Source organism: Callorhinchus milii, unplaced genomic scaffold (genome assembly GCF_018977255.1).
Source record: "Callorhinchus milii isolate IMCB2004 unplaced genomic scaffold, IMCB_Cmil_1.0 Scaffold10, whole genome shotgun sequence".
Lineage (NCBI taxonomy): Eukaryota > Metazoa > Chordata > Chondrichthyes > Chimaeriformes > Callorhinchidae > Callorhinchus > Callorhinchus milii.
This window is the reverse complement of record NW_024704751.1, coordinates 21924166-22068344: the sequence shown is the minus strand read 5'-3', so window position 1 is coordinate 22068344 and position 144179 is coordinate 21924166.

Genomic DNA, 144179 nt, shown 5'->3' with positions numbered 1-144179 from the left:
GGGTCATGACCCGAGCAGGGGGGAAATGGTCAGGGTGAGGGGAGGGAAGGGAGGGAGCAAGGAGGGGGGAAATGGTCAGGGTGAGGGGAGGGAAGGGAGGGAGCGAGGAGGGGGTAGAGATTCGAGAGGGGAGCTGAAGGCACGGTCAAAGAGAAAGGTCTTGAGACCGGCCTTGAAGGAGGAAACGGAGGAGGCGGCGAAGGCACTGGGGGATAGAGTTCCAGAGCCAACCTCTCCTCTACACAGCATCTCCCCCACCACAGCCTCCCCACCCCACAGCCTCTCCCCCATACAGCCTCTCTCACACACAGCCTCCCCACCCACAGCCTCTCCCACCCACAGCCTCCCCACCCCACAGCCTCTCCCCCACACAGCCTCTCCCCCACACAGCCTCCCCACCCCACAGCCTCCTCACACACAACCTTCCCACCCCACAGCCTCTCCCACACACAGCCTCCCCACCCCACAGCCTCTCCCACACACAGCCTCCCCACACACAGCCTCCCCACACACAGCCTCCCCACCCCACAGCCTCCCCACCCCACAGCCTCTCCCCCACACAGCCTCCCTTCCCCATGGCCTCCCCGAGATGTTGACTCGTCGCCTCATTGTCTGCCATAATGACCTTGAATAATAATAATAACGATCTTCAATCTGCTATTATAGAGCACAAAAACTCTATACCGATGAAGGAGCTGCCGATTTATAGCCATACGAAGAGAATTAAAGCCTGGTTGGGTCTCAGGCTTGTTGGACATCGGGGAAGAATTGTGACAAAACGCTTTCAAAGTAAATGAAAAATGACCAATTTTATTATTGTTTTTGGTAAATATAAGATTTACCAAAAACAATAATAAAATAAAATATAATAATCATTATTTTATTATTATATTTTAAAAATGGTCTTGAATGTACTGACATTAAAACAATTGGCATTGTGCCATCTGATGATAGCCTCTGGATAATGTGACTTGCTGATTAATGAATCCGTATTTCACATCAATAACCAAACATACTGTAGGTACTTTGTACAACTTGTTCCTAGGACATACCCAACACTAACTGAAGTTATTCCTTCATGACTTACTAAGGTATGAGAATTAGCACCTAAAATATTTATTGGAAGTTAAAGGTTTAACCTCATAATTACTTTCTGCACAAACATTCTCTCCCCATCACCTTTTTCGTAAAATTAGGTTATTGATGGATGGATCCCATTAGTCTTGTTTACCTGTCAGTCCGAAGGACACTAATGAGTTGTTGTGGAAGAATTAATGAGAACTGGAATGGCTAATGGATGTTTACAGCATCGCTGTGTTCTGCTATTTGATAATGTGTGCACGGAGGTCCCTGAGAGGCCGTAATTGTCGCCATCAGAGGAATCTTTAATTACATGTGCGCACACCGCAATAAGAATCTCATCTAAAACAATGAAAGTATGGCCACTGTCCTTTCTTGTATTGCGATCTTAGCCTTGTTCTTGCTCATTCTTTCAGGACAATAGAAAAGGCCAACTTTAGTTTACAAAGGACCATCAATATAAAATTCAATACTCCCCTGTGCCAGGGAAAGGGCATATCTGTATGTTTTCCATTTTGTGTCTGTGATTTGTTCATAACTACAAGTGTAAGGTTCCAGCACTCTGTGTATAGATATGCAAATATACAGCTTACATACACAGACCGCATAAGACCATAAGACATAGGAGCAGGAGTAGGACATTCAGCCCCTCGAGCCTGCCCTGCCATTTAATAAGATCATAGCTGATCTTCTAACCTAATTCCATTTACTCGTCCTATCCCTATATCTCTTAATCCAACTATCCTTTAGAAATCTATCAATCTCAGTCTTGAATATGTTCAAGGATTGACTGAGCATCCACAGCCTCTGGGGTAGAGAATTCCACAAATTTACTACCCTCTGAGTGAAGAAATGTTTCCTCAACTCTGTTTGAAAAGACTGACCCTTAATCTTGAAACTATGACCCCCTAAGCTTTAGATTCCCCAACCAGGGTAAACAGTCTCACAGCATCTATCCTGTCAAGACTTTTAAGAATCTTATACGTTTCTATAAGATCACCTCTAATTCTTCTATATTCTAAAGAATATAGGCCGAGTTTACTCAACCTCTCCTCATAGGTCAACCCCCTCATCCCAGGAACCAACCTGGTGAATCTACACTGCACCCCCTCTAAGGGGAGTATGTCCTTTCTTAGTATTCCAGGTGATATCTCACCAGGGCCCTGTTCTTGTACTCTAACCCTTTTGCAATAAACATTAGCCTTCCTAGTCGCTTGCTGTACCTGCATACTAGCTTTTAGTGACTGTGTACAAGGACACCCAAATCCCTCTGAACACTAACCCTATCTAGCCTCTCCCCCTCTAGAAAATAATCCGGTTTTCTATTTTTACTACCTGGGTGAATAACTTCATACTTCCCCACGTTATACTCCATCTGCCACCTTCTTGCCCACTTACCTAGCCTGTCTATTTCCCTTTATATTCTTTATGTGTCATCCTCACAGCTTACTCTCCCACCTATCTTCATATCAACCGCAAATTTAGATATGTTAAGTTCTATTTCCTCATCTAAATCATTGATATATATAGACTGTAAATAATTAAGGCCCAAGCACTGATCCTTGTGGCAGTCCAGTAGTCACATCCTGCCAATCTGAGAAGGACCCGTTTATCCCTACTTTCTGTTTTCTTCCTGTTAGCCACTCTCCAATCCATGATAATATATTACCTTTAATTACATGGGCTCTAACCTTATGCAACATCTTTTTATGTGGCACCTTGTCAAATACCTTCTGGAAATCCAAATTCCCCCAATCTAACCTGCTAGTCACATTCTCAAAAATCTCTAAAAGATTTGTTCAACACGATTTCCCTTTCGTAAAACCATGTTGACGCTGCCTAATCATGTTATGATTTTCTAAGTACCCCACAACGACATCCCTAATTAAGAACGCTAGAATTTTCCCTACCACCAATGTCAGACTAACTGGTCTATAGTTCTCCATTTTTTGTCTCCCACCCTTCTTAAATAGTGGTGTTACGTTTGATCTTCCAATCAATGGGAACCGCTCCAGAATCCAGAGAATTTTGAAAGATCAAAAACAAAGCATCCACTATCTCTGCAGCCACCTCTTTTAAAACGCTAGAATGCCGGCCATCAGGTCCAGGGGATTTACCGTTTTTTAATCCTATCAATTTCTCTAGTACTAGTACTTTACTGATGTTCATTTCCCTAAGTTGCTCATTAACATTAGCCTCCAGGTTCAGTGTTTTCAGTGTTCTCTAACGTGAAAACAGAAGCAAAATATTTCCCATTATAATTTCTCCTGTCTCTGCCTGCAATGGACCCACATTCAACTTTGATAGTCTCTTCCTCTTTATGTACTTGTAAAAACTCTTACAATCTGTCTTTATTTATTTATCTTTATGATTTATCTGGCTCTGCTGCTTTAATATAATAATCCCTCCAAAAAACAATAACGAATGGGTCATTTTCAATCCACGACTGTTTGTGGGACGCTGCTGTGTGCAATTGGCTGCCACGTTTCGCCCACAAATATACAGTCAATTCACTTTACAGTATATTCTGTGAAGCGCTTTGAGACATCTAGAAGACGTGAAAAGTGCTATATCAAATGCAAGGATTATTATTGTTATTATTATTTATGTTCCTAGATAGTTTGCCCTCATATTCCATTTTCTCCCGCTTAATCAGTTTCTTAGTTTCCCTTTGCTGTTCTCTAAAGCTCTCCCAATCCTCAGATTTACTGCTCTTTTTGGCAGTATTATAGGCCTCTTCTTTTAATTTTATTCTTTCCCTAACTTATCCAGTTAGCCAAGGTTGAACCACTTTTCCCGTGGTATTTTTATTCCTCAAGGGAATATGTGATCGCTGGGAATTATGTATTATATCTTTAAATGTTTGCCATTGCTGGTCTATCGTCATTTTTTAAAATCCAATTTCCCAGTCTAAGTTAGCCAAATCTTCTCTCATACCTGCAAAGTTGGCTTTATTTACATTTAAGACCCTTGCTTCGGATTCAACAATATCACGCTCTAACTTAATATTAAATTCCATCATGTTATGGTCTCTCTGCCCGAGAGGAGCCTTAACTTCCAGATTACTGATTAGCCCTGTTTTGTTACACAATCTAACACATCTAACACTCTCAGCAATGAAGTAAGCAGGGAGAGAGCAAGCATTCCATCCCAGACACAACGACAACTACATGTGGTAGTCCTACAGCTCAGTGGTTAGAGCACTCGCTTTGCAAGTGAGAGACCTGAGTTCAATCCCAGGCAGAGGGTGAAACCTTGGGCAAGTTTCCTTACTCCACACAGAGCCTAATAATAATCCCTCCAAAACAAAAGAATAATAAATTGGTTATTTTCAATCTACGACTGTTTGTGGGACATTGCTGTGCGCAATTGGCTGCCGCGTTCGCCCACAAATATACAGTCAATTCACTTTACAGTGTGTTCTGTGAAGCGCTTTGGGACGTCCTCCCGACGTGAAAAGCGCTATATCAAATTCAAGGATTATTATTATTATGTTCTTATTATTTACATACGTGGAACTCTCACTCTGGTTTAGATACTCTTAAGCACACTGATGTGATATGGGATTCCTTTCAGGGGTACATAGCTTTATGGAGTTTTTTAATTCTTGTGCGGCATCTGGGAAAGGAGGGCCCCATTACGTGTTCAGTATTTCACAATGTAATCATTGGTTATTTAGTTCTGGTTAGGATCAGGCTCTTTATAAAGCTGTACACATCTGCAATTTCTGACCCTATAGTTGCACCTGTGTACAAACACTCATACACATGCTCAGCTCCATGGAGAAGGAAGCTGGAGAGAAATAATCCAGATCAAATGCCCTGTGATTTCTACAAAGAACTTCTATAATTTGAGGCACTCTCAAGATTTGGATCCTCATTCACCTTTATATGATCTTAGAATTATACAGCACAGAAAGAGTCCATTCGGCCCATCGTGTCTGTGCCAGCTCTGAAATGAGCTATCCAAATCAATCCCACTCCCCCGCTCTCTCCCCATAGCCCTCTGCAAACTTGTCCTCCCCAAATACTTTGGCTTCGGTTCCCACCAGCTTTTCAGGCAATGCATTCCAGATCCCAACAACCCACTGTGTGAAAATATTTCTCCTCACCTCACCTCTGTTTCTTTTAACAACTATTTTAAATTGGGGTCCTCAGGTTACCGACCCACCCGCCAGTGGGAATAGGTTCCCTGTTGAATCCCCTCATAATTTTGAAAACTTCTATTAAGTCTCCTCTTAACCTACTCTGCTCCAAGGACAATAATCCTCGCTTCTCTGCCTCTCTTGATCACTGAAGCCCCTCATTCCTGGTACCATCCTGGGAAATCTTCTTTGCACCCTCTCCAATGCCTTGACATCCTTCCTAAAGTGTGGGGCCCAGAACTGAACACAGTCTCTCGCTGAGGCCTAACCAGTGTTTTATATAAAGGTTCATCATAACTTCCTGACTTTTGTATTCTATACAAAGTGTGTTCTATCACTTCACATTTCTCAACATTAAACTTCATCTGCCCCGTGTCTGCCCGGGTTACCAGGCTGTCTATGTCCTATGATGCACGTATTTTAAACAAACTGTAAATGACTGTTTAATATAGGGCTTCCAGTGGGACTGAAGTGTCCACTATAATTTAGGATTTAGTCAACACACTGCCCCCCCAAACACACTGCCCCCAAACACACTGTCCCCAAACACACTGCCCCCAAGCACACTGCCCCCAAACACACTGTCCCCAAACACACTGCCCCCAAACACACTGCCCCCAAACACACTGCCCCCAAACACACTGCCCCCAAACACACTGCCCCCAAACACACTGCCCCCAACCAATATCAATAACAACAACAACAAGATTCCATTTATAAAGCGCCTTTCACGTTGGGAGGACGTCCCAAGGCGCTGCACAGTTGGGTCATGACCCGAGCAGAGGGGAAATGGTCAGCGTGAGGGAAGGGAAGGGAGGGAGCGAGGAGGGGGGAAATGGTCAGGTTGAGGGGAGGGAAGGGAGGGAGCGAGGAGGGGGAAGAGAGTCGAGAGGGGAGCTGAAGGCACGGTCAAAGAGAAAGGTTTTGAGACCGGCCTTAAAGGAGGAAAGGGAGGAGGCGGCGAACGCACTGGGGGATAGAGTTCCAGAGCCTCGGGGCTGAGAGGCTGAAGGCCCGACCACCGATGGTAGGGCGATTGGGGCGGGGGACGTGGAGCAGACCGGAGCCGGAGGAACGGAGGGTACGGGCAGGTAGGTAGGGGGATAGTAGGTCAGAGAGGTAGGAGGGAGCGAGGCCGTGAATGGCCTTATAGGTGAGGATGAGGATCTTGAAATCGATCCTCTGGGGGATGGGGAGCCAGTGGAGGCGAGCGAGGGTGGGAGTGATGTGGGCGCGGTGTCTGGTGCGGGACAGTACACGAGCTGCAGAGTTCTGAATGACCTGCAGTGGAGGGAGGTGCCGGGAAGGCCGGCGAGGAGAGAGTTCCCATAGTCCAGCCTTGAGGTGACAAAGGCGTGGACCAGAGTTTCAGCCGCATGAGGGGTGAGGTAATGCCGTAGTCTGGCGATGTTCCGGAGGTGATGGAAGGCGGTGCCAGTTGTGGTGCGGATATGAGGGAGAAAGGACAGCTCAGGGTCGAACAGAACCCTGAAGTTCCTGATGGCTTTGAGAGGTGGAGAGTGCAGCCTTGGATGCTGATGGTGTCAGCGCCTGAGGTGCGGAGGCGCTGACGTGAGCCAATCAGGAGGGCCTCAGTTTTGCGTACGTTGAGCTAAAGAAAGTTGTCTCTCGTCCAGGACTCGATGTCGGACAGACAGCTGTCAGGACATCGGGGGTCGTGGAGTTCACGGTAGAGGACGAAAGGTAGAGTTGTGTGTCATCCACATACACGTGGAAGTTAACCCCATGTCTGCGGATGATGTCACCACAGGGGGAGCATATAGAAGGTGAAGAGGAGGGGTCCGAGGACAGAGTCCTGAGGGACACCACATGAGACGGGCGGGGGTTGGAGGAGAAGCCGTTTGTGGAAACAAAATGAAGACGGTGGGAGAGGTACGACCTAAACCACTCAAGGACAGGGCCTTGAAGGTTGAGGTGGGAGGACAAGCGGTGGAGGAGGATAGCGTGGTCGACCGTATCGAATGCTGCCGATAGGTCGAGGAGGACGAGGAGGCAGAGGGAGCGCAGCTGGGAGGTGACAACTCATTCCAGGACCTTGGACAGGAAGGGGAGGTTGGAGATGTGCCGGTAGCTTGATAGCTGCAATGCATCAAGGGAGCGTTTTTTCAAAGTGGGAACGATGGTGGCAGTTTTTAGGGGAATGGGAACAGAGCCAGAGGAGAGGTACAGGTTTATGATGTCTGTGAGAAGTGGGGCAAGGAGGTGGAGCTGAGAGATAAGGAGTGGAGTGGGGATGGGGTCAAGGGAGCAGGTGGTGGGTTTCAGGGATAGGATGAGTTTGGTGACAGAGGGTGGGGAAACGGGTACGAAGGTGTGTAGGGGAGGATGGGTAGGAGTCGGAGTGTGGGAGGGAGGGGGGGGGGGGGTGGGTAGGAGTTGGAGGAGGAGCGACCGCGGAGCGGATTCCCTTGATGTTGGATTGGAGGAAGTCCAGCATCTCCTCACAATGAAGGTTGGAGGAGATGACCTGCGCGGGGTGGCCGGGGGGACGGAGGAGTCGGCATGTGGTAGAGAACAGTAGCCTGGGGTTGTTCTTCGCCTCCAGGATTATCCTGGAGTAGAAGGATGACTTGGCCGAGGCTGGAGTGGAGCAGTAGATTTTGAGGAGGTCCAGCCATATTTGCCGGTGGACCGTGAGGGCAGATTTGAGGCAGCTACGTTCAGCGGCCCGCACCTGGCTCTTTAGTGAGTGGAGGTGGGTGGTGAACCAGGGGGAGGAGCAAGAGTAGGAGACAGTACGGGAGGTGATGGGGGCAAGAGTGTCGAGTTTGGAGGAGAGGGTGTTGTGGAGGAGGGTGAGAGCAGAAGCGGGATGACGGCCAGAGGAAGAGGAGTTCAGAGGACTCCAAGGCAGTGGTTAGGGATTGTGGTGGTAACTTCTTCCAGGGGCGATAGAAGATGGTGGTGGGTCTGGTGGAGGTGGGGAGGGGGGTGAAGTTGGTGAAAGAGATGAAGTGGTGATCGGAGACGGCCTTGTCGGTAATGGTGACATCCGAGACACTGAGGCCCCGGGTGATCACCAAATCGAGTGGGTGGCCATGACTGTGAGTGGTGGTGTTGATGTGGAGGGAGAGGTTGAGCAAGGAGAGCAGGGAGGAGAATTCCGAGGAGGTGGAGCAGGAGGAGGTGAAGTGCAGATTGAAGTCACGCGGGATGATGAGGCGATCAGAGCAGAGGCAGAGAGATGTTAGTAGGGTAGAAATACCCTACCCAACCACACACACTACGACCCAAAATACTGCCCCCAAAAACAGTGTCCCAAAAAACACTGTCCCCCCAAAACACGGGACCCCAAACACACTGTCCACCCTAAAGCTCTATCCCCCACAAACACACTGCCCCCCAAACACACTGTTCACCAAGCACAGGAGGGATTATTATTAGGCATGTGGAGTAAGGAAACCTGCCCAAGGTTTCGCCCTGCCTGGAATTGAACCCAGGTGTTTCGCTTGCAATCAAGATGAGATCCAGTGGCCAACTCCTCTCTTTTGGTTCCTGAGCCAGGAGGGGCCGCAGTATTGCAGGTCACTCACTGCTGATGACAGCACAGCCCGGCCTGGCTCATCAGCAGAACCTGGAAAGGCTGACCAGTCACTAGGGGCAGTGAGTCATCTCACTCAACTCCTATTAACCCTGCAAGTGAAAATCCTAATGGTAGGGTGGTGCAGGCTGGACAATCAGCGGGAAAGTTTGCCAAACAGCGATATCAATGGCAAACTTTGCAGTTTTAGTTGATTAGACTCCAGTAGTTACCCCAACGCATAACAACAACAAGATTGCATTTGTAGAACGCCTTTCACATCGGGAGGACATCCCAAGGCACTGGACAGTGACAGCATTTCAGACCCAAGCTGGGGTCAGGGAGGGAGAAGGGAGGGGAAGGGGGTGGCCGATGGCATGGTTGAAGAGGAGGGTCTTGAGGCGGGACTTGAAGGAGGCTAAGGAGGGGGCGAGGCGGAGTGACTGGGGAATGGAATTCCAGAGGTTGGGGGCAGAGTGGCTCAAGGCTCTCTCGCCAATGGCACAGTCTGGGGTCCCCAAGCCTTGGCTCTTGACAACCTGATCCTAATATTTTCTGGAATTAGGTAAACAGGATGTGTCCCTCCAGGAAGACAGTGTGAATCCCATTCCAGCAATCTATCTCTGGGATTTCCTATGTAGGTGGGATGCAGAGCAATCTTAGCTTGGTTTGGATAATCTTAAGCACGATGTTGGGTTTCTGCATGTGTCAGGCACTCCGCTGGCCAAAAAAAAATAATTCTGAAGACTCTGGTTAACTGTAGCTGAGTTTTTTTTTCAAGAGGAGAGATTGAGGTTCAGATTCAGGATTACTTCACCCTGAAACACGCTGGGTTTATCTTGTCAATGGGATCCTCAATCTACAAATGTTAACCATGTTGAGAGCAATTCAGCACTCCCAGCATTTTAGCAGCAGCAGGAGGGTTCGGAATGTAAAATGTACAATTCCCTTACCCCCGCACCCCACTAGAGCGCAGGCATTTCCCCCCCACCCCCACTCTCCAGCCCACGGACTGAGCTGATACGCCCTGCCTTTCACATGTGATGTTCACTTGCATTTTACTGCCTCAAGCATGAAAAGAAAGAAATAATTGATAAGAATTTGTAACTTAACATCTATTATTGCTAAACAGACAGAGCACGAAGAGCAATTACAGTGTCCTAAGCTCATAGTAAGATGGGAATATATTGAGATCCCAATCAAATTATTTGGGGAGGATAAGTTTGCAGCGCTATGGGGAGAGAGTGGGGGAGTGAGGCTGAACAGGGCTATGGGGAGAGAGTGGGGGAGTGGGGTTGATCAGGGCTATGGGGAGAGAGTGGGGGAGTGAGGCTGATCAGGGCTATGGGGGAGTGGGGTTGATCAGGGCTATGGGGAGAGCGCGGGGGAGTGGGGTTGATCAGGGCTATGGGGGGAGAGTGGGGGAGTGAGGCTGATCAGGGCTATGGGGAGAGCGCGGGGGAGTGGGGTTGATCAGGGCTATGGGGAGAGAGTGGGGGAGTGAGGCTGATCAGGGCTATGGGGAGAGAGTGGGGGAGTCAGGCTGATCAGGGCTATGGGGAGAGCGCGGGGGAGTGGGGTTGATCAGGGCTATGGGGAGAGAGCGGGGGAGTGGGGTTGATCAGGGCTATGGGGAGAGCGCGGGGGAGTGGGGTTGATCAGGGCTATGGGGAGAGAGTGGGGGAGTGGGGTTGATCAGGGCTATGGGGGAGTGGGGTTGATCAGGGCTATGGGGAGAGCGCGGGGGAGTGGGGTTGATCAGGGCTATGGGGGGAGAGTGGGGGAGTGAGGCTGATCAGGGCTATGGGGAGAGCGCGGGGGAGTGGGGTTGATCAGGGCTATGGGGAGAGAGTGGGGGAGTGAGGCTGATCAGGGCTATGGGGAGAGAGTGGGGGAGTCAGGCTGATCAGGGCTATGGGGAGAGCGCGGGGGAGTGGGGTTGATCAGGGCTATGGGGAGAGAGTGGGGGAGTGGGGTTGATCAGGGCTATGGGGAGAGCGCGGGGGATTGATTTGGAAGCTCTTTTCAAAGAGCAGCACAGACACGATGGATCAAATGGCCTCCTTCTGTGCTGTATAATTCTATGATTCTATGAAATGCTCAGTTTGGTCATCTCATCCTCCTCCCTCTCCCCTGTGCTGATGCCATTTGTGGCCAAAAATATGGCTTATTTCAATGAGAACTGTCCAGAAGGACCGAGACAATCAATGATTACATTTTGAACAAGGTGCAGAAACTAGAACTGATTTATTCCACATGTTACAGACTCAGCAGGTCCCAGCTCAGTGCAGATGTTTGCTGGCTCATTTCTTTCTTTTGCTGCAATCGTTAATTAGGAGCCTGCTGCCTGCAATCTCAAGTCACAATTAGTTCCATCCTCTTGTGCGTCATTGTATCTTTATTAGAAGGAATTCATTGCAATGATCTGGGAATTTAATTAGTATCATTGATAATGTTGTAAAACATGCAGATAAGTGGAGTAACAGGTCTTTGGATGATTGTTTAGTAGTACTGAGCTGATGAGTTTAGTGTGAGTAAATAGGAACAGCTGAGCTGCGTTTGCCCAGCTCATTTCACAACCATTCCAAATATCTGCTGTAACTATGTAACTAAATGACACCTCACTCCAGGTTCAGTCCTCTATAAAATGCCACATATATCAGATAATGATACGCTAAGCTAGGAAAAGTCGTAAACAGTGAGGTGTATAGTAGCAGACCGCAACAGGACATACACAGACTGGTGAAATGGGCAGACACGTGCCAGGTGAAATTTAATGCATTTTGGGAAGAAGAATGAGGAGAGGCAATATAAGCTGATGGAACAATTTTAGAGAGGATGAAGGAACACAGAGACCTGGGGGTCATATAAGGAAATCTTTGAAGGTGGCAGGACAGGGAGATACAGCTGTTAAAAAAGCATCCGGGATACTCGGCTTTATAAATAGGGGCATAGAGTACACAAGTCAGGAAGTTATGATGAACTTTTATATAAAACACTGGTGAGGCCACAGCTGGAGACTGGGTTCAGTTCTGGGCCCCACACTTTAGGAAGGATGTCAAGGCATTGGAGAGGGTGCAAAGGAGATTGACCAGAATGGTACCAGGAATGAGGGGCGTCAGTTATCAGGAGAGATAGAGAAGTGAGGATTATTCTCCTTGGAGCAGAGAAGGTTAAGAAGAGACTTGATAGAAGTTTTCAAAATGATGAGGGGATTCGATAGGGTGAACAGGAGAAACTATTCCCACTGGCGGGTGGGTCGGTGACCCGAGGACACCGATTTAAAAGAGTTGTTAAAAGAAACAGAGTGGGGGTGAGGAGAAATGTTTTCACACAGCGAGTTGTTGGGATCTGGAATGCATTGCCTGAAAGGCTGTTGGGAACAAATTCAATAACAATTTTTAAGAGAGAAGTAGATAATTATTTGGGGACGACAAGTATGCAGAGCTATAGGGAGAGAGTGGCGGAATGGGATTGATTTGGATAGCTTTTTTCCAAAAAGCCAGAACAGAAACGATGGGCCGAATGGCCTCTTTCTGTGCTGTATAATTCTATGATTCTATGAATGCACAGACCATTAATGCTAGTTTCCAGTTTAAAGATATCTGTTGAAGCTTTACACAATTAATCCATTTGGAGTAAAAAAAGTGACACTTGATTAAATGTATAATAAATATCAAACATCTTATCCAACCTGCTATGGAATGATCACATTTTTCATCTTAAATATTTTCCTGGTGAACTGGTGGAAGAGCAATAGTGACAGTGAGCCTGTGACACATGTTCCCCAAACTGGCTCTCATGACAATCCTAATGTCAGGAGGCAGGTACTGAAGGTCAGCCCACATTACCACTGTGGAGTCCATCACATGGACTAACATCCTGCTGTCTGTCTGCACTAGTTTCAACAGTGTTGACAAACACTTGTGATAATCGAACAAAAGAAGTCATCAGATCGCATGATCAGTGCAGATAAACAAGGCCCTTCAGCCCACCTGATTTGATCCCTTCAGAACACCCACCCTGTTGTTCCCCATCAAAGCATCAAGCTGTTCTTCAAATGAAAAGTCCTAGGAAGATATCCGGTGATTAAGGCACATTTGTGTGATCATTCTTGCAATGGTTCTGGTAAACGAACACTACTTGTCTCTTCAATCTGAGGCAGAAGGGAATAGAAAGGAATAAGGAGTAAGGCGTGTTTAGTATAAACATCAGCAAGGACTGGTTGGGCCAAATGGCCCGTTTCTGTGCTGTACAATCTATGTCAATCTTGGAGTTTGCAGAGACAGCAATTGAACCACGAGCCAACAATTCTCTTATGTTTACATACCACATCCTGTACCTATCAATGGTAGAGAGATCTGAATCTAAAGACATAAGGTTCCTTGTGTAACCGTGTAGATAGATCATAAAACCTTTGGAGACACGTGTCATCACTTTACTGGGTGGCTGACAAATGCATCGGATCACGACTGAAAATTGATATCATCAAATAAACAGCAAGCGCCATGTAAACCGTGAAAACCATAAAGCATGATTTTTCACCTTAAATATACAGATTGAAGAAAGAGATGGTTTATGCAGACAAAATGACAGCAGTCCATTACATTACATGTGAAGAGTTAGCTATCCATTGCTGTCAAAGATTCCAAAAGATAATTTACTTCTGGTGCAATATCTTTGTCTCAGACCTCCACTGAAGAAATATGCACTGGGTCTGAGAGGACTGGAAGGAGAATCCATATTGAATACTCAAGAGAGTCTTGAGGTGGGTCTTGAATGTGGTGAAGGAGGGGGCGAGATAGAGGGACTGCGGGATGGAGTTCCAGAGGGTGGGGGCAGAGTGGCTATCGGCTATCGGCCCGCCCGCCGATAGTGGGGCGAGCAAGACAGGGGACGTGAAGCAGGTACTGAGCAGAGGGAGTGAACAGGGTGGTAGGGGATTAGGAGGTCAGAGAAGTCGGTGGGAGCAAGACCATGGAGGGCTTTGAAGATGAGGACCAGGATCTTGAACTGTATCCTCTGTGGGATGGGAAGCCAGTGGAGTTGGGCGAGGCTGGGGGTGATAGGATCACGGAGCCTTGTGCGGGAGAGGACACGGGCTGCAGAGTTCTGGATGATCTGCAGCCTGTGGATGGAGGAGTTGGGGTGGACAACAAGCAGTGAGTATGCATAGTCAAGCCTCGATGTTATGAATATTTATATGAGGGTTTCGGCGGCCTGCGGTATGAGACAGTATCGGAGTCGGGCAATGTTGCAGAGGTGGGGAAGGCAGAGCGGGTCATGGCATGGATGTGGTGTGGAAAGGATAGTTGAGAGTCAAACAAGACCCCAAGGTTCGGGACTGGCTCAGTGAGGGGGAGTGAGCCCCAAGGATGGTGATGCTGTCAGCGCCTGAAGTGAGGAGGTGCTGACGGGAGCCAATCAGGAGCCTCGGTCTTGTTGACGTTCAACTGAAGAAAGTTCGCTCTCATCCAGGACTTGATGTCTGACAGACATTGTATCAGGACAGCAGTGGGTCCTGGAGTCGAGGGTGGAGGCAGAGAGATAGAGTTGGGTGTCATCCATGGAAATTGACTCCATGCCTGCGGATGATGAAACCAAAAGGGAGCACATTAGTTGGGTCATGACCCGAGCAGGGGGGAAGTGGTCAGGGTGAGGGGAGGGAAGGGAGGGAGCGAGGAGGGGGGAAATGGTCAGGGTGAGGGGAGGGAAGGGAGGGAGCGAGGAGGGGGAAGAGGGTCGAGAGGGGAGCTGAAGGCACGGTCAAAGAGAAAGGTTTTGAGACCGGCCTTGAAGGAGGAAAGGGAGGAAGCAAGGCGAAGGCACGGGGATGGAGTTCCAGGGTGATGCAGTTCCAGAGCCTGGGGGCTGAGAGGCTGAAGGCCCGACCACCAATGGTAGGGTGATTGGGGCGGGGGACGTGGAGCAGACAGGAGCCGGAGGAACGGAGGGTACGGGCAGGTAGGTAGGGGGATAGTAGGTTGGAGAGGTAGGAGGGAGCAAGGCCGTGAATGGCCTTGTAGGTGAGGATGAGGATCTTGAAATCAATCCTCTGGGGGATGGGGAGCCAGTGGAGGGGAGCGAGGGTGGGAGTGATGTGGTCGCGGTGTCTGGTGCGGGACAGTACACGAGCTGCAGAGTTCTGAATGACCTGCAGTGTGGAGGGAGGTGGCGGGAAGGCCGGCGAGGAGAGAGTTCCCATAGTCCGGCCTTGAGGTGACAAAGGAGTGAACCAGGGTTTCAGCAGCGTGAGGGGTGAGGTAGTGCCGTAGTCTGGCGATGTTCCGGAGGTGATGGAAGGCGGTGCCAGTTGTGGTGCGGATGTGAGGGAGAAAGGACAGCTCAGGGTCGAACAAAACGCCGAGGTTCCTGATGGCTTTGAGAGGTGGAGAGTGCAGCCTTGGATGCTGATGGTGTCAGCGCCTGAGGTGCGGAGGCGCTGACGTGAGCCAATCAGGAGGGCCTCGGTTTTTCGCACGTTGAGCTGAAGAAAGTTGTCTCTCGTCCAGGACTCGATGTCGGACAGGCAGCTGTCAGGACATCGGTGGTCGTGGAGTTGAGAGTAGAGGAAGAAAGGTAGAGTTGGGTGTCATCCGCATACATGTGGGAGTTAACTCCATGTCTGCGGATGATGTCACCACAGGGGGAGCATATAGAGGGTGAAGAGGAGGGGACCAAGGACAGAGCCCTGAGGGACACCACATGAGACAGTACAGGGGGTGGAGGAAAAGCCGTTCGTCGAGACAAAGTGAAGACGGTGAGAAAGGTACGACCTAAACCACTCAAGGACAGTTCTGTGCTGATATTTTTTTAAAAGGTACAGGAAAGGTACACTTTGTGGAGTCCCGTAGTACAGCGGATAGTGCTTAGTGTAGTGTATAGCCTCGCAAGCGAGAGGACCTGGATTCAATTCACGGCTTGGTAAAATCTAAGGCAAGTTTCTTTACTCCACACCCCTAACCCTAACCCTCCCTTTGAATTGTCTTAATCCTTGCATTTGATATAGCGCTTTTCACGTCAGGAGGATTGAATTGTCTTAGGAATAAGTAGGAATCCAGTTGTTAGTCGATTGACAGATCGCTTTTCCGGGAATAATAAACCCTTCTAAAAAAATAATAATAATAGTTTGGTTACTCAATCCACAACTGTTTGTGAGACGCTGCAGTGCACAATTGGCTGCTGCATTTCACCCACAAAATGTAGTCAATTCACTTTACAGTATATTCTGTGAAGCGCTTTGAGACATCTCAAAGACATGATACGGCGCGGTATCAAATGCAAGGAATATTATTATTATTATCTTTCCTGATGTATCCACTCCTCCTCTTATCCTATTTTCTTCATTCAAGATACCATTAAAATCCCTTCTCAAAATCACATGCCTGATTGTCAAAGCCTCTTGCAACCCATTTAACCATTTAATAATTTAACCCTTTCCCACACCTCCAAACTGCTGTGCACATTCACCAGTCGTAACCTCACCTCTGCCAAAAACTCATCCATATACATTAATCTTCCCGGTATTCATATTTCTGCCTTCACATCCATGTCTCTATTCCCAAACAGAATCCCTATTTCAGGCATCTGATCCCTTTCATCCATTCCATCTTCAGCCTCTCATTAACTGAGATAAAAGGAATGGAGCACTTCTGCACAAAAGTGATATCTACCTTTAAATCCTCCAAATACTCAAAAAAATGTTGCCTTCTATTCTTTTTCCCGAACTCCCTCACATTTATTGACCTCCAACCCCATAGGAAGATTTTTAAAAAAAATTGTAACCTCCCTTAACTCCCCTAAACCTTTTGCTTTTTCTGCTTTCCTCCCTTTTACCTGCATTCCACTCTCACTAGACACCTCAGGTCTTTCCATTCTCAAGAACTGATTCCCCTCCCCATTTTCCAAATACTCAGCACTTTTCATCCCAAATGTAGAGGAATTCTCCTCCTCCCTACTTTTCCACAAAATCTCTTCAATTTCCCCCTCAGTCTTACTCCGTATCTTTCTCCCCTCAACTTCAAAAATACCCTCTTCTTTCTCCTCTCCTGGCTTCACTCTCCCACAATCATCTTTTTCACCTCGCTCACATCCTGCTGAAAATGTCCCTCTCCATTTGAATTTTCTTTGCCTCACATTTCCTTCCCCCTTCCTCCCTCATTTACCATCCACTTCCCTTTTCCCTTTATTTCCTATCACCTCACACCCCATTGCCATCTTTTGGGAAGACACAACACTAGCATCTCTGGAGGCCTTTTACCAATCTCTTTCACTTCTTTACCATCCTATTTCCTCCCACTTCCCTTTTCCCCTCCTTCCTAAATGTCTTCCTCAGTTCCCTTACTATCGTTCGGCTTCTAGCCAGACCTCCCTATTTTGCTCATTTATTTGTGACCACCTTCAAACCACAGTCTGATAATGCATTGCAATGGAGTTACGCAGAGGTTTATCCTGCTTATTTGCCACAAACTTCTCCCAAAACTCTTTAACCAGCTGTGCATTTTTGAAGCTTATGCCAAAACGTTCCTCTCCCACCTTGTTGCTCAAACTGTTCAGATCCTCTGAATGAAAACCCAGCTCCTGGTTTCTGCTGAATTCAAATTTTAGCAAAGCCACTCATTCAACACTCTCTTTACTGTCCATTGCCCTGTCACCATTGGGCAAGAGAGCCACACCCTCAAGGCAGTGGCCTCCTCTGTCCTTTTCTCAAAGAAACAGACCTTCCTTTTTTTAAAATAAAAAATGATTTTTGTCCTTGTAAATTGATGTCCTACAGACGTGAACGAAATTGATGCACATGTTAATTTAGATTACATTTACACTATATGATCACATTCAGTTTGGATCAGGATGAAATCTCGTAACATTTATCTGTGTTCAATTAATTTAATTACTAGAAAGTACGCAATTGAATAGCCTGACAGATGCACTAAAGGTTTATCACTAAAGATAAGAGCTTGCATCAAGTGTTTTTACATTAGTGCCATCTTTTGCTTTCCTGCTAAATTGAAATCCAATATTCAGGTAACAAAGTTTTTGCACTGAACTAATTACAATAAACATTTTCGTCATGTTTACTCTGGACACTTTAGTGTGAATCAATGGCACATTTTCAATGTACAGCTTCAGACCACATCCGTGCTCCCACATAAATTGGCCCACAATAAATAAATAAATCAGGCACACAGCCCTCCTGTCACTGGAGGGGAAGCTGTCTCTAGACAATTATTAACCTCTAGATTTCTGGTTCAAGTGGGAAATTAGCTCCTTATTTATGTGATAATACTCTTCTTATTCAAACCTGGGTGGCACAAACAATGACTCGACTCTTGACTAGGTACTATAGGATTAGCTGCTTCCCCTCAGGCTAAGAACAACAACAGTTTGCCTGAACTGTTTGTTACTGAGCCAATTTATACACCTTTGTATTGGCCTCTCCACACAGGGCCGCTATTATGTTGCTATGCACCCAACATAAGGAACAGATATAGTGGACAACTGTTTCTTATACCTAATCAATAAAATTATTTAGTGCCACATGAGCATGTGCCTAATCATTAAACCCAATACTTTCACAAAGAACACATGGACCAGAAAACCATACACAGATCTAATGAGAAATGAATTGGTAGCAATAAAGTATCATTAGTTAGATGATTATCCATTTAATTGTTGTTGCATTGTTTTTTGCTGCTTGTAAAGCTAGGAGATGACCTGCTCGTGAAAGGGTGGATTTCTTCACTTTAACATACAGGAAAATAGAGATCGTTTCAGCACGGGACTGTGCGATTCACTGCATGGCTTTTACACTTATTGTTTGACAATGCCTGAACTTTAAAGAGGAATGCCCCCCTCATGGCTTTCTTTGCTGAAAGAAGCAACTCACGATAAAGCATAAAGTTTGGGACACTTCTTTTAAACCAAGAACCCCAATAGGTCCTCCATCAATGAGGTCATCCCAGCTTTCCAAAACACGAAAATATTCTAAATACTAATCAATATGATATTATTATACATTTTAAATGGGCTGAAAAGAAACTTCAGGAAATGTAGGTCCATACTGTTGCTCAGACAGTCCCAGAGTTTTCAAATAGCGAAAGCTTTCCCTGATTTTTCCTGATCCGCAACACAAGGTTGTGCTTCCCCACAGCAGCTCCCACCTCATTACTCTGTGGCTATGTTAGCATTGGGATTGGAGATGTGCAAATGCTCTGTATGAAGTCCTCATAGAGTTGTTCTAATGTTTTGAATTGAATTTTTTTTTAGATTTGTAACACAGGCAGGAAATTTTAGACCTGATGGAGGTGAGAGAAGAGGGGGAGATAGGTTAAAGATGTAGAGGGACCGATGGTTAGGCGCTGGAGTGTGAGGGGAAGGTGGGGAAGGGGCAGCAGTAGAAAGCCAGAAGCAGCCAAGTGGATCCCCTCATTTTGGTCTTGAGGAGTTCAGCATCTTGTCACAGTGGAGTTCGAGGAGAGGATGGGCGAGCCATGGGAGGATGGGCAGAGAAGCTGGTTGGGGATGGAGAAGAGGAGCCTGAAGTTGTCCTTGGCCTCCAAGATTGTCTTGGAGTAGAAGGACGATTTAGCGAAGGTGAGAGCAAAGTGGTAGGGTTTTATGTGGTTCAGCCAGATCTGCTGATAGACCATTACGATACAAACATCATGATAAATTAAGCTGCAATCAATAATATAATATAAATAATAATCCTTGCATTTGATATAGTGTCTAATCAAGTCTTCGAGACATCTCACAGCGCTTCACAGAATATACTGTAAAAAGAATTCATTGTATATGTGTGGGCTAAACTTGGCAGCCAATTGAGCACAGCAGCGCCCCACAAACAGTCGTGAATTGAAGTGATCAATTTTTGTTTTTTCTGGAGGGATTATTATCAGGCGTATGCGAGCTACAGGACACATGTGAGGCCTGGAACAGATACACCAAGTGCATTATTTGTCAATCCACAGCACAGTTTAGATTCAATAGCTCCTTTATTTCAACCGTACATGTCAGCTCTCTTGAACACTACTCAATCCCTTTACCAGAATGCTTTTATGCTTCCTGCTTGCTTCTTATGGGTCAACATCCAATTGCCCATTTAGCCTTAAAGCAATATGCAACACCAAGTCGATGCCATCCAACAAACCATTGGTGAACACATTGAATAGGGTGGGTAACAATGGGCAGCCTTTACTTACCAGAGAAATGAGGTCAGTGTCAACCCTTATCCAGATCTTGGAGCTGGAATTCAGATAAAATCCAAGATTTTGGCCATGTCCTTGGGCTTCCAGGTTGATCATGAGGCACAAGGGCTTGTGGAAATCGATGAACATGTGCAGGTGGGTTTATCCTAGCCTTATTAAGTTGTGGCTTGTTTCGCCCACAAATATACAGTCAATTCACTTTACAGTGTGTTCTGTGAAGCGCTTTGGGACGTCCTCCCGACGCAAGGATTATTATTATTATTATCCTGTGAAGTATTTGAGACATCTGAATGACATGATAAAGTGGTATAACAAATATTATTATTCTATGATCTCCAACAAAGCCACAACCTGTCCTACACATTTCTCATGAGCCAGCCGGCTTCTTCCTTTGAATGGGACTGACAAAGTAAACCTAGATCAATACTTTAGGATGTTTCATGACAGTAGAAGAGAACATAAATTTTGAGTTGTAAAGGACAATTTCATAGAATTATACAACACAGAAGGAGGCCATTCAGCCCAACGTATCTGTGCTGGCTCTTTGAAAAAAGCTTCCAAATCAATCCCACTCCCCTGCTCTCTCCCCATAGCCCTGCAAATTTGTAATAATTATCTACTTCCCAAATAATTATCTACTTCCCTCTTAAACGTTGTTATCGAATCGGCTTCCACCAGCCTTTCAGGCAATGCCTTCCAGATCCGAACAACTCGCTGCGTGAAAACATTTCTTCTCACCTCCCCTCTGTTTCTTTTAAGAACTATTTTAAATTATTTAAAATTTTAAATTTTAAATAAAAACTATTTTAAATAATAAATTTAACTATTTTAAATACACTGATTTAACCCACCCGCCGTGGGAATAGTTTATAATAATAATCCTTGCATTTGATATAGAGCTTTTCACATCTTCTCGACGTCTCAAAACACTTCACAGAATATACTGTAAAGTGAATTGACTATATATTATGTGGGCGAAACGCGGTAGCCAATTGCGCACAGCAGCGTCCCACAAAGAGTCATTGATTAAGTGCCCAAATTATTATTTTTTTTTCTTGAGGGATTATTATCAGGTGTGTGGAGTAAGGAAACTTGTCCAAGGTTTCGCCCTGCCAGGAATCGAACTCAGGTGTCTCGCTTGCGAGGTGAGTGCTCTAACCACTGAACTACAGGTCTCCAGTTTTTCCTTGTTCACCCTATCGAATCCCCTCATAATTTTGAAAATGTCTATGAGTTTCCTATTAATTTTCTCTGCTCCAAAGAGAATAATCCTAGCTTCTCTAGCCTCTCCTGATAACTGAAATTTCAGGACAGAAACAGAAGGTTTTTCTTTACTCAAGGGTAATCAATGTCTTACCAGGAAAGGTGGTAGAGGCCAGAACATTGGATTCAGTTAAAATACTACTTGATACTGTGATGGGGACAGTAGGATGGATATTCTGAAGGGATGAGATCGGATGTGCTGAAGGGTCTTCTTCATCTTGTGGGTTTGTGATGTTAAAGATCTTGTGGCACCATTTGGAAGAACATTTTCAAGGCTGAGACTGATAGATTTTTAAAAAATAGCGGGATTAGGGGACATAGGGATAGGGCAGGTAATTAGAGTTAGGTCAGAAGATCAGCCATGATCTTATCGAATGGTGGGGCACAGGCTCGAGGGGCCGAATGGCCTACTCCTGCTCCTAATTCTTATGTTCTTATGTTCTCCCAGTGTCCTGGCCAACAATCTCTCAGATAAAATTAGTTTTGTTACCCAATTCTTGACTGTTTGTAGAACATTGCAGTATGCAAATTGACTGCTGTGTTCACCTACAAATACAGTCACTACACTTTACAATAATTTCTTTGAAGCGCTTTGAGACATCTTAATGACATGATTATTATTATAAATATATTAAGCTTGGTACATCCAGGCCTTTGAGCACTTCACCCTCTACCATCCCTCCACTCTCGGCCTCAAAATTCCCCTACTTTACCCCCCCCGCCACAAACCTCCTGGCTCTTTCCTCACTGATATCTCACCTCTCCTCTCATCCCTGTCCCTGCTCACTGAACACCTGCTCATAATGGGTGATTTCAACCTCCACCTAAACTCTCTTTGCTCTCCACCTAAACTCATCCTCGGATTTCACTGCCCTCTTCTCCTCCCTAAACCTCACCCTCCACATCAACTCGCCAATCCACAACCATGGCCATTTCCTTGACCTCGTCATCAAATATGTCCTTGACATTTCCAACCTGTCCATCACGGACAAGACCATCTCGGACACTTCCTTATCTCCCTCTCCTCTTGCAGCCCCCTCCACTCTTCCATGGCGTCCACCATTTGTTTCTCCCCCTGGAAAAAGCTTCCCCCTGAGTGCCTCAAAATGCCCTCTCTTCCTTGGACCTCTTCTCCCTCTGGTCCTCAACCTGTAGTAATCTTGATGCAGCCATCAAGCTGCTGAATGACCCTCTCCACAACAACCTTGAATTCTGTGGACCCCTGAAATCCAGTGCTGTTTCCAAACCCGCTCTCCGCTCACTGAAAACACAAACCGGGATGCTTGAGCACAGATGGTAGAAATCTGGCCTCACAATTCACCGCCATTTGTGGCTTGAACGCCTCCACATCCACCGCTTCTCCCTTTCACAGGGCAAAACTGACTTTTACTCCAGTCATCCTGGAAGCAGACTGTCCATCACCTCCTCCATGCACTTCCTCAAGCTCCCTCTACCCTTACATCAAATGATAGGTCCTAGACTTCTTCGCCTCAAAGATTGATAACATCCACTTGACTGCATCATCCACCATCCCCCCCATATTCCTTTCCACCCCACTCAGACCATCCACACAACCTTCTCCTTCCACCACAGCTCCTACCACTCCTCCCTCCTTATGCTCCTTTGCCCTCATTTCTCCCTCCTCCCTCTCAACCACAATAACTCACATGAAGTTCACCAATTGCTACTTCGAGCCCCTCCCCACCCAGCTGCTGGTCACTCAACTTCCCCTTCTCTCCCCCTGCTGGCCAACACGGTCAATTAGTCTCTCTCCTCAGGCTCTGTTCCACTCCCCCTTAAAACTGATGTCATTACCCCCCTCCTCAAAAAACCAACCCTTGATCCCACTAATCTCTTATACTACCGTCCTATCTCCAACCTACCCTTCCTACCAAAGGCCTGGAATGTATTGTTGCAGGTCAACTTTGGTCAGACCTCTCCCTCCACTCCCTTCTTGAGCCCCTGCAGTCTGGTTTTCACCCTGACTGCCCACAGCACAGAGACAGCACTTGTCAAAGTCACAAACAATGTCTTCTCTATCTGCGACCCTCTGTCTGCTAGTCCTCCTGTATCACTCTGTGCATTCAACACAGTTGACCACAATATCCTCCTCCACTGCCTCTCCTCCCTCACCCACCTTAGTGGGACCCTACTTCATCTTGGCAAATAGTTTCTCTTCCCACCCCCACCCAGTCACCTGTGGGGTGTCCCAGGGCTCCATCCTTGGCCCCTTCTTTTCCTTATCTATATGCTCCCTCTTGATGATATTATCCGCAGATATGGGGTAAACAGATGACACACAAATCTACTTTGCCTCCTCCAGCTGTGACTCCAGGTCTGCTGATGTTCTATCAGCTTGTCTGGCAGACATCAGGGCCTGGATGAGTGTAAATTTCCTGCAACTGAATGTGGACAAGATGGAAGCCATACTCCTTGGCTCCGGTCAATGTCTTAACTCCTGCAGATCTAAACTCCTCAACCTCCTTGGCGCTCCTTCAGACTCAGTGAACCAGTGCACAATCTAGGCGTCTGGTTTGACCCTCAGCTGTCCTTCCCTCTTCACATCTTCCTCCACCTTCACCACATTTTCTGACTCCAGCCATACCTTAACCCAACTTCAGCTGAAACCCTCATGCATGCGTTTTTCATATCCCGCCTGGATTCATCAAACACACTCCTCGCCAGTCTCCCTAGCTTCACTATTCAAAAATTCCAGCTCATTCAGAACTCTGCTGTCCACATCCTTATTCAGACCAAACTCCATCTCATCAAGTTCTGCCCCAGCTCCACTGGCTCCCCATCACCAAATGGATCAATTTCAAGATCCTCACATCCCTGTTCAAATCCTTTCCCTCCCGAACACCTCCCTATCTGTCTGATCTCCTCATCCTCAATCCACCACTCAGCACCTCCGATTAACCGACACTGGCCTCCTGATTGTCTCTCATGCCCTCCGCTCCACCATTGGAGGTTGCGCATTCAGCTACTATGCCCGGAAACTCTGGAACACACTCCCTCAATCCCTCCGCCTTGCCCCCTCTCTCCCCTTTCTCAATTCCCACCTGAAAACCTTCTTTTTTGACTGTGCTTATGATCAACTGACCCCGCCCTACCATCCCATGTATCCCCGGGTTCACTGTTAAGTGTTCTGAGACATTGCCCTACGTGGAGGGAGTGAAATAAGTGCAAGTTGTTGTTGTTAATGTGGAGTCCTGTAGCTCAGTGGTTGGAGCACTTGCCTTGCAAGCGAGAGACCCAAGTTCGATTCCAGGCAGGGTGAAACCTTGGGCAAGTTTCCTTACTCCACACACCTGATAATAATCCCTCAAGAAAAAAAAAGCAATAACGATTTGATTACTCAATCCACGGCTGTTTGTGGGACGCTGCTGTTGCAATTGGCTGCCGTGTTTCGCCCACAAATATACAGTCAATTCACTTTACAGTATATTCTGTGAAGCGCTTTGAGATGCCTAGAAGACGTGAAAAGCACTATATCAAATGCAACGATTATTATTAATATTAATGGAAAATCCTGCAAAAATTGCATAGAGTAAAGGTGTTAATCTACTGAGCAGCAACAATAATATTGTCCACCAAGGTTAGTACATTGATGAGAATCAGAACAACCACCTACTTTATAGTCGCTCAAATTCCAACCATAGTTTCATACATTGCTTTGCATTTAATGTCAAATTGTGTTCATTACCAAGGTTCCTACAAGGTCCAATGGCTTCATAGAAACTAAACTTCATTCTAAACAAAAAACAAAAGTGAAGCTGGACATTGCTACTTGTCCACCCATTTCATTATGCAGCTCGTTCAAACCACAAGTGCTCATCAATGTAAGGTTGGTGTTTCTGTGGTGACATAGACAAGTCTGACCAAGACAAGGCTTTGTCCTCTCTTTGCCCCCAAATGAATGCCTCAGTTTCCTGCTGCTTTACTACATTCAATTACTACGTTTAGAGTGGTTGATTAAATGAGGACCAAAAGACACTTAACAACTGAGGCAGTAAGAACTGTACTGACTCTTTATGTTCTTCTAAATGGCTAAAATAAATAAAAACATTAACTCGCAGCTATTTCTTTCACACCTGTTTTCCAGAGATAAATGGTAGTTGTCATTTATTACTAGAAGAGAGTGGCCGTTGATGTAGCACAGGCATGAAATCCATTGCGCCCTGTGACGATGGACTTAACTGAAGTCTGGGGATCCTCCTTACCTTGCCCGATACACTTGAGAATGATTTTCATGAGATGGGGAGCACCAGTTAGAACATTGCTAATCTTAGAATATTGACTGGTCCAGATTGTAATGGTCCAAACGCAGCGTGTCGTGGGTGTGAACAATTCGCTCAGGAAACCCAGAAAGATATGGAAAGTGGAAAATGATATTGACATGTAATTGGGATTTTCCAAGTTTTGAGGTTAAGTGAGACTCAACATTCAATATTCAAGTTTTAAATGTCTAAACACACAAATCAACTAGCATGTCCACTATTATTTTTTCACATAATTGGCACATCCCAGATTTTAAATGTGGTAGCATCTTGGCGGAAATTATGTAGAGTTACACAAGTCATAAAGACAGACTGTAAGAGTTTTTATAAATATATAAAGAGGAAGAGGCTGTCAAAGGTATATGTGGGTTCGCTACAGGCAGAGACGGGGGGAATTATAGTAGGGGACAACACATGGCAGAGTCATTAAACGAGTACTTTGCTACTGTGTTCACCTTAGAAGACACTGAAAACCTACCAAGAATAGAGGGGAACCAAGAAGACAATGTTAGCGAGCAACTTGGGGGAATTAATATTAGTAAAGAAATGGTTTTAGGTAAATTGTCAGGTCTTAAAACTGATAAATCTCCTGGACCTGATGGCCTACATCCTAGAGTTTTAAAAGAGGTGGCTACTGAGATAGTGGATGGCTTGTCTTTGAAATTCTAAAATTCTCTGGATTCTGGAACGGTTCCCATTGATTGGACGATTGCAAACGTAACACCACTATTTAAGAAGGGTGGGAGAGAAAAAATGGGGAACTATAGATTAGTTAGTCTGACATCAATGGTAGGGAAAATTATTGAGTCCTTAATTAAGGATGTCGTTATGGGATTCGTAGAAGACCATAACAAGATTAGGCGGAGTCAATATGGCTTTACAACAGGGAAGTCATGCTTTTAGAGTTTTTTGAAGATGTATCTGCAGGTTAGATAGGGGGGAACCAGTAGATGTAGTATATTTAGATTTCAAAAAAAGGCATTTGACAAAGTGCCACCCAAAAGGCTATTGCACAAGGTTAAGGCCCACGGCATTAATGGGAACATATTAGCATGGATTGAAGAGTGGCTAACGGGTAGAAAACAGAGAGTAGGGATAAACGGGTCATTCTCGAATTGGCAGGATGTGACTAGTGGAGTGCCACAAGGATCAGTGCTGGGCCTCAGCGATTTACAATTTACATCAATGATCTAGATGAGGACATTGAATGCAACGTATCTAAATTTGTGGATAACACAAAACTAGGTGGGAGAGTAAGCTCTGAGGATGATGCAAAAAGATTGCAACAGGATATAGATAGGCGAGGAGAGTGGGCGAGTAGGTGTGAAATTATTCACCTCGGTAGCAAAAAATAGAAAAGCAGATTGTTTTCTAGCGGGGGAGACATTAGATAGTGTTAGTGTGCAGAGGGATTTGGGTGTCCTTGTACACCAGTCTCAAAAAGTTAGTTTGCAGGTGCAGCAGCAACTGAGAAGGCGAATGGCATGTAAGCTTTCATTGCAAAAGGTTTAGAGTACAAGAGTAGGGAAGTCTTGCGGGAACTGTATAGGGCTTTGGTGAGACCTCACCGAGAGTATTGTGTGCAGTTTTGGTTTCCTTATTTAAAAAAGGACATACTTGCCCTCGAGGGGATGCAGCGTAGATTCACTCGGTTAGTTCCTGGGATGAGGGGACTGACCTACAAGGATAGGCTGAATAAACTGGGGCTGTATTCTCTAGAGTACAGAAGAATTAGGGGAGATCTCATTGAAACATATAAGATTGTTAAAGGGCTGATAAAGTAGACACTGAGGGTCTGTTTCCCCCGGTAGGAGAATCTAAAACAGTCTTAAAATTATCCATTTACCGTCTTAAAATTAAGGGTCAGCCTTTTAGAACAGAGTTGAGGAAACATTTCTTCACTCAGAGGGTAGTGAATTTATGGCGTTCACTACCCCAGAAGGTTGTCACTGTCAGTCCTTGAACATCTTCAAGGCGGACACGGATAGATTTTTAAAAATAGAGGGATTAGGGGATATGGGGATAGGGCAGGTAATTAGAGTTAGGTCTGATGATCAGCCATGATCTTATCGAATGGCGGGGCAGGCTCGAGGGGCCGAATGGCCTACTCCTGCTCCTAATTCTTATGTTCTTACAAGAGTGATACAGGCCATTTGGCTAGACTAGTACACGCCGATGTTTGTGCTTCACACTGTCCCTACTCTTCTCTATTCCCTCTCCCTCATGGATGCATCAAGTTTCCTTTTAAAATGTGACAAGAACAGTAATCGAGTTCCCTGACACTCTCTTCGTTAGTCAACAAGATGATCAAGGCGGCAACTTTACTTAAGAAAGGATACACGGTTACACACACAGAGTTGCACACACATAGTGAGACACACACAGTTACACACACACAGTTACACATACACACACGCATGAACACAGTTACACACACACACAGTTGGACACAAACATAGTTATTTACACACACAGTTACACACACAAGAACAACAATAAAATTATATTTGTATAGCAAATCACACCACGAGAACGTCCTAAGGTGCTGGACCTGAGCTAGGGGTTGTGATCAGGGAAGGTGGAGAGCAGGGAGGGAAGTAGGGTGATTGAAGGCATGGTCAAAAGGAGGGTCTTGAGATGGGTCTTGAAACAGGCAAGGGAGGGGTTGAGGTGGAGGGACTGTGGGATGGAGTTCCAGAGGGTGGGGGCAGAGCGGCTGAAGGCCCAGCTGCCAAAAGTGGGGCAAGCTAAGCGGGAGACATGAAGCAGATGGAGCTCGCTGAGCGGAGGGATTGAGCAGGATGGTAGGGGGTTAGGAGGTTGCAGAGGTAAGGGGGAGCAAGGTTATGGAGGGCTTTGAAGGTGAGGACCAGGATCTTGAACTGTATCCACTGGGAAGTCAGTGGAGTCGGGCGAGGATGGGGTGATAGCGTCACGGAGCCTCATGAGGGAGGTAGAGGGAGCCCGGGTCACAGATGGACAAAATGTAATTTGTCACTTTGACCAAAGCTGTTTCTGTGCTGTGGGCGGCACGGAAACCAGATTGGAGGGGTTTGTAAAGGTGTAGCAGAACAACAACAACAAGATTCCATTTATAAAGCGCCTTTCACGTCAGGAGGACGTCCCAAGGCGCTGCACAGTTGGGTCATGACCCGAGCAGGGGGGAAATGGTCAGGGGGAGGGAAGGGAGGGAGCGAGGAGGGGGGAAATGGTCAGGGTGAGGGGAGGGAAGGGAGGGAGCGAGGAGGGGGAAGAGAGTCGAGAGGGGAGCTGAAGGCACGGTCAAAGAGAAAGGTTTTGAGACCGGCCTTGAAGGAGGAAAGGGAGGAAGCAAGGCGAAGGCACTGGGGGATGGAGTTCCAGAGCCTCGGGGCTGAGAGGCTGAAGGCCCGACCACCGATGGTAGGGCGGTTGGGGCGGGGGACGTGGAGCAGACCGGAGCCAGAGGAACGGAGGGTACGGGCAGGTAGGTAGGGGGATAGTAGGTTGGAGAGGTAGGAGGGAGCAAGGCCGTGAATGGCCTTGTAGGTGAGGATGAGGATCTTGAAATCAATCCTCTGGGGGATGGGGAGCCAGTGGAGGCGAGCGAGGGTGGGAGTGATGTGGTCCCGAAGCCTGGTGCGGGACAGTACACGAGCTGCAGAGTTCTGAATGACCTGCAGCTTGTGGAGGGAGGTGGCGGGAAGGCCGGCGAGGAGAGAGTTCCCATAGTCCAGCCTTGAGGTGACAAAGGCGTGAACCAGGGTTTCAGCAGCGTGAGGGGTGAGGTAGTGCCGTAGTCTGGCGATGTTCCGGAGGTGATGGAAGGCGGTGCCAGTTGTGGTGCGGATGTGAGGGAGAAAGGACAGCTCAGGGTCGAACAAAACGCCGAGGTTCCTGACTGGCTTTGAGAGGTGGAGAGTGCAGCCTTGGATGCTGATGGTGTCGGCGCCTGAGGTGCGGAGGCGCTGACGTGAGCCAATCAGGAGGGCCTCGGTTTTTCGCACGTTGAGCTGAAGAAAGTTGTCTCTCGTCCAGGACTCGATGTCGGACAGACAGCTGTCAGGACATCGGTGGTCGTGGAGTTGAGAGTAGAGGAGGAAAGGTAGAGTTGGGTGTCATCCGCATACATGTGGAAGTTAATTACATGTCTGCGGATGATGTCACCAAGGGGGAGCATATAGAGGGTGAAGAGGAGGGGACCGAGGACAGAGCCCTGAGGGACACCACATGAGACAGTGCGGGGGGTGGAGGAGAAGCCATTTGTAGAGACAAAGTGAAGACGGTGAGAAAGGTACGACCTAAACCACTCAAGGACAGTGCCTTGAAGGTTGAGGTGGGAGGACAAGCGGTGGAGTAGGATAGCGTGGTCGACCGTATCGAATGCTGCCGATAGGTCGAGGAGGACGAGGAGGCAGAGGGAGCCCTGGTCACAGATGGTCAGGATATCATTGGTGACCTTGACCAGGGCAGTTTCTGTGCTATGGGCAGCACGGAAACCTGACTGAAGGGGTTCGAAAAGTGAATGGGTGGAAAGGAAAGAGCGCAGTTGGGAGGCGACAACTCTTTCCAGGACCTTGGAGAGAAAGGGGAGGTTGGAGATGGGCCGGTAGCTTGATAGCTGCGACGCATCAAGGGAGGGTTTTTTCAGGGTGGGCGTGATGGTGGCAGTTTTTAAGGGAATGGGGACAGAGCCAGAGGAGAGGGACAGGTTGATGATGTCGGTGATATGTGGGGCAAGAAAGTGGAGCTGGGAGATAAGGAGTGGAGTGGGGATGAGGTCAGGGAGCAGGTGGTTGGTTTTAGGGATAGGATGAGTTTGGTGACAGAGGGTGGGGAAACGGGTACAAAAGTGAGTAGGGGAGGATGGGTAGCAGTCGGAGTGTGGGAGTGAGGGGGTGGGGGGTTGGTGGATGTTGGAGGGGAAGTGACCGCGGAGCGAATTCCCTTGATCTTGGATTCAAGGAAATCCAGCATCTCCTCGCAGTGAAGGTTGGAGGAGATGACCTGCGCGGGGTGGCGGGGGGGACGGAGGAGTCGGGTTGTGGTGGAAAACAGTAGCCTGGGGTTGTTCTTCGCCTCCAGGATTATCCTGGAGTAGAAGGACGACTTGGCTGAGGCTAGAGTGGAGCGGTAAATTTTGAGGAGGTCCAGCCAGATTTGTCGGTGGACCGTTAGGCCAGATTTGACACAGGTGCATTCAGCAGCCCGCACCTGGCTTTTCAGTGAGCGGAGGTGGGTGGTGTACCAGGGGGAGGAGCGGGAGTAGGAGACAGTGCGGGAAGTGATGGGGGCAAGAGTATCGAGTGTGGAGGAGAGGGTATTGTGGAGGAGGGAGAGAGGAGAAGAGGGGTCGGTGAGGGTTGAAGGCCAGAGGGAGAGGAGTTCAGAGGAAGAGGAAGGAGAGGAAGGAGCAAAGCTGGGAAGCAACGACTTGCTCCAGGAGCTTGAAAAGGAAAGGGAGGTTGGAGATGGGGCAGTAGTTTGAGAGAAGGGATGGGTCCAGGGACGATTTTTTAACGATTGGAATGAAGATGGCCGTTTTGAAAGGGGTGGGAACAATGCTAGTGGACAGGGAGGGATACATGCCGTCACACACACACACACATACACACACAAACACATGGGCACAGCAACACACACACAGACAAACAGACAGTCACACAGAAACCTTTTAACCCTTTAATCAATACAATTGTCAAAAGGTAAACATTTCCCATAGATGAGATTCATCCCAAATTATTGGGGTTTTGTACGCATTCCTGACAATGTCCATTTCACTCTTCCCACTAAAGGCAAAGGAAAGGCATCAGTGACAAAAAGGTGACTGCAGAAACAACATAGTCCAAAAAGACAATATAGTGATGGGTCCACAGGCTACTGTTTTTTTATTAAAAGAGATGTCTTCATAAATTTTAAATGTATTTAAAAGTAAAATGCGGATTCAGGTCTCCCTCCCAAGGGTAATAGTAATTCGTATTTATTCATTCATTGGATCGTGATTTGTTGGTTTCCACCGGATTGTGACCTGTGGTGAGCTGAGGAATGTGCAGTGACAGGAGAAGATCGGGAGGAGCTGGCTGTGACAGCAAACAGGGCAGAGCTTTAGCTGACTAAGAAGAGACAGCAGGGATTCCCCTGAGCAATGGTAAGGGTTTGTAACACCCAGTTTATCAGTTTGTAACACCCGGTTTGTAACACCCAACTACTTTGCCTATGAGGAATGTCTTCAATGAATTGTATTTTGTCTGTCTTAGCATTTCTGCCACCTTACAACCCCAAAATCATTTATGCTGATTCATAAGGAATGGTATTGCTGTGTATTAGCTGTTTTCGAAAGGTGCCAAATGTCATTTTAAGATTGGTGTGAAACCCATTCTGTTCTGATAGAGAGGTGCAATGAGTTTATTACTTACACATTCTAGATTAACATGACGTGGTCCTGGTGTCTGTGTAAATTACATTTGTTTTTGTTCCATAACACATTTCGGAACACCAAGCTGACAGGCTAACATTATCTCAGGGATGTTTCATACCAATCAAAATGTTGTTGCTTGTGTTTTGGGTATAATTGTGTTATATCAAATCCATTGTTAATTCTGAAGAAGATATCAGCTCTGACGTCAGTTATGACGAAGGATCGTGGACCCGAAACGTTGACTCACTTTCCTTTCTCCATAGATGCTGCCTGATCTGCTGAGTGTTCCCAGCGACCTCTGTGTTTGTTTCAGATTTCCAGCACCAGTATTTTGTGTTTTGTCCATTGTTAATTGTTAAGTTGGTACCACTCCAAGGAATGGTAATGGAACTTTAACAACCTACAGAATTTTCTCCAATACAGTTGATGCCCTGTTTGTTCTGCTGGAAGCAGATGATCAGTATTGGGGGCAGAATTGAGTTCTGCACATGGGACACTGAGCAAGTGAGCTGCTATAGTTGGGTTGTGTGTCCTCCTTGAGGGGAGGTAAGTGGGGCCCCTCAGGGCTGAACTTGCTCCAAGGTGATATGTTTGGCAACAGAATATCACAATCAAGCCAACTCTATGGCGGTCTCGCTTGTCCTGTTCCTGAGCCAGGTGGGTACGCAGTATTCTAGGGCACGGCTGATGGCAGTACTGGGATCCTAATTCATCGGCAGGACCTGGAAGGACAGACCAGTCACTAGGGGCAGAGAGTCATCCCACTCAGCTCCTGTTCACACTGCAAGCCAAAGCCCTAACATGTCCCAGCTGGACAAGAAGTGGGAAAGCTTGTCAGACAGTGATATCAATAACAAGCTATGCAGTTTTAGCTGGTTAGATTCCAGCAATTCACCCTACACACACTTTCAACACAAAGCCTTGGCTCTTGCCAGCCTGCACCTAATACATTCCGGAAACAGGATCCCTCCAGGGAGAGAGAGAGCACGCATTCCATTCCAACAATCTTTCTCTGGAATTTCCATGTGTAGGTGGGATTCATAGAAATCTCAATTTGATTTGGAGATTCTTAAGCACGGTGATGGGTTGCCGCATGTGTCAGAATCCGGCTGACCCCCAAAAAAGATCTTCAATAGCATTGGCCCCTCCTTAGGTGATCAATTGGACTTTTAAGGGACTATTTCTGAGTGGAGTCTGAATAGATTTCTTACTGTTGGGATTGATACTACAGCCTTGTGAATCCACATCCTGCCAAAAAGACTTTTTCAAGGGAACATCGCTGAAATCCCTCATTCCTGGTACCATCCTGGTAAATCTCCTTTGCACCCTATCCAATGCCTTGACATCCTTCTGGCATTAGGCTGACTGGCCTGTAGTTCCTGGGTTTATGCTTCTGCCCCTTTTTATACAGGGGAGTAACTTTTGCAAACTTCCAGTCCACTGACACTGAGTGCACTGTATAATTCTATGATTCTTTGATTCAATCTTGTATTTAGTCCGAATTGTTCAAGGAATTGCTTTATAATGGCTTAACCTGACCCTAGGTATAAACCTGCAGTTAATGGGATGGGCAATGATCAGATGAGAATCTCTAAATACCCAGCTGTCTGATTTGCATATGTGAAACATGAAAACTGTGGGGTCCACAATGTCGGTTTAAGAAGCACATTGTGTGGACTCAAACCCACTTGTCCCCTTTACCCTGTATCACACTGTATAACATGTCTAATTCATTTCATCTCCTCTGAAACAATTCTGCAAAGTTTGTCTCTGACCCATCAAAACTGCAGAATATTAATTGAAGCTGACACTGCAGATTTTGCTGAACAATATAAAAACACAAGATCACCACAGATGCCTGCATGAAAAAGGCTCTTTGACTCATTTGATCTCATCCTTTATTATTATTATTATTATTATATATTATATCCTTCCAGAATACCAAATCTTCCATTACAACATCAAACTTATTCTTAAATAAAGCTCAGTATTCTGCCTTCAAGTGTTTGACCGGCTCACCTATTCCAGCTTTTTTATTAAAGATATACTTCCTGGTACCTGTCCTAAACTTGTCCTTCATAAACCTAACTCTGGGCCTCTGGAGATTAGTTAATATTTACTATGAATTAAGTATTTGTTTTTAAATGTGTAAAATTAGAATTTTTGAATTACTCGGATAAATAAACAGGACGGATTGCTTTTTGCTGAAAAATCCAATAACGTGTGACAGGACATTCAGCAAAGCTCCAACTAGTGCTGTCGGTAAAGATTAAACGTGAATAATATTGCCACAAGAACGTGATTCAACCATACTGTAGGATCCTGCTTCAGGGTGCTGTGAAAGAATGTTGGAGAAAATCTTCTAATTAGTACTTAATGCCTCCCTACTGAACTATGTCCTATTCAATTGCACATTTTCACCTCTAATGTTAGATGATAACTAGCTTCACATCATATGCCAGAACTCATTAACAGGCTTGTAATGAATTATGTATTCAGTTTAACGACTTGTAAAAGATGTTTAACAGTCACAATTTCGCTTTTAATTGGATAAGCAGTTGATCAAATGGTTCCCTGAGAGTTAGTCAGGAATTATATCAATTTTAAAATAAAACTGAGATCTGTGTGAGTATTTACAGTAATAAGGATGACTTAGAGCGAAATGTTGGTCAAGTTTCTTTACTCCACGTGCCTCTGCTTACCTAGCAATAAGTAGGAATCCGGTAGTTAGTCGATTGGTGGATCACTTTTCCGAGGGTAATAATTGTGCTATGTGGAATTGGCTACCGTGTTTCACCCACAAAATACACGTCACAGTATATTCTGTGAAGTGCGTTGAGACATCTTAAAGACGTGACAGGGCTGTATCAAATGAAAGGATATTATTGTCTGCATGGTGCATGGTGCATGGTGCTGGTCTGTGCTCTGGGACAGCTCTTGGCCAATGGCCTTAATGCTTTTCCTTGGTCGCTCCCATTGGCTGAAAGAGCAATGCTTTTCTACCTTTCACACGCGCATCAGCAACAATGTGTTTTTATATAGTACCTTACACACAGGATAACATCTCACACAGCAAAACCACTACAAAAATATTCCAACAAACAACAACAACAACAACAAGATTCCATTTATAAAGCGCCTTTCACGTCAGGAGGACGTCCCAAGGCGCTGCACAGTTGGGTCATGACCCGAGCAGGGGGGAAATGGTCAGGGTGAGGGGAGGGAAGGGAGGGAGCGAGGAGGGGGGAAATGGTCAGGGTGAGGGGAGGGAAGGGAGGGAGCGAGGAGGGGGGAAATGGTCAGGGTGAGGGGAGGGAAGGGAGGGAGCGAGGAGGGGAAGAGAGTCGAGAGGGGAGCTGAAGGCACGGTCAAAGAGAAAGGTTTTGAGACCGGCCTTGAAGGAGGAAAGGGAGGAAGCGGCGAAGGCACTGGGGGATGGAGTTCCAGAGCCTCGGGGCTGAGAGGCTGAAGGCCCGACCACCGATGGTAGGGCGGTTGGGGCGGGGGACGTGGAGCAGACCGGAGCCAGAGGAACGGAGGGTACGGGCAGGTAGGTAGGGGGATAGTAGGTTGGAGAGGTAGGAGGGAGCAAGGCCGTGAATGGCCTTGTAGGTGAGGATGAGGATCTTGAAATCAATCCTCTGGGGGATGGGGAGCCAGTGGAGGCGAGCGAGGGTGGGAGTGATGTGGTCCCGAAGCCTGGTGCGGGACAGTACACGAGCTGCAGAGTTCTGAATGACCTGCAGCTTGTGGAGGGAGGTGGCGGGAAGGCCGGCGAGGAGAGAGTTCCCATAGTCCAGCCTTGAGGTGACAAAGGCGTGGACCAGGGTTTCAGCAGCGTGAGGGGTGAGGTAGTGCCGTAGTCTGGCGATGTTCCGGAGGTGATGGAAGGCGGTGCCAGTTGTGGTGCGGATGTGAGGGAGAAAGGACAGCTCAGGGTCGAACAAAACGCCGAGGTTCCTGACTGGCTTTGAGAGGTGGAGAGTGCAGCCTTGGATGCTGATGGTGTCAGCGCCTGAGGTGCGGAGGCGCTGACGTGAGCCAATCAGGAGGGCCTCGGTTTTTCGCACGTTGAGCTGAAGAAAGTTGTCTCTCGTCCAGGACTCGATGTCGGACAGGCAGGCTGTCAGGACATCGGTGGTCGTGGAGTTGAGAGTAGAGGAGGAAAGGTAGAGTTGGGTGTCATCCGCATACATGTGGAAGTTAACTCCATGTCTGCGGATGATGTCACCGAGGGGGAGCATATAGAGGGTGAAGAGGAGGGGACCGAGGACAGAGCCCTGAGGGACACCACATGAGACAGTACGGGGGGTGGAGGAGAAGCCATTCGTTGAGACAAAGTGAAGACGGTGAGAAAGGTACGACCTAAACCATTCAAGGACAGTGCCTTGAAGGTTGAGGTGGAAGGACAAGCGGTGGAGTAGGATAGCGTGGTCGACCGTATCGAATGCTGCCGATAGGTCGAGGAGGACGAGGAGACAGAGGGAGCCCTGGTCACAGATGGTCAGGATATCATTGGTGACCTTGACCAGGGCAGTTTCTGTGCTATGGGCAGCACGGAAACCTGACTGAAGGGGTTCAAAAGAGAATGGGTGGAAAGGAAAGAGCGCAGTTGGGAGGCGACAACTCTTTCCAAGACCTTGGAGAGAAAGGGGAGGTTGGAGATGGGCCGGTAGCTTGATAGCTGCGACGCATCAAGGGAGGGTTTTTTCAGGGTGGGCGTGATGATGGCAGTTTTTAATGGAATGGGGACAGAGCCAGAGGAGAGGGACAGGTTGATGATGTCAGTGATATGTGGGGCAAGAAAGTGGAGCTGGGAGATAAGGAGTGGAGTGGGGATGGGGTCAAGGGAGCAGGTGGTTGGTTTTAGGGATAGGATGAGTTCAGTGACAGAGGGTGGGGAAACGGGTACGAAGGTGTGTAGGGGAGGATGGGTAGGAGTCGGAGTGTGGGAGGGAAGGGGTGGGTGGTGGGTGGAAGTTGGAGGGGAAGTGACCGCGGAGCGGATTCCCTTGATCTTGGATTCAAGGAAATCCAGCATCTCCTCGCAGTGAAGGTTGGAGGAGATGACCTGCGCGGGGTGGCGGGGGGGACGGAGGAGTCGGGTTGTGGTGGAAAACAGTAGCCTGGGGTTGTTCTTCGCCTCCAGGATTATCCTGGAGTAGAAGGACGACTTGGCCGAGGCTAGAGTGGAGCGGTAAATTTTGAGGAGGTCCAGCCAGATTTGTCGGTGGACCGTTAGGCCAGATTTGACACAGGTGCGTTCAGCAGCCCGCACCTGGCTTTTCAGTGAGCGGAGGTGGGTGGTGTACCAGGGGGAGGAGCGGGAGTAGGAGACAGTGCGGGAAGTGATGGGGGCAAGAGTATCGAGTGTGGAGGAGAGGGTATTGTGGAGGAGGGAGAGAGGAGAAGAGGGGTCAGTGAGGGTTGAAGGCCAGAGGGAGAGGAGTTCAGAGGACTCCAAGGCAACAAAGGGTTGGGAGCAAAACTATTCAGTGTCTGACCTGCATTAGTTACTTACATAGTCGTCAATTGGGAAAAGGAATGTGAAAGATTCCATTGGATATGATTATCGTTTATCTACATAGTGATGGTTACCAACCAGATATAAGCCCTTATATGACAGGACGTGATTATGGATTGAATCCTGAAATGTGACACTGAAGCTATTTTTGAAGCAATGCTCAAATGTGCAAATTCATCTGCCACCCTCCTGCACATACATATACAACTCGTTTGCCCCCACCTATCTCAAATCCAACCCACAGCTTGCGTATAAACTCTCGACTGTCCAGCTTCTTGGGACATCCTCACGACATGAAAGACAACAACTTGCACTTAGATAGCACCCTCCATGCCAAAGGTTTGCAAAGTGTCTCCTTTAGCCAGGGATGGGTAATTATTTTGGCTGGCGGGCCACTTCACGAGTTTTGGTAAGCTTCGCGAGCCCCGCACTTAATATAGATGCAAATGCTTAATAACAGTTCAAATTCTAGTCTTACACTTGTACATGCATAAAATAAAGTCTATAAGTAAACAATGAGTTGTTTTTATTTAAAACATTAAAATTAGGTTAAATAAAAACAACTCATTGAGCAGACATTTATTCGATATTTATTCATTTATTCACATATTGATAAGAATGTGAGAAGCTCACTCAATGGGAAGAATGAAAGCGCTGATGTGCGTTAACCAAACAATTAAAGTCAGACATCATCTCCGTTGTTGCAATGCAGAGTACTGCTGCAAGGTGGTCATCAGTCATCACAGATCTATGTTTTGATTTATTGAATTTCATCACAGAAAATGTCTCCTCGCATATGTATGTTGATCCAAACAGCACAAGCATCCCCTGGGCATGAGCCTTTAATTTGGAAACGTATATTCATTAAGAGAGGTGTAAAAACTTTGAAGCAGAACTGATTTGAATTGCTCCGCAACCAATGGATCACATTGCAGGTCAATAAGCTCGAGTTGGAGGTCAAATGGGGCTTTGTAAACATCAAATGAGAAAGGTGAAAAGACAGATCATTTTCCATCAAATTGAAATCCTGGAATTTGGCGTGTAAGTCAAGTATGACGAAGTATACTTTGTAAAGCTTTGATCGAAAACAGTAATCTGCTGCAAAATTGTAAAGTGGGCGAACAGCCTGTTTCCTATCTGATGCAATAAAAAAAATAATTTTGTTATAAATAACTTGACATTGCAATACAAATCGTGCACAAAGGCCCCTTCCGTTGCAGTTTTGAATTCAGTTCATTCATGTGGCCCATGATATCAACGGCAAATGCGCAATCAGCCAATTCGCTCATTCAGCTGTGAGAAATCTCAATCGTTTTGTTTCACATCCAAAAATAAATCAATCTCTGTTCTCAGTTCCCACACTGTTTTCAAGATCTTTATATCTTACATTCATGTGATACAGAACATCCGTGTGCTCAGATTCCAATTCCTCAAACAGAGTTACGAATTACCTGAGGTTTAATCCTCTTGCTTGAATGTAGTTGACCACTTTCGTAACTGTGTCCATGACATGGCTTCGTTTTAGAACACTCTTACAGAGGACCTCTTGGTAGATAATGCAGTGGAGAAAAACAATATTCTGCTCTGGATTTGTTTTTTTGACTTGATCTTGAATTCTTTTCAGTGACCCAACATTTTTGCCTGTCAGATTTGGGCTTCCAACGGTGGTCACATTCACCAATTTTTTCCACTCCACTCCTAATTTTAAGATACACTTATTTATTGCCTCCAAAACGTCTTCTCCAGTTGTCGTATCTTTCATTGACTGCATTGATGCCAATTCTTCTGTGAGCTCAAAATGTTTGGTGATACCTCGAATAAAAATTATCAACTGGGCTGTGTCTCTGACATCACAACTCTCATCGAGTGCCAGTGAAAAACATGCAAAATTGCTTACTTTATTTTGTAACTGCACACTGTTTTTCTTTTCTTTCTTTTCTTTTTTAATTTATTTTATTTTTATTTTATTTGTTTTATTTTCCACCCACACTGGTAAAAGAAATTTAGAAATCCATCCTTGTTGAATATTCAGCCTTCAGCATCCACTTTTCTCTTCTTTGATAAACTCATTTCGAATTAACATCCTTTTCAGTGAAAAGTATTTCCGCGGTTGCCGACCGTGTTTGAAAATTTGCTGATCCGTACATTTCTGACATCAGCCCTGATTCAAGTACTTGTGCGCACAACTGAGCCGTGTGATTGGCTGATGTCAGATTCAAATGCGATTTGTGTGACTTTCTGGGACTGAACAAACTGTAATTTTTCTATTGTTGGACCCAATGATGGGCCAGGGAGAATCATTTGACGGCCGGAAATGGCCCGTGGGGTGTCATTTGCCCACCCCTGCTTTTAGCTGTAGTTTGTACTTGTTCTGATCCAAGCACAAGCCTAGTGTAATATCACTTGGCAAACTAGTACATTTAATAACCTGCAATTTCAAAGGGATTGACATGTAACTGAGTTGTTAGCCATAAAAGTGCCGTATGAAAGTATACTAACACAAGGCCACATACAATGAAATACTAAAAAATGAATGTGATAAAGCATTACTATGAATTAACAATGTAATTACAAAGTTAAGACTTTATAATTATGATACGACTTTGCAATTATGTTATTATTTGTGTAACGTCTTACCTCAGATAACACGTGCATTACAATGATCTCATCACCGCCCTACATCATTATTTCCCTCAACAACAACTTGCATTTGTATAATAACCCTGGCATTTGATATTATCTCAAAGTGCTGTCACAACATTGTAAATGCTGTACTAATGAATGGGGGTGCCTTGACACCTTGACCATATTATTTTATGACATTCTTTTACATAGTTTTGTAGATGCCTAACATCTAGAATTCCAAATACAAATGAATGGGAATAAATGTTAGGGAATTTTACACTAAAATTAGGTTTACACTCAGTTTGGAATTTATATCAATTCAAGGTATAATTTTGTACAATTTTAATCCATTCATGAACTCAGCTACTATAAAAAAAATGCCAGCACATAAGTAATCAAATTTCTAACGTGCTCCTTCCTCCAAATGACATTTGGCAGCAGATCAATGCATTAGATCAACTGACTCGAGCAGAGAGTCCAGGAGCGTGAGGAGGGAACAGAGTGAGGAGGAACAGAGTGAGAATTCTGTTTGGGAATTAGGTTGAATCCCTGGTAGCAAGTATTGTATAGTTTATACCAGTGTGTCTCCCTCCCCTCCTGTCTCTCTCCCTCTCCTGTCCTTCTCCTGCAGGCTGCACATTGCTAACCACAATGCGCCCTCCCACCCTCTGTGCCACCTTTAGCCACCCACAGCCTCCTGCAGGCTGACAATGTCCCACTAATCCACCGCCTCTCGTCTCAGAGTGCGCATCTTGGCTGCCGCCCCTGACCCGAGCTGGCCCTCCCTCAAAATGTCCCCCTCCCTGCAACTCTCCCGCTCTATACTGCTCTCGCTCCGCCCTCCCCGCCTCCTATCCCTGCTTGATCCCCCCACTGCCTCCCTCTGCTCCAGCCTGGGAATCCTTGCTGGGCTTATCGTGGCACTTGGCGTTGGCTGTTCAACACCAACTGCTCCATTCCCGACTACCGCGGCAAGCCACCCCGGACCCAGACCCCGGGGGCTAACGTCTCCTCCTTCATCCGCATCCCCACCCTCCCTCCCAACCAACCCATTACCCCCTCCCATCCCACACATCCCCCTGCCAACTGTCCTCTCCCCATTGGCCTTCAAAACATCCACTTCATCTGCAATAAGACACTGTCCGTCAATGATTTTATCCTTGAAAACCCTCACAGAAACCTGGATCACCCCAGGTGACACCTTCCCCCTCACTGAGGCCACACCACCAGGCTATACCTACCACCATGCCCCATGCCCCAACCACCGTGGTGGTGGTATGACCCCCTCCCATCTCTTACTTAAAAATCTACTAATTTACCGCCCCGCAAAATCCTCCCCCACCTTCATCTCTGACATCTCCACCTTTCTAGCTTCCCTCTGTCTCTGCTCCGACCACCTCATCATCCTCGGCAACTTCAACCGCCAATTCACCCCCTCCTGCTCCACCTCCTCAGACCTCTCCTCTCTCCTCTCCTCTCAACCTTTCCCTCCACATCCACCCTCATTCCACACCTTTGAACCTGTCACCCCCTCCTCTGTCTTCACCATCATATCCTCCATGAAGCCCACCACCTGCTCGCTGAATTCCATGCCCTTCCCAATCCTTAAATCCCATCTCCACCTCCTTGCCTCCACTACTTGCCGACATCATTAATCTCTCCCTGTCATCTGGCACTGTTTCTTCCCCCCTCAAAACAGCCACTATCAGCCCCACCTTGAAGAAACCTTCCCTTGACCCATCACAGCTATCCAACTACCGGCCCATCTCCAAACACCCTTTTCTGTCCAAGGTCCTTGAGAAAGCTGTTGCCTCCCAGCTTCACTCTTTCCTCTCCTCCCACTCCCTTCATGAGCCCCTCCAATCGGGTTTATGTGCTGCCCACAGCATGGAAACTGCTCTGGACAAGGTCACAAATAACATCCTGACCATGTGTGACCAGGGCTCCCTCCCTCTGCCTCCCCGTCCTCCTCGACCTCTCCGCCACTTTTGACACTGTGGACTATTCAATCCTCCTCCACCGCCTCTCCTCCCACCTCAACCTTCAAGGTTCTGTCCTTGACTGGTTCACATCTTACCTTTCATACTGCCTCCACTTTGTCTCAGCAAATGGCTTCTCCTCCAGCCCCCGCACCGTCTCGTGCAGTGTTCCTCAGGGTTTTGTCCTCGGTCCCTTCCTCTTCACCCTCTACATGCTCCCACTTGGTGATATCATGGGGTAAATTTCCACATTTATGCGGATGACACCCAACTCCACCTCTCTGCCTCCACCCTGAACTCCAGGACTACTGCCGTCCTGACCAACTGCCTGTCCGACATCAAGTCCTGGACGAGGGATAACTTTCTCCAACTGAACGTCAGCAAGACTGAGGCCTTCCTGATTAGCTCACGCCAGCACCTCCGCACCTCGGGTGCTAGCAGTATCAGCCTCCATGGCTGCACACTCAACCTCATTAAGCCAGTCAGGAACCTGGCGGTCTTGTTTGAACCCAAACTATCCTTTCTCCCCCACATCCGCGCCATACCGGCACTGCCTACCATCACCTCCGCAACATTGCCAGACTCAGCCACTGCCTCACCTCTCAGGCTGCGGAAATACTCACCCATACATTCGTCACATCAAGGCTCGATTATAGAAACTCCCTTCTCATCAGCCTTCCCACCTCTTCCCTTCACAAGCTGCAGATCATCCAAAACTCTGCAGCTCGTGTACTCTCACGCACCGGGCTCCGTGACCCCATCACTCCCACCCTCGCCCGACTCCACTGGCTCCCCATCCCCCAGAGGATCGAGTTCAAGATCCTCATCCTCACCTTTAAGGCCATCCATGGCCTTGCCCCCTCCTACCTCTCTGACCTGCTGACCACCTACCAACCTATCTGCTCCTTTCGTTCAGCGGGCTCCGGCTGCTCCATGTCTCCCTCCCGACCCACTCCACCATCGGTCGCCGGGCTTTCAGCTTCTCTGCCCCCACACTCTGGAACTCCATCCCACGGTCCCTTCACCTCACTTCCTCCCTTGCCTCCTTCAAGGCCGGTCTCAAGACCTCCTCTTCGATCACGCCTTCTGTTGCCCTCCCACCTCTCTGCCTTCTCTCACCCCTACCCCACCCTTCCCCCATGCTCGGGCCAGATCCCTGAATGTCCAGCACCTTGGGTCATCCTCCCGACGTGAAAGGCGCTCTATAAATAAACTAGGGCTATATTCTCTAGAGTACAGAAGAATTAGGGGAGATTTTATTGAAACATATAAGATTCTTAAAGGGCTGATAAAGTAAACATAGAGGGACTATTTCCCTGGTAGGAGAATCTATAACCAGGGGCCACAGTCTTAAAATTAGGGGTCAGCCTTTTAGAACAGAGTTGAGGAAACATTTCTTCACTCAGAGGGTAGTGAGTTTATGGAATCCACTACCCCAGAAGGCTGTCGCTGTCAGTCCTTGAACATCTTCAAGGCGGAGACTGATAAGATTTTTAAAAAATCGAGGGATTAGGGGATATGGGGATAGGGCAGGTAATTAGAATTAGGTCAGAAGATCAGCCATGATCTTATCGAATGGCGGGGCAGGCTCGAGGGGCCGAATGGCCTACTCCTGCTCCTAATTCCTATGTTCTTATGTTCTTACAAGAGTGATACAGGCCATTTGGCTAGACTAGTACACGCCGATGTTTGTGCTTCACACTGTCCCTACTCTTCTCTATTCCCTCTCCCTCATGGATGCATCAAGTTTCCTTTTAAAATGTGACAAGAACAGTAATCGAGTTCCCTGACACTCTCTTCGTTAGTCAACAAGATGATCAAGGCGGCAACTTTACTTAAGAAAGGATACACGGTTACACACACAGAGTTGCACACACATAGTGAGACACACACAGTTACACACACACAGTTACACACACACGCAGTTGGACACAGAAGAATAACAACAAAATTATATTTGTATAGCACCTTTCACAACAGGAGAACGTCCTAAGGTGCTGGACCTGAGCTAGGGGTTGTGATCAGGGAAGGTGGAGAGCAGGGAGGGAAGTAGGGTGATTGAAGGCATGGTCAAAAGGAGGGTCTTGAGATGGGTCTTGAAACAGGCAAGGGAGGGGTTGAGGTGGAGGGACTGTGGGATGGAGTTCCAGAGGGTGGGGGCAGAGCGGCTGAAGGCCCAGCTGCCAAAAGTGGGGCAAGCTAAGCGGGAGACATGAAGCAGGTGGAGCTCGCTGAGCGGAGGGATCGAGCAGGATGGTAGGGGGTTAGGAGGTTGCAGTGGTAGGGGGGGCAGGGGGAGGAGCCAGGGGTAGGGGGAGGAGCCAGATGTAGGCGAAGGAGCCAGAGAAGTGGGTGGAGCCAGGGGGAGGTGGGGGGGTGGCGAAGATGACCAAAAGGGCGGTCAAAACGAGAGGTCTTCAGCCGAGACCTGAAAATAGGAAGAGAGGAGGTGAGGGGAAGGGAGAGAGGAAGGCAGTTCCAGAGCCTCGGGGCACAGTGGCTGAAGGCACGGCCACTGAGGGGGGAGCAGAGGATTCGGGGGACGAGGAGGAGGCCAGACCCAGTGGAGCGAAGGCAACGGGCACTGTTGTTAGGAGAGAGAAGGTCAGAGGGATCGGGGGGTGCAGAGGAGTGCAGGGACTTGAAGACAAGGGTGAGGATCTTGAAGTCGATCCTCTCTGGGGTAGGCAGCCAGTGAAGTCTGGCCAGGACTGGGGGGATCGGAGCAGAGTTTGGTGCGGGCGAGAATGCGGGCGCAGAGTTTTGAATGATCTGGATTTTATGGATGGTAGTGGAGGGGAGACCGGCGAGGAGGGCGTTAGAGTAGTCCAGCCGAAAGGTGACAAAGGCATGGACCAGGGTTTCAGCGGCTTTTGGAGTGAGATATTGGCAGAGACGGACGATTCTTCGGAGGTGGAAGAAAGCGGTGCTGGTGAGGGACCGGATGTGGGGGAGGAAGGATAATTGGGAAAAAAAGAACCTGAAGCCAAGGTTGCATATGGGTTCGGAGAGTTTTAGGGGGAGGTTGAGTCGGTGGAGGAGGTGAGAACCATGTGATTTTAGACGTTGATGAGAGCCAAAAAGTATGGCTTCCGTCTTGTCAACATTCAGCTGAAGGAAATTTGCGCTCATCCAGCCCCTGAGGTCTGACAGGCAGCTGACAGTACATCAGTGGACTGGGGGTCGCAATATGAGGTGGAAAAATAGAGTTGGGTATCGTCCGCATACATGTGGAAGGGTACCCCATGTCTGTGGATGACATCCCCAAGAGAGAGTATATAGATTAGGAAGTGGAGCGGGCCAAGGATGGATCCTTGGGGTACCCCGCAGGTAACCGGGTGAGAGCGGGAGGAGAAGCTGTTTGAGCAGATGTGCTGCGGTTTGTGAGGTAGGACTCGAACCAGGCGAGTGCGGTCCCACTGAGGTGGATGACGGAGGAAAGGCGGGGGAGGAGGATGGCGTGATCGACTGTGTCGAAAGCGGCGGAGAGGTCCAGGAGGATAAGGAGGCAGATGGAGCCCTGGTCACAGATAGAGAGGAAGAAGCAGCAAAACTGAGATAAAGGCTGCTGCCTTTGCCCACAAATATCCAATTACAATTTATTTATTGCAGTTCAGCATGGAGGACAGGAGAAGGGATTTAGGCAGAATAAGTTGCTGCATTTGGAACTTAGGAAGAATCAGAGAGGAAAAAGAAGCATGAATTGCACTGTATAAAAGCAAACAATGTAGAATTGGAGTAACATTTACAACAGCAGCAAAATTACATTTGGATAGCGTCTTTCACAATGGGAGGATGTCCCAAGGCGCTGGAAAATTAGTGTTTCGAACTGAGCTGGGGGGTCGGGATCGGGGAACGTGAAGGGCAGGGGCGGAAGGAGGATGACTGAAAGCATGGTCAAAGAGGAGGGTCTTGAGATGGATCTTGAAGGAGGCAAGGGAGGGGGCGAGGCAGAGGGACTGCGGGATGCAGTTCCAGAGGGTGGGGTCAGAGGGATAGAAGGGATTCCGGCTCGTCAATGATGAGGCTTGCGAGGCAGGGGATGTGAAGCAGGCCGGTGCCCGCTGAGCAGAGGGAGCTGGCAGCTTGGTGGGGGGTTAGAAGATTATAGAGATAGGGGGAAGCAAGACCATGGAGGGCTTTGAAGGTGAGGACCAAGATCTTGAACTATATCCTTTGTGTGATGGGAAGCCAGTGGAGTTGGGTGAGAATGGGGGCCATAGAGTCACGGAGCCCGGTGTGGGAGAGAACACGGGCTGCAGAGTTCTGGATGATCTACAGCCTATGGAGGGAGGAGCTGGGGAGGCTGACAAGCAGGGAGTTTGCATAGTCGAACCTGGATGTTATGAATGCATGTATGAGGGTTTCAGCGATCTGCGGTGTTAGATAGTGGCGGAGCCGGGCAATGTTGCGGAGGTGGGGGAAGGCAGAACTGGACATGGCACGGATGTAGGGTAGGAAGGATAGTTGAGGGTCAAAATAGATGCCAAGGTTCCGGACTGGCTTAGTAACTGGAGTGTGCATCCTTGCATAAATATCACCAAGAGCGAGCATATAGATATTGAAGAGGAGGGGACCAAGGACAGAGCCCTGAGGAACTCTGCATGAGACGGAGTTACATTTTACTGGAATGCAGAATAAGGAAATAAAACAAAAGTTAGAGACGGATCATCTATCAGAAATGAAAAGCACATTCTTATACCTTACTCTGCCTTTAAGAGATATGCTGGAAGACACTCACTGGCCAATGGAGTTGTCTCCCCCAATCCCTCTGTCTTGCCCCGTCCATCCACAACTTCAAATCCCACCTAAAGACCTTTCTTTTTGATCGTGCTTACAGTTACCTGCCCCCTCCTTCTCCCCCCGGCTTGATGTCAGACTCCGACACTGTCAAGCGCTCCGGGACGTTACCCCGCGTGAAGGCGCTGTGTAAATGCAAGTTGTTATTGTGTTCAAGTCTTGGACAAACTTAGACTTTACAGGGAATTAACCACAACTTTGAAGCTTCCATCAACAGAAACCTGACAATGCCAATGTGCCTTCTATTTAGAGAGCCAGAGAATCAGTAAAGTAGTTTATTTGTGAGCTTGAATCAAGAGTTCAGCTGAAGGAAAGTCAATGAGAAGTGGCTTTTGATGCATTCAAATGTTATGACTTTCACTACCAACTTTTGTTGATGAAAATATTAACAGTCTGACATTCTAATTCATAGTAAAATGTAAATCTGCAGCTAATGTGAAATTCAATCCCTGGTGTATTGATGGAGCTGCTACATTTAGATATTTGAGGTGTATCATCCGCTGATCACTAAAGCTAGCAATGGGAATTTCATCCAAAAGACAAGGAAATAAAGTAATGGCTATTTTTTGTCATCAGTGTATCATGGACTATTTATCTGTACAGGTGGTTTTAATTGATTGATAGCAGTCCTGTGTGACAGCTCTACACTCAAATACCAGGAGAATACAAACAGACAGACATGGGAGGAGAGAGGGAGGATTCTCCCGTTCCTGACCAGGGAAAAAGACATCATTAAATCTACCAAAAAGGGAACTAGATAGCCCCACAGCTACACAGCAGCAGTGAGTTTCAAAAACTGCTTTAAAAATTGCACTTGTCAAGATGTCCCACGTTTTCAGATGGCTGAACCTTCACACTCCCTAAATAGGCTGCTCTTCTGACTTTAGCTACAACATTCCTGCATTTCTCTGCTCTAAATGATTAGACCTGCTCGGTTTTCACTCACTTCGTGGTAACATGCTGTGAAAGCAAAGTGGATGTGACTGACATGGTAAATGGTGCATTGCCAGTCACCCTGTCAATCAAGCTGCCAACAAATCCCTTTATTAATTCTGAAATTGAGTACTTCTTTTTGTACATTTCTCTACCTGTCAGCCTTCAGGGAATGTCAGTGATTCTCCTTCATGTGCTACCCAGCACTTTTATCCTGCAAGCCCACCAGCCCAGACATTTCTGCTTGAAACCCAGGAAGAAAACAGCACAGATCTTCCAGAGGCATAAAGAAAAATTGAAAGCTAACGTGAGAAATAGTTTTAAGATAGGTGCATTGTAAAGAGAACGTGAACAAAGTTGATGAATCTAATGTTGGAGAATTAGCAATAACTAGTACAGCTGCACCAGATTGTGCTGTGTTGTGCTATAGATCTGTTACAAATGAAATCTGTTCTTCCATGCCTATGCTGTCAGATTACATTGTGGGTCAGTTTAACCGCACACACACAGGGGGGACAGACAGCAACTGTGTTTACACCAAACTTCACAAGCCACCTGCAGAAAGCGTCTACGTTGAACTCAATGGTGGGTTCTCTCTCCAGCAACCAATAGCCTGATGACTAAATGCTCTGCTCCACACAGCACTAAAGCCAGTCACACACCCCGTTCCTCTTCCAAGCTGTGTGAGCAGATCTCAGCCAGGGAGCCATTGGAGCTTCCACTCCACCTCCCCCATCCCAGGCTAGAGGGTGGGGCAAATAGAGTTCATGATCCAATAATAAGCTGTTCTTGAATCAATCATATTCTTAAGTGGATGAAAGCATTTGATGCTGTTATGAGAATTTTTGGTTTTGGTCAACCAAGAGTCTGACACATCACCATCCTTAAGAGTATTTAAACCAAATTGAGTTCCATGCAACTCACCTACACATGAAATTCCCAGAGATATTTATTGGAAAATGCACTCTCTCCCCGGAAGAACGTATCCTGCTTACTTAATTCCACAGAATATTAAGTGTAAGTTGGTGAGAGCCAAGGCTTGGGGATCCCAAAGTATGCGTTGGCTGGAGTCTAACCAACTTGCCATTCAAAGACTGTCTTGCAAGGTTTCCCACTGCTTGTCCAACTAGGACCACCCGATTTGTTAGGGTTTTGACTGCAGGATTAACAGGAGCTGAGTGGGAGGATTCCCTGCCCCCAATGACTGGTCGGCCCTTCCAGGTCCTGCTGATGAGCCAGGCTGGGTGGTGCTGTCATAAGCAGTGAATGCCCTAGAATACTGTGGATCCTCCTGGCTCAGGAACTGGACAAGAGACCGGCATAGAGGGTCGGCTCGATTTTGACATTTCATTGCCAGGCAGATCACCTTGAAGCCAGTTCAGGCCTGAGGAGACCCTACTTACCTGCCTGCCAAGAAGGATAGTCACAAGTTGGTTGTATGACATCTGACAAGCACAGGTTTGAACCCTCACAAGTTGGATGGCAGGTACTCAGAAGCTTCCTGGTGGGCAGCACAGCTCAGCATGAAATGTGTGAGACATTGCACGCAGCTCGGGCCACGCTCCTTCCCACTGAGCGATGGTTCCCCAGTTGGAGGTGTGGAGTTTAAGCAGCAGCTGCTGGCCTCTCTGCAGCCAATCACGGTGGGGTCCAGGTGCTGGACGTACAAACTCTGATCCAGGTAACGCCTTCCAGCAGCTGTCGCCCCAAGTCTCAGAGTTTCCTCATCAGCTATTTGATGGACATTTGCCTTCAGGATGGTGGGAGGATGTTTACAGGATGGCTTGGGACGTGCCAGCTACCGTGATGTTCTCGAGGTCCAAGTGCAATGCCGTGTAGAAGGCTTATTCAGCACCAGCTGCCCACTCCAGGTCCTCATGTGAGGGGTCTTGGCAAATAGACGTGCCCACTGTGAAGACGCCTCTGCCTCCATGTGCTCAGCGACAGGTCACTGTAGGTCGGAGCCCTCGCTGACTGCAGCCACTTCCCGTGTTTGCCACAAACTAATCTCACTGCTTGATCCTGGACTTTGCTAATGGGCCGGAGGAAGCTTCTCCACTGCATTCCCAGGAGCTCAGATCCATAAAGGAGAACAGTTTGCTCACAGGTCTGATACCCCATAAGCCTGACCTTAGGACCTTGCTGTCCTTCTAGAGGGATGAGCCTGACCAGCGCATCCTTCACCCCTTCTAGTGCAGTCCCTCAGGATAGTGTCCAGGCTGAAGTTGGTGTTGACCACAACCCCCAGATACTGATACAAATCAATAGTTGGGACTGTTGCTGCTTGTATCTTCCAATCAATTCCCTCAATGTTTCCTATTGAGCTGTGCATAACCAGGATTCCACAGTTGGGATCACCCACCACCATGTCCCACCGGTTGGCCCAGTGTTCAAGATGGCGGGTGCAGCGCTGGTTGACGTAAGCGATGACTTTGGAGTTAAAATTGCAGAGATTCATATCATTAAAGAATCCAAGTCACAAACACCAACTCCTTCCCTTAACCATGAAACCTTGACCACTCTGGTGTCACCAAGTTACAGCACAAAGTTAGAATAATGATAATCCTATAATGTCAAAACATTGCAAAGTGCTTCACATGGCATTGCTGTAAAGTATAGTGACTGTGCATTTTGTAGGTGAATTCAGCAGTCAATTTATTCCCAGCAACATCCCACAAACAGCCATGAAGTGAAAGATCAATTTACACAGGTCGCCGTGACACATGTAAGTGAATTTTATCACAGTTAATAAAAAATAATAATCCTTGCATTTGATATAGTGCCTCATCACATTTTTGAAACGTCTCAAAGTGCTTCACAGAATATACTGTAAAGTGAATTGACTATAGTTTGTGGGCGAAACGCTGCAGCCAATTGCACACAGCAGCGTCCCACAAACAACTGGGTTCCTACTTACTGCTAAGTAAACAGGCGTGTGGAGTAAGGAAACTTGCCCAATGTCAATTATATCATATGAAGTGAAAATGAATACATGACAAAGTGCCAACAAGTATAAAAATGGCTAAAGAGGGAAAAGGATCCATCAATAAAATACATTAGAATGATTATTCTGCTTGACCTCCTTGCATATCTCCCTCTATAACAATTTTTCTGTCTGGTAGGAGTTGTTTTGGAGGTAGTTATCTGAATGCTCAGCACCCTGTGAAGTGAGTTTGGCACATGCTTATACAGTTAACAATCTGGATTAACATCCTTATTTACGGCTCTAAAAACAAAACATAGCTCCAGTACCACTCTTTAAAGATTCTTAAAACCAAGGTGCTAAATGTATCTGCTGTGACAGTCTTGTATTTGCAGCATTAAGTTTATCCTTTGTATCAAAGTACAAATTCTTCATAAAGATATCAAAAAAACAAAAGCTCCTCCATTATAACACAGAGTCAAACAGTCTAGCAAGCTGCAGAACGCATCACCTGATTGTGTTAGCTCATCTCAGTCAGAGGAGAGGTTGACATTCTACATCTGGCCTGGATGCTCGTGGACTAAGGGACAGAGGTTAAAAAAATCATCTGGTCGCTATTCAAGTGACTGGATTACCAGCGAATTGGCTCATAACAACAATAACAAATTGTATTTGTATTGCACCTTTCAGGTCAGGAATTGAACCTTTGAGATATGAAATTGTGCTCAACAACTCCAGGCTTCTATTACCTAATTGAAGCCATGTTTGAATCTCATCCCAATCCTTTCCTATTCCTAAATACACACCGTTGAAATTATTCATTGGAAGATGCAAGGGGCATCAGTCACCATTGGATACAAATTGAGAGATCTTGCTAGTGTTTTCCTCTATAGTTAGGGCAATGAGGCCTAATTGAGCACTCCTAACACTGTCCAGCCGAAGATAAATGACATTGCTATAGAACCAGGGCTCAAGTCTTCCCTTCCCTATGTCACTTACTTTATTAATTGAGATGTGAGTGTGTGAATCCACAAACAGTAACTTTCCTATTGAGTTACAATAACCAATGAAGCACTTCCTGGCTTCTCAAATTGTGCTAATTTGGCTATTAGATAAATCTTCATTTAATTTCTCCTCCACCAGACCCTACAACAGCCAAATTTCCAGGAATGTTTATGTACATGTTGGGGTAGTAAAAGTTAATCAGCACAGATCAGGAATCTTGCTCTCACTTTTCCAGTCTCAGAGAAACTGATTGCGGCAGAGTTTTCCTATTTAACCTCAAGGTTCTGCTGTGTATTTGTTCCCAAACTGGAAAATAATTGGGAGGCCAGCAAGGAACTCTACAATACATTTAGTGATGGACCTTGTATTTTCAAGTAGAAAACCATTACAAGTACATATTGATTTGAAAATTATCCCCCTTCCCCCACCCCTGGAGGTAATAGAAAACGTTTTGCCTTTTAGAGCAGGTGTTTTCCTATTTAAAACACCTGCTCTCAAAGCCAAAATGTTTTGTATTACCAACAAGCATTAGCTTCTACGAAGAATATTAATCAAATACTGCAGCATGTATCTATAAGCCCAGTATTTACTGTTGGTAAGAACAGAATCTATGCTTTTCCCAGCCATCAACTTTGATTGAATCCAATGAAAAAGCTGTCCTAAGTGAGTATTCCTTGTATCCATTAAGAATAATTACGACTGAACATGTTTTGATGTCTGTAACCTCTGCGAGTGTTACTAATGGTATAAATCGCTCCGTGTCCAATGACTGCATGGCTGAAGCTTAATTCAAAAGCACTCTGTTAACAGCTGATTTGTATGGTTAATGATTGTGTTTAAAATCTCTCTGCTCATGCATCGTATGGTGAATAAGCAAATTGGATACAATAAGTAGGTGAGTCTCTGATAATTAGCAGCAATCAATGCTAAGGGTTAAACTTATTAGGGAATGTATAGCTCATCTCACCCCTAAAAGCAATCATGAGCCTTTGGTCACAGAACAAAATCCAATTTGATACAACACTCCAGTAATGTTAATAAGCTACGTAATGTAAGAGCCATTCAGAAAAATACAATGCAATATTAATCATTTCTAATTACTCCTGTAATCATTACAGATAATATCGTTAGTGAAATAAAATAGGCTTAATGCATTCATCTAACATTTCTGGTAGGTTATACTACAACAATATTCTAGTTCAGATAGCTCTTACTGACTCTGACTGATGAGCATTAAAATATATAAGAGCTCAATCAGCCGAACACTGTGCAACAGAGCTAATAATACTGAGCCTAAGTGGAGAGATGGATTTGAGGTTAACAAGACCATGACCACACTTCTGGTCATCTTTGACCTGCCTTCGCTTTAGGGCACCTCCAGATGTGAAAGGTCTATAACAAATGGAAAGATTATTATTATCTGTTACATTTACTTAGAAAATCGGGCAGATGAGACCTCAGTTTAATATCACAACTGAAAGATAACACCTCCCAATGCAATGCTCTCCCATGAGCAGGCTGGAATGTCAGAATCATATTTCCCCCAAAATACCTGTCAGTTATCCGAGTGTAAAATTTAATAATTTACTGTATTGATTGTATTGAAATAAACTTAAATACATTGGTCATTGCATTTCTGTTAATATCAAGGATTTAAAGTGATCTAGGTTTCAAATGCCCAAGGAGTTCCCTTAGTTTAGATAAATATTTTCTACACTTTAATTAAACACAAAGAGCATTTTCACTCTTATTTTCATTGGAATCACCTGTTGTATGTTGCTACATTATCTAGCATTCTGTTGACCCATGGACATTGTTGAGGAAATCTATACCAGTGAACCCAAGCACGAAGCTCGCAGTGAGACTGCTGCTGTCACTGGGACAAGTCACCCAATTGTTATTGTCCAACCTATGTCACGCCCCCCCCACCCACCAAACCCCTTCCCCCAATAAATCACATAGTGCAGACAATATGTGATTTATTATCCTCAAGTTTTATAATAATAATAATCCTTGCATTTGATACGGCGCCTTATCACATCTTCGAGACATCTCAATGCTTCACAGAATACACTGTAAAGTGAATTGACTGTATATTTTGTGGGCGAAACGCGGCAGCCAATTGCGCACAGCAGTGTCCCACAAACAGTCGTGGATTGAGTGACCAATTTTTTTTGAAGAAGTATTACCCTCAGAAAAGTTATCCGCCAATCAACTAATCACCGGGTTCCTACTCACTGCTAAGTAAACAGAGGCGTGTGCTGTAAGGAAACTTGTCCAACATTTCACTCTGCCTGGTATTGAACCCAAATCTCTTGCCTGCGAGGCAAGTGCACTAATCATTAAACTACAGGACAATAAATATAAATTACATAATAAGAACACTTCCCTTTGAATAACAGAATACTCCATTTCTCCAATTGCTTCATTAAATCTAAGACTTCTGCCTTATGTGAGATCAGTAAATAAGCATCAACTTCCACAAAGGATTTTAATCAACCACTGCAGCATGTAAAAGCAAAAGCTACAGCCTATCTGAGGGATATTAGGCAAGGCTAGGCTATGTTTGAGTGGATGCACACATATATGCAATAGACCTTGGATGTGGAACATTAGGCAAACATTACATTATGTATAAATAAAAGGCAATATACTGCAGAAGTTGGAAATCTGAAATAAAAACAGTCACTGGGAACACTCAGGAGGTCAGGGAGCATCTATGGTCATCAACCTGAAGTGTTAACTTCCTTCCCTCTCTCAATAGATGCTGCCTGATCTTCTGCGTGTTCCCAGCGACTACTATTTTTATTGCATTATGGCTACAAAGTGCTTACACATGTATGTATGACAGGGGGAGGAGAAGAAAGGGGGGTAACTGTCATAAGAAACCATTGAATGTAGGAAAGGCCATTCGCTGCACAAACCTCTTTCTTCTGCACTCAAATGCAATAATTCATGATATAAGTAAGGAATTCGGGTGCCCAAGAAGCTGATTTTGTAGTCAGTTTAAGTTTAAGCAACAACGACAACTTGCATTTATACATAACATAACAGGAGTAGGAGCAGGAGGAGGCCATTCGGCCCTTTGAGCCTGTCCCGCCATTCAATCATGGTTGATCTTCCAATCTAACTCCAGCTAATACCATAACCCAGCCTTATCCCCATATCCCTTTTGCAATATTATACTTATTTCAGTTTTGAATATGTTCAAGGACTGAGTGTCAACACTCCTTTGGGACATTGAGTTCCATACATTCACTGCCCTTTGAGTGAAGAAGTTCTTCCTCAACTCAGTGCGAAAGGGCTGCCTCTGATTTTAAGGTTGTGACTCCTAGTTTTAGTTTCTCCAACCGGGGACACAATCTCCCACTATCTACTCTATCATTGCCCTTTGATGATCTTATAGGTTTCTATGAGATCCCCTCTAATTCTTCTATATTCTAGAGAATATAGGCCCAAATTGGTCATCCTATCCTCGTAACTCAACCCCTTCATCCCTCGTACTAACCGAGTAAATCTACGCTGCACCCCCTCCGAGGCAAGTACTTCCTTCCTTAAATGAGGAGACCAAAACTGCACACAGTATTCCAGGTGTGGTCTCACCAGGGCCCTATACAGTTGCAGCAAGACTTCCCTACTCTTATACTCTAATCCTTTCATAATGAATGCTAACATACCGTTTGCCTTCCTAATTGCTGCTGCACCTGCAGATAACTTTCTGTGATTGGTGTACAAGGACACCCAAGTCCCTCTGGACGCTAACATATTCCAGTCTCTCCCCTTCTAAGAAATAACCCACTCTACAGTTTTTGCTCCCGAGGTGGATGACTTCGCACTTCCCTTCATTATACTTCATGTCCCACTTACCTGCCTAATCACCTCACCTATCTTTGTCTCGCTGCATTTTTTTAATGTCGTCCTCTCTGTTGACACTTCCTCCTAGTTTTGTGTCATCCGCGAATTTAGATATATTAGCTTCGATGTCCTCTTCTAAATCATTGATGTAGATGGTAAATAGCTGAGGCCCAAGGACTGATCCTTGTGGCACTCCACTGGTCACATCCGGCCAATCTGAAAAGGACCCATTCATCCCTACTCTTTGTTTCCTACCCGTTAACCATTCCCCAATGCACAGTAATATGCTCCCCCCAATTCCATGGGCTTATCTTTTGGACTAACCTTTTATGCGACACCTTATCGAGTGCCTTCTGGAAGTCCAAATAGACCACATCCACTGATTCACCCTTATCGAGTTTACTGGAAATGTCATCAAAAAACTCTATGAGATTTGTCAAACATGACTTCCCTTTTGTAAAGCCATGTTGACTTGGCCTAATTATATTGTGCCCTAAATACCGCACTACCATATCCTTAATCAATGATTCTAAAATTTTTCCTATCACTGATGTTAAACTAACTGCCTATGGTGCTCCATCTTTTCCTACATACACCAGACCTTGTGCAGTCCCAGAGCGCTTGACAGTGGCGGAGTACAACGTCGAGCCGGGGGGAGGGGGAGGGGACCGTAGGTACAGATTAAATGGAAGGTGTTTGGGTGTGACCTGAAGATGGGGAAGGAGGGGGCACGGCAGAGGTTTAGAGGAAGAGTGTTCCAGAGTTTCGGGGCGTAGTGGCTGAAAGTTCGGCCACCAATGCTGGAATGGAGGGGACGAGAGTTCATGCAGGAGGCCAGAGCGAGTTGAGCAGAGGCAGCTTGTAGTGGTTGGGGGGTGAGCAGGTCTGAGAGCGAGTTGGGAGGTGCAGGGCATGAAGGGATTTGAAAACGATTGCGAGGATATTTAAATCAATCTATTCGGTGATAGCCAGTGGAAACCTGGCTAGAACTGCTGTGATGGGGCTATGGAGTTTACTGCGGGGGAGTATGAGAACGTCTGAGTTTTGGATTGTGTGGATAGTGGTATGATCAGAAATGTGGTGGTGATGGGAAAGCAGTCCTAGTCAGGGACTGGATGTGGGGAGTATGGCTTCCTTCTTGTCAACATTCAGCTCCAGGAAGTTCTCGCTCATCCAGGTCCTCATGTCTGCCAGACAAGCCTAGAGAACATTGGTGGACCTGGAGTCGCAACTGTAATAGAAGTAGATTTGTGTGTCATCCACATACATGTGGAAGTTTACCCAGTATCTGTAGATGACATCGTCAATAGGGAGCATGTTGACCAGGAAGAGGAGGGAGCCAAGGATGGAGCTCTGGGGTACTCCACAGATAACTGTGTGGGGGCGGGAAAATAAACCATTTGCAGAGACAAATTGAAGGCGGTTTTCTTAAGTAGGACCCAAATTAGTGCAGTCCCACTAAAGTGGATATGGATGACATGGTTGACTGTGTCGAACGTGGCAGTGAGGTCCAGGAGGACGGGGAGGCAGAGGGAGCCCTGGTCACAGAATGAGAGGACGTATTTTGAGGCCATAACAAGTACTATCTCTGTGCTGAGCAACAGGTTGGAATCCAGGAACTCAGGGGAATCGTAATATATGGGGATTAGAAAATGGCATATAAATTAATATAAATTTTTAAAAAATAAAGCAATCCAATAGAAGGTAGAGAATACACTTGGGAAACCATGTTACTCCCTTGTTTGTATAACTGCCTGCCAAATAAAACAGAGTGGACATCAAAAAGTAATAGAACACACATACACAGTTAGTATACACACATGGTCAATACACACAGACAGTCAGTAATAATATTAATCCTGGCATTAATATGGCGCTTTTCACGTCTTCGAGACGTCTCAAAGCGCTTCACAGGATATACTGCAAAGTGAATTGACTGTATATTTGTGGGGAAACACGGCAGCCAATTGCGCACAGCAGTGTCCCACAAACAGTCACGGATCGAGTGACCAAATTACTATTTATTTAATTTTCTTGAGGGATTATTATCAGGCATGTGGAAAAGGAAACTTGCCCAAGGTTTCACCCTATTGGGAATCAAACCCAGTCCTCTCACTTGCGAGGCGAGTGCTCTAACCACTGAGCTACAGGACTCCATGTCCTGCATATACCTATAAATAGCACACAGAGTTTTTTGAAAATAGCTGAATATTATTTTTAATTTAAAATGTTTGAACAATTATGTTAATCCTTCTGCAAAGCATCACAGTTGTATAATCTGTTGATGATGTTCCAAATATTGATCCTCTCTCAATACACACACACCCGTCAGTACACACAGTCACTACACACCCAGTCAGTATACACACAGTGAGTACACACACCAGTCAGTACACACATTCAGTAGAGTCAGTACATACACGAGTCAGTACACGTGCCTTTCAGTGGATAACATCCCACCTGATGTAAACAGATGATCACTAATTGTGACAATGTTAATAGAGCGAATGCTACCCTCGCAGGCAATAGTGTAACTAAATCTGCTGCTTCTCTGAGCAAATCACTCCTTCACTAACCTGCTGAATACAAACTAGTTACCTCCACAACCTTTGTGGACCCTGTTATACGTACAATGGCTACCACAGCGGAACCCTAGGGAGACAGTTGAAGCAGGAATGTTGATTCTTTCAAACACAGATTTGATAGTTTTCTTTTAGAAAATAACACGATGAGATATAGTACATAGGGAGTTTGGGACATATGTGCCAGGAAGGGGGAAGGTGAACTAGATGGACTTTGTCTTTTTGTCTCTAGCATTTCTTATGTTCTTATGCTATTCACCTACAAAATACACAGTCACGAACATTGCCAAAACATGTGAAAAGCTTCAAGACATTCTCAATGTCGAACCTTATCAAATACAAGGACAATTATTATTGTGCATGAGTATATGCTATTCCACTTAGGCAATAGCAATAACACAGCCATCTCAGATCAGAATATTTCCATCAGAAAAAAAAACAATCCAAGTTTATCAAAGAGCAAGAGGAAAAATCATTCTCCTCAACATCCAGATAAACTCATGCATCACTGATTTGAGGTCGTTGGAGATGTCAACCATATAAAATGCTTGTTTTTGTAAGTTGAGTATGGGTTAATTCAACCAGTTTCAGGTAATGACTGCTCAAACGCAGACAAAAATTCTAGGTTATTCATTAGATTGCACTTCAATCCCCCCGACGAAGACAAGGAATTAATATGAGGCACATGATGCTGTAGGCAGAGTGTGACAGCATTTAGCCAAGGTTACAGTCAGTGGGAATACAGCGCTGCGTGCCAGTGTAAAGTCCAGGTCACACCCTGTGGGAATATAGCAGAGGGTGCCAATATTAATCTGAGATCACACTCAGTGGGAATAAAGTATTGAGTCCCATATTATTCTGCTTTCACACTGTGTGGGAATATAGCGCAGTGTGGCAATGTTAACATGAGGTCATGCTCCATTGGAACTGAGCACAAGATGGAAATGTTAATCTGAAATCATACTCAATGAAAATATGGAAACTATTCAAATATTAACCAATTCGTGTTCACGGGGAATATAAATACAATAATAATAAAATAATAATCCTTGCATTTGATATAGCGCTTTTCACGTCGGGAGGACGTCCCAAAGCGCTTCACAGAACACACTGTAAAGTGAATTGACTGTATATTTGTGGGCGAACGTGGCAGCCAATTGCGCACAGCAATGTCCCACAAACAGTCGTAGATTGAAAATGACCAATTTATTATTGTTTTTGGTTTTGGAGGGATTATTATTAGGCTCTGTGTGGAGTAAGGAAACTTGCCCAAGGTTTCGCCCTCTGCCTGGAATTGAACCCAGGTCTCTCACTTGCGAAGCGAGTGCTCTAACCACTGAATAAGTGCATGATCAACAACAACAACTTGCACTTATATAGCGCCCGCTACGCAGGGTAGTGTCTCAGAGCGCTTACAAAGCTATATTCCTAACAAATACCACATTACCCTGATAACACACTCACTGTCTGGAGCAGCAGATTCATATCAATTGCTCTGAAGAGGTAGAAGGACAGTGTGAGATTTCATTGTCATCATGAATATTTATTGGTGTCATTTTCCTCCAAAATCCTCACATTTTAATAGTTTATGGCACGTGCAAATGACACTGTGTTTGCCCCACTGAGGACATGCTATGACCAACATACATATGAAACTCATCTCCAAAAGCTGACAGTAGATCAAGCAAATTATAGCTTGCATCACAAATCTCTCTCCCAGTGTCCTGGCCATCATTCCTCTAAATAAAATTAGTCACTCACTCGCTGGCTGTTTGTGGGACATTGCTGTGCATAAATTTGCTATCACGTTCGCCTACAAAATACACAGTCACTGCACTTTACAGTACAATCCTATAAAACATCCTCTTTACATGAAAGACACTGTATCAAATGTAAGGATTATTATTGTGATGTTTTGGTTCTGTACACCCTGCCACCTTCAGTACCTTTAAAAATAACATGATAAAGATAAGCTTTAAAATTCATTTTAATGTGACATAATAAGTTGTATATTAATGGCCATTTTTTCCTATTGAAACAGGAATGTAGATTGAATGCATGGAACAGGCCTGGACTTTAAATCCGATTTGTAATCCAACAATGTCAATCTGATAATCCTGTAACTGCAAATTCTATTTCTGTTAAATATTGATAAATTGAATAAGTCTTTAACTTCTTCATTTGCACTTAACAGCTTTGTGATTTACTCTTGAATCAGGAACTGAAGTGTCCTGATCAGGAACGTACAGAAAGCTCCAGCGAGAGAGTGCAAGCAATTGTAATGAAAAAAATGGAAATTAGCAGATGAGAGAATGGAATTCTGGGCAAATGTATTTCCTCAGTGAGACTTTGGCTAATTCTCAACTGATTTCCGTTACCCTGATATCAGGATGTCTTGATTAGCAAATGACAAGTATCGATGTCAAGAAATCAGCTGGCAATAGGATTTGTCACTCAGAAACATTCAAAAGGTATTAAATGTCAACTTCATCAATGACATGTGCATAAGGACATTAAAATGTTCATCAAAATTAAGTCCCCCAAAGGTACTGAGGGATCAGGTGCTTATAGAGATGAATAATTAATTACCAAAGAATAAAAGTGATCGTGAAGCCTCATTTCATTATTCAGCTGTTTGATAGTCACCAACACAAAGCTATTTCCTCTTGAGCTTCAGCAAGAGCTGAACAAATCAATCACCATAATATTTTCAGTAGCTTTTGTGTGGGTCTTAGTATCTCCAACAACATTTAAAGTCATAGACTTCCAAAAACGCTACAAACACGATAACGATAGGATGAGCATGACAGGTCAGTCTCAATGCTAATAACATCTCTCCCCATCTCACACATCCTGTAACCAGATCAGCATTAACCCTGTAACCAGGTCAGCCTTCATTCCGATCATGTTATTCCTCTTCCTGGGCAAATAGTTTCAGAGGTTAAGCTTCCTGATATCTCACCTCTCCTCTCATCCCTGTTCCTCTGAACTGAACAGCTGCTCATAATGGTTGATTTCAAACTTCACGTTAACTCCCCTTGCACCACCTCCTCAGATTTCACTGCCCTTCTCTCCTCCCTAAACAACAGCAACAACATTACATTTGTATAGCGCCTTTCACGTCGGGAGAACGTCTCAAGGCACTGGTCAGAGTATAGCATTTCAGACCCGAGCTTTTCAAACCTCACCCTCCACATCAATTCACCAACTCACAACCGTGGTCAGTCCCTCAGCCTCGTCATCACACATGGCCTTGATATTTCTGACCTGTCCATCATGGACAAGGCCATCTCAGACATTTCCTCATCTACCCTCCTCCCTCATCCACCTCCACTCTTCCATGGCGTCCACCATCTTTTTTCCGACCCTGGAAAAAGCTTCCCGCTGAGTCCCTCACAAATCCCCTCTCTTCATCGGACCTCCTCTCCGTCTGGCCCTCCAACGATCCTGATGCAGCTGTCAATCTGTTGAATGACTATCTCCCCACAACCTTCAATTCCCAGCTCCCCTGAAATCCAGGGTCGTTTCCAAACCAACCCTGGTACAACAGTCATCTCCGCTAACTCAAAACACAAACCCGGATGCTTGGGCGCAGATGGCAGAAATCCGACCTCACAATTCACTGCCAGCTGTGGCTCGAGTACCTCCACACCAACTACTTCTCCCTTTCACAGCCAAAACTGACTTTTACTCCAAATTCAGCGTGGAGGCAAACCATAATCCAAAGATGCTATTTTCCACCATCCATCATCTCCTCCTCCGTGCACCCCCTCAAGCCCCCTCTAACTTCACAGCAAACACCAAGTGCGAAGAGATCCTAAACTTCTTTGTCTCAAAGACTGAAAACATCCACTTGGTACATCGTCCTCGCACCACGCATACCCCAAGTCCCCTTCCACCCCACCCAGACTATCCACACCACTTTCTTCCTCCGCCATGGCTCCTGTCATTTCCCCCTCCTCACACTGCTTTGCCCCATTTTCTCCCTCCTCCCTTTCAACCACAATCAGCCAAATTAAGTTTACCACCTGCTACCTCGACCCCCTCCCACCCAGCTGCTGGTCACTCAACTCCGCCTCCTCTCCCCTCTGCTGGCCAACACGGTCAACCAGTCTCTCTCCTCAGGTTCTGTTCCACTCTCCCTGAAAAACTGCTGCTATCACCCCCTCCTCAAAAAACCCACCTTCGATCTCTCTAATCTCTCACTCTACCATTCCATATCGAGCCTACCTTTCCTTGCCAAATGCCTGGAACACATTGTTGCAGGTCAACTTCGGTCAGACCTCTCCCTTCACTTCCTCCTTGAGCCTCTGCAGTCTGGTTTTCACCCTAACGGCCCACAGCACAGAGACAGCGCTGGTCCAAGTCACAAACGATGTCCGCTCTATCTGTGACCAGGGCTCCCTCTGCTTCCTCATCCTATTGGATCTCTCTGCCATGTTCGACACAGTTGACCACGACATCATCCTCCATCCGCCTCTCCCTCATCTACCTGAGTGGGACAGCACTCGCATTGTTCGAGTCCTACTTCACCAACCGCCTCCATTTCATCTCAGCAAATGGTTTCTCCTCTTGCCCCGCCCGGTCACCTGCGGTGTACCCCAGGGCTCCATCCTTGTCCACTTCTTTTTCTTATCTATAAGCTCCCTCTGGGCGATGTTATCCATAGACACGGGGTAAACTTCACATGCATACGGATCTAACCTACTTTGCCTTCTCCAGCACCAGCTCCAGATCCCCCTGATGTTCTATCAGCTTGTCTGGCAGACATGAGGGCCTGGATGAGTGTAAACTTCCTGCAGCTGGATGTGGACAAGAAGGAAGCCATACTCCTTGGGTCCCATCAACGTTTCATTCCTGCGATCTAAGTGTCCCTCACACTCTCCGTACCAGTGCCCAATCTGGTTCATCCCCCAGCTGTCTTTCCTCCCCCACATCCAGTCCCTGACCAGGACCGCCTTCCTGCACCTTCACCACAGTGCCCGTCTCCGACTGTACCTTACCCCAAATGCAGCTGAAACCCTTGTGCATGCGTTTGTCACCTGACACCTGGATTAATCAAACGCTCTCTTCCCCAGCTCCAATATTCAAAAGATCCAGCTCATTCAGACTCTGCCGCTCACATATTGACCTAGACCAAACTCCATACCCACATCTCACCAGCTCTGACCCAGGCTCCACTGGCTCCCCATCATTGAATGTATTGACTTCAAGATCATAAGAGCATAAGAAATGCTAGACAAGAAAAGATCAAGGTCCATCTAGTTTGCCTTCCACCTTCCTGGCAGTCGAACGTACATATGTCCCAAACTCCCTATGTGCTATATCCTATCATGTTATTTCCTAAAATAAAATGATCTAATCTGTGTTTGAAAGAATCAACACTTCCTGCTTCAACCGTCTCCCTAGGGAACTGTTCCACAGGTTCACTATTCGCTCACTGAAACAGTGTTTGGTAGATTTGTTCTGAATTTACTCTCTTCCATCACAGGCCATGTCCTCTGGTTTTACAATTCTGGACTTGGTGAAACAGCCTGTCATGATCTGTTTTGTCTTGCTGTTTCAACTTGTCCTCACACTCGTGTTCAAATCTCTTCACTCCCTGGCACCTCCCTCCCTCTCCAAGCTCCTCACTCCCCACTACACCACCCAGCGCCTCCGCTCGACTGGCACTGGCTCCTGCTCATCCCTCACACCCTTTGCTCCACCAATGGAGGTTGCGCTTTCAGCCACTATGCCCCAAAACTCTGGGACACTCACCCTCTATCCCTCCGCTTTGCCCCCTCTTCCCCCTTTTTCAAGTCCCGCCTCTTCAACCGTGCTTACGGCCACATCCACCCACCCCATCCCCCCAACACCCACAGCTTGGAATCCAGCTCTGCCACTGTTATGCGCTCTGAGACTCTACCCTGCATACAAGTGCAAGCGGTTGTTGTTGTCCCTCTGCATTAAGTAATTCAGTCAAAACGGCTGAATCCCTTTATTACAGCAACATTTTGGCAACAAATACGATTAATGTGGCCTTGCAACCAAATGCCAACAAACTGATAGGGGCCTGGATGACTTGTCATATTCTGTGCAACTCTGAAAGCAATAGAAAGTCATCATGGGGTTATTAATAACTGAGCGTAAAACCAACAAACAGCAGAGAATGCACAGCAAGTCGACCAGCATTTGCAAAAGAGAGAGGATTTTGAGAAGTTTGAGTGGAGAAGAAGCAGCTGTACATTGACTATTAGTGGTTAGAGCACTCGCCTCGCAAGCGAGAGACCATGGTTCGATTCCCAGCAAGTCGAAACATTGGGCAAGTTTCCTTACTCCACTCAATTAGCGGAACATTTATCTGGCGGTTAAAAAAAAATTGGTCACTTCAATCCATGACTGTTTGTGGGACGCTGCTGTGTGCAATTAGCTGCCGCTTTTCACCCACAAAATATAGTCATTTCACTTTACAGTATATTCTGTGAAGCGCTTTGTATACTTGCTAAATCATTACCATTGAAAGTAAGGCTGGACTTGCTGCTCATTTCCAGGGAGCTCACTGATTAATGTCACATTTTCAGCATCTGCAATTCATCTTTTCATCTGCTCTAAATTTGCTGAACCCCTGATCAGGGAAAGCTGATTCTTGACACATTATAGCTGTGGTCTCCTCTGCATTCCACAATCTTTATTGCTCTCAAGTATTCAGGAAATGAAGACTTGGGGAAAATGCTGTGGGTCCGTGACACAGTTATTACATTACCATAAAGTAGGCTGGAATAAAAAGCCTCATTAATATTTATGAACATTGTTAGGTGAATTCATTCTCAGCCCATCAGCATGGAGAGCTTTAAAAGACCACAAGCAGGGTATATGACAAGGCCTTCGCATGCTGTAAGCATGTTACACAATCCACTCTTACTTCAAGGCATGTTTTGTGTTTCACAGAAAAAATAGTATTTAATCATAATCATGTGTGATCCCAACATCCTATTCCAGAAATTATACTAACATTGTACTTACAATCCAGCTCTGAGCAAACCCTGCAGGGAGGGTGAAGAACATAAGTTTCCTAACCAGATGATGTTAGGCTCACGTCCCCTGGTACAGGTTACTGTGATTACCTGCTCCCATTGCAAGATTACCTTGTGCTGCAGTGTTAAACTCAGTGACTCCCCACTCCACCACATACCCCTTCTGTATGCTCTCCAAGACGTTATTGTACATGATGGGTGCTTTATAAATGTAAGTAGCTGTTGTTGTGTAGTCGTGCCTCTCACTAGCCAGTAGGGAACATTGTGGTGAAAGACTTCAGTTCTGGAGTGCACCCAAAGCTTATTGAAATGGAATCAGAGCTCAGCAGCAGATTTACCACTAGGGGGTTACCAACAATCTGAAACATAATAAAAAAGTATGAAATATTAATGGGATTGGGCTGTTTCTGGAAGCGAAATTTCCATTTTATATTTATTTTCAGTACCAATTAAATTGGGAAATACCATTTGGAATCCAAGTTTGGATTTATCTGAATTTGTATTCTTTTTTAGTTATGTGGCTGTTTTGGAGCTTATCCTGGAAAATAGGAACAATCATTGCAAGTGAAAACCTGGCTTTTATTGACTTCATGTGGTTTCAGGGCAAACAAACTAAACCTTTAAACCCTGGTGTTATTCTGACACATGAACAGCAACCACATTTGGGTTTTCCTGGGGGGGGGGGCTTTGTATGTTTTGCTCTTTGCCACTAACGAAGAGAGTAAAAGGCAAGAATCTTCAGGTTCTGAGTAGTAGCTTGGTTCAGGTGGTTACCCTCTGGACCCTGAGTCAGGAGCCTCGAGTCATGAGGCTGGTTCATGTCTTAAAGCAGGACTTTGAACACGTAGTCGAGGTAGCATTGGGAACAGATCAGTCTTTGGATGAGTTTTGAAAGTAAAGGAAGGGTAGTGGGGATGGAGATGGAAGACTTTTGGAGGAGGATGGGAGAAAAATATTTGAAAACTCAACTGTTGATGGGGCAAAGTGGGCAGAGGGCAGACTATGTGGTGGAGAGTCTGGGGAGGATAGTTACAGAGATAAGGTTGGACAAGGCTGTGGAGGCATCTAATGATAAAGACAAGGCTGTTCAAGGTGAATCTCTGGGGATAAGGTACCAGTGGAGCTGGGTGAAGATAGGGAAAGGTGGGCTATGGGTGTGGGCTAGTGCAGGAGAGGATATGGTCTATGGTCAGGATAGTCAGGAGCTTGTGGCAGCTGGAACTGGAGGGCAATGCCAGCCAGGGCATTCAGCTGGGCAGGGGTGAGGCAGAGGCGATCGGTGGTGAGGAGTTGGAGAAAAGTGGACATTCCACAATTTGCCACATACATGCATTGTATAGTGGGATAGCATAATAATAATAATAATAATCCTTGGATTTGATATAGCGCCTTATCACATCTTCAAGACATCTCAAAGCGCTTCACAGAATATACTGTAAAGTGAATTGACTGCATATTCGTGGGTGAAACATGGCAGTCAATTGCACACAGCAACGTCCCACAAACAGTTGTAGATTGAGTGACCGAATTATTATTGTTTTTTTCTTGAGGGATTATTATTAGGCGTGCGGAGTAAGGAATCTTGCCTAAGGGTTCACCCTGCCGGGAATCGAACCCAGGTCTCTTGCTTGCAAGTCAAGTGCTCTAACCACTGAGCTACAAGTCTCCAGCTGAGAGATTGCAGCAGGAGCACATGGGAGATGTAAAAGCAGCACTGAATGCCACATGTGTGACATAAATACACAATAATCAGATTAGTACTGTGAAATAGCAACTCAACACGAGCTTTTAGATCATCATTTAGAACATTAGCTTAATGGGTCTGGCTGTCGGCAGCACGGGAGCAGCCGCACGCTCAACAATAAAACATCCAAAATGCATTTATCAGTTTTACGTTTTCCAGGATGAACATAAATCAGAAACCACAAACGCCGCAAAAATTCAAAGAAAAAAATTGTAAGAATTACAGACGCAATTCATCGGAGGCAAACAATCTTAAATCAAGAGACTGGGACCATTTATTTGGCCAGAGCCTTGAAATACAATCATTACAGTATTTAATCTGACTGTTACTGGGGATTGAAGACGGTGATGCCCAGGTATGTTTTCTTGTGTATCAAAGGAGCTTTCCCCCTCTTCAACTGTAAGGCTTCCCCCTCTTCAACTCCCCCACATGCCGCCACCTCCCCCCACACGCCATCTCCCCACACGCCATCTCCCCCCACATCCCACCTACTCCACATGCCACCTCCCGCCACAGGCCACCTCCCCCTACACGCCACCACCCCAACATGCCACCTCCCCCTACACGTCACCACCCCTACAGGCCACCTCCCCCTACACGCCACCACCCCTACAGGCCACCTCCCCCTACACGCCACCACCCCTACAGGCCACCTCCCCCTACATGCCACCACCCCAACATGCCACCTCCCCCTACACGTCACCACCCCTACAGGCCACCTCCCCCTACACGCCACCACCCCTACAGGCCACCTCCCCCTACACGCCACCACCCCTACAGGCCACCTCCCCCTACACGCCACCACCCCTACAGGCCACCTCCCCCTACACGCTACCACCCCTACAGGCCACCTCCCCCTACACGCCACCACCCCCTACATGCCACCTCCCCCTACACGCCACCACCCCTACAGGCCACCTCCCCCTACACGCCACTACCCCCTACAGGCCACCTCCCCCAAACGCCACCTCCCCCAAACGCCATCTCCCTACATGCCATCTCCCCCCACACACCACCGCCCTCCACACACCACCTCCCCCCACATGCCACCTACACCACAAGCCATCTTCCCCCACATGTCATCTCCTCCCACACACCATCTCCCCCCACACGCCACCTCCCCCCACATGCCACCTCCCCCACATGCCACCTACCCCACACGCCATCTCCCCCCACAAGCCGTCTCCCCCCACACACTACCTCCCCCACATGCTACCTCCTCCACCCGCCACCTCCCCCCACACACCACTTCCCACCACACACCACCTCCCCTACACACCACCTCCCCCCACACACCACCTCCCCCCACATGCCACCTCCTCACATCAGGAGCTGACAGTATCATTATTCATGGTTTCACTCTGCACTGAGCCAATTCGGAACCTCGGTGCCTTGTTCCACCCCCAGCTATTCTTCAAACCCTACATTCGTGTCATGACCGTTTTCACCTTTCCTAACCTCCAAAACATTGCCCGCCTCCTTCAGTGCGTCTCACTGCAGGTTTCCGAGACCCTTATCCACGCTTTCATCACGCCCCAGCTTGACTACGTCAACTGCCTGCTTGCTGGACTTCCCAACTCTTCCTCCAAAAGCTGCAGGTCAGAACTCCTGCACCAGGCTCCGTGAACCGATCACACCCATCCTTGCCAGGCTTCACTGGCTCCTTATCCCTCAGAGAATCGAGTTCAAAACCCTTATTCTCACCATCAAAAACCCTCCATGGTCTTGTTCCCCATTACCTCTGTGACCTCCTAAACCCCAAATCAGCCTGTCTGCTCCCTCCGCTCAGTGGACACTGGCCTGCTCCAGGTTTCCCGCACTTACCACCCCACCAATGATAGTTGAATATTCAGCATCTCTGCCCCCACACGTTGGAACTCTATCCCACAATCCCTCTGTCTCACACCTTCTCTTGCCTTCAAGCCCCGTCTAAAGACCTTGTTGTTCGACTGTGCCTTCGGCCACCCGCCAACCCCCATCCCCACGGCCCTCCTTCCCTCCTGATCTGAACTCCCAGCTCGGGTCCCAAACCCGATTGTCCATCGCTCTGGGACATCTTTCTGATGTGATGGGCACTATACAACTGTAATTTGTTGTTGTTGTTGTTTATCAGCATGAGTTGCTCACATTCCTTCTCTTCTTGGAATCTGTAAATAGTTGGGAGTTGCAGAAACAATCGCATTGTTGGATCCAGTGTCACAGCCTTTTATAACACTCACTGCTCTACAAAGTTACCCAGTACCTAAGGTTTTAGTTTAAATTACCAGCAGAGAAAGTTGTTTGATGTAAATGTTGAGCCCCATAAAAATCAATGATCCTTTCCTGAATGATCAATATTTACTTGGCTTCAGTGGCACTTAATCCAATGTATCAATTAAAGATAGTGTAATGTCTAATTTTGTCCCCAGCCTTGGTTTCTGTTAGTCACAGGCTGAGCTGTACAACATCACTCACGTCTCTGGCCACCACTCTCCTGCCCGTACATTAGTCAAGGACAACAAGTAATTGACGTGAAAGTTTTTAAAATTAATTTCTCCGAGGTCTGCTTTTGCTTTGTCACATATGCAGAGATCATTTATAACTCCACAATGATTGCTCCTGACAAAACAATACCTTAAAAATTCACAGAAGTAAATTATGACCCCAGTAAATGGTTACGTGATGGTGGAGCCTTCGACTTGGATGGAAGCCAAGCTAAACAAAGTGATGTGCTTTTGATATTAATAACAGCAATGATATTGATCCTACTCTGGTGTCACTTCTATATGGAGACTTTTGAGATTGCCAGAAGCATTTACTCTGCTGAGACCTGGTTACTAGACCACCATTTAATTTTATAAAGGCTTTTAATTATATGAAATGGAATCCTCTAAGATATGCTGTCTTCCAAAAAAATGCCACTCTTCCCTGTGGCTCCACCTCTCAGACAGTTCAGCGCAGTTTGCTGCAGGAGAAGGGCTGTTTATAAATTGTCATTTTCACGTGGTGCTCCTTTTAAGACTACAGATTTCCCTTTAAAGTGTGGTGATGAATCCACTCATTGTAAAGTTCCTGCCCCTCAGTGTTATTTTGCATGTTATTTTCTCTTTAAGTTCTTTACTGCTCCTCAGCTTATCATTAGAGCCCACAAGAGGATTTGTTCAAGTGACATGAGCTGGGGAGAGGGAATGGGGTATGAAACATATAATTTACGGATTGCTGAAACTGAATTCATCCATTTCCCGACTCTTTAGGAAACATATTCTGATAATCAATTCTGTGCCTGACATTGCCTTTATTTTCAATTAGTGAAACCTGTTGTCCCTTCACACTCTAGCTTTTAACTTTTTAGCCAACCTGACCAACATCCCATCCTGACAGGCACTAACACTGCCCTGGTGCTAAGCCTCGGTGTTGACTAAAACAACAAAAATAATTGCAAATGCAGAGTGCCCTTCATGTATGATGACGTCTCGGCGTGTTTAAACGGAGACGGTAAAACCATTTGAATGGGTAAAGATATGTCCCGGTATAATCGTCTGACTATAAAAGATGATTAAGTTCATATTCTGCTGGCCAGCATGGGTAGCATGTGAAATCCATGCAAAGAATTTTCAAGCTTTCCTATGTCAATCTGCAGATGCCCAATGTGCACCTACATTCAAACATGCAAAGTACAGAACTAATATAATGATGGGAACCTGTTTTTGCTTGTTTATAGCATTTTGAATAATAGTTGTAACTTGAAATAAAACTCACTTAATTTATCTGGACATCCAAGCATTATTTGTACACACATCACCATAGAGTCCTGTAGCTCAGTGGTTAAGTGCACTCACCTCACAAGCAAGAGGACTTGGGTTTGATTCCCAGCAGGAAACCTGTTGTTCGTCAATTGGCAGATCACTTTTCTGGGGATAATAATTGCTTCAAAATAAATTAAAATAATGAAGCGCTTTGAGACATCTGGAAGATGTGATGAGGCGCTGTGTCAAATGCCGGGATTATTATTATTAACTGAAAATCGCAGATTAACTAATTATTGCTTCTCTGCCCATCCTCTGGTGCATGTGTTCCAACCTGTGTCTTGTGCTCACAGCTGCCAACATCTGTCTCTCTTCTCCACCTGAAACAGTCACAATAACTCCCTCCAGCTTTCTTTGCTGAACCTGGAATTTGATCATGTCCATCTGATGCCTTCCAATTACTTTATGGCTTCATCCATCTCAGATGAGCCCTTTAGTTTCAGTTCCAGCCTAAAATTTCCATTCAGGCTTCAAACACAGAGAGCAATATGGGACAGTTTCTTTCTAAATGTGCAACTGTCAGTTTTTAAAAAAATTCAGAGCGAAATCTTGAACAAGGAACCATGCAGAATGATATCACAGTCATTTGATGATAAAGTGGAGATTAACTAATCCTCCAGGTGATAAACACATTTACAAATTGCCTAGAGTCCCACCATGAATTTACCTCAGCATCATGGGTTTATACAACAACAACAACAACAACAAGATTCCATTTATAAAGCGCCTTACACGTCAGGAGGACGTCCCGAGGCGCTGCGCAGTTGGGTCAGGACCCGAGCATTGGGGGGAAATGGTCAGGGTGAGGGGAGGGAAGGGAGGGAGCGAGGAGGGGGAAGGGAGTCGAGAGGGGAGCTGAAGGCTCGGTCAAAGAGAAAACTGTTATAAACTGTGAGATGTTCTTACTCACACAAAGAAAGACATGTGGGGGGGATGGTGTGTGGGGGAGGTGGCATGTTGGGCGAGGAGGCGTGTGGGGAAATGTCATGCGTGGGTAGGTGTCATGTGGGGGGAGGTAGGGTGTGGGGGAGGGGGCATATGGGGTAATATGGCGTGTGGGTGGAGGTGGCGTGTGGGGAGAAATGGTGTGTGGAATAGGTGGCGTGTGGGACGAGGTGACGTGTGGGGAGAGGTGGTGTGTCGGGGGAGGTGGTGTGTGGGGGGAGGTGGCATGTGGGCGGAGGTGGCATATGCGGGAATGTGGCGTGTGGGGAGAGGTGTGTGTGGGGAGAGGTGGCAGTTGTGGTGATGTGGCGTGATGGCGGACGTGGCGTGCAGGTTTATGATGGCGTGTGGGAGGAGGTGGCGTGTTGGGTAGGTGTCATGTCGGGACATGTGGCATGTGGGGGGTTGTGGTGTGGTGTGTGGGGGAGGTGGAGTTTGGGGGAGCGTGTGTGTGTGAGGAGATGGTGTGTGGGAGGAGGTGGCATGTGGGGGGAGATGGCATGTGGGGAGAAGGCCTGTGGGGGGAGATGGCATTTGAGGGAGGTTAAGTGTGGGGAGACATGGCATGTGGGGGAGGTAGCGTGTGGGGGCAGGTGGCATGTTGGCCGAGGAGGCGTGTGTGAGGATGTGTCATGTGGGGAGAGATGACATGTGGGGAAATGGCGTGCGTGGGTAGGTGGCGTGTGGGGGGAGGTGGGGTGTGTGGGAGGTGTCGTATGTGGGGAGGTGGGGTGCGGGGGAGGTGGAGTGTGGGGGGAGTTGGCGTGTGGGGGAGGAGGTGTGTGCAGGGAGGTGGCTTGTCGGGGGAGGGGGCATATGGGGGAATGTGGCGTTTGGGTGGAGGTGGCGTGTGGGGAGAGATGGTATGTGGAAATGGTGGCGTGGGGGGGGTGACGTGTGGGGATAGGTGGCGGGTCAGGGAGATGGTGTGTGCAGAGAAAGCATGTGAGGGGACGTGACATGTGGGGGGAGGTGACTGTGGGGGGAAGCGGCGTGTGGGAGGGATGTGGCATATGGGCGAGGTGGCGTGTGCGGGGAGGTGGTGTGTGGGAGGGAGGTGGCGTGCGGTAGAAGGTGGAGTGTGGGGGGAGATGGAGTGTGGGGGAGTTTTCAGGTGTGGAAGGTGGCTTGTTGAGGGAAGTGGTGTGTGTGGGAGGTGGAGTTTAAGGGAGGTGGCGTGTGTGGAGAGATTGTGTGTAGGAGGAGGTGGCATGTGGAGGGAGATGGCATGAGGGGGTGTTGGCTTGTGGGGGAGGTGTGGTGTGGGGTGAGATGGTGTGTGGAATAGGTGGCGTTTGGGTGGAGGTGACGTGTGGGGGCAGGTGGCATGTTGGGTGACGAGGCGTGTGTGAGGATATGTCGTGGGGGGAGATGATGTGTGGGGAAATGGCATGCGTGGGTAGGTGGCGTGTGGGGGGAGGTGGGTTGTGGGGGAGGTGGCGTGTGTGGGGAGGTGGGGTGCGGGGGAGGTGGCATGTGGGGGAGGTGGCATATGGGGGAATGTGGCATGTGGGTGGAGGTGGCGTGTGGGGGGAGGCTGTGTGTGGGGGGATGTGGCATATGTGTGGAGTTGACATGTGGAGGGGGTTGCGTGTGTGGGGGGAGGTGACGTGTGGGAGGACATGGCATGTGGGGGGAGGTGGTGTGTGGGGAGAGGTGGCGTGTGAGAGGAGGTGGTTTGTGGGGGGAGTTGGCATGTAGGGGAACATGGCTTGTGGGGGAGGTGGCGTGTGGTTGGAGGTGGCACGCAAGGGGAGGTGGCATGTCAGGTGATGTTGCGTGTGTGGGAATGTGGGGGAGATGGCGTGAGGCGGGAGATGACATGTTGGGGTAGGTGGCGTGTAGGTGGCTGTGGCGTGTGGAGGGAGGTACCATGTGGAGGAGGTGGCATGTGTGGGAATTGGTCATGTGGGGGAGATGGCGTGAGGCAGGAGATGGCGTGTTGGGGTAGGTGGTCTGTGGGGGGATGTGGCATGTGGTGTAATTAGCGTGTGCTATCAGGTGGTATGCGGGGAGGTGGCTTTTGGGGGATTTGGCGTGTGGGGTGAGATGGCATGTGGGGGGAGTTGACCTGTTGGGGAAGTGGCGTTTTTGGGGAGGGGTCGTGTGGGAGGATATAGCATGTGGGGGGATGTGGCGTGTGGGAGGAGGTGTCGTGTGGGTGGAGATGGCATGTGGAAGGAGGTGGCGTGTTGTTGCAGGTGAGATGTGGGAGGAGGTGGCGTGTGGGTTTGGTGGTGTGTGAGAGGAGGTGGCTTGTGGGGAAGATTGTGTGTGGGGCAGCTGGCCTCTGGGGGAGTTGGCATGTGGGTGGAGATGGCGTGTGGGGTAGTTGGTATGTGAGGGGAGATGGCGTGCGGGGGGAGGTGGCGTGTATGGGTAGGTGGCTTGTATGATGAGGTGTCATGTGGTGGGAGGTAGCGTGCAAAGGGAGGTGGCGTGTCAGGGGATGTTGCGTGTGGGGGGAGTTGGCGTGTGGATTAGGTGGCGTGTGGAGGGAGGTAGCATGTGGAGGAGGTGGCGTGTGTGGGAATGGGCCATGTGGGGTGAGATGGCGTGACGGGGAAGATGGCATGTTGGGAGAGGTGGCGTGTTGGGGTAGGTGGCCTGTGCAGGGAGGTGGCGTTTGCGGGAGTTGGCGTGTGGGGGAAGATGGCGTATGGGCATAGATGGCGTGTGGCGGGAGGTGGCGTGTCGAGGGAGGTGGCGTGTGGTGGAGTTAACGTGTTGGGAAGTGGCTTGTGAGGGGAGATGGCGTATGAGGGATGTGGCGTGTTTGGGGATTTGGCATGTGGGGGTAGGTAAAGTGTGGGGTGAGGTGGCGTGTGGGGGGAGGTGGTGTGTGGGGGAATGTGGCATGTTGGGGGAGTTGGCGTGTTGGTGGAGGTGATTTGTGATGAGATGGCATGTGGGGGACGGTGGCATGTGGCCGACAAAGCGTGTGGGGAAGATGGCGTGTGGGGAGATGACGTGTGGGGGTAGTGGCATGTGCTGGAATGTGACATGTGGGAGGAGGTGGCGTGTGGGGAACCTGGTGTGTGGGGTGAGGTGGCGCATGGGGGCAAGTGGTGTGTGGGGGGGTTGTGGTGTGTGGGGGAATGTGGTGTGTTGGGGGATGTGGTGTGTGAGGGGATGTGGCGTGATGGGGGAATTGGCATGTGGGGTCAGGTGGTGTGTGGGGTATGTGGCATGTGGGCGGAGGTGGCGTGTGGGACAGGTGGAGTGCGGGGTGAGGTGGCCTGTGAAGGGAGTTGGGGTGTGGGGGCAGGTGGTGTGGGGGCAGGTGGCATATGAGGGAGGTGGAGTGTGGGGGTGGTGGCGTGTGGGGCAGGTGGTGTGGGGGCAGGTGGCATGTGGGGGAGGTGGAGAGTGGAGGGACGTGGCATGTGGGGGAGGTGGAGAGTGGAGGGACGTGGCGTGTGGTCCAGGTGGAATGTGGGGAGAGGTGGCGTGTGAGGGGAGTTGACGTGTGGGGGAGTTGGTGTGTGGGGGAGTTGGTATGCGGGGGAGTTGGCGTGTGGGGGCTGGTGGTGTGCAGGATAGTTGGAGTGTGCAGGGAGGTAACGTGTCAGGGGAGGTGACGTGTGGGGGGAGGTGGCGTGTGGGTGGAGGTGACGTGTGGGGTGAGGTGGCATGTGGAGTAGGTGGCATGTTGGGGGAGGTGGCGTGTGGGGGGAGGCGGCGTGTGGGGTAGGACGCGTGTGCGGGTGGTTGCGTGTGGTGGGTGGTGGAGTGTCAAGGGAGGTGGTGTGTGGGGGAAAGTTGCGTGTGGGGTGACTTGGCATATGAGCGGAGCTGGCATGTCGGGGAGGTGTCGTGTGGGGGGAGGTGGCATGTGGAGTAGGTGGCGTGTTGGGGGAGGTGGTGTGTTGGGGGAGGTGGCGTATGTGGGGAGGTGGCGTGTAGGGGAAGTTGGCGTGTGAGGGGACGTGGCGTGTGGGGGGAGGTTGTATGTGGGGTAGGAGGCATGTGGGGGAGGTTGCATATAGGGGGAGGTGGAGTGTCAGGGGATGTGGCATGTGGGGCCAGGTGGCGTGTGCGGTGACGTGGCGTGTGAAGGGAGTTGGAGTGTGGGGAGGTGTCGTGTGGGGGGTGATGGCATGTGGAGTGGGTGGCGTGTTGGGGGAGGTGCTGTGTTGGGGGAGGTGGCGTGTAAGGGGAGGTGGCATGTGGGGCGATTTGGCGTGCAGGGAGAGGTGGCGTGTGGAGGGAGGTGATGTGTGGGGGAAGGTTGCATGTGGGGTGACGTGGCGTATGAGGGGAGCTGGCGTGTGGAGGAGGTGTCGTGTGGGGGGAGGTGGCATGTAGAGTAGGTGGCGTGTTGGCGGAGGTGGCGTGTGGGGGGATGTGATGTGCAGGGGGAGGTGGCGTATGGAGGGGTGGTATATGGGTGGGGAGGTGGCGTGTGGGGGTAGATGACTTGTGAGGGGAGTTGGCATGTGGCGTAGGTGGCGTGTGGGTGGAGGTGACATGTGGGGTGAGGTGGCATGTGGGGGGAGGTGGCGTGTGGGGTAGGTGGCGTGTGGGTGGAGTGGCGTGTGGGTGAGATGGCATGTAGATGGAGGTGGCATGTGGGGAGAGGTGACGTGTGGGAGCATGTGGCATATGGACTAGTTGGCGTGTTGAGGGAGCTGGCGTCTAGGGGGAGATAGCATGTGAGTGGAGGTGGTGTGTGGGGGGAGGTGAAGTGTGCGGGGACGTGGCTTGTGAGCGATGTGGCGTTTGGGGGAGGTGAGGTGTTGAGGAAGGTGGCGTGTGGGGTGACGTGGCGTGTGAGGGGAGTGGCGTGTTTTGGAGGTGTCGTATGGGGGGAGGTGGCATGTGGATTAGTTGGCGTGTTGGTGGAGCTGGCGTGTGGGGTGAGAGTTGACGTGTGGGGGGAGGTGGCGTGTGGGTGAGGTGGCGTATGAGGGGAAGAGGCATGTGGGGGAGTTGGTATATTGGGGCTGGTGGTGTGTGGGAAAGTTGGCGTGTGGGGGAGGTGGCTTGTGGAGGAGACGGATTGTGGGAGGTTGTCGTATGGGTGAGTTGGCATGTGCGGGTAGGTGGCGTGTGGGGGGAGATGACATGTGGGGTGAGGTGACGTGTGAGGGGAGGTGGCGTGTGGGGGGAGGTGACATGTGGGGTGAGGTGACATGTGGAGTAGGTGGCGTACGGGTGGAGGTGATGTTTGGGGTGAGGTGGCATGTGGAGTAGGTGGTGTGTTAGGGGAGGTGGCGTGTGAGGAAAGGTGGCGTGTGGGGGTAGGTGGCGTGTCAGGGGAGGTGGCGTGTTGGGGGAGGTGGCGTGTGCGGGGAGGTGGAGTGTGGGGTAGGTGGCGTGTGGGGTGAGGTTGCTTTTGGGGGGAAGTGGCTTGTGGGGGACGTGGTGTTTGGGGGAGGTGTTGTGTGGGGGAGGTGTCATGTGGAGTAGTTGTCGTGTTGGGGGATGTGGCAGGTATGGGGAGGTGACGTGTGAGGAGAGGTAGCGTGTGGGGTGAGAGGTGGCGTGTGGGGGGAGGTGACGTGTGAGGGGAGGTGGCGTATGGGGGAAGGTGGCGTGTGGGGTGAGGTGGCATGTGGGGGCAATTTGCATATGAGGGGAGGTGGCGTGTGGGGGAAGGTGACGTGTCGGATAGGTGGCGTGTGGAGGTAATTGGCATGTGGGGGGATGTGGCGTGTGGTGGGAGGTGGTGTGGGTGGGAAGAGGCGTGTGGGGGGAGGTGGCGTGTTGCGGAGGTGTCATGTGGGGGGGAGGTGGTGTGTGGGTGGAGGGGGGGTCTAAGGGGAGATGGCCTGTGGGTGGATGTGGCGTATGTGGGGAGGTGGCGTGTGGAGTAGGTGGCGTGTGGCGAGAGGTGGCTTGTGTGGAGGTGGCATGTGGAGGAGGTGGAGTTTGGGTAGGAGGCGTGGGTGAGATCGCGTGTGTGGGGAGGTGGCGTGTGTGGAGGTGGCATGTGGAGGAGGTGGAGTTTGGGTAGGAGGCGTGGGTGAGATCGCGTGTGTGGGGAGGTGGCGTGTGTGAGGAGGTGGCGTGTGGGGAAGGTGGCGTGGGGGGATGTGGCATGTGGAGTAGGTGGCGTGTTGGGGGATGTGGCATGTGAGGGAGGTGGCGTGTGTGAGGAGGTGTCATGTGGGGTAAATGGTGTGTGGGGGCAGGTGGTGTGTGGGGTAGTTTGCGTGTGGCGGAATGTGACATGTGAGGGTAGGTGGCGTTTGGGGGGAGGTGGTGTGTGGATGGAGGTGTCATGTGAGGGGACTTGGAGTGTGGGGTGGTGGGGTGTGGGTGAGATTGCGTGTGTGGGGAGGTGGCGTTTGGGTGGAGGTGGCGTGTGGGAGGAGATGGTGTTTGCGTGAGGTGGCGTGTGGGGCAAGGTGGTGTGTGGGGAAGTTGGCGTGTGGCGGAATGTGACATGTGGGGGAAGCTGGCATTTGGGGGAGGTGGCGTGTGGGGGCACGTGGCGTGTGGAGTAGGTGGCGTGTGGAGGGAGGTGGCGTCTGGGTGGAGATAGCGTGTGGGTGAAGGTGGCGTCTGAGGGGAGATGGCGTGTGGGGTGAGGTGGTGTTTGGGGGAGGTGGCGTGTGGGGGCACGTGGCTTGTGGAGTAGGTGGCATGTCAGGGGAGGTGGCTTGTGGGGGTGGTGGAGTGTGGGGGGAGGTGGCATGAAGGTTAGGTGGTGTGTGAGGGGTGTTGGCATGTGGAGGAGTTGGCGTGTGTGGGAAGGTGGCGTGTTGGGGATGTGGCGTGTGGGGGGATGTGGCATGTGGAGTAGGTGGCATGTTGGGGGAGGTAGCGTCTGGGTGAGGTGGCGTGTAGAGGGAGGTGACTTGTGAGGCGAGGTGACATGTGAGGGGAGGTGGCATGTGGAGGGAGGTGCCGTGTGGTGTAGGTGGCGTGTGAGGGCATATGGCGTGTGGGGGGAGGTGACGTGTGGGGGGAGGTGGAGTGTGGAGGAGGTGGCGTGTGGGGTGAGGTGGCGTGTGGTGTGATGTTGCGTGTGAGGGGAGGTGGCGTGTGGTGGGAGGTGGCGTTTGGGCGAAGGTGGCATGTGAGGGGACTTGGCGTGTGGGGAAGTGGTGTGTGGGTGAGATCGCGGGTGGGTGGAGGTGTCATGTGAGGGGACTTGGCGTGTGGGAGGTGGTGTGTCGGTGAGATCGCGTGTGCGGGGAGGTGGCGTGTGGGTGGAGGTGGCGTGTGGGAGGAGATGGTGTTTGGGGGAGGTGGCGTGTGGGGGCACATGGCGTGTGGTGTGGGGGGAGGTGGCGTGTGGGGGCACATGGCGTGTGGTGTGGGGGGAGGTGGCGTGTGGGGTAGGTGTTGTGTGGGGGGAGGTGGCGTGTGAGGGGAGGTGACGTGTGGAGGGAGGTGGTGGGAGGAGAGTTGGCATGTAGGGGAGGTGGTGTGTGGGAGCAGGTGGTGTTTGGGGTCTGTGGTGTGTGGCGTAGAGGGGGAGGTGGCGTGTGGGGGAGGTGGCGTGTGGGGGAGGTGGCGTGTAGGGGATGTGGCATTTGGGGGGAGGTGGCGTGTGTGGTAGGTGGCGTTTGGGGGGAGGTGATGTGTGAGGGGACGTGGCGTGTGGGGGGAGGTGGCGTGTGGGGGACGTGGCGTGTGGGCGACGTGGCGTGTGGGGTGAGATGGCGTGTGGGGGGAGTTGTCTAAATGACAACAGTGGCATGTAGACCAGTGTGGGCGATGCAGGGCCATGTGGCGGTGGGTTGTGGCTGGCGATGGAGATTGCTGACAAAGCCCATCTGCTCTGAGCCGGCGATTGGGACAAACATCAGAACATTCTGATCGATCAATAGGTCCTCCTACGGCTGCGGAGCCCTCGGGGCCCAGTCATGTGGAACACAGTGTGACTGCAGTCTGAGTGTCCGGTTGTGTGAAGCACTGCCGTGGCTTTGCCGGGTCACTCTTCTGTCCTTTGCATTTGTTCCAGGCTGGTACTGGGGGACATTTGGCATCTGGGTCGGGTTGGGCCTCCTTCTGACAGTATAGCACAGATGTTTTTAGGATCACTGTACAGTTACTAATAAGCCTGAATCCTTAGCAGAAAGTCAACTGGATTTTAGAATTAACTGGCCGTCCGTTTAATTGGAAAAATCATGGTGAATCCACATTGAGCAGGAACGAGCTTATCCTCGCCAGCTGATTATGTATAACACACGGTAATGAATTTACAGTGGATTCTGCTGCAGAAACCATTAGCAGTTTTCACTGAGCCTCAATTTCTTTTCCCTTTGATCTCTTGGCTGTGTGTGGGCAGGTGGGGGGGGAGGAAATGGGGCTGGGGGGGACTGAACAAGGGGTGAGGGATAACATGAGATGAGGACCTCCCAGTAAAAACATAATGAAGCCCATGGATTGAATTGGTTCCATTTTGAGTTCTTTCTGTAACCAGCACCAGCTGTCATGGCCAATACTAACGACGAATATGTCATTGAAGTGTAATGAGAATTAATGATCATTATATTTTGAATGATTATCACCCTAGTTTACCAGAACCAACACGACCAGTGCCATTGCAGGACGTCCTGGAGGATTATATGATTAAACTTGGTGGATAATGGGCACTTAGCAAACAGAAGCCGACTGCACACACCATGTGGGATGCTTTGCTTGGAGCCAGGGTAGCCACAGAATTATATTACCTAATAATTAATTAGCTAATAATCCATATTAGATTTTAAAAGGGAGTTTGATAAATACCCAAAAAGCAGAAATATAATAATAATAATCTTTGCATTTGATATAGTGCCTTATCATGTCTTCTAGACGTCTCAAATCCCTTCACAGAGTATACTGTAAAGTGGATTTACTGTATTTTGTGGATGAAACACAGCAGCCAATTGTGCACAGCAGTGTCCTACAGACAGTCATGGATTGAAGTGACCAATTTATTATTATTATTATTTTTTAAGGAGTTATTAGCCCCGGAAATGCAATCCGTCAATTGACTAACAACTGGGTTCCTACTTACTGCTTGGTAAACAGAGGCGTGTGGAATAAGGAAACTTGTCCAACATTTCGCCCTGCCGGGAATCAAATCCAGGTCTCTCGCTATATAAAAGGGAAATGGGAAATGGCAGGAGAATGGAGCGTAATGGTTAGAGCACTTGCCTCGCAAGTGAGAGGACTCAGGTTCGATTCCCAGGCAGGGCAAAACCTTAAGCAAGTTTCCTTCCTCAACACTCCTCTGTTTACCTACCATTAAGTAGCAATCGAGTTGTTCGTCGATTGGCGATTTGCTTTCTTACAGGTAATGATCCCTTCAAAATAAATAATAATAATTTGATCACTCATAAGAGCACGAGAACATAAGAATTTGCTAGGCAAAAGAAGACCAAGGTCCATCTCGTTTGCCTTCCACCATCCTGGCAGTCGCTTGACATGTTGTGTCCCAAACTATATCCTCGAGATATTATTTTCTAGCAGAAATTTATCTAATTTCAGGACTGACATCAATTCATGCCCTTCCACCTCCCTACCTCTCCAACTTGCTTATCCCGCATTCCACTACCCGCTGCCTCCGCTCGACTGGCTCCGACCTCCTGCTTGTCCCTCGTACTCTCTGTTCCACCATCAGTGGCCGCACTTTCAGCCACTACGTCCCAAAACTTTGGAACACTCTTCTTCTATTCCTCCGCCTTGTCCCCTCCTTCCCCATCTTCCAGGTCACGCCTGAGGACCTTCCTCTTCGACCGTGCTTATGGTCACCTCCCACTGGCTCAGCGACAAATCCACCAGAGTCAAGTGCTCTGGGTGCTACCCTGCATGAGGGATGCAGTGTAAATCTTATTGTTATTATAAATCGAGAGCTCTTTCAGAGAATCAGCACAGGCACCGTGGGGAATATTGTAGATTTCGATGGTTCTGGTTTTTGTAAGGAGTTCACTCTGTCGTCTCCTCAGTCCTTTCCTCCCAAATGTGATTGAGATTGGAAATTGCTCTCATTAATAATCACACTATGGATCTCCTATTCTGCTCCATTTGGATCAGCATCGGATAACCTCACTGCCAGTGCCACTTATTCTAAGTCTGCGCAAGAACTTTCCAAAGCTTCCAAATCTAGTTGTCAGTCACGAATTCTGAACTCCAAAACCAGCAACCCGTACTCTTGACTGTTTAGAAACTAGGAGAGACAAGGTTCCCAAATGCACAAAATGAAGTCTGCGTGTGTGTATGTGATGTGTGTGTATTTGTAGTGTTCAATAGACCTGGGCTTTGGAAAAATAATATTTTCAATTATAAATTATGGATTTATATGGACAGTACCACAGAAAAGCATGGAGGAAATTGAATTTTAAAGGATTTAAAGATTGACTGTTTATCCTCGTTATGCCCAATGCAGCCCAAACAGAAATTGGATTTGCCAGAATGGGGATTTGGTGCCAGTGGGTTTGATAACAAAAATGATGTGGTAGACTTTCAGAGATTGTTTAATATCAATGTTTCTAATTATCCTTCATTATACGGACCTGTCATGGTACAAAGCATTGAAATCAGAGTGAGTGCCTCCATACCTCTCTTATCCAACTGAAAGACATGATACTATTAACATTCCAGATATTTAGTCCTGTAACTCAATGGTTAGAGCACTTGCCTTGCAAGCAAGAGACCTGAATTCTATTCCCAGCAGGGTGAAATGTTGGCCAAGTTTCCTTACTCCACACGTTTCACATTTCACCCACAAAATATGCAGTGAATTCACTTTACAGTATATTCTGTGAAGCGCTTTGAGACGTCTCGAAGACGTGATAAGGCGTTATATCAAATGCAAGGATTATTATTATTATTATAAATGCATCCTCCTTGGAGACGATCATCCAGCTACCAGCAAGCCTACTCTCCTGTCCACTTTCTTTCAGATTGGTGACAAAATACATTAGCTGTGAGTCATCTCCAGCATTTAAACACTCCTTGGAGTGAGAACATACCTTAGGGAGATCATTAATATAACAAAGGAATAGCAATGGTCTTAATAGAAACCCTTGAGGCAATCTTTATACTGGGCTGAGATCAGACATGCAGCACTTTGATGTCTGTTTTTTTGTTATGAATGGAATGAGATAACATAGAACCTTGCACTGGATGTCCTGATTTTCTGGATCGGATTGGTTTTGATACATTAAATGAACATATTTGGAATGAGCGCATTAAATGAATATATGGTCGCTACAACTATATTCAAAGAATCATTAACTAAAATGCTTATTATGGGAACATTTTCTCAAAGGATCTGTTTCTACTGAGGCCTGGAATGACAGCTACTGGAGGGTGTTACCTGGATCCAAGTGTTGGGATTTCCGATCTCTGAGTTTGAAATATAATAATATAATAATAATAATCCTTGCATTTTATATAGCGCTTTTCACGTCGGGAGGACGTCCCAAAGCGCTTCACAGAACACACTGTAAAGTGAATTGACTGTATATTTGTGGGCGAACGCGGCAGCTGTTTGCGCAAAGCAATGTCCCACAAACAGTCATGGATTGAAAATGACCAATTTTATTATTGTTTTTGGTTTTGGAGGGATTATTATTAGGCTCTGTGTGGAGTAAGGAAACTTGTCTAAGGTTTGGCCCTGACCCCCCGGGGATTGAACTCAGGTCTCTCACTTGCAAAGCGAGTGCTCTAACCACTGAGCTACAGGACTCCAAATATGACCCAACAATCCAAATTGGTGTAACCAAATTTATTATTAAACAATAGTTAAAACACAAACAATTACGGAATGAAAGGCATATTCCAATTCAGAGGATCCTGAAACACTTGTGGGCAGTTCCTTGCAGCAACTTAATTTCCCATCTCTCTATGACTCCTTTGGCAACTGCCCAGAATACTAGCAAACCTCTATTTTATACCTAAACTGATCTCAGTTTGTTCTGCAAATGTAAAACATGGATTCAATGCTGTGATCAATCACAGCTCTTCTAGTCTGATTATTGACTTTTTTACCCCAATCCTGATTTGTCTTGTGTCTTCCCCCAAAGCCCCTCGGCTATCCTGTACCAGACACTTTCAGCTGGTTTAAGATAGTCCTATTGCCCTCTAATAACCCTAGCTTGTGACCACACTTTCAGCTATGCAAGCATATTCTAACATGAGTTTGTGACACACATTCGTACGTCCAGCACCTGGACCTCACCGTGATTGGCTGCAGAGAGGCCAGCAGCTGCTGCTTAAACTCCACACCTCCAACTGGGGAACCATCGTTCAGTTGGAAGGGACGTGGCCCGAGCTGCGGGCAATGTCTCACACATTTCATGCTGAGCTGTGCTGCACACCAGGAAGCTTCTGAGTACCTGCCATCCAACTTGTGAGGGTTCAAACCTGCGGAAGTCAAACGACCAACTAATCCTTGCATTTGATATAGCGCAACTAGTGACCATCCTCCTTGGTGGGAGGGGAGGGGTTGATTAGTGGGATTTGGGATTTCCTTGGAACTGAACTGGCTTGATGGTGACATGATTGGTAATCAAATGTTGGAATCTGTACCAGTCTCTAAGTCAGGCAGGTCCACAGTATTCCTGGGCACTGCTGATGACAGCACAGATAGGCTCTTTGGCAGTACTAGGAAGTAGGTTACATTTATAATAATAATCCTTGTGTTTGTTATATCACCTTATCACGTCTTTGATGCGTCTCAAAGCTCTTCACAGAATATAGTGAAGTGACTGCATACTTTGTGGGCAAAACACTGCAGCCAATTGCGCACCACAGTGTCCCACAAACAATCGTGGATTGATTGACCAAATTATTATTATTTTTAAAAAATGCAAAATCTGTTTTTTGAAGTGATTATTATCCCTGGAAAGGCAATCTGCCCATCAACTACCAACCCAGTTCCTACTTACTGCGAGGTAAACAGAGGCATGTGTGTGTGTGGAGTAAAGAAACCCAAAGTTTCACTCTGTTTGTTTTCAACATGGAAAACTCTCCAGAAAATGTTTCTAAAGCCCAAACATCTGAAATAGAATATGAAGGTGATTTGCATATAGTTTAAAATGGGATTTGTGCTGAAGGCAGCAGGTTCCTGGGTTAACTGGAATGATCAACGATATGTGAAAATGCCTGCAGCAGCAGCTATATGTGGTTGTAATGTTGGCAGATCAGAATATGTAAAATTGCAGCCTGGTTCACTGCAGCAACAAGAATCAAAGGCGAGATGGATCCGATTTCTTCCTGGCAGAAATATGTTGACACGTGCTTAACCCTTCCAGGAAGCACATGGGTGAAAAATGAGCCATGTGATATCAACGTTATCACATCTTACGTTTTTCATGCCCATAAGATTTTTGTTTTGCACAAACAAGTACAGACACAATTATTACAATGTGACTTCAGTCTCCACAAGTGGGGCAATTAAACCATAACAATTAGCCATTTAAAAAGGAAATTAGATAATAATAATAATAATAATATAATAATAATAATAAATACTAATAATAGAAAATGGCAAAGAAAGGGGATTACAACAATAATTACAACAACAAAATTACATGTGTAAAGCGCCTTTCACGTCGGGAGGACATCTCAAGGCGCTGGATAGACAGAGTTAAGGACCCAAGCTTGGGGTCAGGGTGGGGGAGGGCAGGGGGGTAAGCAGGGGGATCAAAAGCATAGTCGAAGAGGAGGATCTTGAGATGGATCTAGAAGCTGGCGATGGAAGAGCCGAGACGGAGGGACTGCGGGATGGAGTTCCAGAGGCTGGGGGCAGAATGGCGGAATGCCCGCCCACCAATAGTGGGGCAAGCAAGTGCGGGGGACATGAAGCAGGCTGGAGCCTGCTGAACAGAGGGAGCGAACAGGGTGGTAGCGGGTTAGGAGGTTGGAGAGGTAGGGGGGAGCAAGACCGAGGAGGGCTTTGAAGGCAAGGACCAGGATCTTGAACTGTATCCTTTGTGTGATGAAACCAGTGAAAGTTGGGCACGGATGGGGGTGATAGGGTCACGGAGTTTGGTGTGGGAGAGGACATGGGCTGCAGAGTTCTGGATGATCTACAGCCTGTGGAGGGAGGAGTTTGGGGCTGACAAGTAGTGAATTTGCAATTGTCAAGCCTGGATGTTATGAAGGCATGTGTGAGGGTCTCGGGGTCTGTGGTGTGAAACAGTGTTGGAGTTGGGCGATGTTGTGGAGGTGGGAGAAGGCAGAACGGGTCATGGCGCTAAAAGGATAGTTGAGGGTCAAACAAGACCCCAAGGTCTGGACTGGCTCAGTGAGGGGGAGTGAGCCCCATGGATGGTGATGCTGTCAGCGCCTGAGGTGAGGAGGTGCTGACAGGAGCCAATCAGGAGCCTCGGTCTTGTTGACATTCAACTGAAGAAAGTTCGCTCTCATCCAGGACTTGACGTCTGACAGACATTGTGTCAGGACAGCAGTGGGTCCTGGAGTCAAGGGTGGGATTAGACAATATAGCTGGTGTGGAGAGTTAATATAACACATGTAAAGGAGAAAAGGCTCCTGGATTGATATTTGTTTGACTTTAGAACAGAGAATTAACTTCAGAAAAACAATAATAATAATAATCCTGGCATTTGATATAGCGCTTTTCACATCTTCTCGACGTCTCAAAGCGCTTCACAGAATAGACTGTAAAGTGAATTGACTGTATATTTGTGGGCGAAACACGGCAGCCAATTGTGCACAGCAATGTCCCCACAAACAGTCGTGGATTGAAAATGACCAATTTATTATTGTTTTGTTTTGGAGGGATTATTATTAGGCTCTGTGTGGAGTAAGAAAACTTGCCCAAGGTTTCGCCCTGTGCCTGGAATTGAACTCAGGTCTCTCACTTGCAAAGCGAGTGCTCTAACCACTGAGCTGCAGGACTCCACAACAAAAGCAACAAAACTGGGAGGACAAGTTTGCAGGGCTATGGGGAGAGAGCGGGGGAGTGGGGTTGATCAGGGTTATGGGGAGAGCGCGGGGGTGTGGGGTTGATCAGGGCTATGGGGAGAGCGTGGGGGGAGTGGGGTTGATCAGGGCTATGGGGAGAGAGAGAGCAGGGAAGTGGGATTGATCAGGGCTATGGGGAGAGAGCGGGGGTGTGGGGTTGATCAGGGCTATGGGGAGAGCGCGGGGGGAGTGGGGTTGATCAGGGCTATGGGGAGAGTGGGGGAGTGGGGTTGATCAGGGCTATGGGGAGAGCGCGGGGGTGTGGGGTTGATCAGGGCTATGGGGAGAGCGCGGGGGGAGTGGGGTTGATCAGGGCTATGGGGAGAGTGGGGGAGTGGGGTTGATCAGGGCTATGGGGAGAGAGTGGGGGAGTGGGGTTGATCAGGGCTATGGGGAGAGAGTGGGGGAGTGGGGTTGATCAGGGCTATGGGGGGAGAGCGGGGGAGTGGGGTTGATTTGGAAGCTCTTTTGAAAGAGCAGCACAGACACGATGGGCCGAATGGCCTCCTTCTGTGCTGTACAATTCTATGATTCTATGACCTGGCAGGTGGGAATAACCAATCAACATAAAATAAAATTTTAAAAATGGTCAAAATAAAAAAATGGTTATTCACTATATGTCTCAAAGATATGATAAGGTGCTAAATCAAATGCAAGGATTATTAGTATTATTATGGTTCATGGAGAATTTATAATCTCTTGAATTATTAAGCGCTCTGGGATGCCCAGCGGGCTCTATATAAATGTAAGTTGTTTTTAAACAGAGGCTTTACAATAGTTACCCTCCAGTCTCCTTGCACAATTGTCCAATCCAAGGATGTTCAAAAACTTGTGGTCAGGGCATACACAATTTCCCACCTGATTTCCTTCAACATTTAACAGCTGCTGCCATTAAGCCCCAGTGATTTGTTCTCTTTGAGTTCCATTAGTTTCTTTAGCACCACTGCCTTTCCTTTAGCTCTCGCTTCTAATTGCTGCATATCCTCCTCTTGTAGCGTATTGGTTAGAGCACTCACCCTGATTCCCAGGCGGGGTGAAACTTTAGGCAGGTTTCCTTACTCCACACGCATCTGCTCAACTAGCAGTAAGTAGGAACTCGGTCATTAGTCAATTGCAGATTGATTTTTGGGGATAATAATCCCTTCAAAAGTAAATAAATCAGAAGAATTTGATCACTCAATCCACGACTGTTTCAGGGACACTGCTGTGGGAATTGGCTGTCGCATTTCACCAACAAAATATACAGTCAATGCACTTTATAGTACATTCTGTGAAGCGCTTTGAGACGTCTCAACGATATGAGGCACTATATCAAATGCAAGGATTATTATTACTATTGCAAGCTGCATATCTCAAAAAAATTATATTTGTATAGCACCTTTCACATCAGAAAGACGTTCCAAGGTACTGGACAATCAGTGTTTCAGACCCAAGTTGGGGGTCAGGATTGGGGAAGGTGGAGAACAGGAGGCGAAGGAGGGTGATCAAAGGCATGGTTGAAAAGGACGGTCTTGAGACAAGTCTTCAAGGAGGCAAGGGAGGGGACAAGGCGGAAGGATTGCAGGATAGAGTACCAGAGGGTGGGGGCAGAGTGGCTGAAGGCCTGCGCTCCATTAGTGAGGCAGGCAAAGTGGGAGACATGAAGCAGGCAGGAGCCCGCTGAGCAGAGGGAGCGAGCAGGCAGATAGGGGGTTAGGAGGTCACAGAAGTAGGGGATGAGCGAGGCCATGGAGGGCTTTGAAGATGAGGATCAGGATTTTGAACTGTATCCTCTGTGTGATGGGAACCTAGTAGAGTCAGGCAAGGATGGGGGCAATAGGGTCAAGGTGTCTGGTCCGGGAGAGGACACGGGCTGCAGAGTTCTGGATGATCTGCAGCCTGCGGAGGGAGGAGTTGGGGGCTGACAAGCAGTGAGTTTGCATAGTCAAGCCTCAATATTATGAATACTTGTATGAGGGTCTCCCGGCCTGCGGTGTGAGACAGTGGGGAGCCGGGCAATGTTGCAGAGGTGGGGGGAAGGCAGAGGCAGCTGAGCGGAGCCCCACAACTTTGGTTTTGAGGAAGTCCAGCATCACTAAGCAGTTGGCATTGGAGGAGAGGATGGACAAGGTGTGAGAGGGTGGGCAGAGGAGCCGGTTGGTGAAGGAAAAGAGGATCCTGGGGTTGTTCTTGGCCCCCAAGATTGTCTTGGGGTAGAAGGACGATTTAGCGGAAGCGAGTGCAGAGTGGTAAGTTTTGCTAAGGTTCAGCCAAATCTGCCAATGGACTGTTAGATTAGATTTGAGCCAGTTGCGTTCAGTGGCACTCACCTGTGCCTTGCCGGAATGATGGTGGCTGGTACCATGATGGAAGATGTAGCCAGGTGGTGTAGACTCTGTCAGGGGAATGGTGCTGCCTGGAGTGACCCAGGTTTCTCACTACCACTTCTGTAAAAGCTGAGGTGAAATACTCATCAGTTATCTCTGCCAGACCTTCACTTTCTATAACTAGATTTCCCTTTTCAGTTCTAATTGGCTCTACCTTTGCTTTAACTAATCTTTTACTTTTTATGTGTAAATCAGGGAGCATGAACGTAAGCTAGCCAGTAGTGGATCTAGCAGGGAGTTTAGGAGGAACATCTTCACATAGATGGTGTGAAAATGTGTCGGAAGCTGTACATATTAAAAAGCACCAACATATTAATGAGGAAACTTGATATATATGTTATAGTAAAATTGTGAAACCAGGGATTTCATGAAATTACTGTTTCATTCGGCAACTTCATGATATTTCTAAATTACTTTGGGATTCCATGAAAAGGCTGAAATTAAGAGGCAGAAATTTCATGAAATTACAAAGTGATCATTTCATCATTCATCAACAAATAAATAACACATTATGAAAATCGTTATTTTATTCACCATAAAACATGTGACATTTCATTCACTGATGAAGAATTTCACTCAAAAAATGTACTGAATTTACTGAAGAAACGCATTGGATTTGTCATGTCTACATGAATCATTTAAACTGGTTCTGTAAAAAATAGCGTATTATAGTCATATGTTTATTTGTTAGCAGAAGTGAGGCTTCCATGACACTGAGAGTTACATTTTAGCTTTGCTTTGAAGCATTTACAATGATCGGTCCGACATTTCTTTTGACCGCTGTAATTACACTTTGTAAAGCCACAAACAGCTTCATGGAGATACATTGACTTCTCCTGGTTGATGAAGGTCTCTTAACAAACGTTGTAGGCAGAGGTCAAATCGACTCCGCTTCACCATCCCCTCCACCTGGGCTACTGATGCCATGTGTGCAGCAGCTCTCTGCTTGTTGAGTTGGGCCGTGCGATCTTCCAGTGCCTCTGAAATAGGAGTCAGTACAGGGGGAGTCATTGGGCATCTGTATCGTCAAGGACATGGAGACTCCGGGGCTGAGCTGCGGCACCGAAGGCTGGAGAAACACATGCACTAGTCAGGGGCTGTTGTCAGCTCGTACTTCCAGCACATTATCAACGAGAACAGCCAGGAGATCGAGCTCACTTTCCAATGTAGAAATCATTGCTGTTGGCAGCAATGAAGACGTTAGGCCAACACGAGCCTCATTGCCAAACCTGGAAACATAAGGCGAGCAATTTATTCCTGAATGGTGAGCCGAGTTCTTCCAGAACTGCACAAATACAATGCTGACTGTCCAATCCTCTGTGTTGTTTAATCTGATAGCCTGACAGGCTACTAACATATCCTTGAAGTCACTGTTGGCTCATTTAACAGAACATTGACATTGTGAGTGTCGAGACTTGCCATGAGTTAAAGTCAGGTTTGACCACATCTGCTTTAGCTCAGTGATGATCTGGATGTAAATTCGGAACCATCTTCACTCTGGAGAATGGCAGGTACTGTATATCTCTATGTAACATAACCCAACAGGAAGACGCTCACCCACAATAACAAAAGGAAGAGGAAACGCAGCCTTGCTGTATTATGGGGGCCAGAAAGTGCAATGGGAAAGTTCATCAGGCAACAAACAGTTCATCTTAACATTAGATCCAGCAAACACAATAAGTGAGTCTTAGAAAATCCAAATAAGAGACACTCGCTCGAATGGATTATATTGGTTCTTTAATACTCAGAATCCCAACGGGTTAATACACTCGGTTAATTGCCCGCAGGCACGGCCATCTTCCCAACTATCTACTAGTTACAATCGTACCGGACACATAATTTCTGCGAGTACCACGGCCACTGTCCCAACTATATACCAGTTACGGTCGTACCGGACTCCTAATTTCTTCGAGTACCACGGCCACCGTCCCAACTATTTACTAGTTACGGTCGTACCGGACTCATAAACACGTCAACTGCCGAGTGTATTAATTCAGAGTATCCTACCGAATCCCAAATTGTTAGAATATAAAATCAGCCAAATCTGTAAGGAAATAACGCTAATTCCTTTAACCAGATATCTGACTGTTTTATTATTATTCGTTCTTAATTCCCCAATATCCCGATGGGTCAGACCAAAGGCCGATACAATCAATAGATCTTATAACAGAACAATACCACCATAGGTATCTCGAGTTCAACACTGTGTCTTTCCAGCACACAAGCTTGATTCTTCATGCTTTCAGTCTTCTTGCTTACAGCTTTCAATCTTCCATCCGATATCCTCAGTCTCAGTGTTTCTAGCTCTCAGTCTTCCATCTCCCATATCCTTGTCTCTGCGGCCCGGGATGGCCCCATCTACCGTATCCTTGTCTTCGCGACCCGGGACGGCCCTGCTCACAAAGTTAAAGGAACTCTTATACCGATGTTCGTCCAATCATGGTGCGGACATTAGATCACCTGCTGAAATCATGCTGGGTTCACGTGAACACCTCATGGGGTGTTCATGCCTCACACACATACACATTGTCCTGAAGACCCCTGTTATCTGATCTAATTGTCTAAGATAGAGGATTGATCAGTTTAGGGCTGTATCTGGTGCTCATTATTTTGTGGTGTGGGATCATTAGTACATTCCTTTTAAGTGACTGGTTATTTCTTATCAGTATCCCGGGATGGTACCCAGGTCCTCTAGTTTAAGTAACTTGCTCATTAGTTACTATTCTTGAGGGTTGCCTTCTATCGCTCTTGAGTGTTAATCATAAGTGTCAGTCCAGTTGTCCCCCACACTTAACTTAAAAGTTAACCCGTTCGCAATATCTATTATGATTCTAACATTACACAAAAAGTGTAAATTCTAACATGAGGTTGTGACTTTCACATGTTTAGCATTGTGATGATGCCCCCCAGGTCTAAGTGCTCCAGTACACTACCCCACTATTGAACTATATAAATGCAAGTTGTTGTTGTCTGGCCTTATTGTTCCTTTTAAATCGGAGGAATAGCGGAAGACGGCTGTGACCTGGAAGCAACTCAGATTGTTGATTCAACAGAAAATGTGACGAGCTAGGAACAGGCCACTGCTGGAAGCCTGATCTTTAACCAGGAGAAGGGAGGGGCTATCTCCAGGAATTACTTCCAGGTCTCCCCCTTTGCTTTATTTCTCCTGATAGCACCACAACAAGAGCGGTTACTCACTCAAGCTCACAAACAGACAGTCCATCGCACTACAGGTTGCCCACTCTAGCATTGTAGGAGCACTAGACTATTAGCATTGTATAGCACAGGAAGAGGCTATTTGACCCATTGAGTCTGCACCTCAGTTAGCCTCAGTGTTTGAAATAGGCTGCCAATCAACCAAGATTCCTACTAATAAGGAGCTCACTGAAACGTCCAAGTCAAAATGTGTTGACATCTTGTGAGGACAGGGTTGGGTACATATGTGAATTACCCCAGCTGGAACAGTGCATTAAAATGCTGTCTTTCCATCCACCTCTCCCCGTGCTTCACCAAATGGAATGCTCTGCCACCGATTAGTCCTAACTAGAAACTGATCAAACTGGTTCTTACAATGAGTTACAACATGTCCAGTTAGAATTAATGATTGTTCGCCCACAGAATACACACAGTCGAAACTACTTTACAGTATATCCTGTGAAGCGCTTTGAGGTGTCCCCATGATGTGATAAGGCGCAAAGATTATCAATGCAAAGATTATGTCTACAATGACTGCAGGATTCAGGAAGTAGGTAGCCCTGTAGCTGATCCCATTGTGGTTACACTGGGCCTCGGGCCAGAAATAACATTATGTTTGACAAGAGGATCACATTTAGTCTTAAATAAGCATCAGCTGTGACTGCAATGCCCCAAATGGCTGACACTTCTGGTCATCCTGTTCCAAGCTTTCCTATTTAATAGCAGTAAAACCAAGTCTCACAATAGGAATACCAGTGTTCTAGATGGCAAATGAATTACGTCACTAGGCATTAATAGACCAAGAGTCAGAAAGCCAAGAATCAAACCCATTGCATCTTGGTCTATTGCCCTCAGATGTGGCACATCTCATAGTGTTCAGCTTCAATTCATGATCTTACTCCTGTAACTGTAAAATGTACCCGTTGTGGTTTGGAAGCAAAATCCCTGCATTTAACATATATTTTTGTAAAACATGACATGACTTTGAAGCATTTTCTGGTAAATTCAACAATTTAATTAGAAATCACTCTATCAGCAGTGATTTCCCACAATAACTATTTCATGCCTCAGCTCATGTTCGGTACAGGGGAAGAGGAGGTTGGGCAGCTACAGTAACCTTATGATCTCGCCAATATTTATTTATGGAACTTGCCAACTCTAGGCCTGCCATTGTACACTTTGTCCTCCCGGGGCTACATATCATCAAAGGTAATACAGGAGTTGCAAGACTGCGATGGGCAATGATTATTGACAAGTATGTATATTATCTGAGCTGTCGAAAATTCAGCGAGAGCAAGTTTGTGAGCAATTTATTCTAACTAAGAGGATAATATGTGCACAGGGAACAATGGCAACAACAACTTGTATTTACATAGTGCTCTTCACACAGGGTAGTGTCCGAGAGGGCTTGGGAGTAGCGGAGTATGACCCCAAGCCAGAGGGAGGGGAGGAGGAAGGTGACCGTAAGCACCATCAAAAACATAGGTCTTTATGCGGGATTTGAAAGTGGGGAGAGATGGGACAAGGCAGATGGAGTGAGTTCCAGAGTTTCGGGGGTTAGTGGCATGAAGGCATGGCCACTGATATTGGAATGGAGGGGGCGAGGGTCAAACAGGAGGCCAGAGCCAGCTGAGCGGAGGCAGCGGGTGGTGCAGTGGGTGGGTAATCAAATCGAATAAGTAGGGAGGTGTGAGGGCATGAGGGATTTGAAAATGAGTAAGAAGATCTTGAAGTCAATCCATTCAGTAATTGGAAGCCAATGGAGTCTTGACTGGGGTGATGGAGGTATGGAGTTTTGTGTTGGTGTGAAACTGGGCGTCGGAGTTCTGAATTAGTTGAATTTTGTCTATGGTGGAGCTGTGGAGATCAGTGAGGAGGGCATTGGAATACAACAACAACAACAAGATTCCATTTATAGAGCGCCTTTCACGTCGGGAGGACGTCCCAAGGCGCTGAATAGTCCAGCTGGGAAATGTTGAACGTGTGGATGAGGGTTCGGCTGCTTCTGTTGTGAGGTATGGAAAAGACAATGTGAGGAGGTGGAAAAAAGTGAAATGGATGTAGGGTAGAAGGATAGTAGGGGATCCAACCTCACGCCTAAGTTCCACGCGGGTTTGGAGAGTCTGAGGGAGAGCCCGGGGAAGTTGAGGAGTTCAGACGCGCAGGAATGAAGACATTGACGGGAGCCAAAAAGTATGGCTTCCATCTTGCCGACATTCAAATATATATATTTGAATATATATATATTCACTTTACAGTGTGTTCTGTGAAGCGCTTTGGGACGTCCTCCCGACGTGAAAAGCGCTATATCAGATGCAAGGATTATTATTAAGGATTATTATTCAGCTGCAGGAAATTTGTGCATTATCTAGGCCTTGATGTCCGTCAAACAAGCTGGCAGGATATCAGTGGACTCGGACTCACAGCTGGAGGAGAAGCAGGTTTGTGTGTCATCTGCATATGTGGAAGTTGACCCCATGTCTGCGGATGTCCTCGCCAAGAGGGAGAATGTAGATAAGGAAAAGAAGGGGGCCAAGGATGGAACCTTGAGAGTGGCCGGGTGGGGGTGGGATTTGCTGAGATGTATAGTTAAAGTAGGAATTGAACCAGGGAGTGTGGTTCCACTAAACTAGAGGGAAGATAGGCAGTGGGGAGGATGGTGTGATCAACTGTGTCGAACGCAGCAGAAAGGTCCAGAAGACCGAGGAGGCAGAGAGAGCCCTGGTCACAGAGAGGGAGGACCTTATTTGTTACTTTGACAAGCTGCCTTTGTGCTGTGGGCATGGCGGAAACTAGACTGGATGGGTTCAAGTAGGGAGTGGAGGGAGAGGTGTGAGCAATGTTGATTTGCACAAGGAGCGATATCTTTTTTCCCAAATCACCATTTTCATTAACGAGTGTGAGGTACCAGCTTAAAAGCTATCGTTCCCCGTGCAAATCAACATGCTCACACCTCTCCTTCCACTCCCTAATTAAACCTGGAACACTTTGTAGCACTCTTGTCTGTCAGAAGATTGTAGTTCAAGACCCACATCGGAACTTTGAACTCATACAGTCTAGGTTGCCTCAATGCACAGCTGGGAGCTGTATTGTTGTAGGTGCTGTTCTTTGGATGAAACTTTAAACCCAGATCCTGTCTGCATGTTCAAGTGAGCGTTTATATTTCAGGACACTATTCGAAAAGAGAGGGGAGCTTCCTCTGGCCAACAATCCCCCAAATATAATTGGTTATTCACTTTATGACTGTATGCTCCTTGGAGGGGTGGGTAAGTGGGGTCTTCTTGGAGCTGAACTCCAAGGTAACATGCCTGGCAATGGAATGTCAGAATCAAGCCAGTTGATCGAGCAATCGAGCCACCTTGGTAGTCCGGCTCCTGAGCCAGGCGGGTTCGTCGTATTCTAGAGCACTGCAGATTACAGCACAGCCCAGCCTGGCTCATTTTCAGGACCTGGAAAGGCAGACCAGTCACTTCGGCAAGAAGTCATCCCACTCAGATCCTGTTAACCCTGCAGCCAAAGTCCTACCGTGGTGGTCCCAGCTGGACAAGACGTGGGAAAGCTTGCCATACCAGCGTTATCAATGCAAGCTATGCAATTTTATCTGGTTAGACTTCAGCAGTTACCCCAATGCACATTCTTGGGTCCCCAAGCCTTGGCTCTTGCCAACCTGCGCCTAATACTTTCCGGATCTAGGTAAGCAGAATGCGTCTATCCAGGGAGAGAGAGTGCGCATTCCATTCCAACAATCTATCTCTGGGATTTCCATGTGTAGTTGGCATGCATGGAAATCTCAGCTTGGAAATCTAAGCATGGTGATGGGTTCCCACATGTGTCAGACACCCGGTTGACCAGAAAAAAACTTCATGACTCTTTGTGGGATGTCACGGTATGCAATTGACTTCATTCACAAGACACCCAGTCACTAGACTTCACAGTGAATCGTCTTACAGTGATTGTGAGACATCCTCCTGATGTGAAAGCTGCTGTACCAAATATAAGATTATCATTGTTTTATTATTACAGCCTCACCATGCAGCATGAGGCTCCAACCTCTCCCAATTCTTATCTGTTGTCCTGAAGACAGACCAGTGTTATCTTCTCTCTGGAACACTGTCCTAATATTGATTCTGCATGATTGAGTGCAGACGGTAAGTATTAGCAGGTTATGCAAAACAGGAGGGGAGGGGAGGATGGTATAACAGCCCCATTCCAACCTGACCTGATACTTTGCAACTGAATTCACCAGATCTCTCATCTGGCCAACAGCATTGAGGCCAATTATCCTGACCAAACTGCAACTCCTCCCTGAAATCTGTGGGCATTCCAAAAAGGACATAATAAATGAAGACCAAGGCCATTCACCACAGGAAAGGCATTGCTGCTGATTCCAGCTTACACAACAATAAATATTCAACAATGATTTTCAGTAAAACTGAAGAGGCAGGTGTGCCTCCTTGCAGGAGAACCAGAATGCGAACTCTCACATCAGACCAGCCCTGCTCACTTACCCTCATCAATCAAGGCAGAAATAGTATCCATTACTAATTACTATTTCAATAAGAGTTGCTATACTTGTAAATACTTCAGCTTCTATTTTAATGTGATCTATAATCAGTGCGAATGCACTTAAACATCATTAGGGGAACTTTATGGATGGAAAAAGGAAACAGAGTAAGGGAGGAGAATCCATTTATTGTATGTTTTCACATCTTCACACCTTTAACCTTTGCCCTTTTTGAAAAAATGTTGATATGCATAATTATCTCTATATAAAGCCCTTTAACTGTCATGAATAAGAATATCAACAAAGTTGTTTGGCAAAGTGTCATTGTCGGAGTTCACATCTCTCTGCTGCACACTATAACCCGATTAGCCGTCTCATTAACTGCCAACCTCCAGGTTACTATGTGAGCCAATTAAAGCGATGTTCCGCACAGATCAAAAACATTCTAATACAATTTAACAGTTTTCACCAGAATAACAGTATTCACCAAATAATTCTTTATTCTGGTGAATACTGTTAAATTGTATTAGAATGTTTTTGATCTGTGGGGATCACTTTGAGATATTAAACGACTGGAAAACATACTGGATTTTGCATTCAAGACATTTTTTGATGATTCTGCAAAAAAAATCAGTAAGGCAGCAGTTAGATATTAACACATCAACAGCAAAAGGAACAAAATGATTATTTTTTTCATTAAGATTTGTACTGACTTAATGCAATGTGAAAGCCCTGAAGGTTTTTGTTACACATTAGATTATGCTGGAGGAAGAAGGCTGGAGATTATCAGTCCAAGAAGAGAGAAACCATATCGCTCCTTCTATATGGTGAAGATCTGGATTACACATAATCACAGGTTGTGACCCTTGGAAAATTTGCTGAAATACCGTTTTCTGATACAGTACCAGTTAGAGCAAACTTCTGTGAAAATGCAGTTATGGTATTGATTACTGAGGCACAAACTAATCTTGCCAGGTAACCCCTAAAAACATTCATCTAATACATTTTTCCAGCAGGGCTTTGAACGGTAGATCAAATAATATTCTGCTAATTTTGAACATTTTAATTGTGGCTGTAGAATGCTCCCACACAACAGCTGGTAAATAATTTAAATTGAAAATTGATTATTTGTTCAAGAGTAGATTGATGTATGAAGTACTCTAGCCCCTGGGAGGCTAAGGTTTTGCAGTGTCAAACAAGGTTAACTTTCTTCAGACGATTTCAGAAGTAATAGAAAGAAAATGTTACATGACTAGGTTTGATTTTATTTATTTAAAGAAATCAATGAATTAAAATATCCCATTTGGACCACCAATATTTATTTCAGTGCTCAGTCAATATATTTAACAAGGTTGGCATCATATGACAGAAGTCGCTGGGAACACTCAGCAGGTCAGGCAGTATTTATGGAGAAAGGAAAGTGAGTCAACGTTTCGGGTCCATGACCGTTCGTCAGAACTAGGGCATGTTGGGAGGGAGAGGCTTTTAAGGACGAACAGAAGGGCAAGGAAGACAATGAAGAAAATGGGGTAGAGGATAGGGTTTGATGGGTTAAAGAGCAACAGTTGCTCTGCTCCTCCGGGGCACCTTCCCATGCCAACGCTGGAGATGTAATGCCTGCCCTTTCACCTCCTCCCATAGCACAGTCCAGGGCCCCAAACACAGATTTCAAGTGAGACAGTGATTTACATGAACTACCACCAATGTAGTTTACTGCATTCGCTGCTCACGATGTGGTCTCCTCTACATTGGGGAGACCAAATGTAGATTGGGTGACAGATTTGCTGAACTCCTCCGTTCTGTCCACAAGCAGAACGCTGAGCTTCCGGTTTCTTGCCATTTTAACTCTCCCTCCCACTCGCACTCTGACCGCTCCCTCCACAGTCTCCTAAATTGTTCCAATGAGCCACAGCGCAAGCTCGAGAAACAGCATCTGATTTCTCTGCTCGGGATCTTACAGCCTCAAGGCCTCAATATTGATTTAAACAATTTCAACAACCAGAACAGCTCATCTTCCCCCTCCCCCTCTTCCGTGACCATTACCACATCATCTGGGTCCCAAACACATCTTTTCTCTCTCTGGTCTGCCTGTTTTGTTGCAATACCCCCCCCCCCCTCTTTGTTTTGCATTATTAACACCTCTATTCCCCTGTTTGGTTTCAATCCCCTCCTTTGTTTTGCATTATTAACAACTTTTTAACCCATCATCCCCTGTCATCAACCCCATTTTGTCCTTTGTCTTCCTTGTCCTGCCTCCCCCTTCTCTGTTAGCCCTTAAAAGCCTCTCCCTCCCAACATGGCCCAGTTCTGACGAAGGGTCATGGACCCCAAACGTTGACTCACTTTCCTTTCTCCACAGACGCTGCCTGACCTGCTGAGTGTTCCCAGCTACATCTGTTTTTGTTTCAGATTTCCAGCATCTGCAGTATTTTGTATTTTGGCATCATATCTGCTTAGTTAGCAAGCAAAGGCAAATGCTGGATATGTTCTATTCTTCAGATTCATTTTATTAATGTAACAAAATATCAATGAAGAATGTCAGTCAACACTGTGGGAAAGAACCCCTACACTGTAGCTGATTTGAGAGTCAAGCTTTTCCTTATCAAATCATCATCATTTCAAACACTTCAATCCCATCCCTGCATTCCATCAGTCGGCACATCCTGTTGGTTTCCATCTTATCTCAAGAGAGGTTCAGGCGAGGAAGACTGTTTGGGTCCACTTGATCTCATCCTTCAAGAATACCAACACTAGCTCTCCCAGCATAGAATCAACAACAACTTGCATTTGTATAGCACCCTTCACACATGAAGCCATTTCTTAGAGTCTTGGCCTCAACCCCCTTGCTGGTTACTTGCCTTGGGACATCCTCCTGATATGAAAGACACTATACAAATGTAATTTGTTGCTGTTGTTGCACCTGTTGATTATCCTCTGTGCAAAGAAACACTTCTTGGAGACAGTTTGAAAATTGTTCCTAAAAAACAATAAACTAATGCAGTCTTTCTAGACACAGTTATATTTGAACGACTGAGGCAGTGCAATGATGGTAACCATGTTCTTAAGAACTGTGAACAGATACCATGACTAATGGCACTGCTCATTTTGTTTGCCTTAGTGACCCTTCCCCCTCATCAGAACAATGGAAGGCAATGGTACAACAACTATTTGCATTTATATTGTGCCCTTCAACAACAACCATTTGCATTACCCCTCACGCAGGGTAGTGCCCCAGAACGTTGGAGCACCAAGCTGAGCTGAGGGGAGCAGGAGGTTACTATAGGCAAGGTTGAAGAGGAAGGTCGTCAGGCATGACCTGAAGATTGGGAAGGAAGGAGAAAGGTGGAGGTTCCAGAGTTTTGGGGCATAGTGCCGCCACCGATGATGAAATGGAGGGGACGAGGGACATACAGGAGGCCAGAGCCAGTCGAGCTGAGGCAGCGGATAGTGAGTTGGGGGTTAAGCAGGTCGGAGAGGCAGGGAGGTGCCAGGGCATGAATGGATTTGAACACGATTGCAAGGATCTTGAAATCAATCTGTTCTGCGATAGGGAGCCAGTGGAGCCTGGCTAGAGCTGGGGTGATGGGGGTACGGAGTTTAGTGGAGGTGGTGGAGTTTTGGATCAATTGTTTTGAGAAGTTCAGTCGGGAGGTGACGAACACATTGACGAGTATTTTGGCTGCATCTGGGCCAAGGTATGGTTGGAACGGGCAATGTGGCGGAACTGGAGGAAGGCGGTCCTGGTCAGGGACCAGATGTGAGGAAGGAAGGACAGCTGGGGGTCGAACCTGACACCTAGGTTGCGCACTGGTTTGGTAAGTCTTGTTGGGATTTCCGATCCCTGAATTTGAAACAACATTCCAAATTGGTGTAACCAAATATATTATTAAACAATGGTTAAAACACAAACAATTACAGAATGAAAGGCATATTCCAATTCAGAGGATCCTGAAACACTTGTGGGCAGTTCCTTGCAGCAACTTAATTTCCCATCTCTCTATGACTCCTTTGGCAACTGCCCAGAATACTAGCAAACCTCTATTTTATACCTAAACTTATCTCAGTTTGTTCTGCAAATGTAAAACATGGATTCAATGCTGTGATCAATCACAGCCCTTCTAGTCTGATTATTGACTTTTTTACCCCAATCCTGATTTGTCTTGTGTCTTCCCCCAAAGCCCCTCGGCTATCCTGTACCAGACACTTTCAGCTGGTTTAAGATAGTCCTACTGCCCTCTAATAACCCTAGCTTGTGACCACACTTTCAGCTATGCAAACAGTTCCTTTAACAAGCATATTCTAACAGTTTGAGGGATAGGCCCGGGAGGTTAAGGAAGTCAGAGCCGCTGGATAGAAGATGTTGACGGGCACCAAGGAGTATGGCTGTTGTCTTGTCAACATTTAGTTCAATGCAGCACACTCCTAGCCCTGCACTGGAGTGTCATCTTAGATAATATGAGTTCCAACTCAGAATCCACAACATTCTGACTCAGAGGAGAGAGTGTAACGAACTGAGCCAGGCTGACACACAAATATAATTAATTTGAACCCATTTTTTATAAAATAAAGTACCTTGCATCTTTAAGCAGTTTTTCAGATCGATTGTGCAATAGCTGGACATCAGTGACCGTGGATGACCGTGTTCATAGCTGTGCCGAGCTGTTCCCACTGTTTCCGTCTCGCTGATGTTGCACTGGTCCTGATGCTAACCAATGCTGTCAGAACTACAGCACAAGCACATACAGGAGCCATGGTCTACCATGATACAGTATCACTATTTTATATTGAACTGAAATCCTAATTGCATAATTTTTATGAAATCTATAAACAGCCATAATTACTGGTTGTCAGTTATGCATCTTTTGAAAGTGGAAGGTGATCTGATCGCCTATTTTGTTAACAATTCTGCTCTTGAATTATCATGGAGAAAAAAGGGAAAGACTAACATGAGACTGACATTACAGATCTTTAAATTGCTTGCTAGCAAGACAGGGTGAATGTTATGTTTAATATGATTGAAAATGAACATTTTGAGGACTGAATCTAGCTTTGCATCTAACAAAGCCTGCATGTATTTTTAGAGGACCTTGTGTAATATTCTATCGATGCTGTAGAAGGTATGGTAAGCTGGACCCTGCGGCAGAGGAAGTTAAGTTGGCTAAGTGCAAGTCAATAACTGCAGTTTCAAAAGGCAAAATACTGTAGATGCTGGAAATCTAAAATAAAAACAGAAAACGCTCAGCAGGTCAGGCAGCCTTGATGGAAAGAGGAAAGTGAGTTAATGTTTCAGGTCGATTACTTTTGGTGACTTTCCTCTCTCCATAGATTCCCTGAAGTTTCAATGTTTTCTTAAAAAAATGTTATTTTCTTTTTGCTTCAAGGAACTACAGTAATGTAATGTAATAATAATAATAATTCTTGCATTTGATACAGCATCTTATCACGTCTTCTCGATGTCTCAAAGCGCTTCACAGAATATGCTGTAAAGTGAATTGACTGTATATTTGTGGGCGAAACGCAGCAGCCAATTGTGCACAGCAGCGTCCCACAAACAATCGTGGATTGAAGTGACCAATTTATTATTATTTTTTTTTTGAAGGAATTATTATCCCCAGAAAAGCGATCCGCCAATTCTTACTTACTGTTTAATGTGATTGTTAGAATAATACAATTCTGTCCCATTGAAGAATGCAACTTGACATCAATGCAAAACAAAATGCTTAATACTGAGCTGGAGGGGAGGAGGGGGTGAGTGGGAGGAGGGGACAGATGGCTTTCCTCAGAGGCTGTGTCCGAGGCAGGGCTGAGCCTGTATCACCTGCTGTCCTCATTGGAAAGTCACCATGTGCACAGCTGCTGCTGAGACCCAAGGATTTCTTTCAAAAGGAGCCGTGTCAGGAGCCTGGAGCACCACAGTGATGGGGGGCGAGCAACAACAACTACTTTCAATTATCACTCTCCCCCACACCCCGAGAGTGTGTGAGAGGGAGGGAGAGAGAGAGAGTGTGAAAGTGTGTGTGTGTGAGTGAGAGTATGTGTGAGAGAGTGTGTGTTAGGGAGAGAGGGAGAGAGTGAGTGTGGAAGAGAGTGTGTGTGAGAGGGAGAGTGTGTGTGAGTGTGTGGGAGAGGGAGAGTGCTTCTTTCACTCTCTTACACTCTCTGTCTCTCTCAACCCTCAACCCTCTCTCACACACACTTTCTCCCTCACCCACTCACACACCCTCTCTCTCACACTGTCCCAGCACCTTGGGATGTCCTCCCAACGTGAAACACACTGTACAAATGTAATTTTGTTGTTGTTGTTGTCCCTCACACACTCCCTTACCCTCTCTCACAAGCATAATCTCTCTATGTCTCTCTCACGCTCACACATGCTCTCTCTATCTCTCAAACACACTCTCATCCTCTCCAATACAATCTCTCTCACCCTATGTCTCTCACACTCTCTCTCTCTCTCACTCTCAGTTTGAAGTGTGATTCACTGCACTGGCACCAGTTTAGCGCACTTGAAATGCGCAGTTGTGTGGATGTGGGGACAGGGCTGTATGCCAGTTTTTCATTTCCTGTCTCTGTGCTAAAGCCCCGAGAAACTCAGCTGTGCGTGTGTGTCCCTGGGCTGTGTGTGTGTGTGTATGTGTGTGTCCCTGAGCTGTGTGTGTGTGTGTGTATTTGTGTGTCCCTGGGTTGTGTGTGTGTGTGTGTCTGTCTCTGAGCTGTGTGTGTGTGTGTCCCTGGGCTGTGTGTGTGGTGTGTGTGTGTGTCCCTGGGATGTGCATGTGTGTTCCCTGGACTGTGTGTGTGTGTCCCTGGGCTGTATGTGTGTCTGTCCCAAGGCCGTGTCTGTGTGTGCCTGGGTTGTGTGTGTGTGTGTCTCTGAGCTGTGTGTTTGCGTGTGTGTGTGTCCCTGGGCTGTATGTAAGTGTGTCCCTGGGCTTTGTGTATGTGCATGTGTTTGTGTGTTCCTGGGCTGTGTGTGTGTGTGTGTGTGTCCCTGGGCTGTGTGTATGTGTGTGTGTTTGTGTTTCCCAGGGTTGTGTGTGTGTGTGTGTGTGTCCCTGCGCTGTGTATGTGTGTGTGTTTGTCCCTGGGCTGTTTGTGTGTCTGCGCTGTGTGTGGGTGTGTCACTGAGCTGTGTGAGTGTGTCCCTGGGTGCTGTGTGTGTGTCTCTGGGCTGTGTATGTGTGTGTGTGTATTTGTGTGTCCCTGGGCTGTGCGTGTCTGTCCCTGGGCTGTGTGCGTGTGTCCCTGGGCTGTGTGTGTGTGTGCATGTCTCCCCGGGCTGTGTGTGTGTGCATGTCTCCCCGGGCTGTTTGTGTGTGTCCCTGGGCTATGTGTGTGGTGCTGAGCTGCGTGTGTGCGTTTGTCCCTGGGCTGTGTGTGTAAGTGTGTCCCTGGGCTGTATGTGTGTGTTCGTGTGTCCCTGGGCTGTGTGTGTGTGCGTGTCTCCCCAAGCTATTTGTGTGTCTGTGTGTCCCTGGGATGCGTGTGTGTGTCCCTGAGCTGTGTGTGTGTGTGTGTGTTTGTGTGTGTGATCCTGGGCTGTGTATGTGTCCCTAGGCTGTGTATGTGTGTCCCTGGGCAGTGTGTGTGTGTGTCCCTGGGCTGTGTGTCTGTGTGTCCCTGGGCTGTGTGTGTGTGTCTGTGTGTCCCTGGGCTGTGTGGTGGTGTGTGTCCCTGGGCTGTGTGTGTAAGTGTGTCCCTGGGCTGTGTGTGTGTGTTTGTGTGTCCCTGGGCTGTGTTGTGTGTGTCCCTGGGCTGTGTGTGTAAGTGTGTCCCTGGGCTGTGTATGTGTGTGTGTGTCCCTGGCTGTGTTTGTTTGTGTTCCTGGTGTGTGTGTGTGTGTGATCCTGGGCTGTGCGTGTGTTCCTTGTGATGTGTGTGTGTGTCCCTGGGATGTGTGTGTATGTGTCCCTAGGCTGTGCCTGTGTGTCCCTGGGCTGTGTGTGTGTGTTTGTGTGTGTGATCCTGAGCTGTGCATGTGTATGCCTTGGCTGTATGTGTGTCTGTCCCGTGCCTGTGGGTCCCTGGGCTGTGTGTGTGTGTGTGTGTTTCCCTGGGCTATGTGTGTGTATATCCCTGGGCTGTGTGTGTGCTGGGCTGTGTGTGTCTGTGCATATCCCTGGACTGTTTGTGTGTGTATATCCCTAGGTTGTGTGTATGTGTGTCCCTGGGTTATGTGTGTGTGTGTTCCTGGGCAGGTCGGTGTGTGTGTATATGTCCCTGGGCTGTGTGTGTGTAACACTTGGTACTTTTACTAACTCAAAGCTTGCTCTAACTAGCCTGACCCTGTCCTCACCCCCACCCTCGACTCTGCCCTCACTCCCAACTCACCCACACCAGCCCAGCCCCCCTCACGCTGATCGCCAGGAGACAGCACAGCTTATACAGAATCCACAGCCGGTGTCCATTGCACACGGAAACCCATCGCCATACTTAAGAACATCCAAATGAGACAGATTGCTCAGCATGGAATGCCCAGTGTGGGGCTTGGGATCTGAAAGTCTGTCTTTTCCCAACGAAAACTGCCTTGGTCTGAATGCTCCCATTGTGAAGCCCTTTCTGCCTTCAGCGTAAACGAACCTCTGTAATTTGGAAATTCTTCTGACAAACATTTTATTTCTTGCACAAACGTTCAGGGTTTCTGTACAGAGATCAAACCTATGAACCAGTGGCTTGTGTCCTCGTTGCCAATCTCCAACTGCTGAGTCTGTGACTCAATGACAATAGAAACTTGGTGAATGGGAACAGGAGACATCAGAGTGAATTCGCAAACTGCGTTTGTGTATTTGACCTTTTGTAGACAATACATCTTCCTCAGCGAGGAGTGTGTTGTTGTACTAAGGTAAACCTGTCATTCTGGAATCTTTCCACACAAAACATCCGTGTGATTGCCTGTTTGTTCAATGGGGGTGAACTGTACCCAGAACCTGAAGTCTTACCAAAGGCAATAATCTACTTCATGGCCATAGATTGACAGTAAATTAAATAGCATTCAGCACATTTCAATCAACAGTTGTTTCAACCCTTGTTAAAACAGTGCTTGTAATCGGGAAATACATTGGATCAGAAGGTCCACAGACATGGTTCAATACTATACAATAATATAATAATCCTTACATTTGAAATACCACTTTTCACGTCTTCTAGATATCTCAAAGCGCTTCACAGAGTAGAGTATAAAGTGAATTGATTGTATATTTGTGGGTGAAATATACAGCAGTATTCCACAAACAGTCATACATTGAAGTGACCAATCTATTATTTTTTTCTTGAGGGATTATTATCAGGCATGTGGAGTAAGGAAACTTGCCCAAGGTTTCACCCTGCCGGGAATCGAACCCGGGTCTCTCGCTTGTATGGTGATTGCTCTAACCACTGAGTTACAGGACTAGCTCTCATTTTGCACCAAACAGTCTGACCTTGAGAGATGTCCCTTTGAGCATGCCTCTTCTCCTCAAAATCTTTCCCAAATGAAGCCCACCATCTGTTCCCAAATGCTCACTTGATCCCATCCCATCCTTCTCCTTATCTCCCAGGTCCACCTCCTTGGCCCCCCTGCTAACAGATATCACCAACCTCGCTGTCCACTGGCACCATTACCACCCCTTTAATAAAAGGTGTCATCACCCCCACCCTCAAGAAATCTTTCCATGACCCATCTCTGTTCTCCAACTACCATTCCATCTCCAACTTTCCTTTTCTTTCCAAGCTCCTGGAGCGAGTCATTACTATCTAGCTTCGCTCTTTCCTCTCCCGCCACTCCCTGTATGAACCTTTCCAATCTGGTTTCTGTGCTGCCCGCAGCTCAGAGATAGCCTTGGTCAAAGTTACAAAGTTCTCTCCATCTGTGACCATGGCTATCTGTCTCCTCATCCTTCTCAATCTCTCTGCCATCTTCAACACTGTCAATCATTCTATTTTTCCCCACCGCCTGCCACTCCTCTCCACCTCCATGGTCTTGTCCTTGCCTGATTTCACTCTTACCTTTCTCCTCATCTCTGTATCCGCTAATAGTTTCTCATTCAGTCCCCGCACCGTCACGTACAGCATACCCCAATGCTCTGTCCTTGGTCCTCTCCTCTTTAATATTTACATGCTCCTGCTCAATGATATCATCTGCAGATATGAGTTAACTTTACAGACACTCAACTCTATCTCCTCCCTGCATTTCAGGGCCACTGGTGTCCTGACGGATTGTCTGTCAGGCATCAAGTCCTGGATGAGAGCCAATTTTGTCCGGTTGAATGTCAACAAGACTGAGGCCCGCCTGACTGATAACTGTCAGCACCTCCTCACCTGAGCTGTTGACAACATCACCATCCAAGGATGCACACTACACCTCACTGAGCCAGTCCGGAACCTGACAGACATCTTTTACTTAGACCTGGGCTGTAGCACTATGGGCCATTGCTCAAGAAACCAAAGCTTTCCTATTTAAAATAAAGTGACCAAATATGGATGAAGACAATGGAGAACATATGGCATTTGGCCAAAGGATCTGCTGGGAGTCTGATTGCCCAGGAGAGAGCTGCAACTTCTCCCTAATCTGATCTTGTCGCAGGCCGCTGCCATCAGCCGAGATCCCAAACACACACATTTCTGTCTTCAGCCTTTCCTTGACACTGAGGTTGATCTCATCTCCTTTGACCTTTGACTTGCTAATTGGAGATTTTTTTTGTGTAAAAATTTACTCTGGTAGTTTACACTAACTTGTATCCCAACTAGTGAAGTGACTTGAGACAAATACACTTTCATTCCATCCCTTTGCTTGCTGTTGGTATTAAATTGATATAGGAAAAAACACTGCATTGTTTGGTGAAATGAGGTGTCAGTTTGGGTTGCACTGAACACATTTAACTCATTGCATTACATTCACTGGAAGCAATCTTTTTAACAAATGGATCAGTTGCACATAAACCTGGAATGACTGTCTGTGGCCCGCAGCCGTGAAGGTCACTTCTAACACAATCCTCTCTCTGTGGCAGGGATTCCTTGCAGACCTCGGAGAATTGTTATGCAAGAATCTCTCCATCGTGGATATAGGTGCTGTATTAGCTGGCTACAAATACATGTGTTTAGCTAAACCAGCAGTTACTCAATAAAGGGTTTCTGCCATGTGTTGTGACTTTCGCCTACAGTGAGAAACATGCTGCTTCAAATCATACTTTTATACTAAATCTGAATAGATGAAAATTTTATCCCATGAATATTCAGGTTGCTTGTAATGCTGAGAATTTCATTGCAACTGTATATGTCAACTATCCAGACTCACACATGGTTCATTCAGTTTGTCTCAACCCCCTTTGTTGGCAGTGTTTGAGAGAGACGACAGACTACATGGATGGCTTTGGATGATCATGAATATGGAATTAAGTCACGGCTGATGACTCCACTACACAATGCACAAACTCCTGCAGAACGGAGATATAATGAGACACATAAAAGCCAAACAATCAGATACCGAAAGGAATTTGGAATGCTCTCAGTCAACCTCCATTGTGTTGCTGATTGGGAGGTGGTCTTGAGTGTGCCTTGTAAAAGCTTTGCAAAACCTTTGTGGTTCTGTACGCTGTGTATTGCTCTAAAGGGCATTGCAGTGGAGAGCTGTCTGAGAAAAGATTTGTGTGGAATCACTTCTGTTGGTGTCTCTCTCTCAGCCATCTCTGGGTATTTACCCATGGTAAATACCTATGTCACTCTTTCCCTGGCAGCTTGGGAGAGAGTCTCCCTAGGAGACTTAAGGAAACTGTATCTTTTGTTCCCTGTTGTGCTATCCTGCCGGGTTCTATTGTACTGAACGGTCCCACTTGACTACTGGCAACCGCTTCCAAAACTGTTGTGTTGCCCTATAGACCTGGGCTGTATTGCCCTATAGACCTGGGCTGTATTGCCCTATAGATCTGGGTTGTATTGCATGAGAAACCAAAATTTTCCTATTTAAAAAACAGAGTGACCAAATATGGACGAAGACAATGGCGAACATTTGGCCAAAGGATCTGCTGGGAGTCTGATTTCCCATGAGGAGACCTCTTCCTAACTTGATCCCATCGCTGGATTGTCATCAGCCGAGATCCCAAACATCCTGTCTTCAGCCTTTCCTTGACACCAAGGTTAACCTCATCTCCTATGAGCTTTGGCTTGCTACTTGGAGATGTTATTTGGTGTAAAAATTTCCTCTGGTAGTTTATGCCAGGGGTGGGGCTGGGGGGGGGTGGCGTTCTAACCTGTTGACTGCCGCGGGCTAGATGCCCTATTTGAGAATTGTCGCATATCCAATATTTATTGGGGTTTCCCTTCCAGAAACATAACAACATTTACACAGCGCCCTTTTCACATCGGCAGGACGTCTCTGAAGCTCGTGTACTGTCCCGCACCAGGCTTCGGGACCACATCACTCCCACCCTCGCTCGCCTCCACTGGCTCCCCATCCCCCAGAGGATCGATTTCAAGATCCTCATCCTCACCTACAAGGCCATTCACAGCCTTGCTCCCTCCTACCTCTCCGACCTACTATCCCCCTACCTACCTGCCCGTATCATCCATTCCTCTGGCTCCGGTCTCCTCCACATCCCCCGCCCCAACTGCCCTACCATCGGTGGTTGGGCCTTCAGCCTCTCAGCCCCTAGGCTCTGGAACTCTATCCCCCAGTGCCTTTGCCGCCTCCTCCCTTTCCTCCTTCAAGGCCGGTCTCAAGACCTTTATCTTTGACCGTGCCTTCAGCTCCCCTCTCGACTCTCTACCCCCTCCTCGCTCCCCCCCTTCCCTTCCCTCACCCTGACCATTTCCCCCCTGCTCGGGTCCTGACCCAACTGTACAGCGCCTTGGGACGTCCTCCCAACATGAAAGGAGCTCTATAAATGGAACCTTGTTGTTGTTGTTGTTGTTCTTGTCTCTTAAGGTGCCCACACTGCCAGCTGGACACCTGAGCTAAAGGTAGGAACCGAGGGAGCTGGGATTGAGAGGGAAAAAGATGACCAAAAGCACAGTCAAGGAGTGATGTGCTTTGAAAGAGTGGAGGGAGGGAACAAGTCCAAGGGACTCGAGGAATGGAGCTCCGGAGAGCGGGGGCAAAATGGCAGTTGGGGTGGGGAGACATGAAGCAAGTCAGTCTTTGCCGAGCGGGCAGCCCAAAGTTGGGAATGGTCTCGGGCTGGATGAAATCATCTGCTGGGCCTGTTGGACCTGTTGCTGCCACACAGCAAGGCAGGAGTGGAGCATGACAGAGAGGCCTGGACTACTGCCCTGGCACCAGGCCAGACACAGGATGGCTTGTGCCTTAGCCAAGTCACAACAGCGCTTCAGGAGCTGCTTTCATGCCAATATTTAAAGACTGGGAGTCATCTCCAAAGCCACCAACTGTAAGCACCAGGGAGCAAAACAATTCTCCAGTCAATTAAATAATAATCCAATTTTAATGAAATAATTGGACAGCCATTTTTCACATTTTTAACCGGTTTTCACTGTAGCAAATGGATTGCTTTGAGATAATTGTTGGTGATGTCATTGCCATCCAGAATGAAATAGCTCACTGTGCAAATCCAACCCACATTGTCTCCTTTTGTTGTAAACTCCAACATGACAAGATCTTAAGTAACTGCATCAAATCCAAAGTAATGTTGAAAACCGATTATTACTGGAGCTGTTCGTAGCCATTCAGTCCTGAGCTTCCCGGTGACCCAGTCAGTCAGTGTGTGATACTCAACCAGGCGGATCAGGAGGCCAGGGTGGGCTGACAATGGAGCTGGCTTCAGTGGCCCAGGTCAGGACGGAATAAAATTATACAGCATTGAAGAATCAGGCATGAATCAGAGCTGAAAATGGGGTGAAATCTAGCCCCCAAATAAATAAATCACACATTCCTGGTTGCTCTTCACTGTTAGGTACTGGAACCCCTGACTGTTTGGATGCACAACACAATTCTATTTAACATTTATATAGTGTCATTCATGTTGGGACGATGTCTCAAAGTGCTTATACAGGCTCTTCTTGGGCAGAGTGATCATACCATGGTAGAATTTAGTATTAAGTTAAAGAGCGATGTAGTCAAATCCGAAGCAAGAGTCTTAAATTTAAATAAAGCTAACTTTGCAGGTATGAGGGAAGAATTAACGAAAATAGACTGGGGAATTAGATTAATGGATATGACAATATACCAACAGAGGCAAACGTTTAAAGATGTAGTGCAAAATTCTCAGCGGTCACATATTCCCTTGAGGAATAGGAGTACCACAGGGAAAGCAGTTCATCCGTGGCTAACTAGAGCAGTTAGAGAAAGTATAAAACTAAAACAAAAGGCCTATAAAACTGCCAAAAAGAGTAGCAAACCTGAGCACTGGGAGTGTTTTAGGGTCCAACAAAGGAAAACCAAAAAGCTCATTAAGAGTGAGAAAATGGATTATGAGGGCTAGGAACATTAAGACAGATTGTAAGAGCTTTTATAAATACATTAATAATATTAATAATAATAATCCTTGCATTTGATATAGCGCTTTTCACGTCGGGAGGACGTCCCAAAGCGCTTCACAGAACACACTGTAAAGTGAATTGACTGTATATTTGTGGGCGAACGCGGCAGCCAATTGCGCACAGCAATGTCCCACAAACAATCGTAGATTGAAAATGACCAATTTATTATTGTATTTGGTTTTGGAGGGATTATTATTAGGCTCTGTGTGGAGTAAGGAAACTTGCCCAAGGTTTCGCCCTCTGCCTGGAATTGAACTCAGGTCTCTCACTTGCAAAGTGAGTGCTCTAACCACTGAGCTACAGGACTCCACAAGAGGAATTAAGAGGAATAGGCTAGCAAAAGTAAATGTGGGTCCATTGCAGGCAGAGATAGGAGGAATTATAATGGGGGATAAGGATATGGCAGAGTCCCTAAATAAATACTTTGCTTCTGGCTTCACGTTAGAAGACACAAGAAGTTTACCAGAAATAGAGATGAACCAAGGGGCTAATGATAGGGAGCAACTTAGGGAAATTTACATCAGCAAAAATTGGTGTTAGGGAAATTGTTGGCATTAAAAAATGACAAGTCCCTGGACCTGATGGTCTGCATCCCAGGATTTTAAAAGAGGTGTCTCATGAGATAGTGGAGGCCTTATGTCTGATCTTCCAAAAATTCTTTGGATTCTGGAACAGTTCCCATTGATTGGAAGATTGCAAACGTCACACCCCTATTTAAGAGGGTGGGAGAGAAAAGATGGGGAACTATAGACCAGTTAGTCTGACATCGGTGGTAGGGAAAATTCTAGAATCCTTAATTAAGGATGTCGTAGTGGGATACTTAGAGGATCACAATATGATTAGACAGAGTCAACGTGGCTTTACAAAAGGGAAGTCATGCTTAACAAATCTTTTAGATTTTTTTTGAGGACAGATCAAATAGATTAGATAGGGGGGAATCAGTGGATGTAGTGTATTTAGATTTTCAAAAGACATTTGACAAGGTGCCGTATAAAAGATTGATCCACAAGATTAGGGCCCATGGAATCAAGGGGAATATATTAGCATGGATTGAAGAATGGCTGATGGGAAGAAAACAAAGAGTAGGGATAAACGGGTCCTTCTCAGATTGGCGGGCTGTGGCTAGTGGAGCACCACAAGGATCAGCGCTTGGGCCTCAACTATTTACAGTCTACATCAACGATCTAGATGAGGACGTTGAACTTAATATATCCAAATTCGAGGATGACACTGAACTAGGAGGGAGAGTAATCAGCGAAGATGACATTAAAAAAATGCAACAAGATATAGATAGGCAAGGTGTGTGGGCAAATAGGTGGCAGATGAAGTATAATGTAGGGAAGTGTGAAGTCATCCACGTAGGAAGTAAAAACAGTAGAGCAGATTATATTTTAGAAGGTGAGAAACTAGATAGTGTTAGTGTTCAGAGGAACTTGGGTGTCCTTATACACCACTCACAAAAAGTTAGTTTGCAGGTACAGGAAGCAATTAGGAAGGTTAACAGTATGTTGGCATTTGTTACAAAAGGGTTAGAATATAAGAGTAGTGAAGTCTTGCTGCAACTTTATAGGGCTCTGGTGAGACCACACCTAGGGTATTGTGTGCAGTTTTGGTCTCCTTATTTAAGAAAGGATGTACTCGCCTTGGAGGGAGTACAACGTAGATTCATTAGGTTGATACCAGGGATGAGGGGGATGAGTTATGAGGATAGATTGAGCAATTTGGGCCTATATTCTCTAGAATACAGAAGAACGAGAGATGATGTTATAGAAACCTATAAGATTATTAAGGAGCACGACAGAATAAATAGTGGGAGACTTTTTCCGCTGGTTGGAGAAACTATAACCAGGGGTCACAGTCTTAAAATTAGGGGTAAGCCCTTTCGCACTGAGTTGAGGAAAAACTTCTTCACTCAGAGGGTAGTGAATTTATGGAATTCTCTACCCCAAAGGGCTGTAGATGCTCAGTCCTTGAACATATTCAAGACTGAGATTGATAGATTTCTTGTGGACAAAGGGATTAAGGGATATGGGGATATGGCGGGCGGGTGGAGTTAGAATAGATCAGCCATGATCTTATTGAATGGCGGGGCAGGCTCGAGGGGTTGAATGGCCTCCTCCTGCTCCTAATTTTTATGTTCTTATGTACAATAGGAATGTCTACCGGGCGAGGTGTTGGAATTGAAAACTCAGAATATAAAGTTTTGAGTATTTCCTGAACTTTTGATGGTTTACTGTGCAATTAGATATGTGTCACTGCAGGTTACTCGTGAGGGCGGGTGGTGTCACTCACACAGACACTCAGTTGATCGAAAAAAGTTTCATGTTAATTCCTCATTATTTAAAAACACAGAAAAAAAGAGTTGATCTTATTGGAGTCTGACCGTAATCCTATTATTCCAGTTTCTCAAGGCTGGTGTTGGATGTAATATTTTTTGATGGAAACATCACATAACACACTGCGGGAATTCATTGTGCAAAATGTGTAACTAGGCAGTGTTTTGCATATTGTGACTGACACAATCCTGCATGATTATAAGGTAGAACTGTCATGAGAATTTGTCGTCTCTAGATTAATTGGCAGCAAAATGGATATTATCTTCAAATTTATAACAAATATTGTAAACAGCTGAATAATTAAATAATGACTGATTGTCGTTAGCAGTCGGGAATTATGCATTGTTATGATGTGCTTTCACTCAACCTCACTAAGGAAATGTTTCAGTTCCTGGTTGGGGAGAATTCAATATTTAATTTTGAGGTCTAATAATCTGCCACAATTCAGTGTAATACATAGTTTCCATGTGATGAGGCGTATTTGCTGTGTACCCAGCTGACCATATTTAGTTCTGGTTTACTCCTAGTTTCTACTTTTATAAAGCTTGTGACACCACATCTCTCAAGTTCTCCCACGTCACCTTTCTCTATATGTGGCTTTTATCACAGGCAGGAGAAGCCACCAACACAGGGTCACTGTATAGCAATCAAGAGCGGAAACAGTGGCTCATAATAATCCTTACATTTCATACAGTGTCTTCCACATCGAGAGGACATCTCAAAGTGCTTCACAGGATGTACTGTAAGGATGAGTGACTGTATTTTGTACACAAAAGCGACTGCCAATTTGCAGGCAGCAATGCCCCACAAATAGCCATGAAGTGAATGATTCATTTTCTACGAGGGCTTGTTGGCTGGGACACTGGGACAAACTGCTGTCTCTTTTCAAATAGTCTTACGGGATCTTTAGCATCCACCTGAACACGCACAGACGTCTCACTTCAACACTTTGTATCAGTGTCTTGGGACGTCCTCTGACATGAAATATAACTATAACTATATAAATGCAATTTGTTCTTGTTAAAGTCAAGCCACATCTGATCCACATCGTGAACTTTGTTGCAATCTGAAGAATGTCCACAAGCCTAACTAGATCAGACATAAGTTGAGGGGTGGTGGGAGGGGGTGCTGCCTGTTCTGATCTCTGCTTTAGAAGTGGATCTCATATTTCTACTTATGACTCTTCAGAACATGTCCCTTAGTCCTGCTGCCTGAGTCTATCTGTTTGTTCCAGGTTCCAAAGAAAGGTCCAATCATCACATTTTCTGCTTGAGATTCCTGTTGGCTGATGCCCAGTGCCAGCACTGGCTTAGGCTCCGCAGCACCCACCAGATCTCCTTACTCTCATTTCTGAGTCACATAGAAAATGGGTCAATTGTTATGAGCTGTGGTCACTGACTCAAGATGAGTGTCAACAAGAGCTGCAACAAAGGAAAACAATTCCAAACTAAAATAAGCAAAAAGTGAAAGATTCTGCTTCACACTTCGCTGAGGTTGAGACTATGGTGAGTTCTCAATGTGATTGGAACATCTGTGAATCATTTAACAGCTTGTTAGATAATTGAATCCACTATTGATTTCTCAATTAGCATTACCAAGCTCAGAAAAACAAGCTTGTAATTAAGAAAACACACACAATCCATAAATCTTAATTGAACTTTTATATCTTGTTCCTAATTTATCAGTGTGGAAACACATTTTAACCCTCTCGTGAGGAGGCCATATCTGGAGAAGAGAAAGTTCCATCAGCTGTTATTTATTAAACATCAGTACCACATTGCTGCCACTGAAGTCAAGTGTGCTATGCAATCAACCAATCAATAATAATACTAATAATCCTACTATAATGTCTCAGGGATCATGATAAAGTGTAATGACTGTATTTTGTAGGTGATACAACTTATTCTGAACTCACACTCTGATTATAGCACATTGCACTGCATGATACTGGGCTGTATAAGAGTCCAATTGCGTTCACGTTGAAAGAAAAGACATTTATAATATTTATAATCTACACAGTGGAATTCTCAATAATCAGGAACCAGCAATAACCCTAATGTAATCTCAGGATTTCTAAGAAAGATCTGAGCATTTTATACACAACCAGTGTGTCTCAGGTTAAACAATAACCTCCTGCTTGTCCCTCGTGCACTTCGTTCCACCATTGGTGGCTGCGCTTTCAGCCACTATGCCTCCAAACTCTGGAGCACTCTTCGTTTATCCCTCCGCCTTGCCCCTTCCTTCCCCATCGTAAGGTCACGCCTGAAGACCTTCCTCTTTGACTGTGCCCCTTCCTCCGACTCGGCATTGTGCACCCCCACTGTCAAGTGCTCTGAGACCCAGTCCTGCATGAGGAACGCTGTATAAATGCAAGTTGTTGTTGTTAGTCTTTACGATAAAAACATCTTTTTGTGTTACTTCTTACAATGCCACATTGGAGATTCTGTAGGAATATGAATCTTTATGTATGATATAGAAGCAGAAGATGTATTCAATCTGAGATACTGAACATTGAGTATCAATGTAATTTTGAAGGTAGATTACAAAAGAGTTCATTAGTGTTGTGTGTTCTGTATTTATAATGTTCTACAAGCCGGGGTCCTCGATCATACATTCCAAACCTCTGAAACCAGGGCCGAACCTGTGAGGTGGTTTTGTTTTGAAATTTAAGATGGGAAGAATTGTGTCAAATTCTTAAAGTCTGTATTAGTTTGGAAGCTAGTTTGGAACAATACCTTGTGGAAAACCATCTTCCGAATTAACATCGAATATAAGAATTTTCCACAATTCTGTGCGATCTTAAATGTGAAGATAAAATGGAGCGACAAGGTGAAATGTTGTCATTTAACAACCAAGCTATGGCATGGGGAATCAATGCTATGCAGGTGCCTCGCTGCCAGCGTTCCACAATAAAGAACCATTAGAAATTTACAGCAACGAAAGCCATTCAGCCACCACTCTGTGCTGCTCTTTTAAAGACTAATCCTTTCAGTCCCATTTACCTGCCTTTCCTTCTTCCCCAATACATACACATTTTCAATAAAGTTTTTGTGAATAGTCAATACATTTAAATAATCTCTTCAAATTTATCTTCACTGAAGTCAACTGCTATTGTTTTCCAATTTCACAGAGTTCGCTCATCCTACAGTTAAGTTTAATAATAATCCTTGCATTTGATATAGCGCGTTATTAAGACATCGCAAAACGCTTCACAGAATATACTTTAAAGTGAATTGACTTTTATTTTGTGGGTGAAACGCGGCAGCCAGTTATGCACAGCAGTGTCCCACAATCAGTCGTGGATTGAGTAAATAACTTTTTTTTGAAGCAATTATTACCTCTGGAAAGCGATCCGCCAATCGACTAACAACTGGGTTCCGACTTACTGCTGGGTAAGCAGAGGTGCGTGGAGTAAGGAAACTTGCCTAAGATTTTGCTCTGCCTTGGAATTGAACCTGGATCCTCTCGCTTACGAGGTGAGTGCTTTAACCAATAGACTACGGGACTCCAACATTCTAGCTATGGTATTCTATTCTGGCATCAGTGTTGATTCTTATTGCCAGTGAAAGCCAATTAGCTAAAGCCACATAATAATTTATTAATACTGATAATAGTCATAGATTTATATAGGTTTGTAGCAGTGAAACAGACCATTTGGCCCAACCAGTCTGTGCCGATGCTTATACTCCACTTCAGTCAGCATGGCTATGTTAGTAGCATCTATCAGTCAGAAGGTTATGGGTTCAAGCCTTCCATCAGTACTTGAAACTCTTATAGTCTAAGGCAAGGTGACAATCCATTGCGGAGCAGGGGGAGGGCTGCATTGTTGGAGATGGATGGTAAAGGTGGACGGTAAAGATTACATTGAAAAGAGAAGGGAGTTTCTTCTAGCATCTTGGCCAACAATCTCCCAGATCAAATGGGTCACTCATATCACGGCTGTTCATGGAACATTGGTGTACAGAAATGGCGTAAAACACACTTATTATTCTTTAATGCTGCCCATGTCCTCTCCCGCACCTGGGTCCGTGACCCCATCCTCGCCCGACTCCACTGGCTTCCCATCACATAGAGGATACAGTTCAAGATCCTGGTCCTCACCCTCAAGACCCTGCATGGTCCTGCTCCCCCCTACCTCTGCGACCTCCTGACCCCCTACCATCCTGCCCACTCCCTCCGCTCAGCGGGCTCCAGCCTGTTTCACATCCCCCACCTTGCCTGCCCCACCATTGTCAGACAGGTCTTCAGCCATTCTGCCCCCACCCTCTGGAACTCGATCCCACAGTCCCTATGCCTCGTCTCCTCCCTTGCCTCCTTCAAGACCCATCTCAAGGGATTATTATTATAAGCAGATTTATATTGAAATAATAACAATTTGTACACAGCAACATCCCACAAACAACCATGGAGTGAGTGACCAATTTTATTTGGGGGATTGTTGGCCAGGACACTGGGAGAGAGAAACTCCCTTCTCTTTTCAAATAGTGCAGCAGGATCTTCAATGTCCACTTGGAAAGAGAACTAGTTCCTCCATTTAATGTCTCAGCTGAAGGACAGCATCTCTGAGCATGCAGAGCTCCCCGAGCACTGTATTGGAGCCCTAGGACTGCATGAGTACAAAGTCCGGATATGTGGCTTGCGCCCATCACCTTCTGACTCAGAGGTAGAATACTACCAGGCTGACACCCGAATAACATGCCTACAGCACAATAGTGATCTTCAACTATTGTGAACACAAAGAGAGGTTGGGTGAAGGATCATTTGATCATATCCTTCCAAACTAGGATTTGTAAACTTGGTGAGGTTGTTATACTGTACCAAACACAGCCAGGAGATCACAGCACAATTTATGCACAAATCTTCCGAAATTAGGACAGTAGTTGGTTGGGGTGGCAGACAGGGGCTATAAGCAAAATATTAATAAATAATACAAGTGTAAAAGTCATACTTAAAAGCAAAATGAAAGCAAAACTTAAATAAATTATGATCTATGGAACAATTCTTTAATAACAAAATTAATACATGTTTTATGTTATATGGATAGAGCTGCATAATCAGTTTAGCCATTTCCACTAATTGTTTTCCTACCAGGGAACTTACATTACCAGATAAACCACTCCAAGCTACAAACTGACCTGCAGCTTTTCGAGGTCAGCTAATAACTATTTCTCAAATACTTTCAAACACACCATGCATATCAACAAAGCACGAGAGCACTGCAGAGTAAACGAGAACAAGCTGAGGCACTGAATCGGCAGTGTTTATCCAATGCTATTTATCTGTAACTACTCAATATAACTCTAGAGGCAGAATAACTGTTCTTTAATAAGGAGCTTTTGTCTAAGAACAGTATCCATAATGACAGCGATCTACCTGAACCACATCAGTACACAGAATCTTAGATGGGAGAGAATTACAGAACAGACTAGGCGGGTCTTAATAATAATAATAATAATCCTTGCATTTGATATAGCGCTTTTCACGTCGGGAGGACGTCCCAAAGCGCTTCACAGAATAGACTGTAAAGTGAATTGACTGTACATGTGTGGGTGAAACGCGGCAGCCATTTCATAGAATCATAGAATCATAGAATTGTACAGCACAAAAAGAGGCCATTCGGCCCATCGAGTCTGTGAGACTCTTTGAATAGAGCAATGTAATGTCAGTCCCACTCCACAGCCCTTTCCCCATAACCTGCAAACCCGTCCTCCTCACGTACCCATCCACCGCGTTTTTAAAAGTAGTTATCGAATCGGCCCCTACCACCCTCTCAGGGAATGCGTTCCAGATTCGAACAAATTGTTGCGTGAAAACATTTCTTCTCACCTCCCCTCGGCTTCTTTTAGAGACTATTTTGAATCTGTGACCTCGAGTCACCGACACATCCACCAGTGGACACAGTTTTTCCCTTTCTAACCTATCAAATCCCCTCATGATTTTGAAGACCTCTATCAGGTCCTCGTAACCTTCTCTGCTCCAATGAGAATAATCCCGGCCTCTCCAGCCTTTCCTCATCATCACAGTCCTTCATTCCTGGTACCATCCTCATAAATCTCCTCTGCACCCTTTCCAATACCTTAACATCCTTCCTATAGTGCGGTGCCCAGAACTGGGCACAGTATTCTAACTGAGGCCTAACCAGTGTTTATATAGGTTAATCATAACCTCCTGTCTCTTGTGCTCTATGCCCCTATTTATAAAGCCTGGTATCCCATAAACCCTTTTTACAGCCTTATCTACCTGTCCTGCCACCTTCAAGGATTCATTTACCTGCCCCCTCAGGTCTCTCTGTTCTTTTACCCCCTTAAGATTGTATTACCGCCTATATTGCCCCTCATTCTTTCTTCCAAAATGCATTACCTCACATTTCTCCACATTGAAACACATCTGCCATGTGTCGCCCATCTTACCATTCTGTCTATGCCTTCCTGTCGTTGGCTCCTATCCTTCTCACTGTTTACCCCCTCCCTAACCTTGTGTCGTCTGCATACTTGGATATGGTACTTGCTATACCCACGTCCAGATCATTTATGTATATAAAGAAGAGCAGTGGTCCTAATACCGATCCCTGGGGGACACCACTGTACACTTCCCTCCAGTCAGAAAAGCAGCCATTCACAACAGCTCTCTGCTTTCTGTCTCCCGGCCCGTTCTATCTTTCTATCTTTCTTACAAGTCATTCATGTGACACTTTGTCAACTGTCTTTTGAAAGTCCATATAAACTATATCAACTGCACTATCTTTATCCACCCTCTCCTTTACCTCATCGAAAAATTCTATTAGATTTGTTAGACAAGATTTGCCTTTAACAATCCATGTTGGCTGTCCCTAATTAACCCATATTCTTCTAAGTGAAATCTTGGGCAAGTTTCCTTACTCCACACAGAGCCTAATAATAATCCCTCCAAAAACCAAAAACAATAATAAATTGGTCATTTTCAATCTACGACTGTTTGTGGGACATTGCTGTGCGCAATTGGCTGCCGCGTTCGCCCACAAATATGCAGTCAATTCACTTTACAGTGTGTTCTGTGAAGCGCTTTGGGATGTCCTCCTGACATGAAAAACGCTATATCAAATGCAAGGATTATTATTATTATTATTATTATTCTGTTCCGGATTGTAGTCTCCAGGAGTTTCCCCACTGCTGATGTTAGGCTGACTGGCCTGTAGTTCCCAGGTTTGTCCTTCTGTCCCTTTTTGTACAGGGGAGTCACATTGGCCACTCTCCAGTCCTCTGGCACCACTCCTGTGTCCAACGAAGACTGAAAAATTGTGACCAAAGCCTCCGCTATTTGTACCCGTGTCTCCCATAGTAATCTTGGCTGCATCCCGTCCGGACCTGGGGACTTACCTACCTTCAGCCCAGTCAACCTTTTCAGTACTTCCTCTCTGTTTGTACTTATCCTATCCATTTCCTCTGCCCTCTCCTCCAATACTGCGGCATTTGGTGCATCCACTTATTTTGTGAAGACAGATGCAAAGTACTCATTCAGCACATCAGCCACGCCCTCTGCCTCCACAATAAGATTTCCCCCTTGGTCCTTATTTGGTCCCACCCTACCTTTGACTAGCCTTTTGTTCTTGATATGCTTGTAAAATATTTTAGAATTCCCTTTCATGTTACCCGCTAACCTTTTTTCGTATAATCTTTTCCCCCTCTTATTTCCTTTTTCAAACCTCTTCAGCACTTCCTATATTCTATTTGGTTGTCTTCTGTATCTTGGGTTTGACATTTGTCATACGCCTCTTTTTTCTGCTTCATTCGAGGTACAATTACCTTTGTCATCCAGGGAGGTTTGGAAGCCCTACTTTTCCCTTTTGTAGGAATGTATTTGCTCTGTCTCTGAGCTATCTCATCCTTGAAGACTTCCCACTGCTCGTTAGTTGTTTTACCTGCCAATCTTTCTTTCCAGTCCACCTTGGCTAGATCCTTTTTTAACTCACTGAAATGTTGCCTCTTCCAGTTGAATATCTTTACCTTAGATGGTTCCGTGTCTCTTTCCATATGCACTCTGAATCTAATGATGTTATGATCACTATTGCCCAGATGTTCTCCCACTGAAACCTGCTCCACTTGTCCTACTTCATTCCCCAGAACTAGATCCAGCACTGTTACCTTCTTCGTTGGGCTGGAAATCTACTGATCAAGAAAGTTGTCCTGTATACATTTTAGGAATATTTTCCCCTCCTTGCCCTTTGCGCTGTTGTTTTGCCAGTCTATGTTGGGATAATTAAAGTCCCCCATTATCATGACTCTATTGGCCTTGCATCTGACTGAGATCTGCTTGCAGATCTGCTCATCTATTTCCTTCCCACTATTTGGTGGTCTATAGTATACCCCGACCAGTGTAACAGCTCCTTTTTTGTTCCTTAACTCTAACCAGATAGATTCTGTTTTGGGGCCCTCTAGCACCTCGACCCTTTCCACGGCTATAACCATATCCTTGATTAACAATGCCACAGCCCTCCTTTTTTTCCTTCCCTTCCCTCCTGAATACATTATAGCCAGGAATATTCAGCCCCCATTCCTGTCCTTGTTTGAGCCAAGTCTCTGTTACTGCTACTACATCGTATCCCCCTATGACCACTTGAGCAGCAGCTCACCAATCTTGTTTGCTAAACTCCGTGCATTTAGGCACATGCACTCCAAGACCGACTTGACCCCTGTTTTATTTCTCCATTTTTTAGCTCTCGTTTTTTGCATTCCCTTCCCCCCTCAAAACTGGTTTAAACCCTCCCCAACAGCATTAGATAGCCTGTGTGTAAGGACATTCGCCCCAGCCCTGTTTACGTGCAACCCATCCATATGGTACAGGTCCCACCTGCCCCAGAACTGGTCCCAATGATCCAGAAAACTGAAGCCCTCTTTTCTGGACCATTTCTCCAGCCAAGCATTCATATGCTTGATTCTGCCTTTATGGTACTTATTTGGCCGAGGCACAGGGAGTAATCCAGAGATCACCACCTTGGATGTTCAATTCTTTAGTTTGTTCCCCAGCTTTTGATATTCACTCTGTAGCGTCTCAGCCCTTTTTTTTTACCGATATCATGGATTCCCACCTGGATCACCACTTCTGGATGTTCTCCTTCCCCCTGAAGAATGTTATCCACCCGTTCTGTGATGTCTAAGACCGTTGCACCAGGGAGGCAGCATACCATCCTTGACTCCTGTCTTCTGTTACAGAAACGTCAGTGTATACCTCTCACTGTTTTATCCCCTATGACAACAGCATTGCTCCTGTTACCTTTGTCCGCTGTTCAACCAATCGTTTTTTACTGCCCTCCTTGGAGATATCAACACTCTCAATGTTCAGTACAGAGTACCGGTCTGAGAGTGCTACACTGTTGGAGGCATTCTGCCCTACCCGTCTCCTCTTCCTACCATGCCGGACAGTCACCCTGTCATTTTCCCTCTGAACCCTCAGCGTGTGGAGTGGGACGACCACCTCCTGAAGTGTCTGGTCCATCAAATCCTCACATCCGTTGATCAAGTTTGAATCCCAAGGCTCCATTACCCCTCTCTCAGAGGTCCCATTATCTGCAGGACTGATGAAACCATCCTGTCCCTGAGCATTAACCCCGATGCAAGCATCTCCCGAGCCTCAGGGGAGTGATAGTTTCCTCCATCATACTGTCCAGGAACCTCTCACTGTCCCCGATAGAGCGCAGTGTCTGCACCTCGGCTTCCAGCTCAGCTCCTCTCAGCTGGAGCTTCCTGAGTTGCAGACACTTGTTGCAGATTAAGTTGCCCGGGCTCAGGGCCCTCCATTACTCCCATATGTCACATTCCTCGCATTTCACTTGCCATCATTTTCTCACATAGTGTTTTCCATATTTTTTATTTTTTGTTTATTTTGTTTTAATTTGCTGACGATGTAGTAGTTTCTGACAGTTTGTCGATGTTTGTCCCTGGTTCTGCTGTTGAAAAATCACGCCACACCAACGTCACATTTTCTTTTTTTTCTTTTTGTTCATCGCTCCTACAGTTCAGAGACAGCTTACCTCAGACGCTCAGCAGCGACCCACAAACCGTCGTGGATTGAAAATAACCAATTTATTATTGTTTTGTTTTGGAGGGATTATTATTAGGCTCTGTGTGGAGTAAGGAAACTTGCACAAGGTTTCGCCCTCTGCCTGGAATTGAACTCAGGTCTCTCACTTGCAAGGCAAGTGCTCTAACCACTGAGCTACAGGACTCCAAATGTCTTGAAGTGCAGGTGCGTAAATGCACAGAGTGTGACAAATAATATTGGTGAGCTGCAGCTCAAGTTGCCACATGGGGTTATGATGTAGTGGCAATAACGGAGACCTGGCTCAAACAAGGACTCAAACAATGTATTCAGGAGGGATAGGGAAAGAAAAAAAAAGGATGGGGGGGGTTGGTGGCAATATTGATTAAAGGCACAGTTACAGCCCTGGAAAGGGACAATGTGCAAGAAAACAGAAACCAAAAACAGAATCTGTTTGGTTAGAGTTAAGGAGCAGAAAAGGAGCTGTTACTCTGTTAGGTATTTACTATAGACCTCCAAATAGTGGGAAGGAGAGAGACGAGCAAATCTGCAGCAGATTTCATAAAGATGCAAAACCAACAGATAATGGTGGACTTCAATTATCCTAACATAGACTGGCAAAATAACAGTGTAAAGGGCAAGGAGGGGGAAGGATTCCCGAAATGTGTGCAGGAAAACTTTCTGGATCAGTATGTTTCCAGCCCAACGAAGAAGGAAGCAGTGCTGGCTCTAGTTCTGAGGAATAAAGTGGGGCAAGTGGATCAGGTTTCAGTAGGAGAGCATCTGGGCAATAGTGATCACAACATCATTAGGTTAGAGTACTTATAGAAAGGGACGAGGAGCAATCAAAGATGAAGATACCCAACTGGAAGAGGACTAATTTCAGTGAGTTAAAAAGGGACCTCGCCAAGGTGGACTGGAAAGGAAGATTGGCAGGTAAAACAGCGAACGAGCATTCTGGACAGAACAAATACATTCCCACAAAGGGGATAGGTAGGGCATCCAAAACTCCCTGGATGAATAAGGACATTGGGATTAAAATAAAACAGAAGAAGGAGGCTTATGATAAATATCAGGTCCAAAATACAGAAGATAATACAATAGAATATAGAAAGTACAGAGAACTGAAAAAGGAAATAGAGGGGCAAAGAGATTGTATGAGAAAATATTAGCGGGTACATAAAAGTGGAGAAATGTAAAGCAATGCATTTTGGAAGGAAGAATGAGGAGAGGCAATATAAGCTGATGGTACAATCTTAAAGGGGGTGAAGAAACAGAGAGACCTGGGGGTCATATAAGGAAATCTTTGCAGGTGGCAGGACAGTGAGATAAAGTTGTTAAAAAGCATCCGGGATACTAGGCTTTATAAATAGGGGCAGAGAGTACACAAGTCAGGAAGTTATGATGAACCTTTATATAAAACACTGGTTAGGCCTCAGATGGAGACTGGGTTCAGTTCTGGGCCCCACACTTTAGGAAGGATGTCAAGGCATTGGAGAGGATGCAAAGGAGATTTACCAGGTACCAGGAATGAGGGGCTTCAGTTATCAGGAGAGGCAGAGAAGTGAGGATTATTGTCCTTGGAGCAGAGAAGGTTAAGAGGAGACTTGATAGTGTTTTCAAAATGATGAGGGGATTCGATAGGGTGAACAGGAGAACCTATTCCCACTGGCGGGTGGGTCGGTAACCCGAGGACACCGATTTAAAATAGTTGTTAAAAGAAACTGAGGGGAGTTGAGGAGAAATATTTTCACACAGCGAGTTGTTGGGATCTGGAATGCATTGCCTGAAAGGCCGGTGGGAACTGATTCAATAACAACTTTTAAGAGAGAAGTAGATAGTTAGTAATAATAATAATAATCCTTGTATTTGATATAGCGCTTTTATTATTTGGGGAGGACAAGGTTGCAGGGCTATGGAGAGAGAGCGGGGGAGTGGGGTTGACTTAGGTGGGGGGGGGGGGGGGTTAAAGAACCAGCACAGACACGATGGTCTGAATGTCCACCTTCTGTGAATCTATGAATCTAGAATAAAATCCATCAATTTATTGCCATTTTAGGATGTTGGGCACATTCTGCAACATTCACCAATTACCCACCAGGAGCTGGAGCTCAGCATGCTGCTGCATGATTATTATGCATAGGAACATTCATGCTGGAATTGCAATGTTAATTCATGATCTGACATGAAAAATTAACAGGACCAATGTGATTGTAAATTTTGATGTGGCTCCTAAAATCTGACCCTCTGTCAGACAGAAATGCTGCCTTTATTCAGCTCTCTAGTGCAGGGTTTTTAGTTCAAAGTCCTTCAAAATTAGGGGTGTCTCACAATCCATGCACCTTAGAATTACAGCAAAGTGCCTTGTTTATTCCCAAAACCTCTATAATCTGCCTGCTCCAAGACACTATTACACGTGAAGGGTGCTATATAATGCAAGTTGTTGTTGTTGCTCCTTAGATTTGAGGTTTCCAATCAGTAGTGCAGATAAATAAAATAAATTGAAACACTTTGCATTTACTTCATCACATCATCAGGTCAAACCATCTCAAAGGGCTTCCCAGGAATTATTGTGAGAATTATCCTTATATATAGTGCTGAAAACCAATGAAATCAATTGTTTATTTACACCATGCTCCTCAACAATATGCAATTGTGATAGCAGCAGGTGCTTCAATATCCAAAGCTTTATTCCATCCATGCCTTGGAAACAGACCATTTCAGCTAACTAGTCAATGCCCCCTCTCTTATTCCCCTCTCCTGCACCCTTCTCCCTCATGTATACTTATTGCCATCATCACATCTAGGCTCAAATATGCCAACTCTACCTGTCTCACCGTTTCGCAAACTGCAGATTATCCAGAACCCTGCATCTCATCTCATTTCCCACAGTAGTCTCCACAAGCCTAATCACTCCCATCCTCACCTGGCTCTACTGACACTGCCCTCCAACCCCCACCTAAGTCTTGCCCCATCTCTGTGACCCCATCAAATCCCACAAACTTGGCCCCTCTGCTCAGCGAGCACCAACCTCATCCACATCCATCGCTCCACTTGCCCCAACATTGGTGGTCGGGCTTTCAACCTATTTGCCTTCACCCTGCGGAACTCAATCCCTTTGTCTCGTCACTTCCCTCACTGCCTTCAAAGGCTGCATCAAGACCTTCCTCTTCAACTACACTTTTGGATCTGCTACTGGCTCACTTACACTTATACCCCTTTAGTTTGGGATTCAGCAACAATTGAGTAGCAGCCTATTAACATCCACCATTCATGGCAAGTGGAAAAAAATGATTAAAATGTTCAGCCTGTACCATTTGTCATCAGCATGAAATGAAAGGGAGAAATGACAGCTATGTTCTGGCTCAACTTTTATCATCCTATGTTTTGTCTCCGGTCTCTTTGAGAGATTACATTTCACCAACCCAGTGCTTCAAACTTTGGATTTATTTGCAACCATGATCCAGGTGAACGATTCATCACAATAAAAAATGGGCAGAAAACTTGTGACAGAACTTCTGACTTTCCATTCAAGATAAGTAATTCCTCTCTTTGCTGAAGAATATTATACACGCCCCTAAACCCACCACATTACCTCTGCTTTAGACTGTCATCTCCTTTATAACACCCTGTTTTTTCCAAATTCATCCAATTTCAATCCAGACCTGAAAATATAGAATGTCAGATCAGCAAATTCTCAACACTGATAGTTTGATTCTAAAAATTCTAGAAATACCATATTCTGGTTTGCTGCTGGGTTTTGTCTGTTCTTTTGACCTGAAGTGTAATCAGATCTTCAAAGCCACAACCAGAAATTAATCAATACTTTTACCTCTCTAAATCTTCAGTCAATATTTTCCCAAAGTGAGTTCAGACTATCATGTAAAGAGCACATAATATTAAAAGTTTTGCAAAGACACGTTTTCTTGGGGCATATGATAATATAATAATATAATAATAATCCTTGCATTTGATATAGTGCCTCAAGACATCTGAAAGAGCTTCAGAAAATATACTGTAAAGTGATTTGACTATATATGTGGGCAAAACACAGCAGCCAATTGCGCCCAGCAGCGTCCGACAAACAGGAGTGGATTGAGTGACCAAATTTTTTTTAAAAAAGGGTTTATTACCCCCAGAAAAATGATCCGCCAATAGACTAATCACTTACTACTTGGTAAACAGGCGTGTGAAGCAACAAAACTTGCCCAACATTTTGCCCTGCCCGGGAATTGAACCCAGGTCCTCTCACTTGCAAGGCGTGTGCTCTAACCACTGAGCTACAGGAATCCCCGATGTTCCTGGATATACAGGACAAAAACACAGTCTTTCCAGAAACGGCCTTGAAGCGTCTTGTTACCAATGGCAGCTTTGGGGAATTAGTGAATTCCATTTGAAGATTGTGGCTGATTTAACTCTTCAGGTGATCCAGGTCACCTAGTAGGTTTCCTATTGGAATGTCATCGACCTGAAACATTAACTAATTTTCCTCTTTTCATAGATGCTGCCTGACCTGTTGATCGTTCACAGCAACTTCTGTTTTTATTTGTTATTTACCTGGCTTCTGGGAACGGCTCTCTACCGTCTCCACTTCATCTTGGCAAATGGTTTCTCCTCTCGCCCCCCCCGGTCACCTATGGGGTACCCCAGGGCTTCTTTTCCTTATCTATAAGCTTCCTCTGGGTGATGTCATCCACAGACACGGTAAACTTCACATGTTTGCGGATGACACAAATCTACTTTGCCTCCAGCACCATCTCCAGGTCCCCCCGATGTTCTATCAGCTTGTCTGGTAGACATCAGGGCCTGGATGAACTTCCTGCAACTGAATGTGGACAAGACGGAAGCCATCAACGTCTTCAGTCCTGCAGATCTGAACTCCTCAACCTCCCTGGGCTCCTCCTCACACTCACCAAACCAGTGCACAATCTAGGTATCCGGTTAGACTCCCGGATCTCCGTCCTCCCCCACATCCTAGAAACTTTGGAACACACTCCCTCAATCCCTTCACCTTGCCCCCTCTCTCCTCTTTTTCAAGTCCAGCCTGAAAATCTTCCTCTTCAACCGTGCTTACGGCCACCTCCACCCCACCAGGTCCCCTCGGCTCGGAGTCAGGCTCCGCCACTGTTAAGTGCCCTGAAACGCTACCCTGTGTGGTGGGCGCTAGTAAGTGCAAGTGGTGGGTGGGTGGTTTGGTGGGTCGGTCGGTCGGACAGTTAATCAGTGACGATGTACAATCCAATTGCCTTAGCCATTCTATTCAGGGCCCAGACTGTGTGAACTGTAGTGTCTATTAAGTCTTCTCACGTCTTGAAAAGGAGAGTGAAAAATCCATCAACCTTTCAGTCGTCAGATAACAAACAAACAAACAGAGGCGCAGAGAGGAGTGAAGCAGGCAGTTTGCTGAGAGCCTCATGGGATGCGAAATGGCCTCTCAAGTTCACACAACGAGTTGTTGGGATCTGGAATGCATTGCCTGAAAGGGTGGTGGAAGCAATTTCGATAACAACTTTTAAGAAAGAAGTTGATAGATATTTGGGGAGGACAAGTTTGCAGAGCTATGGGGAGAGCACGGGGGAGTGGGGTTAATTTGAAAGCTCTTTCAAAGAGCCGGCACAGACACGATGGGCCGAATGGCCTCCTTCTATGCTATATAATTCTATGATTCTGTGACTGCAGCTGTAATAGTTATCACAGTTTTAGTTCACAAATCACGTATTATTATGAATTTTAACCTCACTGTCCATTTGTCGTAACACAGTTTTATCACAACAGAGATTATAGATCAGCCAGGGTTCGGACGTACAAAATATGTGATACCCACAAAGGGAATCCAGTTCTGTACAGAGATCACTGAGCTTTCACCAGTCAACATCACAGTAGCCCAGATTTCTTGATTAAGAAACTCTATTAGGAAATGGTGCAAAATTAACCCCTGAACATATTTTCCTCCAAAAGTTGTTCCAATTCTCTACTGAAGTTCTGCATTTACAGACATATTCTCACTTTGTAATAAGGCTAAATACACAAAGTGTCTGAATAAATAAAACAAATCTGATAATTGGATTCTGAGTAAATTAAATTGATCTGATAATATGATTTATATCATATCATATCATAATATGATAGTATGAATTTGAGCTTATATGGAGATCAGCATATTGCATGAAACTAATCTGATAATAAGGTTTTGTGTATATATGAAATTTATATAATATTAAGCTTTTGGAATAAATGAAATTGATTAGTTAGTGCTTTTTATTATATATGTTATTGGTAAATGCCTCCTTTGGAATGACAGCCCTGGGGCAGAGCTATAAATCCCTCCTGATGGCACAATCTGCCTTTTGGACACTGCCTTTTGGACTTGATGAGAGCGAACTTTCTTCAGTTGAACGTCAACAAGACCGAGGCTCCTAATTGGCTCCCGTCAGCGCGTTCTCACCTCAGGCGTTGACAGCCTCACCATCCATGGGGCTCACTCCCCCTCACCGAGCCAGTCCGGAACCTTGGGGTCTTGTTTGACCCTCAACTATCCTTTCTACCCCATATCTGCACCATGACCTGCTCTGCCTTCCCCACCTCCGCAACATCGCCCGGCTCCAACACTGTCTCACACCATAGGCTGCTGAGACCCTCATACACACATTCATAACATCCAGAATTGACTATGCAAACTCACTGCTTGTCGGCCCCCAACTCCTCCCTCCATAGGCTGCAGATCATCCAGAACTCTGCAGCCCGTGTCCTTTCCCACACCAGGCTCCGCGACCCTATCTAGCCTGAGCCAGTTCAGCTCCAAGTAGTGCCCACTTACCTCTCCCTAAAGGAGCATAGTCACTTTAAATACCAAATGAAATGGAAATGGACAGAAAGAAACAGCCAGAGATCAGATTGCATGTTTAATGCACTGTAGACTGTTGCTGCTCTCACAGGTGCCAGGCTACAGGTAACCAGATTAGGTTGCTGTTGTTTTTTTAACAAATTCCTTTGTCAGAGAGGAACAGCAAGTGGAATTACTGCTTGGGCTAATAAATTTGTGGCGCATTTACAGCTTATGCAGAGGCCAGAACTAAAACCTCTTCATATAAGTTATTATATTTAGTGACATTGAAATTAACCTACAAATAATGTTCCAATACAATCACTTTTACCATTGGAGAAATATATAAATCACAAATTGTTCTCTTCCCTCTCAAAACTCCCCAAAAGAGAACACATTGATTGAAGTAAATAATTCGCTATGAATATTTTGTGCAGTTTTGCATAAAATGTTTTGAAATATTGATTTGTGCGCAGCCCCTTGCAGCAGGTCAAGGGAGCCAGTGCCCGTGTGCCGATGATCAGCAGAAGATAAAAGCCTGTAGTTGGGGTAAGTGAAATATTAATGCTAAAAGTAAATCAAAAGCAAGAACGCAATTGTTGTTTTATCTTTTTATAGTGGAAGTAATGTTTGGATGGAACTTGTCAAATGCATTATCCATCACTTTGAGCAGCTGCAGTTCAATAATGACTCCAGTGATAAACATGGAAAACCTTCTTAGAAATAAGTCACTCCCTTTTAATACCGAGCTCCTTTATTCGCTGCTTACCTGGAGTTTGTATATCCTACGCTTTAGAGAACACAGAGAGGATGCTGTATTAAAACACTTATTTACTTGGAAACATGCTGTTTTATTCATAGTTATGGAAGGGATTAAGACACAGCTTGAAAAGAGGTTATCATCTGGTTCTTCCACTGGCAGGCCTGCCCACGTCAGTGTGTGATGTGCTGCTGCTTAAGTGGAACATCCAGAATTCTAAGATCTTGGAAACAGAAACCTGCTTTAGGTTTAATTTCTGAATCCAAGAAACCATATTCACGAGCAATTTGCTCACCTCAGATAGAGTTCAGGCAAGGGCTGATCACATGATATTAATTGGATGCCAATATTTTGACATGAGAAAAAGCAATTGAAAACATTGATCGTATTCAAGCTGAGGAAATCAAAATATCTAAATTAATGTATATAACATAATAAAAACCTTTCAATTCAGTACACACATTTTTTGTCAGGAGGACATCTCAAAATGCTTCACAGGATAAAATGTGTGTTATTGTAGACAAATGCTGCAGCCAATTTTTGGACAGCAGCATCCGGTAAACAGCCATGAAGGGATTGCCTGATTCTATCTGGGGAATTGCTGTCCAGAACACCAGAGAAACTCAGCACCTCCTGTAATGCAGCCCACCCCACTTCCAACCCCTTAGCACTGTATTGGAGCGTCAACCCAGACTATAGGATTTCAAACATTTATACCGATAATATCTGCCACACAATCTACTGCTTTAGTATTATTTAGGTCTGGGGAACAGTGTTATCATAGATTATTATTCTACCCAATATTTTTTCATACACTGTCACTGGCTGATCAAGGGGAAGCCTGACTGACTTAGTCGTGTGTAAAATGCCAGAGAAAGTTCTTCATTGAACTGTTCTGTGGATGAAAAGTTCAGTTAAACTGAACAAGGTAATACAAACGGTCTTCAGTCTCTGTGGCAATGTCGTGTTATTTTGAGATTCTGCCTGAATCCAGCTCTCAATGATCAGAAAGTCTCCTCTCTCTGTTAGCTCTCAGTCACTAAGGGACATGTTGGGGACAGTTTCAATCCAGGTCTTAACGGGCATGAGACAAACTAGTGTCCCAACTTCTGATCCTCTGACAGCCAAGATGCCCTCCTGACATGAAATGTGTGAAATGTAAAATGGATAGGATTCATGGGATAGTTGGGATGACAAATACCAACAGCCTTTTGGTGTAGGATGTGCAGAATTCTGGGGATTGGGTTAGGACAAGAGAGAGAACTCTGATGTTTATCCACCCACTGCTGCCCAGAGCCAAGAATGGGTGATTACAAAAACAATCCAACAACACAGCTTTAACAAAATGCAAAATATTCCAGATGCTGAAATCTGAAATAAAAACAGAAGTTGCTGGGAACACACAGCAGGAAGGGCAGCATCTATGGAGTTGCAAGCAAAAATAGAAGTCCACTGTATTAAAGGGACAGTGGCAGCAGATACAGAACGGGCTGAGAGACAGAAAGCAGAGAGTGATGGTGAACAGTTGTTTTTCTGACTGGAGGGATGTGTGGAGTGGTGTCGCCCCGGGGTCAGTATTGGGACCACTGCTGTTTGTGATCCATATAAATGACCTGGACTTGGGTACAGGGAGTACAATTCCCAAGTTTGCAGATGATACTAAGCTGGAAAAATAGTAAACAGTGAGGAGGATAGTAACAGACTGCAAATGGACATAGACAGACTGGTAACATGGGCAGACACGTGGCAGATGAAGTTTAACGTGGAGAAATGTGAAGTGATGCATTTTGGAGGAAGAATGAGGAGAGGCAATATAAGCTGATGGTACAATCTTAAAGGGGGTGAAGGAACAGAGGGACCTGGGGTTCATATAAGGAAATCTTTGAAGGTGGCAGGACAGTGAGATACAGTGTTAAAAAAGCATCCGGGATACAAGGCTTTATAAATAGGGGCATAGAGTACACAAGTCAGGAAGTTATGATGAACCTTTATATAAACACTGGTTAGGCCTCAGCTCGAGACTGTGAGTGGATTTGATAAGGTGAACAAGGAGAACCTATTCCCACTGGCGGGTGGGTCGGTAACCCGAGGACCCTGATTTAAAATAGTTGTTAAAAGACAACAGAGTGGAGGTGAGGAGAAATGTTTTCACACAGCGAGTTGTTGGGATCTGGAATGCATTGCCTGAAAGGCTGGGGGAAGCTGATTCCATAACAACTTTTTAGAGAGAAGTAGATAATTATTTGGGGAAGACAAGTTTGCAGAGCTATGGGGAGAGAGCGGGGGAGTGGGGTTGATTTGGAAGCTCTTTTCAAAGAGCCGACACAGACACGATGGGCCGAATGGCCTCTTTCTGTGCTGTATAATTCCATGATTCTATGATTCTTTTAGCAAGTCAAAAATAAAACCCTCCCAAAAATATTCTTTGTTAAAATATTCTAGTTTAATTGCCTGCCTTATACACATTCAACAGCAAATCACAAAATAGAACAAGTAAGGGGAGGGGAGATGTGATATTTATGTGATATTTATGTGATAAATATCACATCACATACCTCACTTTTCCCCCTTTATTTTTATTATGTTTATTATGTTTATTATGTTTATTATATTATGTTTATGTTTTATTATGTTTTATGTATTTATTCGTCCAGTCTGACTGCCCTCCTACACCCACTGTGCACTGACATTTCAAGCTGTGAATTTACTGTACTGATTTATTTTGCCATAGCTCCCGCTGCCTCTTTCCTATCTTTATGCAATTCCATTTGTTTTAAAATTCATCAACTCTACTGTGGAAATCACTGAGAAAAGTGTGTAAACAAAATGCTTTGATGCCGTTCCAGAGAGTTAAATTAAAACAAATTTGTGTCAAAAAATCAAACTGCTGATGTAGTCACTTGCAAACTACAAAATATGATCTAATAATCGCCCCCAAAATAGCTTTAGCAGTTTTCACTTACAGAGAACAAAACCGGTGGGGCTAACTGAGCAGACGTTACAGCAGGAACAGGATGTTAATCCCATTGTAAAGTCTGTGGAGTCCTGTAGCTCGGTGGTTAGAGAACTTGCCTCACAAGTGAGAGACCTGGGTTCAATTTCCAGTTGGGGGTGAAACCTTAGCAAATTTCCTTACTCCACACACACATGCCTCTGTTTACCTATCAGTAAGTAGGAACCCAGTTGTTGATTGGCGGATTGCTTTCCCGGGGGTAATAATTCCTTCAAAAATAATAATAATAATTTGGCACTCAATCCATGACTGTTTGTGGGACATTGCTGTGCGCAATTGGCTGCAGCATTTCACCCACAAACTATGCAGTCACTACACTTTACAGTATATTCTGCGAAGCACTTTGAGCCACCTAGGATATGATAAGGTGCTACATCAAATGTAAAGATTATTATTTTTATTATTATTGGATGTTACTCATAGGACTGTGGCCCCAGAGCGATGCACAAAATGCATGTATTAAAGGAAATGTAAGTGAAACTGCAGGTGGGGAGGATTGGGGACTGCCATCTTTGCCGATCAGCAAACAACAGTTTCAACTAGAGCAAGACTTGTTCCAGGCGCTGTGCTGACCACAATCCCATCGATTGGTTCAGGTACAATCTGCGGTGATGCCAATGTGCTCTGTTTATTCAGGCTGATTGCGGATCAAACCTCGACTTTTACTGATCCCAATGTAACCTCCAGCTTCAGCCAGTGAAGGAAAAGCGATTGTAAATGTTGAAGCTCCACTGATACATTTATGGGAGAAGTAAACTAACATTGCTTAGTTTAGGTCTCTCGATTACAAGGCGAGTGCTCTAACCACTGAACTGTAGGATAAACTGGCACAATTGAGCTTGTTCAGAATGGGAAAGAACATGATTTCAAATTGTTGAAAAGCACATACATATATAAATTAAAATAATCTACTAAATAGCCATATATAAGTATGGCTATTTAGTAGATTATTTTAATTTCAACCTTGATTGAAAGATTTGAGAATATTAACTAAATATTAAATGTTCCATTAAGATTAAATGACAGAGATTTATGTTTACCCACAGAGAGAACAGTCCAATCAAAAGTATGGTTACGAAGGAGCTGATGACCATGTAGTAAGCTCACAAAGGGTTTGTAATTCTTGCATTTGATACAGCGTCTTATCACATCTTCGAGACGTCTCAAAGCACTTCACAAAATATACTGTGAAGTATATTCACAGTCCACTTGTAAATACACAAACTCATTATTGATGGATTTAATTATAATTAACCATAATTAATTAAATCATAATTAATGACTTCTTCAAATCCCACATCTCCCAAGCTTCCAATTCAGTATTAATATTAATCGCAAAATCCTTATTCTAATGTTATCTTTCAATAGATTTATAAAAAATATTTTTATTTTGCAAACTAAGGCAACACAGGAAATTGTTGAAGTAAGTAATGCTTTTATTATTTCCCATTTTAATATGCTTATTTTTCTTTTTGTTTTGCTGAACAGGTTTTAAACATTTATGATTGTGAAGCTGAGAGATATCAGGTTTTGCAAATGAAATAATAGTTTTTGTATTAAATAATTGCATTGATTAAGAACTTCAAAACATTGGAGATTAAGGTCACCTGCAAAAGTCATTTTTGGACTCAATTGCAGCTTTTGAGGATAATAATAATCCTTGCATTTGATGTAGCGCCTTATCATATCTTCTCGACGTCTCAAAGCGCTTCACAGAATATGCTGTAAAGTGAATTGACTGTATATTTGTGGGCGAAACGTGGCAGCCAATTGCACACAGCAGCGTCCCACAAACAGTCGTGGATTGAAGTGACCAATTTATTATTGGTTTTTTTCTTGAGGGATTATTATCAGGTGCGTGGAATAAGGAAACCTGCCCAAGGTTTTGCCCTGCCTGGAATTGAGCCCAGGTCTCTCGATTACAAGGCGAGTGCTCTAACCACTGAACTGTAGGATAAACTGGCACAATTGAGCTTGTTCAGAATGGGAAAGAACATGATTTCAAATTGTTGAAAAGCACATACATATATAAATTAAAATAATCTACTAAATAGCCATATATAAGTATGGCTATTTAGTAGATTATTTTAATTTCAACCTTGATTGAAAGATTTGAGAATATTAACTAAATATTAAATGTTCCATTAAGATTAAATGACAGAAGTTTATGTTTACCCACAGAGAGAACAGTCCAATCAAAAGTATGGTTACGAAGGAGCTGATGACCATGTAGTAAGCTCACAAAGGGTTTGTAATTCTTGCATTTGATACAGCGTCTTATCACATCTTCGAGACGTCTCAAAGCACTTCACAAAATATACTGTGAAGTGTATATTGTGTGGGTGAAACGCAGCAGCCAATTGCATACAGCAGTGTTCCACAAACAGTCATAGGTTGTTTTATTCATTTTTTGGGGGGAGGGATTATTAACCCCAGAAAAGCGATCCATCAATTAACTAACACCCGGGTTCCTATTTACTGTTTGGTAAACAGGCATGTGGAATAAGGAAACTTGCCCAAGGTTTTGTCCTGCCCGGGGATCGAACCCAGGTCCTCTTGCTCATGAGAAGAGTACTCTAACCATTTAGCTGCAGGACTCCACATTTTGGCATTGGTCGAGAGACTACAGAATGTTCAATATGGAAACTCTATTCAAGCAGTGTTATGCATATGGAAATGTGATCTATTCAATTTATCTTGTTAGAATAATAATAGTCCTTACATTTGATATATCGCCTTATCACGTCATTAAACATCTCAAAGTCTTTCACTTAGGCGAAAGCCTAATTTTAACTGGAGGATTAAAGGCTAGATCTCTAAGAGAACTTTCTTTCTCTATTCATATAGTCATGTAAAATTTCTAATGTCCAACTGAAAGGGAAGACAATACCTTGCTTTAACATCTCATTCCAAGGACAAGTGCACTGCAGCACTCTCCCCTACACTGGAGAGTCAGCCCAGACAGGAAGTAATGAGTTGCCTTAGTTCAATGGGGGACACTCGTTGCTTTTGCCTTTGACTCTTCACCCGCTTCCTAAATCGTGTAAAAGCAGCACAATCTAATGAATGATTCTCGATGAAATTCCTTTTTCTTGTCAAAATGAAAAGGCAAACAGGAATATTTTAGTGATAAGTTTAACACCTCGTCCTGTCAAACATGTGAAGACATGGCGTAAGCATTGCGAATCACAACCCTGAAATGTGCCACTAACAATAATAATAAAAAAATAAAATAAAATTGTGGTTACTTTGGAGAATGCTGGATCCCTGCACCCCACTCCCCCCAGGCATCTTTGTGTATCTCAGCCTGGCTACTCCCCCCCACGCCTGCTAGCATTTCTGTGTATATCACACATACACGTGCTCAGAGCTTGTACATTTGTTTGTTTCTCTCTGTGTTTATGTTTGTCTGTTTCTCTTTATTTTTTGTAGGTGTTGGCAAGATCAGTTCTTGCTTGTCCTATGTTAATGGGGGAACCGTGTGCAGTGAGAATGCGGTCACACCAGCCAGTAATGTGATGGAGGCTCTCAGAGAATCCCAGTTGAAATAAAACTACAGAAACAGCTGAGTGTTTCAATAATTCATGTGGCCAATATTACTTTTTTATGTAAATTTAGTGCATTAACCCTCTATTATAATGATGGACGACAGAGATGTGGAAGGGTGCATCAGTAAGCGCTGTTCCACAGGAGCGATAACAGCAATGCTGATGGTTTTATTGTTGTGTTGCTGGAAATTTACACAGAGACAAAGCTTTTCACATTCCATGTTGAGCAGTTTCATTTTTACCTCATATCTCCAGGAACGTTTCCCAGATAAACACAAAAGGAAAACGGTTAATATTATTAAAATATTATGGTTAAAAAAGTGTTGCTAGTGCTGATTCATTAATTAAATCAGTGACTTGTCTGTTCAGCAGGACTTGGGTACAGACAACAATATAGTAATGACCTGAACTAGATTATACAGAGCAACAACAACAAAATTACATTTGTATAGCACCTTTCACGTCAGGAGGACGTCCCAAGGCAATCAGTGTTTCAGACCCGAGCTGGGGGTCGGGATCGGAGAGGGTGGAGGGAAGGAGGGTGACCATAGACGCAGTCAAAGAGGAGTGTCTTGAGATGGGTCTTGAAGGTGGCGAGGGAGGGGGCGAGGCAGAGAGACTGCGGGATGGAGTTCCAGAGGGTGGGGGCAGAGTGGCCGAAGGCCCACCCACCAATGGTGGGGTGGGTGAGGCGGGCGAGGTGGGGGACATTAAGCAAGGTGGAGCCTGCTGAGCGGAGGAAGCGGGCAGGTTGGTCGGGGGTTAGGAGGTCTCAGAGGTGGGGAGGAGCGAGACCATGAAGAGCTTTGAAGGTGAGGACCAGGATCTTAAACTGTATCCTCTGTGTGATGGGAGGTCAATGGAGTCGGGTGAGGATGGGGGTGATAGAGTCACGGAGCCTGGTGCGGGAGAGGACACGGGCTGCAGAATTCTGGATAATCTGCAACCGATGGAGGGAGGAATGGGGGAGGCCAACAAGCAGGGAATTTGCGCAATCAAGCCTGGATGTCACGAATGCGTGGTTGAGGGTCTCGGCACAATATATTAATGACCTGAACTTGGGTTTAGGGAGCAACTTTTTAAACTTTGCAGATGATACAAAACTTGGAAACATAGTAAACAGTGAGGAGGATAGCAGCAAACTGCAGGAGGACATAGACTGGCTGGTGAAATGGGCAGACACATGGCAGATGGAATTTAATGCAGAGAAGTATAAAGTGATGCATTTTGAGAGGAGGGATGAGGAGAGGAAATAAAAGATTACAACTTAAAAGAGGGTTCAGAAACAGAGAGTCCTGGGGGTCCACATACAGGTGGCAGGTAAGTTGACAAAGCTGTTGAAAAGGATGATGGGATCCTTGACTTTATAACTAGAGGCATAGAATACAAAAGCAAAGTTATGTTGAAGCTTTACAAAACACTGGTTAGGTCTCAGATGGAGGTCAGTGTCCAATTCTGGGAACCACACTCTAGGAAGGATATCAGGGCCTTGGAGAAGGTGCCGAGGAGATTTACAAAAATAATACTAGGGATGAGGGATTATAATTATGTAGAGACACTAGAGAAGCTGGGATTGTTCTCCTTAGAGCAGAGAAGGATAAGGGGAGATTTAATTGAGATGTTCACCTTATGAGGGGTTTTGATAGAGTAGATAGGGAGAAACCGTTTCCACTGGCCGGTGGGTCGGTAACCAGAGGACATAGACTTAAGATAATTGCCAAAAGAACCAGAGGGTAGATGAGGAGAATTTTTTTCACCCTGCGTGCACTGCCTGAGAGGGTGATAGAAACATATTTCATAATAGCTTTCAAAAGATACAACAAAACAAAATTACATTTGTAAAGCAGCTTTCACATGGGGAGGATGTCCCAAGGCGCTGAACAGTCAGGGAGCAGGATCTGAGGGTGGGGGGCAGGATTGGGATGAGGGCAGTAGGAGGGCGGTTGAAGGCACGGTTAAACAGGAGGGTCTTGAGTCGTGCCTTGAAAGAGGCAAGAGAGGGAGCAAGGCAAAGGGATTGTGGGATGGAATGGGGGCAGAGAGGCTGAAAGACCAGCTGCCGATGGTAGAGCGGGTCCGGCGGGAGACCTGAAGCAGGCCAGAGCCTGCTGAGCAGAAGGAGCACACAGGTTGATAGGGGGTCAGCAGGTTATCCGTGGTCACTCCCCCTCCAACTTCCACCCACCCCCAATCCCTTCCCTCCCACACTCCGACTCCTACCCATCCTCCCCTACACACCTTCAAACCCGTTTCCCACTCTCTGACACCAAACTCATCCTATCCCTTAAACCCACCACCTGCTCCCTTGACCCCATCCCCACTCCACTCCTTATCTCTCAGCTCCACCTCCTTGCCCCACTTATCACAGACATCGTCAACCTGTCCATCTCCTCCGGCTCTATTCCCATTCCCCTAAAAACTGCCACCATCACTCCCACCTTGAAAAAACCCTCCCTTAATGCATCGCAGCTATCAAGCTACCGGCCCATCTCCAACCTCCCCTTCCTATCCAAGGTCCTGGAACGAGTTGTGGCCTCCCAGCTGCGCTCTTTCCTCTCCAACCATTCATTATTCGAACCCCTTCAGTCGGGTTTCCGTGCTGCCCATAGCACAGAAACTGCCCTGGTCAAGGTCACCAACGACATCTCCCTCTGCCTCCTCATCCTCCTCGACCTATCGGCAGCATTCGATACGGTCGACCACGCTATCCTACTCCACCGCTTGTCCTCCCACCTCAACCTTCAAGGCCTTGTCCTTGAGTGGTTTAGGTCGTACCTCTCCCACTGTCTTCATTTTGTTTCCACAAATGGCATCTCCTCCGGCCCCTGCACTGTCTCGTGTGGTGTCCCTCAGGGCTCTGTCCTCGGTCCCTTCCTCTTCACCCTCTATATGCTCCCCCTGTGGTGACATCATCCGCAGACATGGGGATAACTTCCACATATATGCGGATGACACCCAACTCTACCTTTCCTCCTCTACCCTCAACTCCACGACCACCGATGTCCTGACAGCTGTCTGTCCGACATCGAGTCCTGGATGAGAGACAACTTTCTTCAGCTCAACGTGCGCAAAACCGAGGCCCTCCTGATTGGCTCACGTCAGCGCCTCCGCACCTCAGGCGCTGACACCATCAGCATCCAAGGCCGCACTCTCCACCTCTCAAAGCCATCAGGAACCTCGGTGTTCTGTTCGACCCTGAGCTGTCCTTTCTCCCTCATATCCGCACCACAACCGGCACCGCCTTCCATCACCTCCGGAACATCGCCAGACTATGGCACTACCTCACCCCTCACGCTGCTGAAACTCTGGTCAACGCCTTTATCACCTCAAGGCTGGACTATGGGAACTCTCTCCTCGCGGCCTTCCCGGCCCTCCCTCCACACTGCAGGTCATTCAAAACTCTGCAGCTCGTGTACTGTCCTGCACCAGACACCGCGACCACATCACTCCCACCCTCGCTCCCCTCCACTGGCTCCCCATCCCCCAGAGGATCGAATTCAAGATCCTCATCCTCACCTACAAGGCCATTCACGGCCTTGCTCCCTCCTACCTCTCTGACCTACTATCCCCCTACCTACCCTACTATCCCCCTACCTACCCTAACCCCAACCGCCCTTCCATTGGTGGCCGGGCCTTCAGCCTCTCAGCCCTGAGGCTCTGGAACTCTATCCCCCAGTGCCTTCGCCGCCTCCTCCCTTTCCTCCTTCAAGGCCGGTCTCAAGACCTTTCTCTTTGACCGTGCCTTCAGCTCCCCTCTCGACTCTCTACCCTACTCCTCGCTCCCTCCCTTCCCTCCCCTCACCCTGACCATTTCCCCCCTCCTCGCTCCCTCTCTTCCCTCCCCTCACCCTGACCATTTCCCCCCCAATGCTCGGGTCCTGACCCAACTGTGCAGCGCCTTGGGACGTCCTCCCGACGTGAAAGGCGCTCTCTAAATGGAATCTTGTTGTTGTTGTTGTTATAATTATAATAATCCTTGCATTTGATATAGTGCTTTTCACGTCTTCTCGACGTCCCAAAGCGCTTCACAGAAAACGCTGTAAAGTGAATTGACTGTATATTTGTGGGCGAACGCGGCAGCCAATTGCACACAGCAATGTCCCACAAACAGTCGTGGATTGAAAATGATCAATTTATTGTTGCTTTTGTTTTGGAGGGATTATTATTAGGCTCTGTGTGGAGTAAGGAAACTTGCCCAAGGTTTCGCCCTCTGCCGGGAATTGAACCCAGGTGTCTCGCTTGCAAAGCGAGTGCTCTAACCACTGAGCTACAGGACTCCATTAGAGATGTAGGAGGGGACAAGGCCATGGAGGGCGTTGAAAGTGAGGGTGAGGATTTTGATTCAATCCTCTGAGGGATGGGGAGGCAGTGGAGCTGGGCAAGGGAGGGAGTGATGGGGTCATGGAGTCTTGTGCAGGAGAGGACACAAGCTGGTTGAGTTCTGGATGATCTGCAGCTTGTGGAGGGAAGAATTGTGGAGGCCAACATGGAGGGAGTCTCTGTAGTCGAACCTTGAGGTGATGAATGCATGTATGAGGGTTTCAGGGGCCTGAGGGGTGAGGCAGTGGCCTGAGGCGGTGACGGTGTCTGGCAATGTTGCAGAAGTGGGGGAAGCAGAGCGGGTCATGGCACGGATATGGGGGAGAAAGGACAGTTGAGGGTAGAACAACACGCCCCAGGTTCCTGACTGGCTTGGTGAGGTGGAGTGTCCAACCGTGAATGCTAATGCTGCCAGTGCCTGAGGTGCTGATGTGCTGGCTCAATCCAATCAGGGGAGCTTCAGTCATGCTGACATTCAGCTGTAGAAAGTTAGCTCTCATCCTGGATTTGATGTCAGACAGGCAGACAGTCAGTCAGGACATCAGGTGTCCTGGAATCGAGGGTGGAGGCAGAGAGATACAGTTGGGTGTCATCTGTGTACATGTGGAAGTTGACCCCTAGTCTGCGGATGATGTCACCAAGGGGAATATGTAGAGCTTGAAGAAGAGTGGACCAAGGATGAGCCTGTGCGGAGCTGGAAGAGAAACCATTGGCAGAGACAAATTGGAGACGGTGTGAGAGATAAGACCTGAACCATTCAAGGCCAGAACCTTGAAGATTGAGGTGAGTTGAGAGATGGTGGAGGAGGATGGAGTGGTCCACGGTATCAACAGCAGCAGAGAGGTCGAGGAGGACAAGGAGGCAGAGGGAGCCCTGGTCACAGATGGACAAAATGTCGTTTGTCACCTTGATCAGAGCAGTTTCCGTGCTGTGAGCAGCACAGAAACCCGATTGGAGGGGCTCGTGAAAGCAGTGGTAAGAGAGGAATGAGCGAAGCTGGGAAGCAACGACTCTTTCAAGGATCTTGGAAAGAAAAGGGAGGTTGGAGATGGGCTGGTATTTAGAAGGCAGGGAGAGGTCCAGGGAAGGTTTATTCAGGATGGGAGTAATTATAGCTTTTTTTAGGGGGAAGGGAACAGTGCCAGATGATAGGGAGAGATTGATAGTGTCGGAGAGTAGAGAGGCGAGGAGTGGAGCTGCGAGGTAAGGAAAGGGGTGAGGATGGGGTCAAGGGAGTAGGTGGTGTGCTTCATGCTGCATATGGTGGTGGTGAGAGAGGAGGGGGAGACAGATTCGAAAATGTGGAGGGAGGGAGGGGTGGGTAGGGGTCAGAGTGTGGGAGGGTGGGGGAGAGATGGAGAGGGAGTGGCGGTTGGGAGGGTGGAGGCAGCTGAATGGATCAGTACTTAAAAAGGACAAATTTGCAGGGCTGTGGGTAAGAGCGGGGGAGTGGGACTAGTTGATAGCTCCTTCAAAGAGCTGGCACAGGGACGATGGGACGAATGGCCTCCTTCTGTCCTATGACAAGTTCAGTGGCTGATGAGGACTTATTTTGGTAAAAATGGCATCCAACATGGAGGGCAGGATCTCTGTGCAGCTCTGACTTGTACTGTGATGAACTAAACTGACCCGAACTGGGAGTTCTGCAAAAACAAGACAAATGTGTGGAGTTGCCTGAGAGAAAGGGCAGTGCAGCCAAGTTTATAATGCTGACCACAATCCACTGAGGCTGGGCAGAGTGAGGGTGATGTCAGCTGAGAACATTGCCCTTTTCATTTGCTCCTCCCAACTAATGATATTCACTTACTAATCTACCTGGCCACATGGCCAGCTGCTGGGGGAATCTCGCACCTAATGAACAGCTCTCACCATCCATGATGGAAGTTGGTGGGGGAGAGGGGAGGAGCAAGAATTCTTTACAAATACCTACAGGAAAGAATCTGCTAATTCCCATTATAATAAAAATCATTCTTGCATTTGATATACAGTAGCACCTTATCACGTCATGCAAACATCTCAAATCACTTTGCAGGATTTAAGTGTAGCATGTTTGTAGAATATCTGAACAGTAATTGTGTGCTCTTCAAGGTCACTGTTGAAGAGCCTCATTGTCATGGAGGAAAAGCATTTCTCACTGCCTTCAGCCTTGAACAATTTTATTAGAAAAGAAAAATCTAGCATTGGTCCAAGGTCTGAGCTCACTCTGTCCAACTGTCCACTTTTCCCTGTTTGAGAACAGTTTTCTAAAATTTTCTTAAAATTTTTGTGGAACGATTTAGTGCACAGAACAGAACAGATACCACTGAGCAATGTCATCGTGTCTGTGTCG